This window comes from Calliphora vicina, chromosome 1 (genome assembly GCF_958450345.1).
Source record: "Calliphora vicina chromosome 1, idCalVici1.1, whole genome shotgun sequence".
Lineage (NCBI taxonomy): Eukaryota > Metazoa > Arthropoda > Insecta > Diptera > Calliphoridae > Calliphora > Calliphora vicina.
The window spans coordinates 7047588-7191766 of record NC_088780.1 but is presented as its reverse complement, the minus strand read 5'-3'; the positions used below and the strand labels follow the sequence as shown (position 1 = coordinate 7191766).

Sequence of the window (144179 nt, the reverse complement as noted above, 5' to 3'; positions counted from 1 at the left end):
GAAAACTCTGTGTTTATACCTCACCCCTCCCACCATTCCAGTAAGCACTACAGACCTATAAATTCAAGTACTTGAACATTTTCTTGGAATGCAAGTGAAAAATATTTGAAAAAAATTAAATATTTTCAAACAAAAATCATGTGGCTTGAATTTATGTTTCTGTTTTACTGAAAAATGCAATTGATATAAAGTGTAATAACACAATAATTCAATAAGTTGACACTGGACTCAAGGCTGGATTTACACTTGTTTTCAACTTTAATTCCAGCAAAAAATTTCTCATTTCATTTGTAACATCTACATTTTTCATAAAGTATATATAGCGTTATAGATAGCGGAGTCGATATAGCCATGTCCGTATGTACGTTGAAATCAACTTCCCGTATCAACTATTTAAAATCGAGAAAATCGGCACACAAATGGCTGAGATATAAGACACGACTAGCTCGATTTTTTTACCTATTTTTATATTGATCACGTTTACAACACATCAAAATATTTGTCGCAGTCCATATTAATACATATATTCTGGGTCCTAATAGATTCCAAGATGATCTACCTATGTCCATTCTTCTGTATATCTGTCGAAAATACGATAGGGCCCAAACGAAAGGAGCTATCTGGCTCAAATACTCTCTGTTGATAAAGTTTATTTAGTATTGAAATATCGATCCATGCCCCATACAAATGTTCCATCCGGAATACTGTGTGAGCAGTCATAATTATGTTGATTATGTGGTATTGGAACATGAGCCGAATATTGTCATGATGCAATATTACGGTTTCATGTCTGGGGGAATGTTCTGGGCGTTTTTCGGCCAATAAGCGCTTCAAATGAATCAGTTGCATTCGGCAGAGATTTTCTGTGATGGTCTAGTTATATTTCAGCAGCTCATAATAACCCTTTTGCTTCCACCAAATACAGAGCATTACCTTAGCGCCATTGATATTTGGCTTTGTTATCTTTTCGGCTGGTTGGCCGGGCTTCACATGCGATCTCCTAAGCTTCGGGTTATCGTAAGAGATTCATTTTCATCACAAGTAATGATTCAGTGAAAAATTATTTACTTTTACATTGTTCATCATCATTTCGGACATGCAAAATGGGTTTTCAAGAACTCTAGGCTTAAATTCGTATGTTATCCAATTTCCTTTGCTTTTGAATGAATCCTGATGATCGAAAACATTTTGAAATTGCTGATTGAGTAGCTCCCAGTGATTTTGCAAGCTCTTGTTTTCCTACAGTTTTTTTATTTCAGCTTCTTTTCGTTGTTCACTTTGTCTTTTACAACAATCTTCATGGAGTAATTCCTCCAATTCTTGGTCATCAAACTTTTTAGCTGGCCTGGGCAATCTTTGTCTTCCGTGTCAAAGTCACCACTTCTGAACCGCACAAACCGATGAGACACATTCACCCTTTAGTGAGTAATCGGTGTACTTCACCGGCATTTTTTTAAACATTAAAGAAGTAAAGTTAAACTTTCCGCATGTAACGCTTTGTTGATACAAAATTCCATATTTTCGAAGTAAAAAAAAACTTTGTTGTTTACACTATAATGTTCAATCAATCACTAAGTGAGAATAAATAACAGATATGTAACCTTCAAAATTACATACAAGTTATTAAAAATAAAAACTGCGTTCAAAAAATACGCCATCTAATGTAAATCCCGAATTTTTAAGTCATACATCCAATAATTTTAGCTGTTAGAGGTGTATTATATTCGACATGTACAGCATTTTAATTTCACTGTTTTATCTTCTTTTGTTTTTCTATAGTTTTTTTTATTTCAGCTTTTTTTCGTTGTTCAACTTTGTCTTTTAGGACACAGATATCAACCAAGCAACTAACCAGCCAAATACTTACTACCACTGTTTATCGACAAAACCATTGTATGTGAGTGTTTTTCTAAGTATCCGGGGGTTCACCCAACAAATATAAAGTAAGAGATTTAAAATATTAAATTAAATTTAATCTCCATATTACAAACACTTCACATTATAACGACCTACTACTTTAATATAGCATTGCCGTAGAAGAGGGACTGATGACCTTTGAGATACTCCGAGAAAGGTTATGGCACAAATCAAAACGAACTTGTTTTGTTTTGCATATTATAATAAAGGTCATAAAATTTAACCAATATTAATTGACACTATTTTTATTGGCAAATTTAATAGTTAATATTCAAATTTTTCCAGATTTTAGACAAATTAAGCATTAAGTCCATTTTTCACAACTCTGGCTCTAGTACTTTTAACACAGTGGTATAGCAAAGGCCGAATGCTATCGTTCTGTTAGTACCATCCACCGTATTAAAAAAGTTTATACAAAATTCTGGCAGTTGTCGTCAAATCTTGTTTAAAATAAATTTGAGAAATAACTCTGGTCTTTTTCTCTTAACAGATTTATGAATCTAAACTTAGAAATTTTAATTTAAATTTGTTATCAATACTTGCTTGCTTGCTGGGATTATACAAAGCAGGAGTATCTATGCGTGTACGAGTTCTTACAACATTATTGTAGAGGTCACAAAAGTTTTTCTTTTCACTACTTTTGTTTTTCTCTACTTATCTTTTGTTCCTGATATTTTATTTATTTTTATTTTATTTTCTGGTTTGTTTACTTTTACTTATCGAAAGTGAAGAGAATATAGACGAAAATGAAGCAAACGAAATTCTATTATTAGCAAACAAACACACTAGGGGGGTCCCAAAAAAATCCAAAATTCTTCTTTTAAGTAGAATTTCTGCAATCTCAGCGATATAAAAGAACAAAGTACTCTTTTAATAAAATGTTTCAAATTTCGAACCTGAATACGATTTAAAAAATTAAAAAAATCATTACGGTAGAAACATCTCACCCTTGTGTGGGAAACCACACAACAGAATTCTTTATTGTACATTTTTAAAAATGTTAATTTAGCACAAAAACGTATTAATTTATTAAAAATTGTTTGATGACGAGGTATTTAAAAAGTGACGTTACCTAACCTTTTGTGTAGTTTTCCACTCATTTCTATGTATTTTGCACTAAACCAACCTTTTTGCAGCCAAATGTGTAGTTTCTACCAAGAATTTGTAATATGTTGAAGATGTTATTGATGATAAATCATTATTTTGATATGCTGCTAGTGTAAAGTACGTACAAAGACCGTATGTGTGAAAAACAACACACGAGAATAAACAACGTAAGTTTCTTTGATGATGAAATGAAGGTATACACTTTAGCTTAGAACTCTAACCACCATTTTCTCAATCTCTGGTTATTTTTATCATGACGATTAATTGGAAGTATATCGTTGCGAAAAATGACAACCAGAGATTGAGAAAATGAAGGTAAATAATACGAATTTAATGTAACAGATAATAAATTATAAAAACAAACAGGTTATTAATGATAAAACATGATTTTGACAAAAAATATTATGTTGCTATTGCAAAATACAAACTCTTACCCTATGTGTGGAAAACAACACACAAGGGTAAACACCATGTTATTACAGGTTTATCAAGATTTTGACGACAAATTAATATGTAAGAGCAAAATACGTAGACATATCGTATGTGTGGAAAACAACACACTAGGCTAAATAGCTTATGTTTAATGTTTTGTGTCGAATTTAGCTATTAAATCCTTATAAGTTCAGTGAAAAATAACTTCTAGTGAAAAATTATCAAAATGTTGGTATGTTTGAAATTTTTAGGAATAAGACTTTTAAAATGGTATTTAAATATTGTGTAATTTATTTGAAACAAAATGAAATTTATCCCTTTTTCAATATATAATGCTAGCACAACTATTTTGAGAAATTTATCTTTAATTTTAGTTTAGATTTCCTACAATTAGGAACCCTCCTTGTACACTAAGGTGGGACCTATTTTGCGCTTCTGCGATGCTGTCTAGGTCTAAAATTGTTCTCCGTCATCTAAAATTTAAATGCATCTAAATTAAAATTTTAGTAAAATTGGATAACATTTAGCGGCTGTACATTATATTTGAAGTTTCGAGTTTTCAATATTTTAAAAAAAATCAATAAAAATGGTAATTTAGATTTTAGATTCTTAAATATAACATTTTTTATTATTTCATATCAAAAAAAAATCACACAGAAAAAACTATTTCTTAAACCGTTTCAATTCAAATATTTGTCACATATTGAACTGGTTTCAATTATTTCATAATTAAATCAAGTATTCATTTGCTCAAAAACAAAATTTCTTGATATTTTCTATTGAATTTTGAGTTTTGAATTTGATAATTTTGACAATTAAATATACGATTTTCGTTATTGGTTGAATTTCAAATACAAAAATTATTGAATAGATAATTTTCGTAATTGAAAACACATTTTTTTTTTTGTGTTTCAATTACTAAAATTATCTATTCAATAATTTTTGTATTAGAAATTCAATAACGAAAATCGTATATTCAATTGTCAAAATAATCAAATTCAAAACTCAAAATTCAATAGAAAATATCAAGAAATTTTGTTTTTGAGCAAATGAATACTTGATTTAATTATGAAATAATTGAAACCAGTTCAATATGGGATAAATGTTTGAATTGAAATATAATTTTTTCTGTGCTTAAAATTTCATGCATATTTCAAATCCCAAATTTTAAATTTTCAAAAAAATATTTTTTTTTGATTCTAATAACGATAATTGATAAGGAAAAATGTAGTTTTTGACCACAAATTTGCTTAAATTATTTCTTAAATGAATATTTCATAACATATTTTCTAATATTAAGTTTGAGATTGTTGCTTTTCTTTGGTAATTTAACATTTTGTAATTTTAAATTTCTAGTTATTATATTAGTGAATTATTCAGGCTTTAATTCATTAAATTGTTTTTCTTGGACAAGACAATTGTATTTATTAAATTTTCATAATTTTAAGGAATACAGAAAATTATGAAAACAGGCGGCATAATGGGTCGGTGTCAATGTAAGTGTCACTTGCAAACATCATGTATTTAACTCATCAATTTCCAGAACTATAATAAAGGACTTTTATTAACAAAGATTTCTTTTATTTTATTTCTGTGAAGTCTACGAGCTTTTGCAAAGTATTACCGGTTTTGTTTTTGCTTTAGTCAGCTGTCAGCTAACAATGAAGCAATTGTTGGTTGTTGTATGTTTTGTTTTCTTTTATGCAGATTCTGTCATTAGGTCACAAATCGACAGAAGAGCATGAAGCATTTCTAGGATATTCTAGGATATCATTAACCCTTTTATAACTAGGGTCATAATTGAGTAAGAAATTAAAATTAGATTTGAGTACTAAAAAATATTAAAAGTATCAAATAGATGAAATTAATTTGTCAAGATCAATTTTTGCGCTCTACTATCTATATTAATTTTATTTGATCTTCATTAACCCATTTTAACACGAGGTCAAAAATATTGATTTTTAATTTTATAAATTATATGAAATACTGTGCGATCATGACAAAATTAAAATCCAAAACTATTTTTTAGTATTTTTATTTATATTGACATTTGCAAAAATTCACCCTAATGTATGAAAAATTATTATTTTTTTCTCGAGCATCGAAAATCGTAGAAGAAAGATTAGAAAATAAGAATAATGTTAGTTTGTTCATCATAAATACTGATGATATTATGCTTACATATACGAAATATCTTTGTATTAAAATATATAAATTTTATTTATAAACACTCACAAATCTATGTATTTATATATGGGCAATTCCACGAGACTGACAACCACGAATGAAAAAACAAAAATCCATGAAACGTTTTTTCAACATAATTTGAATAGGAGAAAACACTAAAATGTTACTAAAGGGCAAAAGTTATAGTTTAAACTGACTATATTTATTTTTCTAATTTAATTGTTATGTTTTAGGCTAAGATTGCGGCAAAAACTAAGCTCCCAATTAGCATGTAGTATGAAATGAATTTGATACTGATCGTTTTTTTGCTATTATCAAATTGTTTATTGAAACCAAATATATATTTTCTATTTATTTTTTTAGTTTTGTATACATATATTTACAGAATATATATTGTTTTACTATAAGAGAAAAATCTGACACATACGATATTAAATTTTATTTATTATAAAATCACGCAAATATTGTTTTTATTTAAATATGACGCATTGTAAAGGAAAACTATTTGGTTTAGTGTAAGACACTAAATTTTTAAAAAATTTTCTCATATTTACATTTTATGTCACGTACGACATACCCTTATTTCGCTCTATATTTTGGACAACAATGTTTTGAATGTTCGTATTATTTTTATAAAATAATGTACCTTCTGAATGGAACTTAAATACAAAATTATTTTTCAGATACTCTTATTTTTGCATAATCTATTCCAATCTATAGACGTACAAATGTGACGTATGATGATATGGAATTGCCCATATAGTATGTTAGTATGTGTTTGTTTGAAATTATGTGCCTGTGTATGAGAGTTTGTTTGAGTGTTATGACATACAGACAGTTAAAACCATTCATATAATATAGATTTTCCTAAAATATTTCCTAAATCACCAGCACTAAAACAAAAAAAAAAAAATGTCGAAAAACAAAAGCTCAGCAAGACTTTGTTGTCTGTTTTTAAGTATGTGTGTGTGCATGTGTGTAAAAGTAATTGTGTGTGTGTGTTTAATTTTACATTGTATTTATTGCTTAAAACCAACATATGAATAAAAATAAATTTACACTCGAAAAATTTATTCTATGGATTTGCTGTTCCAAAATTTCACAATTTAAATTTCACTCAAGTCTTCATAAAAAACATAATTTTGGTTATTTCATTTTCAGCTCACTATCAGCCAACTATCAACTCAATTTTATGTACATATGTATATCAAACAAAAAACTAAAATTTTGTGAAAATGAACGAATTCACTTAATTGTGAATAAATTCGAAAATAATCCATGAATATTTATGATCAATATCTCATTTTGTTCCTATTATATATGGCTTTAAGATAAAGTAATAAACCTGAACAATTTCTGTCGCTATCGGTTTTTCCTCATTTTTTAAAACAAAAAAATTAGCTATTTTCATGTAAAAAATTAATTTTTTGCTTCAATTTGTTGTTATAAATCCGAAACTCATGAACCGATTGACAAGCAATATATATGGGCAAATTTTTACAAAGCATGAGGAATTTTTTTTTAAATTCAATCAATCGAAAGAACAATATTGACTACTCAATTTTAAGTATAACAAACAAAAACCTAAAATTTTGAGAAAATGAGCGAATTCACTTAATTGTGAATAAATTCAAAAAGAATCAATTGATTTTCATGGTCGATATCTCATTTTGTTCCTCTTACATGTGGCTTTGCGGTAAAGTAATAAATCAGAACAATTTCTGCCCTTTACGATTTTTCATGATTTTTTTTAAACAAAAAAATTTTCTATTTTCACATAAAAAATATATTTTTTGCTTCAATTTGTTATTATAACTCCGAATATACTGAGTCGATTGAAACGCAATATGTATGGAAAAATTTGTACAATACACGGGAAAAATGTTTTTTAAAATTCAATCATTCAAAAGAAGAACACTAACTACTCAATTTTATGTATAACAAACAAAAACTTAAAATTTTGTGAAAATAAGGAAATTCACTTAATTGTAAATAAATTCAAAAATAAGCAATCGATTTTTATGACCAATATCTCATTTTGTTCCTATTACATGTGGCATTGCGATAAATCAATAAATTTATACAATCACTGCAGTTTTAAATTTTTCATGATTTTTTAAAACAAAAAAATTTTCTATTTTCACATAAAAAATATTTTTTTTGCTTCAATTTGTTATTATAACTTCGAAACCATTGAGCTGATTGAAACGCAATATATAAAGGTTATGTAAATCTCAACTTTTCTAAGTTTATTTTTAAGTTGTCATTAATTATGTGGAGAAACGTCTAAAAAAATTTATAACTTTACTTAAAAATTTAAAAAAACCTCTCCATAGAATTTAAAAGTTGGAACATATTTGTACTACTGGAACCTCAATATTTCAAAATTGTGTAGTGGTTTAAAAATCCTATAAAATTTTTTTAGATTTTGTTGCCTTGTTTATAGATGTTCATGTTTTAAAATTTCCCTATCACCCAAAACTATGCTATACTTTCCATATCTTTAGGTTTAGTGACTAAATGATCACTACTAAGAGATGTGAACAAAATTCGTCTACTTTCATTGAACAACATTTTTGCATTGAGTGTATTCAGTTGGAGTAGTTGTTGTGCTTTCAATTGTATGATTGTGTGTTAGTTAGATTTTATTTAGCTTGAGTTGAGTACTGATTGCTCTTATGACTACATTTCTTTGTATTTTTATATTTTGTTATTTTTATTTTATTCCATTTTTGTTGTTGTTGTTTTTGCCTACCAATAAATCTTCAACATTCATAGCACAATGTGCCACCACGAAAAGCTGTCTTTTTCACAAACACACAAATTCAAACACATCTGTATGAATATGCTTGAATTTGAGTGTATGTGTACGGAAGACATACTGGCAACAGCACCAGAATTTTCATTTACGTTTGACTTTTTTGTTGTTGTTAAAGCGTTGTATTGTTTTGCGTTTTCTTTTTTTTAAAAAATGTTTGTTTTATTTTTCTTGATTCTTTTTTTGTTACTTTTATTTATTTCTAGTTAAATCAGCAGTTCGTTGAGATCTTTTATAGACAGATAGATACATATGAATGTATGTTTGGCTAAATATGATTGTGTATCTTTCTTTTAGATGCATAAGGACTGAGATCAGTTAAAACACTTGCGACTTTTCTTTACATTCTCAAATTTTCTCATCACTTTAGCAATTTTTCAAAGGATTAAATAGACAGTTATTATCTGAATCACAATTTTCGTTAATAAAATGTATTAACAATATAATTTTACATTAATACAAGATTTTGTAAATTAATCCAAACTTGTTCCTAAACACTTCTTCTTTTTGATGAACTATGTAGTTTCATATAGAAATTACTCAATATTGTTTTAATTATTTCACAAACAATATTAGGCTGATTTTGTGCCAATCTTCATGTATATAGAAAAGTAAAATTACTGAATGACTGACGGAGTGATTCATTAAAGCACAATTCAAAAAGCCTGAAACTATATAGATCCACTAAGAATGGATTTTTGGAAATCAGTATGTTTTGGTGGACAAAACCGGGTAAAATTGCTAATCTCATATCTTCTAAACTAATACGGATACAAAATCATTTAAAATTCATCTTCATCAATTTAGTAACTTTTTATACCCTTCACCATGAGTGGCAACGGTATATACATATAAGTTTATTCTGGATCGTTATAGATAGCGAAGTCGATATAGCCATGTCCGTCTGTATGTTGAAATCAGCTTTACGTAGTCCGCAAATAACTTACAAACATGATTGATACATCAATATATCGGGAATTCTCCTGGCTATTTAAAATCGAGAAATTCGGCCCACAAATGGCTGATATAAGAAAAAAACCGAAAAGACCTAAATTTTTTATCCTTTTTTATAACCTTCACCTTCGTGAGAAGGGTATATACATTTTTCTACATTCTACATTTTTCATTTCCGACCCTATTAACTATATATATGTATATTCTGGATCCTTATAGATAGCGGAGTCGATTAAGCCATGTCCGTCTGTCTGTTGAAATCAATTTTCTGAAAACCCCAGATATCTTCGGGATCCAAATCTTCAACAATTCTGTCAGACATGCTTTCGAGAAGTTTGCTATTTAAAATCAGCAAAATCGGTTCACAAATGGCTGAGATATGAGAAAGAAACCAGGACAATCTCGATTTTTGACATATATCTGGATTACTAAGTCATTAATATACACAATATGCATATCTAATGATAGATATTTCAAAGACCTTTGCAATGACGTATATAAAACCATAGTAAGTTGTACCTATAATGGGTCAAAATTGGAAAAATATTTTTTAACCCGATTTTTTTTTTCACCAAAAGTTTTATTTCGCTAAATATTAAAAAAAAAAATTTTAATTTTAAAAAATAATTCGAAAATTTTTTTTTCCAAAAAATTAAAAAACTGCAAAAAAATAAATTTTGTTTACCTAAAAATATTTTAATATAATAATTATTTATGCTTAAGGTCTTTTTTATAAAAATATTTAATTTTTATTTCAATATTTCGCTACATCAATGTGTAGCATCTTCAGGAAAAAATGTTGTTTTTGTTATTTCAAAAGTGGGATAGGTCAAATATAGTATACAAAATACCTTGTAACGGAAATGATACAGAAAATTGTAATAAAGTTTATGTAGGTACAACGAAAAATAAACTAAAAACAAGAATAGCTGGACATAAATCTGACCAAAAATACAGAGACAATAATTCACAAAAAACTGCTTTATCTTCTCATTGTGCAAAATTTAATCACTATCCAAACTTTGAAAATGTATCAGTATTAAATACAGAAAATAACTATAAACGTCGTTATATGTTAGAAATGTTACAAATAATTAATATACCAACAACACAAAGAATTAACTTTAAAGCAGATACCGAGAATGTAGCTCAAATTTACAGACATCTAATACATAAGAAATAACACAACTAATTATAAATACAATATTTTTGTTTGTTATGTTATATTCATTTAAAAAACTAACTTTAATATTTTTTGTTTGTATGTTTAAAATTTTCATATACTTTTTTAAATGACAAATATTTTGAAATAACAAAAACAACATTTTTTCCTGAAGATGCTACACATTGATGTAGCGAAATATTGAAATAAAAATTAAATATTTTTATAAAAAAGACCTTAAGCATAAATAATTATTATATTAAAATAAATTTAAAAGGTCAAATAAAATTAAATAACTATTACCTAAAAATATTTAAAATTTTTATTTTGTAGTATAATTTGGTGTAGGATATATAAGATTCGGCACAGCCGAATATAGCTCTCTTACTTGTTTATCTATATATGGATTACTAAGTCAATTAATATATCTAATGATATTTATTTCAAAGTCCATTGCAATGATGTATATAAGGCTATAGTTAGTTGGACCTACAATCAAAATCGGGAAAAATATTTTATAATCCGAATTTTTTTTCAGGAAAATTTTTTTTTTGGGAAATTTTTTGTTCACTAATAAAATTAAAAACAATTCGAAAAAAAATAAAATTTTCTATTTTAAAGTATAATTTGGTGAAGGGTATATATGATTCGGCACAGCTGAATATAGCTCTTTTACATATTTTTAATTCAAAATGTTTAGGTGAGAAAACGGGTAAAAACTGAATTTTGATACTTGTTTGGTACCTTATGTATATTTTAAACAAATAAACATGAAAATAAATAAATTAAAATTTTTGAAAAATCGATTTTTGGTTGAATATAATTTTTATTTTTATTTTGACTATTATTCATTGACATATAGCCTCTTTTATAGTTTACTTAAAGTTCGTATCAGCGTTGGACCAAAATTGGTAGTTTTTTTTTCTAATAATATTTTTGTCTGCTGCTTCAAGATTTCAGTATCATCTGAAACTTTTAATGTATTTTCAGAAGTTTTCCTTATATGGTAGCTATGACCAATTATGGACCGACTGCCATGAAATTAGGCTGCGTAATTTATTTCTAAATGAAGCTTTTTGGCGTGGAATTTTTTCAGAGTTTTAAGCTTATTAAATATATTTTCGGAAGTGGGCCATTATGAATCGATGGCCCGTACTCAATTTTTAAGTGTGACATATTTATGATTGTTTTGTTATTAAAAACATTCTTCCTCTGTGTAATTTATATATATAATAATTTATATAAAGTATATCAGTCGTATGCAAAAAAAAACCTTATTGTAGATTTAAAACACAATTTTGTTAACGAACACTTTAGCTTTAAATCCCATTTATAAAAGTATTGTATGCAAAAACGTTTGTTAAAGGCATAATAACTAATGCACTGATTTTTGTCTAAGCTCGTTGTTAGTGTTGCTTTCATTTAGGATAAACTATTCGTTAATTTTCTTTTTTTCATTGATTGTTTTTAGTAATAATACATTTTTGAAGATAACAAATAATTTTTAGAGAAAAAAATTTATATCTGATTCTACTAAATTTATATTAAGCTAAAATGTATTAATTAATGTACAAACTTTTTTATATAGTTTATTTCAATTATTATTAAAAGTATTCGAATGACGAATATTCTGTGATAAAATAAACATCACTGTTTTATAATTTATTTTATTAATTTATTTTTATTGACATTTTGTTAAATTTTAACAAAATTTAATGAATTTCTATGTGGAAACACACAGTTTTAATTCCAGAGTGGGTATATTAGATTGTGTGGACCTTCTTCTACAATGTTTACACATTTTATTACTATATAGCGTTGCAGGTTAAAAGTAAATGACAAAAATGCCAATCAAACTCACTTGTGAACCTCATGTAGTTCACTGCCGGAGGAACATCAAACAAAATCATATACTATTAAAATGGAACTTATTCGCCAGCAGAGAGGAAATTGTGTTTAGCAATTGCAATAGTATCGTCTGTTATTCCAAATTTATCTTTAAAATCCTCTTTTTTAAGATAAAAAGTAAAAAGAATTCCTTAAAGTAGGGTTTATTAAATTTCATATATTTAACAATGGTTTACTACAGGTATTTAAGCAAATTTTCGTTTTTGGATATACTTTTATCGAATTTAGCTTAACAACGGTTAGTAAGCCTGTTGTAAGTTTTTTTGCATAAGACTGTTAATATTTTGTAGGTTTAATCAGAAATTTGGTAGCAAAATTATTTTATGAGTGGTTGGTATGACTCTTTTTTACTTACTTTTGATCTATATCTGGATTATTAAGTCATTAATATAGACATTATATGAATACCTGATAATAGATATTTTAAAGACTTTATAACCAAAGACGTATATAACTACTTCGGTCCTACAATTGATTTTGAAACACCCTCAAAATTTTTAGTTATTTTGAAAAAACTCTAACTCACACATTTCTAGACCGATTTCAAAATTTTAAACAATTATAGTTAGGTAAAGACTTAAGCTTTCATAAAATGTATGTATAAGATCTATATTCCTAGAAATTGTTTAAGTTTTTATAAATAGTTTGGCTTTCTTTTTTTTTGTTTCATAATTTTTCAAATTCACCAATAGTGATTTTAATTTTTGTCTATGAAACCCCACATTTTTTGCACAGTAAATTATAGACAATTTTATGTAGACGAAAACGAGATATTAGTTGTTAAAATCGGTTTATACTTGCATATGCTATTAAACTTTTTCAAAAAAGTTCCACAAAATTTACCTTGTAAATTAAAAATTGTAGAAAAATTTTTTTTTTATAGTTTTTTGTTTTTTTTATTCATATGGGCTGGTGTTAATGAAAAGTTGAATAACTTTTACAATTTTCATCCGATTTGAATTATTAAAACGATGGTTTGTTAAGAACTAAATTTCCTTAAAACATTGGTATAAATTTGTATAAGCTTCCGTATCAAAATAAGCAATGAAAAGCGATTAAAATTAAAACAGTTGATAAATTTTGTTTTTCTTTTAGATATTCTTAACAAAAACAATACTTATAACTAACAAATGTATCAAAACATGCACGTCATTTTAAAGCGTAATCAGTTTTCTTTTTAACCCCGTTAAAAAATTTAAAGTCGGACAGAGACTGACTGAATTATAAATCGATAAGTTCACGGACATAACTGAAAACGGTTTTTTCAGAATAACTTCTGAATTTGAGGGTGTTTTGGAAATTTTTTGACACAATTTCTAATGTACTCAACAAGCCCTATAACCTACGCTACGTCGTTTTCGAAGTTTTTTTCCATCGTAGCACCGTGTTATCGTTCTTTTTCGATTTGGATCACTATTTACTGAATTATTGGCATTTTTAGACTTCACTTCATTTTCATATGAAAAATCGATTTTTGTTTGAAAATATAAGTAATGACTTGGGGCGGTTTCATATGGAAATTCAAATACCATTTAGACTTATTATCATTTATTTATTTTGCTTTAAACTGCCATCAATTTGTTAGGGTATATTTTTGCATTATTTTTTATATTTTAGTTTAAAATGCATATTTACATGCATATTATCAGAGTTTTTAATAAAACTATAATTTTGTTGTAGTCATTGTCGAAATTGTTATAGAAATAGCATCAATAGTTTTCTTATTTCTCTATCTCAAATTGAATATTACCCCCTACTTATGACACTTGGACCATTATTTACAATATTATCTGTTTCAGTTTATCATAAATAAACGCTACATGTTGAACTGGGAACATTAGTTTTGTGAATTTCATTCCTTACTGCGATAGTGCGTGCATGAGTACGAGTGAATATTTTGGCGCCTTGAGGTAAATTCAAGTGAGGTAGGTTATCCCTTACACAAAGGAAAATATTCATACATATATGTATGTATATACAACAATTGCACTCGTATTGTTAAATTTTTATATCATTCTACACTAAATTCTAAAACAGGGCTCTTATATACTACATATACATACATCTATCGTTCGTATATATGTGATATATTTGATACTGTAGCATACTTTTTGGGGCAGTAGGGGGAGAACATTTGTCATATTTATGTTTATACTCTTCACGTTTTACTTTCCGTTTCGCTTTCTTTTATTGTTGTTGCTGTATTATGATTGTGGCTTGTTTGTATGGCTGTATGTAAAGGTATAAATAAATTTGCATGTCAAATGAATTTTTTTTTCTTCATTTCAAAAAAAAAATTATTCTTTATTTTTTACTTACACTTTCACTATGAAATTACGTTAAAGCAGGTTAAAATTTTGCTGTTGTTTTTGTTGTTCTTTGTATGTTTAGGTATTTGAACATGTCTAAATTGTTTTTATTGTCGTTGTTGTTGTTTCTTGTTGTTCTTGTCATGATTATGATATTTGTTGTCAATGTTTAGAGGTTGTAGCATTTCATTTCATTTAATTTTCTTTAAGCATTTGCCTTTTGTCTGTTTAGTGTTTATACCAAGTACGAGAATGTAGAAAGCTTAACAAAAACAAAGAGAAAAATATAAAAATTATAATACTTAAATATAAAACAAATATATATTATCACTGCTTTAATAGCAACAGAAAAACAAAACAATCATAACAACCAACATTGATATAAAATTATCATGTTTTTTTCATTTATTTCATGTTTTGCTTTGTTTCATTTCGTTATTGTTTGAGTTGTTCTTATACATATGAAGAAAGAAACATGTTTCACACAATGAAATTAGAGATGATGATATTGCTGATGAGTTCTATATGTTAATGATTGTGTGCTGGTATGTTAGATTAACCCACTAATAGGGGTGTAGCAAAAATTAGCTATGTGTTCATATTAAACAAACTATTAACCAGAATTTATTGAAAACTTTAGTGTTGAATAAACTCAATATATTTGTTTATTGTACAACCTTAATTTAAATTAAAATCAAAACTCTAATTTAATATTAATCATACGCCCACATGTCCATAATTAAATCATCTAAACTAATATTAATCATACGCCTTAGTGTGTGATATTTAAAAAAACCTCTTAAATTTTGAATTTTTTTACCATTCAATTCAAATCAATTTCCCTTTTTAAATGGTTAAGACATTGAAAATTCTAATAAGAACAAAAACACAAGTAATTCTTAAACCAGAAATGAAAACATAACACAGTACAACATTTTTCAGTTCATTGCTTTGGGACTCAATTCTGACAATTGCACGTGAAAGTAGCCCCAAGAATAAGAACTTCTGCGTCATTAGTTTTGTCAAGTTGGCTGCCATAATAATTTAATGACCATACGAATTTTTTTTCCTCAAGGTGGATTTTTATCACTTTTTCTATATTTTAGCACGGTTATATCTCGTATACCGTACGGAATATCACTTTTGTGGCTGAAGCAAAGTTGTAGATATTGAATAGTAGAAAAAAAGTACGGAACATACCGACCCAAAAAAGGTGCACCCAGTGCCTTAAAAATCGCAAAAATGCCCATTTTTTAACCAATTTTTCACCTTTTTTGCTCAATAACTGGATTACAAATCCAATTATGAACCGATCACCATGAAATTAGGTCGTGTGATTTGTGTCTATATGAAAGTTATTTATCATGACTTTTGTATGTATACCATCATTTTTAACAGATTTATTCACTTTAAAGTGATTTTCGGAAGCGGGTCTTATATGGGAGCTATGACAAATTATGGACCGATCATAAAAGAATTTGGTACATATAATTTGTTCGGCACAAGGATGAAGCCTGTTGAAATTGGCTGAAATCGGTTCATTATTTCACTTAGCCCCCATACAAATGCCCTCCCGAAATTGGACTTTATCGGTCATAAATGTTTAATTTATATTTGTATCTACACAAATTTCGCTCAAAATAAGTTTTATATATATAAAATTCATGTCAAAAAATTTTATTATGATCGGTCAATAATTATTCATAGCTCCCATATAAGACCCGCTTCCGAAAATCACTTTAAAGTGAATAAATCTGTTAAAAATGATGGTATACATACAAAATTCATGATTAATAACTTTCATATAGTTACAAATCACATGACCTAATTTCATGGTGATCGGTCCATAATTGGATTTGTAATCCAGTTATTGAGCAAAAAAGGTGAAAAATTGGTTAAAAAATGGGTATTTTTGCGATTTTTAAGGCACTGGGTGCACCTTTTTCGGGTAGGTATGTTCCGTACTTTTTTCCTACTACTCAATATCTACAACTTTGCTTCAGCCACAAAAGAGATATTCCGTACGGTATACGAGATATAACCGTGCTAAAATATAGAAAAAGTGATAAAAATCCACCTTGAGGAAAAAAAATTCGTATGGTCATTAAATTATTACGGCAGCCAACTTGACAAAACTAATGATGCAGAAGTTCTTATTTTTGGGGCTACTTTCACGTGCAATTGTCAGAATTGAGTCCCAAAATCATGTGTTGTACTGTGTAATTGAACTTTTTTCTCTACATTGTTTTACAACCTCCAGCCTCTATATCATGTTTTATTCAAAAGTTTTTTTGTTTCTTTTCAGTTTTTTTTATGGTTAAATTGAAATTTTCTTTTGTATTTTATGTTTTCTGTTTTATTTTCTCTAACATGACCATGAATTCGATATAATGTTTGTCAAACATTAATGTCATATTAAATTTAGTACATAAATTTCACAAATAATTTTAAATTAAAACATTGAATGGAAGAAAAAATAACAATGAAATTCTACGAAACTCAACACAAAATCAATAATGTGGAAGTCAAGGAAAATAATAGCAGACCTTTCTAGGAAAAATAAGGAAAATTTACATGACAAAATTAGATTTATTTTGTTTTAAAACTGGGAAAGAGTTTGTTTGGCATCTACTTTAATTTCATAAGTGGAAGATTCCTAGAAATTATTTGTTGTTTGTATGATAAAGGCTGTAAAGGTTATTTTAATAAGCTTTATATAATAAAAGGACTAGAGGTATTATAATTTCAAGGGTTTAGTATTTGTTTTTTCTTTTAAATATCTTATTGCTTTTAACTATTTGTTGTTTCTCCTCAATGAACAACCTTAATATATATTTTATAGTCATATTTTCTGTTCATTTCTAATCCTTGATAATTGTGGTAAAATGACAAAAAAACTAAATTGTTGTAGACACAATGTGTAGGCCAAAAGGACGCCTTCTGTACTTGGACACCCTTCACCATGATGTTAAAAGTTTCAAGCTTGTCCTAACGCTGGTAAATTCTACCATACTGTTGTAAAATTTACTTATTTTTTATTCTTTATTTAATGCCTACTAAACTGTAGGGCTCGCAAAATTCGCCACAACTGATTACTAACACTTTCACTTATTTTTTTGTTTTGCTCTACAATAGAAATCAAAATGTTCAATTTTTGGTTTTTTGTAATGCGTGAAAACCACAAAACAAAATTTTCAAAATTAAGTGGACAAAATCGTAATGGTTTTTGAAGACACAATACAAAAATGCCCAGCAAAAGGTCAAACAGACAACAAATCCTTTTTGTCTCCTCGCTGCCACACAGAACACTCCATTAACAAATGAAACCGTAATGAAAAGTATGACATACGAGCAGGACATTAATGGCAGTGTTTTTAATAGATTAAAAACGATTTTATGGTGTATTTTTAGTTGTTTTTGAGGTTAATAACAGTTTATAGTGCTTTTGGAATTTAGGCTGTAAATATATGTTGAAAGAAAGCCACAAATCCTTAAAGTAAATAGAATTTAAGACGATTACTAAAAAATTTGTACATATTAATAATTAAAGTAGTCATAAATACAAGCACAAATAAATACTTTAACAATGTTTTAAAGCTAAATTTCCATAAAACGTTGTTTGAATTTAAAAATTGTTTACGAATAAGGCTTTTTAAATACAAATTTTAACAATCTAACTAATATTAATTTATTTGTTAATTTCATTGCAGGCAACTTAAATTTCTTCAAAGCTTGAATTAGACTTGACAACAAATAGATCTCGGAAAAACTACGCTGACAAAAATATGCTCACTAAAGTTATCACTTCAATAATTTCTCATAATTATATCATAATACATGTATTTAAAAAATAAATAAAAACATATTAAACAAAAACTGTGTGGTTTCCTTTAGCTGCAGAAAATAATCTAAGTGTCCCTTTATACGACTGAAAATTTAAAAATGAATAGAGATATTAAACAAAATATTTTGGTATTAGCTGTCAGAGACTGAATTTGACCAACTAGCAATAACTCCGCAAATAGCTGATGTAGCACCTAATTATACCCTACACCACCATACTGGGGAGGGTATAATGCGTTTGTGCAGATGTTTGTAACGCCCAAAAATATTAGTCTAACACCCACCTTAAAGTATACCGATCGACTAAGAGCCAGTTTTTGACTTCGTATTTAAATATGAATTATATTTAAGTTCTATTTAAATACAAAAATGAGTTTCTCAGTGCTTTTTAAAATGATACTTAAATAGTCAACGTTGGCCATTTAAATTCTATTTATGTTTCATAAACTATCATATGTTTTTGACAGCTGACTTTTGTTGTTTGGTTTTTTTTCACTTTATTGTAATGAAAAAAAATCGAACAAAAACTACAATTCCGATGCGGGGCAATTGGAGCTTCTTTTGTGCATTTTCCTACCAATCATTTTACTGTTTAATAAACTTTTCATTCTTATTGGGCAAAATGTATCAATTTTTGTTTTGGTTGAACAGCTGTTTTAAGCAAAACTATCGATAAATTTTTGATATTTAGTAGTGCTACCATACTTTTATCTTATTTAAATAAGATAAATTATGTAGCACTGAAAAACTCAAACTGTATTTAAATACAACTCAATTATAAGTAGAAATTAACTAAATACGTATTTAAATAACAAGTCAAAAACTGGGCATAAGAATCACTATCTGAGTACATTAAACGATGTCCGTCTGGCTGGCTGTCGATGTAAACCTTGTGCGCAGAGCACAGGTCGTAATTTTGAAGATATTTCGATCAAATTTCGTACATATTATTTTTTCGACCCAAGGCTGAAATCGGTCAATTATTACACCTAGCCCCCATACAAATGTCCTTCCGAAATTGGACTTTATCGGTCATAAGTGTTTAATTTATATATTTTAGTTTAGTTTTATATATAGAAAATTCATGTCACCAAATTTTGTTACGATCGGTCCATAATTAGTCATAGCTCCCATATAGACCCGCTTCCGAAATTCACTTTAACGTGCATAAATCTCTTAAAAATTTTGGTATACACACAAAATTCAACACAGTTAACTTTCATATAGACATAAGACAACCTAGTTTCATGGTGATCGGTCCATAATTGGTCATAGCTCCCATATAAGGCCTACTTCCGAAAATCACACAAAAATATAAATTATTGAAATTTTAAAAGAAAAATATTTTTGCTCTTTTACTTAGTGTAGGGTATTATATGGTCGGGCTTGACCGACCATTCTTTCTTACTTGTTTTTAAATAAATTAAACAAAATTCCAATCTCTGTCGGTGTTAAATTTGAAGTTGCCAACCCGAAAACTACAAGATATTATTATGTATATGACTTAAAATTTTAAGCTTTTATTTTGAAGCATTTGTACTTTTTTTTGAAGCATTTTGGACGGTTAACTGTTCGAATAATTTGAAATTGCCGATTTTCAAATAACAAATAAACCGATTAATTTGTGTCGATTAACCGATTAACCGAAATTCCTTTTTTTGCACTTTAAAAAATTTGTTTGTATTCATTTTTCCGTTTCAATTCAAATACAGATTTCAAATTAAAATTAGATATTTTTTTAACATCCAATAAACATGATTAGTGAGTATGTATAACAACTCACATATTTAATTTACATGCATTTGAAACTTTGTCTTTTATCATAACTAAACGAAACTATTAAATTAATCAAAATCTAAAACAATCCAAAAAGGAATATTCTTTATCGTGTTTTTGATTTCTCAAACATATACAATCAGCGAGAGAGTTTTTTTCCAAGAAAGTTTTACTAAATCTAAAGAAAAAAATCGTTGAAATTATATTCTTTTTATAAAAGATTATTTCAGAACCCTAAAAAACTCACATATCGCTCATTTGCCGCAACAACGTCATAATTCAAAAAAAGTCCTTTCGACATTTTATTATTTCTTAAATAAATTTTTAACAAATTAGGCGATTTCAGAAATATAAATAGTAGATGTTAATATCTTTCTAATCTGTATTTAACCCAAATTGTTACTTATCAAATATACGAAAAAACATGAATTTAAATTTTGATGTTTACAACAAAAAAACACTCACACACAAAAAATAATTGACTTTTTGAAAACTGATGAAACTATATGAAAAATTATAGAACAACGCATTTTGTATTACTCAGTTCATAAAACACGGATTTTGAGTTATGACGTTGTTGCAAGAAATACCAAAATTATATCAAATACCTTATTTGCTCTTTTGTATGTGTTGTTGTTTTTATGTTCGTTGTTGTATTTTCAATTTAAAATGAAAATAGAAATTATTCGGTTAATCGAATAATTTAAAATTAACCGATTATTAACCGAATAAATCTAAACCTCGATTAATTATTTGCTCGATTAACCGATTAAATCAGAAACCCGATTAATTGAATACCCTAATTTGTACAATATAAATTTGTGACCATTTCCCATCTTTTAGGCAACATATGGATTCCGAACCAAAAGAACTGCTGATCTTTTGAAGCCAATAACTTTTTAACAGGTATTGCAACTTGGCCGAGTGTTATCATGATGTAATATTGCAGTTTCATGCTCGCTTCAAACGAATCAGTTGTGTTCGGTACAGGTTCCCGTCCCATGATGGTTTGCCTAGATTTCAGCAGCGCATAATTGATAGGACCCTTTTTGTCCCACCAAATACAGAGAATTACCTTAGCGCCATGAATATACGGCTTTAGTGTCTATTATATTATTATTCTATTTATTTTTCATGCTTTTGTTGTGTCTTATTTCTGACTTTCTGGTTGAAATTTCCGTTTTGGTGTATTCAGGGACTTATAGCAAAATATCACATTAAATCCCAATTTTAATTGTGGTTTTTGCTCTTTTTTAAAAGACGGACAAAAAAGACCCATACCTTGAGGATTTAGAGGGTTAACATATTCTACAAAAATGTTTTCCTTAACATTTTACATAAATTTGCTGAACACATTTTATACCTAAAATGTAAGGATCACATGGTTTCTTATGCCGGTTAACAATAAGAATGTGCCATAGTTGGGAAACTTATCAAATCAGATGGGGAGTTATCAAATGAAATCCAGATGTAAACATTCGAAACGCCGATACGCGTGTCATTCTTTTTTGTGTCCTCTATCAAAATTAATTGGTCGGACCTTGTAATTTGTAAATTTTAAAATTCTTATAACTTTTAAACTAATAAAGATAATTTAATGGTATTTATTTTCATTAAAGTATAAAGTGTGAGTAGTGAAAATGATATGCTATTTATTAATTTAATTGCAATGTGATGAATGTTGTTGTTTATCGCCACAGATAATTCTATGTAAATTTCAAAATAAATTGCCATTAATAAAATCTTGTCATTAGCAAATTAATACAAAATGTTTGTTTTTTTATTTTTAATTTATATAACTGTATGTTTATTATTATTATTGTAAGTTAATTTATTTTATTATATAATCAATTAATTAATTAATTTATATTAAATAATTAAAACGATTATAATAGTTTCATAAATAACTGTTGCATTTAATAACAGAATACAATGGCCGGTTAATTATATTTAAAATTAGTTTCATATTTATTAGTCATGTTATAAGGTAAAGTTTTAGAAAGTAAGATATACTATCTCCAGAATTGAAGTTGTTTTGTTTTAGCCTTGCTGGGATTTGGAATTGTAACCTGTAAAGAAAGATGAGAAATATTAAAATAATTTGAATTTTTTATTATAAGAATTATTTATAAATAAAATAGAAATTTTTGTATTTGTTCAAGATTAATAATATTGCAAACATAAATCTAACTAAGGAACTAAGCTTTCAGATAACCATAACCATACCCATATACAGGCAGATCTTCAAAACGCCAAAATTGACTTCAAAGATAGTGAAGAAATGGTAACAATTAATTTGTCTGTTACAGATTAACAGATTAACCTATTTGTAAAGACAAAAGATATCTTTTGACATGAGGAAAAAAATTCCGCTACAACATATCAAAAAATTCATTTTCGAGGCCCCCAAATTTAATTTTTTTTTTTGTCAACTTTCATTTTTAACATTTTTTAGTGAGTAATAAAAAAATCGGATGATTTGTTTTTAAACTCTTATATGTGAGAATAAATGACATATCTGTCATTTATTCTCTCTTAGCTGTTGAACATTATAATGCAAACAACAGTTTTTTTGCTTCAAAAATATCGAATTTTGTACCAATACAGCGTCATATGCGGGAAGTTTAGCTTTACTACTTTCCCAATAAGCATTTTTACTGGAATTCAAGTTGAATGCAAGTGTAAATCAAGCCTTTAATTATAATCTAGCAATTGAATTACACTTTATTTTAATAGCATTCTCCAGTAAAAAGGAAACATAAATTCAAGCCATACATTTTTTATTTGAAAAATATTTAATTTTTCAAGTTTAAAACATAATTACATTTGCATTCAAGTCAAATTCCAACAAAATGTTCAAATGCTTGAATTTTTGGGGCTGTGGTGCTTACTGGGTTTAATTTGAAAAATAGTACCGCTAAAGCTTACCGATTGCTCACCCAAGCTTATAGAGAAATGGTTTGTTCGGTTCAAAAGTAATGATTTTGACACGAAAGACAAAGATCGTCAAGGCCAGTCAAAAAAGTTTGCAGACCATGAATTGGAGACAAAACTTCATGAAGATTATTGTAAAACTCAACAAGATCATTTAGCAGCAATTTCAAAACATTTACAAGCACCAGGATTTATCCAAAAGCAGGGAAATTGGGAACCATACGAATTGAAGCCGATAGACCTTGAAATACATTGCATTTCCGAAATGATATTTGAACGCTATAAAATAAGATCGTTTTTGCACCGAATCATTACATGTGATAAAAAGTGTACGTAAAGCCCGGACAACCAGCTGAATCATCGCCAAATCCACATGTCCATGGTGCTAAGGTAATTCTATGTATTTGGTGGGAGTGTCCCTTAGAATAAAATTTTTTAAAATGTTGAAACGGTACCCGCTGAAAACTTTAGTAATGACCCATAATATAATAATAAAAGGTTATTATATTGTCAGACTAATATAAAATAAAAAATAAAAGTACAATTGAAAAAAACATCAAAAATTAACTAAATTGAAAAATATTTTAAATTCAATTTACATTGAATAAAATGTCGTAAGATTTATAAAATGTCCTGAAAATAAAATTAAAGAATGGAGTGCAGTTTGCGGCGTTGAGCTGAAGAAACGCTCACGGATTTGCATGAATCATTTCAATGACTCCGATTATATTGAACTGTATTTCAAATATAAACAAAATATTTCTCAATTTTCATTTGTTATTATTCGTATTTTTTGATTTCTGTTTTTTATTTTTCTATTATTTAACGTAACAAGGCATATCATTTTAAACTCTCTCCCTAGTGATTCTACCTTCTGGTTGTATCATGGTAATGACCTAAAATACCACCTAAAATACCACCTACCTGAGGTGCATTTACAAGGCGGAAAAAGTGTATTTTTCAGTTTTTTTAAATAATTACTTTTGCAGTTTAATTTAAAAGAATACAATACGTACGAAATTGTCGTTCTAATAAGATATAAAAGACAATAATTGGTTAAAAAATCTTAAAGTTATTAAAAAATCGCCAGACCATTAACGTGTCTCGGGCCACTAGAACAAGAAATGTAGGAACAAAATTAACATATTTTGGAAAATATTAAAACAAAAGTTTATTCTAACTTAAAATATATCCATATTTACTTGTATATGAGTTTTTATCTTCATAGGATACATTTAACTTATTCGCAGGTATAACCAAAAAAAATATTTTTTTTAACGGCAATTTCAAAACTCCAATTTAAAATTTTTAAAAATTTTGTTAAACAAATTTCAGAATTTTTTGATCATTGCATGGGGATTTATTGACAACATAATAGGGAATAAAAGTGTGAAGTATGTCAATACCTCCTATAGTTTTTCCGTACCTGCGATATAAATTTTGCGAAATGCACCTCAAAACTAAATCGAAAGTCGGCACGGGTTGCCCTTCTTAGAACAAGCTAAACAAATTTTTGGTGGTATTTTAGGTCATTACGAACGTTTTCAGCGGGTACCGTTTCAACATTTCAAACAATTCTAAGGGACTAATTCTAAGGGACACTCTAATGCACGTGTAAAAATATCTAGTCAAATAGCTAGTTATGTAGCTAATTGTCACTCTAAATGATTTCTAAAAGCAGTAGTTTGGGACAGTCTCCTAAAACTGCGATGTTATGTGTGAATGGCATCAATGTTGATACAATGTGTTGATTATGTTCCAGTTTATACAGTTTATATGGAGAGTACTTAAAATTTAGGAATAAATTGATGCTCCCATTATTTCTATCAGTGTTAAAATTGTTATAAAAACGCAGCTTGACAGTTTGTTGCCTATTATAAACTACATAAATATTTCATAGTTTTATACTAATAGCTAGCAAACAAAAAAAAGAACCATTTGAAGTATGCTTTTTTTAGTTTACAAGTTTCAAATGCCTGCAAATAAGTTGTTAATGAGTGTTTGTGAAATAGGTTGTTTTATGCCACCAACCACTTAAATTGGTAATTTCCGCCCATCCTTCCGTCAATCTTTCGTAATTATAATTTTTAATTTGTTGTCGTTACAACAGCAAAAAATTGTTTTCCATTTCATTTTATTTTTTGTGATTTCAATTAATTTTTATTACACAACAAACAGGGAAAATGTTTATTGTCTATATTCATATTTATAATAATATGTATTCATACAAACACGTACTTTATTATGTAAGTGTTTCTCTCTTTTTTTTTTTTTGTCGTAATACATATTAAATATAGGTGTATGTAAGTATGTAAATATTTAAAAAAAAATTTAATTTAATTTAGCATAATTTGCCAATAGCAAAATATATACTACATACATAAATGTTTAAATATCAAACAACAACAGCAAAAAATAAAAAAACACTGATAAAAAAATATAATGTGATGTGTATACTGATGATGATGTAGCAGAAAAAGGAAAAAAATGCAATTTATATAATAAAAAATAAATTAAATAAAAATAATTATGAAAAATAAAAGAGAAAATTTCAACAACGAAATAATCAAAACCATACAACTAGCAACAATTGCAAAAAAAAATATAAAAGAAAGAAATTAGAGTGGTATAGTCGGCTAAAAGAAAATGTTAATACCCTACAACTAAAACTACTTAATAGCCATTCACACAGTGTAACTGAAACAATAACAATCATCATTACAATAACAATGTTACTTATATATGCATATGTCCCCTAATATGGTAAAGTTAATATTCACATGACTGCCTCAATCACATATATGAGTGTAGTAAATTATTATGTGTTTATGACAATCATGTTCATTATATAATATGACAATTACTTCATCATAAAAATTTTTGTCACAAACATAAGTTTAATTACTGCATATATAATTGCTATAATTGTTATAATTGCTACAATTATGTGAATCGTAACATTACCATATTATGGGTACCGCAATCATACATATAATTACAATGACCATAATATTCTTCAAAACCTTGGTTACAGTAACTATGTACAAATACAATTTTTCTCTGTGTGCAAATATTGACGGTATGACAAAATTTTTGAGAATCGGGAATGTACAGTGGGGCAGAATCAAAATTTTTGGGAAATATATCTGACATTTCTAAACGGGATAATGCGGGATTCCTTTGACCTTTTTACAGGTTTTTTTTACACCTTGTTATTTAGAATCACAAATTTTATTGAGTTTTGTAAATAAATAAAGATTTTATTACATATTTATTGAGTTTCTAAATCTAAAATTTGTATCAAAATTTTAATAGAATTGTAAATATTAATATGATCCACATTTATTTCGAACTAATTTTTGGTCTTACAAAAAAATTTCTAGTTCTATATTTTTGAATCTAATTGAGATATTAATTAGATTCAAAAATATGCTACTTTAAAAGTCGGTCCTTCAAAAATATTTCTTGGTTGTTGAATTTATTGTAAGCAACAAAGTTTTTTTTGATTCGAAAATGTCGAATTCTATGCCAACAAAGCTTCATATGCGGGAAGTTTTGCTTTACTTCTTTAATTTGAAAATGCTAATGAAGCCACCGTCTTCTCACCAAAGCTTATGGTAAATGTGTTTCATCGGTTTCAACGTGCCAGAGATGATTTGTGCGGTTCAGAAGTGACCAGCCAAAAAAGGTATAAGGACCAGGTATTGGAGACATTAATTACTCCATGAAAAAAGAGCTATCAAAATCATTGGGAGGTATTTCAGCAGGCAAATTGGGTACCATACGAATTGAAGCTGATGAAAGACGATTTTGTGTGTATGAAAGGCTCCTGGAACTCTATAAAATAAATAATTTTTTCACAGAATCATTACTTGCGATGAAGAATGGATCCATTACGATAATCCGAAGCATAAGATATTGGTTATGAAACCCGGCCAACCAGCCGAATCGATACCAAAACCAAATATATGTGGTGGGAGCAAAATCCTATCTATTATGAGCTGATTAAACCTGACCAAACCATCACAGAGAACTTGTTGATTCATTAGCCGAAAAATGTCCAGAATATGCGGTCAGACATGAAGCCATAATATTCCATCATCACAACACTTGGCTACATGTTGCAATACAGTATTTAAAATGAAGTAGTTTGTTTCGATCGATGAAGCAAGCTCTGACTGGGACACGCTTCACTTTGGAACAGAATATCCGATATTGGCTTGATTCGTTCTTGGCCGCATAATATGATCGGAATCCATATGTTGCTAGAAAGATGGGAAAAGGTCATAGCTAACAACGGCCAATACAAATATTTCCAAATAAAAACTAAAACTTTTAGAAAATCTCGCATTTTTAAGTCATACACCCAATTTTATTTTAGTGGAGAACAAAAAACTAAGCAAACTGTTACAACTAAGCAAGCAGTAGTTACAATGTTGAAAATAGATTTCATTAAAAAAAAGTAGACAAATTTTGAGTTTGTCTTTCATATTCGCTTATAATCTCTTTTGTATTTAACCTATTTTGATAATATTTAATACCAAATTGCCAAGAACAATAACAAACATTCTAGATGAATCTCATTAATTATGGTTTTGTATTTTGTACATGAGAGTGATTTATACACACATGTATTACGTAATAAACTTAGGTTAATATTTCCAAGTGTAACACTTGAAACGACAAACTTATATATACCCTTATTTAGCTTGTGTAAAAGTGTAGGGCTTTACAACTAATTGAATGAATGTTTTGGATATTTTGTACGTTACATTTCGTTACCAATGACCAAAAAATGCCAGAGGCAATCATTGTTTCTTTTTTATTTTATTTTTTTTTTGTTAAATCTGTGTAACCAAAGAGAATTGGTATTTTTTGCAGTAAATACTAAAAAATTAATATTAATATTATTATTTAGCTGAAGCGTGTGTTTAAACGCATGTATTTATATTTATTCAGTTGGTTGATATGGTTTTTTAAATGTGCTATAGTGAAGTTTTAAGAGATTAAGTTTAAAAAAGTACGAAAAAAAATAAAACAATATATATATTTAAACTTTAGAAGCAAACTAAATTCATTCGTATTCTTGGCTGCCTTTGCTTATTTTATGAGATTTTTTATTTATTATAAGTAAAATTAAGAGCATTAGAAGAGATAATCAAGTTAAGGTCTGTGAGTTATTTCGTGGGGAATATATTTTAATGGGCTGGGATAATGTGAGATTATAACTACACAAACTTGAAGGAAAATATGTAATTTCAAAAACTTTTTCAAAGTTGGTTTTCTGCTTAAGACATATGATTTAAGTAACGCAACGAACAGTGGAGTAGGCCAATGATAAAATCTTTAATTAATTTGTAACTTTTAAACAATAGTTTCTAAGTAACAAAGAAAAACTTGAAAAATAGATAGGTTGAATCATAACTAAACAAATTCAGTCATATTTTCACAAATATCCAGAATAATCATGCTGGCGGTACAAAGTTTATTAGTTTTACGACCTATTACTCTAGAGTGAATGGAACTGATACAAAACTGGTTCCAATTTTAACACATTATATGAAACAGACCTGTATCTTTGGTGTAGGAAGTAGTAAATTGACACTTTAAAGACACTCTAAAAAAATTTATGGGTGATCTATAAATGCGGGATTTACAATAGATGGCGTATCTTGTGATCGCGGTTTTTTAAAATAATTATATGTCATTTTGAAGGGTATATATCTGTCATTGAACATTACAGTGTAAACAACAAAGTTTTTTATTGCTTTAAAAAATTCGAGTTTTGTACCAACCATATTGGCCATATGCGGGAAGTTTTTCTTCACTTCTTTAGTTTGAAAAAAAGTGCCGCTGAATTATACCGAAGTATACATTTTTAAATGTTTGCAAGCAGCAATATTCATCAAAAAAGCAGGGAACTTGTGTAAAATACGAATTGAAGCCGAGAGACCTTGAAAGACAATTTTGCATGTCCGAATTGATGTTTAAAAGCACTGAGTCATTACTTGCTATGAAAAATTTATCCACTAATAGAATCCGAAGCGTAAGAGATCATATGTGAAGCCCGGCCAACCTGTACAGAACTCAACTGATTCATTTGAAGCGAGCATTGGCCGAAAAACGACCAGAATATGCGGCCAGACATGAAACCGTAATACTCCATCTGGACAACGCTCGGCCTCATGTTGCAATACCTATTAAAAATAATTTAGAATGATTAATTTTGCCTCACCCGCTTTATGGACCTGACCGTGGCACGTCCAACTGTCTCTCTGAGATACGCTTCACTTTTTAACAGAGTATCCGATATTGACTGGATTCGTTATTGGCCTCAAAAGATGAGCAGTTCTTTTTTCTTGGATTCCATATATTGCCATAAAGATGGGAAAAGGCCACAGCTAACAATGGACAATTATTTGAATACATTTATATTGTACAAATGTTTCAAAATAAAAGCTAAAAATTTTAAAAATTTTCGCATTTTTAACTCATAGACCCAATAGTAAAACATTTTTTTCTCTGAAACACTGGATGTGCCCAGTGTTCAGTCAGATTTTGTTAAAAATTTTTGTTGTTGCACAGTGGGGGAAATAAGAGAAAGAGGAAATAAATCTTTAACTTCTAAACCGATAGTCCGATTGTAATAAAATTTCCCAAGAATGCAGAGGAGATATAGCTGTAGCTACTACTGTAGATTCTACACATATAGAGATTGTTGAAATCGGATGGAAAACAAAAATTTTGTATCATTTTTAATTTTTCATATACCCGAGATACCCCACTTTGAGGCCTGAGACTCCGCCCTATCTTAGTGTTTAAAGCCCAAATTAAAAACTTAAACTCAACTCAGGACCATCGGTTTAGAAGTTACAGATCTGTTTCCACATTTCTTTTTATATCCCCTACTGTGATGTTGTTTTGATTGATTTTGCAGATACCCCTTATTTTAGCGTATACTTATTTCTAATTTTGAAATATTAATCATACGTTACCAATCAAAATTTAAAATATGAGGGATTTCACGTCAAGCGAACCAACTTTTAAAATCGATGTCTTCCGATCGGGATGAAATTTACACCAAGGTTAGATCTATTGGATAGTAATTCAGACACAATTTTTCAACAAGATCGGTCCAGAACTCTCTTTCGAAAAAAATATTAAAAAAAAAAAAAAAAAAATTTTATTTTTTTTTTTAAAGGAGTAGACCTATGCTTTCTTTTGAGCAAAAAAAATTTAAAAAAGGGCCCTTTTTGGAAAAAAAGTTCGATATAGAAAAGAGTGAAAAATTTCATGTTTTGAGTTACAAAACATTTATTTTGAAAGATATCCCACGCGCATCCCACTAAGCCACTAAATAGGTCTGAAAGGAAAATACCCAAGCTTTTGAAATATTTCAAGGAAATTTCTAAGCTTTATTTTAAGAAAAAAAGGCCCATTTTGAAAAAAAAGTTAAAAAGATTTTTGATTTCGGAATAAAAATATTAAAAATTGATTTAAATATTTTTTTTTCGAAAGATTGAAGAAATGGCTATCTAAACTATTTGGAACACATTTTGCTAAGAACAATAGGTATTAAGTTACATGGATGAGAAAAATCACATGTTTGGCCAAAATGTAAAATTTTGACCCCTCTAACTCAGAGAGTTCTGGACCGATCATGTTGAAAAATTGTGTCCAAGGGTAACCTTGGTGTAAATTTCATCCCGATCGGAAGACATCGATTTTAAAAGTTGGATCACTTGACGTGAAATCCCCCATATGTATAATTTTCAGGGAAAACAATTGGAAATTTTTGATATATAAATGGAAAATTCTGAAATATTATTGTAATATTCTGAAATTCAATTAAAAAATTCTGAAATAGTAATAGTGAGCAACCAATTTTATGATGTAATACTTCACATGGATTATGGTTATCATATTCTGAGAACAACATATTATGATATAATGATTCATCATGGAAATGATTGCCATAAATATATTTTTATTTACTATAATCCTACATATAATTGCTACAATCATGTTAATGGTAACTTAAACATATTATAGTGTAATCATGTAAATAATTACAGTGACCATAATATTGTTAAAAACATTGTAAAAAATTTAAATTGGAAATGTACAACTATATTTTTTTCTGCACAGAAAAAACTATATTTCAATTCAAACATTTATTACATATTGAACTGGTTTCAATTATTTCATAATTGAATCAAGTATCTTGTGCTCAAAAACTAAATTTTCTAATATTTTCTATTGAGTTTTAAATTTGAAAATTTTGATAATTGAATATACAATTTTCCATGGTAGAACCAACCAGGTACAATTATTAGGGAGAGTTTTCAATATTTACCCCTACAACGTCAAATAACGCATTTACTCTCATCACTTTTTATTTTGTTTTCGCAATGTTTTGCACGTTATATTAAAACTAACACATATTTTTTTGGAAAAAATTTAATTTGAATTCAATATTTCTCGAAAAAAATAAATACACAAAAATTTGTTTAATTAATTTATTTTTGTCTTCGACATTTCGTTTTGTTTTTTTCTAATTTTCTTTTGTTTGACGTTATAGGGAATGTATAATTGAGAACGTACTTTCTAATAATTGTACCTTGCTTGTTCTGCCATGCAATTTTCGTTATTTGTTGAACTTTAAATACAAAAATTATTGAATAGATAATTTTCGTTTCAATAATTTTTGTATTTCAAAACTCAAAATTCAATAGAAAATATTAGAAAATTTTGTTTTTGAGCACATGAATACTTGATTCAATTATGAAATAATTGAAACCAGTTCAACATGTAATAAATGTTTGAATTGAAATATAATTTTCTCTGTGTGGGTGCAGTACATTTTCAACTAGGAAAGCATATATTTCCGAAAGGCAAACATGCTAAGTCAATTTTTTTGGGATTTTCAGATTTAAATACCAAACGCTAGAATAACTGCAAAAATTATAAGTCCATTTTGTTTTGTCAAAAACAGCAAAAAAAAATAGTATTAGTTTATTAATTTAATTTTAACTATTTGTTCATATTTAGTGCTGAGTTGAAAATTATCAGCCTCACTAAACATTAGTGATAGTGAGTTAAAAATGTTTGCACTCAAAATTAAATTAGTTGATCTAAAAAAAATTAGTTGATCTAAAAATCATCACTTTATTGCACCTTTTTTTGGCACTAATTTGAGTGCAACTTCAAATTGTGCACTAAATTTTTAATTTCTAAATGGTTTAAGTTTATTTCTGTGTACCAATTTAAAACTTATGACTAATATTTCATTAAAACTAACAAAAAATATTTAAAATTTTTATTTTTCGAATTTGGATTAAACAATTTCATGACCACTCATTTTTGAAAATTTAGTGATAATACGTTTAATGCAGCTTTTTTTTTGCACTAACTAATTGTAGTGCAAAAAAAGCTGCATTAAACGTATTATCACTAAATTTTCAAATGAAGTTAAAAAATTGTCACTATCACTATTTTTTTTAGTGCTAGTTAAGAAATAAGCATTATCACTAAAGCTGATAAAAAATAGTGCAAACTAAATTTTTTGCAATTTTAGTGAGTGATAGTGCAATGCTGATTTCAATCAAAATTTAGTGCACTACCCCCAACTATGATAAAAACTCACATTTTCTTCAATTTTAGTGAAAACTCTTTTTTTTGACCACAAAAAAAATGTAAATAAATAAACAATAACACAAAACATATGAAAAACAGAAAAATGTGCTAAGTTTAACAATGTTTATAATAATTGTTTCATACAATTAAATATAACACTTGCTTTAAAAAATAACATAATTTTCTTTCTTTAGATATAATACTGACTGTATTTTTTCACATGTCAAACAAATAAACGGAAATCTTAACTTCACTCAGCAAAAGTGCATTTTCTTGTAGATGTTTGCCATGTTGTTTGAATTCAAAAGAAATTTAAGATTTTCTATGTAATGTTAAGATTTCCATTCATTTATTTGACATGTTAAAAGGAAAATGTAGACATATTTAATGCCAGGAGAAGGGAAATTGTGTCTACTTTTAAAAAAATTTCAAAAATAACTGTTGCATAAAATATTACTAAAGGATTTCTTAAACAAAATACAAAAAAGTTAAAAAAAACGTTTGTCGCATATTTTAAACGAACACTGCACACATTTTCTTATTGATTCTAGATATTAAAATAATTTTTAAATATTTTCTAAATCAGTTGTTATAGTGTTACTTAGTATTCATGACATTTCATGCTTACAATAATTTTCACAATTCATTTACATAATTTAGCCTTTGTTAATAATTAGGTATTATAACAAATAATTTATTAACCAACCATCAATTACAGCTTTAATAAAGACCTAGAAATATTATTTGGCCAACTGACCAAAACCACTTGCCAAAATAAAAAAAAAAAAACTCCATTAAAAATAGAAAATATATTGCGTTTTGCATTAATGACAAATTATGAACTTCAAGACAACAAAAGACAAACAAAACCTTTATATTTTTTCCAGCATAAAACTGTTTATACAAAGAAGTGAAAAGCAACACCCTACAATCTATTATTCTTTTCAAATCTATACAATACAACTTAACTCCAGTATCTGTGTATGTGTATGTAAGGGTTTGTGCACTTCATTTATTGTTTTCAAAAAGGACACATTCTTCAACGGTACATTCGTCTTCTTTTTAAATATGTGAGTACGTACAAGTTTGAGCAAGTACACCTAGAGAAAAATATATGTTGTTACGTTTTTACCCTTTAAAAACGGTGGTTTATATATAGTAGTTCAATATTGTAATAGCTCTTTATTTATTAAAATTTACACAACAATTTAAATAATTAGTTTCTTTTAATTTACACACTTATATTACACATACTTTTTAATATACAAGTATACACTTGTAATACAGTTGATGTTACTTCTAACAGCGTCTATCATAAACGAAACAAGAAAGAGAGCCAAATTATACTTCAAAATAAAAATTCTAAATATTTTTAGGTAAAAAAAATATATTTTTCGTTTCGTCTCGATATGCATAATTAGTTAGTAAAGCATTTTCTCTGTGCAAAATATGGGCTGTGGGATTAGCCTACACTACTACAGAACATTTCACCCTATTTTAGTAATATCTGAAAATATTCTTTATTGTATGCCCACGGTATTGAGCACAGATGGGGGTAGTGCATTAATTTTGCAGTTTGCACTAATACTTAGTGATAGTGCAAAATTAGTGCAATCATTTTAGTGATGAGTTGAAAATTAGCAGCCTCACTAAACATTAGTGATAATGAGCTAAAAAATTTTGCACTCAAAATTAAATTAGTTGATTTAAAAAAATACAATCATCAGTTTATTGCAACTTTTTTGTATGCACTAATTTGAGTGCAACTTCAAATTGTGCACTAAATTTTTAAGTTCAAAATGGTTTAAGTTTATTTCTGTATACTAATTTAAAACTTAAGACTAATATTTCATTAAAAATAACAAAAAATATTTAAAATTTTTATTTTTCGAATTTGGATTCAACAAGAAATAAGCATTATTACTAAAGCTGATAAAAAATAGTGCAAACTAAAGTTTTTGCAATTATAGTGAGTGATAGTACTGATTTCAATCAACATTTAGTGCACTACCCTCAACTATGGCATCGAGCGTATACTTGTTATTAGTATTGAAATATTAATCATACGTCACCAATTTAGATTTAAGGTAAATGTAGTAAACATTTCCAGATCAAGGATGTAGGAGTCTTAGTTTACATGAATAATTATGGTTAAATTTAGGCCTATTTACTTCGAAGATTTCTGACAAAGAGTTTTCGTAAGAAAAAACATATGGGCAATTCCATATCATCGTACGTCACATTTGTACGCCTATAGAGTGGAATAGATTTTGCAAAAAAAATAGTATCTGAAAAATAATTTGTTCTTTATGTTCCATTCAGAGGGTACTATATTTTAAAATAATAAAAAGTTCTTTCGAAATATTGATGTCCAAAATATTGAGCGAAATAAGGGTATATCGTACATAAAACGGAACTCATTTTGAGGTACATGTAGAAATATGCGAAAATATTCGAATCGTGTTTTCTTTTAATTTCTTACACTAAACGAAATATTTTTCCTTTACAAACCGTTATATTTAAATAAAAACAATCTTTGGATGATTTTATAATAAATAAAATTTAATATCGTACGTGACAGATTTTTCTTTTATAATAAAACAATATATATTCTGTAAATATATGTATACAAAAACTAAAAAAGTGAATAGAAAATATACATTCGGTTTCAATAAACAATATGACAATAGCAAAAAAACAATCAGAGTCAAATTCATTTCATACTACAAGCTAATTGGGAGCCTAGTTTTCGCCGCAATTTTAGCCTAAAACATTAGAAAAATAAATATAATCAATTTAAACCATTATTTTTGTCTTTAAAATATTGTAATAAGATCTAAATACTTTCACATAGTAACATTTTATTATTTACTTCTATTCAAATTATCCTGAAAAAAAGTTTCAAGGGTTTTTGTGTTTTCAGTCGTGGTAGCGATTCTCGTGGAGTTGCCCATATGTGACCCTACCTTAAGTAATTCAGATGTAGGTCACAAAATCAAGGTTGTCCTGTTTATTATATCTCAGCCCTTTGTGAAGCGATTTTCTCGATTTTAAATAGCGACTGAACCGGAAGAATTCCGCAGATATTGATGTATGAATCGTGTATGTAAGTTATTTGGGGGCTTCGGAAAGTTGATTTCAACAGACGGACATGGCTTAATCGAACCCGCTATCTATAAGGATCGAGAATATATATACTTTAAAGGGTCGGAAAATTATATTGTGGAAATTACAAACAGAATGACAAACGTATAGATACCCTTCTCACGAAGGTGAAGGAAATAAAAACCTACTGCAACCGCAGCCACTATTTATAAACAGCGCCAACTTTCTTCTAGTAGCATCATGAAAGTTCTACTTCTATAGTGATCAACTCCAAGCTTTCGTTCAATGTTGTATGTTCCACATCTATGTAAATAATATCCACAGCTGTGTTAACTGCTGTTAATCGTCCGGTAAACAACATTGTCCACAATTAGAATCGTCCAGAAATAGAAAGATTGAGATACAAAATGGAACTTTAAGCGATTTAGTAACAATATGATTGCTATAATCATATTAATGGTAACGCTAACATAATTACAGTTACCATATTATTGTTACAAAATGTTGAAATAGACACAGTAAACATCTCCATATTTTTTCTCTACGTGTATTATTGGTATGTGTAGTTTTCATACAAATACTTGGTAATTGTTTACAAGTGATTAATGCATTTTTAGTTAAGCTAGTTTTGGACAAAACCACATACACGTAAACTCATCAAAATAGCAAGAAAACAAAACACAAGAGATGTATTACAAAGGACACCACATACAATAAATACCCATTAAGTACAACCGTAAAACATACTGTTTAGACCACAGACTGACATACCTTGTTTTCTATTTTGTGTTTTTCATTTTGAAAATTAACTTAATTTTGTGCTGTAATGTTTTTAAGTATTTGATTTATGATCATTTCTGTCTCATATTCACCCTGACCTGTATGATTTGGGATTAAACATTTCCAACATATTTACTTGAATACAGAAATTATTTTAGTTTTTATAATTTAAAGGATTAAATATTTCTGTTGTTGTTTTTTTTTGTTGTTGCTTTCAAATTAAACATTTTAACTAAATAAGTATTTTTACTGACATCATTATCGTTATCAGAAAGTTGTAGTATGTTGTTCATATGTTTTAGGGGAAGTGGAAGTGTTTGTGTCAAGAAGTAAAAACAAAGTTTTATGACAATTTTCTACCAAACATTTATGATCATAGTTGTATTTATGACAATTCTTAATATTTTATTAAATGCCATTTAAGCAACAACAACAGCAACGAAAACAACTACACAAATATGTATAAACAACAAAAAAAACCCTAAAATAAACCGAACTAAACTAAACTACTTATCAAACCCGACAAGAAATTGTTTTCTTTGGTGTCTTTTTTATAACAACGTGGGCTAATTTTAAAGGCTTAAAACTAAAAAAAATTTCGCAAATATTAAAATAAGATTTCTAAAACTTAACTTATATCAAGCAAGAAATAATATTTTAAGATTATAATGTGATTTCTTGCAAAAATTGAGAATTGCATGGGCACTATAATCTCAATCGTTTACATTGGTTCAAAATTCACTACAGCCAGATTTATGATTCTATACTTATATCGCACTGGTTCCACTAGAGAGAATCTACTCAAAATTTAAAAATTTTCTCTTCTACCCACTGTAAAAATCTTACATCATTTTCTATAGTCTTTCGCCAAAAAATACAGTTGTATCCCTTTTCAACTTTCATTGTAACGTATTTAAAAATAAACAGTTTTTTTCCTGTACTGAAAATTTTTAAATTTTGAGTAGACTCTTTTCAGGAAACTGTCTAGGTCTTTTTGGAATAATCGATTACCATACAATATCAAATCACATGAAATAGACATATGGGCAATTCCACGAGAATCGCTACCACGACTGAAAACACAAAAACCCTTGAAACTTTTTTTCAAGATGATTTGAATTTGACTCTGACTGTTTTTTTGCTATTGTCAAATTGTTTAATGAAACCGAATGCATATTTTCTATTCACTTTTTTAGTTTTTGTATACATATATTTACAGAATATATATTGTTTTATTATAAGAGAAAAATCCGTCACGTAGGGTATGTCACATACGATATTAAATTTTATTTATTATAAAATCATCCAAAGATTGTTAATATTTAAATATGATGGATTGTAAAGGAAAAATATTTTGTTTAGTATAAGAAATTAAACGAAAACATAACGCTTCTCACGATTCGAATATTTTCGCATATTTCTACATGTACCTCAAAATGAGTTCCGTTTTATGTCACGTACGATATACGCTCAATATTTTGGACAACAATATTTCGAAAGAACCTTATATTATTTTAAAATATAGTACCCTCTGAATGGAACATAAAGACCAAATTATTTTTCAGATACTCTTATTTTTGCAAAATCTATTCAACTCTATAGGCGTACAAATGTCACGTACGATGATATGGAATTGCCCATATGTTTTTTCTTACGAAAACTCTTTGTCAGAAATCTTCGAAATAAATACGCCAAAATTTAACCATAATTATTCATGTAAACTAAGACTCCTACATCCTTGATTTGGAAATGTTTACTACATTTACCTTAAATCTAAATTGGTGACGTATGATTAATATTTCAATATTAATAACAAGTATACGATCGATATCGTGGGCTTACAATAAAGGATATTTCCAGAGAAAAATCTTGTAGTATTTTAGGATAATCCCACAGCCCATATTTTGCGCAGACAAAATGTTTTACTAATTAATTATGTATATCGGGACGAAACGAAAAATTCTGTTTATACTTCTGAATAGATATCGGAGTCGATATAGCCATGTCCGTCTGTATGTTGAAATCAACTTTTTGTAGCCTTCAACCAACTTAAATACGTGATATATCCGCTACAGACCCGGTTCGGTTGCTATTTAATGGCTGAGATATAAGGAAAAACACTAGGACAACCACGATTTTTGACCTATTTTTATTTATATCTGGATTATAAAGTTATTAGTATAGACAATATGGATATCTAATGATAGATATTTCAAATACCTTTGCAACCGTGAATATAAGTCAGTCGGACCTACCATGGGTCAAAATCTGGAAAAATATTTTATCATAAATTTTTTTTACTAAAAAATTTTAAAAAATTAAAAAAGAAATTAATTAAAAAAATGTTTTTTTTTAAATTTTTTTAAAAAAAATTTTGTTTACAAATGGCTGAGGTATAAGGAAAAAACCAGGGCAACCTCGATTGTTTACCTATTATTGATCTACATATGTATATCTGGATAACTAAGCCATTAGTACAGACAATATAGATATCTAATGATAGATATTCGCAAAGGCGAATATAAGTAAATCGGACCTACCATGGGTCAAAATCTAGAAAAATATTTATTAACCCAATTTTTTTTTTTAATTTTTTCTCTAATAAATTTAAAAAATTGGTTTTTGATATAAAATGTTATTTTTGTTTACTTAAAAATATTTAAAATTTTGTATTTTAAAGAAGAATTTGGTGCAGGGCATATAAGATTCGGCACAGCCGAATACAGCTCTCTTATTTGTTTTGGTTGGAAGAATTTAATTGGGTACCATAAAGAGTTGCTAATCAACCAAAAATTTTAATCACTGTTGGAAAAGCAATAACACTGCGGAACAGAGATTTTGGTGACCGAGATTTGAATTACGATTTGTACAAGTTGATAAACCCTCATTACTATGTTATACTTGGTTTTTTCCAGTCAGCTCGCGTTTTCGAAATATCGCGGTTTTTATATTTTCATTGAATACCCTATTTTTTGTCTTTTCTTCAAAATTTTAGGTAATGCAAACATATGCTTCTTTTGAGTATAATGATTCTAATGGATGTTTTTGGCATATTTGTCTGATCTTTCAGGAAAGTTGAAATTTGACTCTTTTAGCTTTATCCTTAATAAAATTGTTCATTATGAAAATTTTAAATAAAAATTTATCACTGCACATTCAAGGCATTATAGCGAACATAGCTTTTAATTAATATGAGAAATTAGTTAAAAATTTAAAGAAATATTTAGATAATATCCCCAAATTTTACATCCTAAAAAACAATTTTTTTATAAATAAATGTTTAGGTAGTCATTAGTCTTATTTCTTAATACACATTTAAATCTAACTACAGCAATATTAATACATCATTTGACGTTTTTAAAATATTGCGAATTTTATGTGATTTAGCGTTTTTGGGAGAATATTTTAACATTTGTATTAAAAACACTAGAATTTTATAGAAAAAAATTAATTTTTACAAACATATAGATTTATTTCTACATTATATATATATGAATTGTCTAAGTTGCGAATTTGAATACCAAAGTAAGCAAAATGCAATTGGAGAACAGTGATTTTCGCTGATCTTTTAACATGTATTCGCCACAAATGTAACAAAACATATTAGGATTTTTAACACAGCATCTCATCTTACTAGCCATAATGAAATAATATAACAAGAGAAATTATATTTATCAAAAAAAAACAGGAGTAAAACATTCAAGTTACTAACATTTGTATAATTTTTTTAATACGAAACATATATGAAAAATATTGTAAAACTTTGAGTTATTTGCCAAATAGTTTAGTATATTTTTTAGCGAATTTTCAACATTTTTATATAAATTAGTTTATTGATATGTTTTTATTGTATATAGTGAAAAAATGTTGAACCCTTTTACCATAGGTCAAAGTTATAACGATAAAACTGAAAAAACTTAATTTTCAGCATCCTTGTGACTCAAAAAAAACTAAATATAGTTTTGACTATCAAATGTCCCATACATATTTTATCAAAAACATTTTCAGCGGCACGAAACCAAAATGTCAATTTTGTTCCACTGTGTAATTATAGTAGCTGATGTAAAATAAGCTCGGGTATCAACGTCCATTCCTACTGTAAATATATGGTGAGCTCATACAATAAATCCTAATAAACCAATAGCTAATATAGCATAAATTATACCTAATGAACTTCGTGCGAACAATCAAGTAGAGTCGAAGGGACCCCATTTTGATAACTTCTTTTGGTTAATTTTAATAAATTTTTATACAAATATAGATCCTACTAACAAAAAAATTCCATTAGACATATGACTTGAATGTTTCCCTTTTACTGGAGAATGCTATTGAAATAAAGTGTAATACAACTGTAACTCAATTGCTTGACTATGATTCAAAGCTTGCATTACACTTGATTTGAACTTGAATTCCAGTAAAAATGCTTATTGGGTATATTTGAAATTATTTTGGTCTCTCTGAGAATCTAAGAAATGCAAAAACTCTTAATGAAATACAAAATTTTTTACAAAAATCTCAAAAAACTGGCTTGTATTGGGACAAAGTTAACATTTTGATAATTCCTTTCCTAAATTTACCGATGAACACGTACTGTTGTCGCTTATGCAATAAATTTGCAAGTGTTGGTAACAATGACAGGGCTTTACAGTAAGGTTAGGAAATTAAAAACCACAAAGGTCTACTTTTTAGTTTTTTCAAGAAACTCTATACAAAAGGAGTATCAAATGAAAGATATTCTCATCTATCTAAAAACACATAAATCATATATAAACTTGACGCATGAAATAATACATCTTTTTGAAAATGAAATATTTTCAGAATCCTCATTTTTATTTTTACCGAAAAGATGTTGTGTTTCCTCTGTGATGAGAAAAACAGAGAAATATTTTTTTTTATTTTTTAAAGTTGAGATTGTATGGCTAGAGCCACTTAACTATTACAATTTAAATCAAACTAAGTACTTTATTAAGCCGTATTGATCTGTGCTTTAGATACTTTTTAAAATACATTCTCAATTGAGCCCCCAAATCATCATGCTCATATCGTTTTCCTGCATTTAACTTTTGCCATTAACGCACACATCACAAACAAAAACGACAACGACAACAACAATGACATTCATAAACCCCAAAAACCGGCAATCAAATTGTTGTAGTTGTCGTAGCTTTTCCTTTCCTTTTCGTTTAATTTTTATTTTGTTTTCATTTCTCTACTTTTAGTCATCATCTCCTCAACATTGATATTTAGCAGCTCAACTTTCAGTCAAGAAGAAAAAACACCAAAAACAAAAAGACTGTAGAACTAGTGTATGTATTTGTAGTAGAAATTAACGAGAGAAAGACAGCAGTAGCTAGAGAGGGAGAGAGAGAGTAAAAAGTAAATAAAGAAACAGATATTGTCCGTATTTCCGTTAGAAAACTAAATGACTTTTTTTCGAAAAAGGAATAGAAGATACAAAATACTTGAATACTCGTAAGTAAGTACACAAACTTTGTTGCCAATTTCATGACTCATTTAACTGATTACAGATGTGTAGATATTGATATACCCAAAAAAAAAAGATGCAAAAAACATATGTACTGAGTATAAATAAACAAATACACGTATGTTTCTTTTACTCTTCCTAACATCGTAGAATTAGTTTAGCAAACTGTTTTATATAGAAAATTATTTTCCTTTTTCTTTTATATTTTGTGTACATTGTTGACAGCACACTCTACATAGACAATTACACATTTACTGTACAATGTAGAATGTAAAATGTACATACAGACATGCGAAAAAACATTGTTATAATTTAATACCACATGAATGAGAGGACACCGGCGTTTACATATATGTGTATGTGTGTGTCTGCATTTCTGTATATGTAATTGATATTTATATTTTTTTTTTTATTTATTTGTTACCGACTAGAAAGAAGTTTTTAAATGCTGTCATAAAAACAAAACAGGAAACGGAAAGGCATTTCGTTTGTTTTGCTACAGCCACTCTATATGGTTGTTAGTGTGTGTTTTTGCTTTTGTTGTTTGCTAAACCAGTTATTATTGTTAAATTGTGTATGTATGCGTTTGGGTATAAGTGTGTGTGTGTTCCATACATACACCATTTACACACAGGATGATTATAACAAGCAAATACTCATACAAATAGATAAATTGTTAATCTGACAAAACTCCCAAATGGAAATTGACATGATAAGGTTAGTTTTTATAGTAAATGTTTCATATGGTATTAAATTCTTACTCTGTGATCTTACCCCGCGGGAAAAATATGCAGTAAAGAGGCCTTCCGAAATGCCTCATTTTTCAGACACAAGGACTTCTAGCCGCATGGCAAAATCTTTTCAATTTTACACGGTGCACAGTGGGTTGAATCGCATCCAAAGTGACGCTTAACTCAGGCAATAATGTTAGATTTGTCTATATATTTTAAAGATTATGGGCCGTTTTCTCATTAGGTGATTATCTTTTTTCCCAACGAAAAACTGCAGATTAAAGAAATTTGGTTTTCTCAATGTCTCATTTGCTTCTATTCTGTCGCAAAGCTAACCCGACCTCATCTGCCAATTATTTATTTATCGTACAGATAAATTCAATCAGCTGACTGCTGTTCATAGTTGGTATGTGTTTGTGTTCTTGTAAACGAAATTAAATAGATTTTATAAAAAAAAAGTTTAATAGAGGAATTAACATTAATTTGATGGACGATGAACACGAAGAACATGAGTTCCAAGTGAATGCTGAAAAATTTTATCATGCCAGGCCAACTACCTGGCATACATGGAGGGTAATGAATATTTCAAAAGATTCCGGCTGTTGATGGCCACGTTATACAGCTGATTTATGTAAACATGTTGTCAATTGAAGGCAGGGTTCCCAACTTTCACATATATTTTGAGAGGTATTGCCAACTGAAAATAATCTTTTTTGTCGGTATATTGAGAAAAACAAAATTGATAACGGACAGTTTATCGGCCTAATAAATTTATGTCGACATTTAGTAACAGGCAGTTTGCGATACATTGAGAAAACGGGCCTATGCCTTATTAAATAAAAAATAGAAAAAAATTTTATAAAAAAAATGTTCACAAAAAATATTTTTCAAGTCCATTGAAAAACTTTTTAAAACTGATGTCTTCCGATCAGGACGAAATTTGCATCAAAGATGGATAGTAATTTAGACACAATTTTCCAACAAGCTCGGTCAGGAACGTTCTAATTTAGAGTGATTCTAAATTTGTTTTTCACATCACGAGTTACCTCACTTTGAGGCCTTGAGGCTCCGTATTAGTGATTTAACTCCAAATTCAAAACTTAAACTCACCTACACCTCATCTATAGCCATGGGTAATTTTATTAAAATCGGACAATACGTTTAGAATTTAGAGAATTATTTCCAGTTTTAATTTCCGCCACAGTGAAGCTCGAGTCTTTTAATAAAATCTTAATTTAAAGAAAAATACTCTAAATTTGGAACATTTAGAAAAAAAGATAAAAATATTTTTCCAAAAAACACCTAAATAAAAGATTCTTCTTATTCATATACCCAAATATCTGAAGTTTATGGTTCCTTCATAAAAAGTTAGTTTTTAAATGTTTCAAACAAAAAAAAATATTTTATTTGTGTTTAATTTAAATTTTTATTACTTTAGATTTACTTTACTTTCTAAGAGGATTAATCAAAGAGATGCAGAGTATTTTATTTTTTGATGTAGACTATTCAGACTATTCATAGCGCTTCTTGAACACCTTCTAAGAGCAGGCAGTGTGGAATGAGTATCGGATCATTTAGAATGAGTAAGTATGCCTTTTAGAAGGCCTAAAAACTGAAGTCCTATCATTTTTTCCCGCTGGGTAAGGTTACTTGAATTTTTGTATTTGTATTGAAAATATTGCGTTATGCATTTAAAAGGTTAAGTTTAATTGCATAATTTTTCCTTATAAGTTCATTTTAAATTTAAATATAAGTTGAAATTTCAAAAATACCACGATTTCAGTAAACGATAGTTGATTTTAATTAGTATAAAACAAAATTATAGAATATTGTTGTTGTAAAATAAATTTAATACTAAAATTCATTTTCAAAAATTAAATAAAATCAATGATTAATCAATCAATTTATTATGAAAATTCTGTGAATCACTGAATGAATTAGTAACAATAATAAAGAATATTATTAATTCTGTAAAACGTGCAAAGAACTTTTAAGGGCAATGAAATATTGGTAAACGAATAAAGGCCTAAGGTGAAATAATTGCATTCTCCCCAAAAGAACAATGAATATTTTTGTTCACGCCACACAGTGTGGTAGATCGCAAATCTAACTGGACAAAATTAATAAATCACATTGGGTTCACTTCTCACTTATGAATTAGAGTAACTTCGGGTAATGTGGACAACCGTTTTGTTTTTTTCTAAATTTTGGCCACAATATATATGGATATTAAAAAAGTTGTGAAGCAATAAATTAGCTAATATATAAGCGATTATATATTTTGGGAGTTATTACCCATTCTTCAAAAATTTTCTTTCGTGAAAGAGTGGAGGACATACTGTAAAAGTGAAAAAAGTGTATGGCGGTCACAAAAATGCGCATGATGTTTTTGATTTACATTAAAGTGAACACTTGAAAGATTAACTCAAATATAGTTTTACACCTGAACTATCCGGAATAAATGGCTTAGACTCTACTTGAAATAAAGAAATATTTTATTTTTTGTACTTTCTTTATTTGTGGAGGTCATACTGGAAAAGTGAAAAAAAATGTATCGCGGTCGCAAAAATGCTCAAGATGTTTTTGATTTACCTTAAAGTGAACACTTGAAGATTAACCCAAATATAGTTTTACACCGGAACTATCCGGTATAAACAGCTTTAACTCTACTTGAAAAAAAGAAATATTTTATTTTTTTCCAATTTCTGATCTTTTTTTAATAGTTACAAAGAAAATAATTAAATGAAAATTATTATAAATTTCCTTGAAATAGTGCTTAATAATAATTTAAAAAAAAATTATGACAATAAAATCACCGTAGCCTTTTGAATCATAAACCAAAGTCACACAAAAATTACACTTCTCTTTGAAATCGAATGTACCTGTTGACAACAACTGACTTTAAAGGTTAGTTTTTCCTAATCGGAGCTAAAAACTAAAAAAACAGAACATGAATTACAGTTACCTATTTTATTGAGACGCTCATTAAATGATCAGAAGGAATTTTGCCAGATATTTTGTTTTTTATTTTGTCCAGCTAGAATTGTGATTTACCACAGTGTGCGCCACTTAGAAATAAATTTTAAGGCCAAAAAATTAATGGTATTATATTTATTTGAAATTTGAATTGGTAACGTATGATTGATATGCCTATGTTAATAATAACCCAGTAAGCACCAAACCCTCAAAATTTCAAGCACTTGAACATTTTGTTGGAATTTGACTTGAATGCAAATGTAATTATACTTTAAACATGAAAAATATTTGAAAATTTATTTATTTTTCAAACAAAAAACATATGGTTTGAATTTATGTTTCCTTTTTACTGGATAATGCTATTGAAATAAAGTGCAATACAACTGTAATTCAATTGCTTGACTATAATTCAAGCCTTGAATTACACTTGCTTTCAACTTGAATTCCAGTAAAAATGCTTATTGGGAAGTATAAGCTTGATTTAATGAATTATTAACTCTTTGCGGTTAACCACCTTTTCTATAGTCTTTAAAACATAGTTTTTTGGCATCTATTGCCATTTTGTTAAACAATTATATTTTTTGAAGTCATAGTTTATGATTTTTTGCAAAACTTTGCCGTCCAAGCACTTGAACATTTTGTTGGAATTTGACTTGAATGCAAATGTAATTATACTTTAAACATGAAAAATATTTGAAAATTTATTTTGGTTAGATAAATATATTAATTTTAAAATATTGTAAAAATCAGTTTTTTTCAAAGACTTTCAAGCACAGGGTGTTTTTGTTATTCATCGAATTCAGTGCAACTTTGCTATTTCGGTTATTTGGTCAGAAAATTTTGTCAAAAATATTCGATTTCAAAAAAAATTATACGAAACAAAAATGTGTATCATAGTTTTTTTAATGCGGTGATTAGTAAACTAACCACTCCATTCCACAAAAAACCTTGGAATGAGGTGGTTTTTTTATGTTTTGATTTATTTTTTCTTACTTTTTATAATACACTGACCTCGATTAAAGTAAAAATACAATTGTTTTGATTTTAAACTTAAAATCACAAAAAAGCGTGGCTGAAAGAGTTAAATAAATAGAAATTATATTATTTCAGATATTTTCCGCAATCAAATTGGAAGTAAACAGTTCAAAATGAATGTCTTTTTCAAGACTTCATAAGAAATTGAGCTTTACAATTTATTATAAATGACTTCATAAGTATTATCCGATACTATTTTTAAATGTGATCTGGTTATAGAACTTCTAAATCCTTAATCCGCTTTGAATGAAATTTGACATGCGCAAAGAAGAAGTGTTGCTGAGTTTAAGTTTTGAATTTGGACTGCAAGGATCCACCAAGGCTGCGGCTAGAGGTATGATCAATTTCTTCGTCTGTGTTCTGATTTCAAAAAAAATACATATATAGAATCTCCTTGTCGAGCATTTTAATTTAAAACAAAATTATAAAGGCGATTTTTCGCAAGTTTTTTGAGAAAAAAAGTACTTTTTCTCTTTTTAATTCATCTAAAAAATGTGTAAGAAGAGGTATTAGGAATTTATACTTTACATTAAATATTTAAAATGAAAACAAATTTAAAAATTTTTTATACCGGTTCATCCAAAAAACTCATATTTTGTATGTAAAATTCAATTTTAGGGCAAAAATTCTTAAATCGCATTGTCGATATAAAAATATGGTAACCCATTTTACATGGCTCAATATGTTTTTTATTATTTTGCAAAGGTTTCCAATAACCCCGACCATAGTATGGATATTATAGCCAAATAAACCATATTGCCCATTTTCAATGCCAAATACCATTTTCAAGACCAAACAAAATTTAAGCCATCGAGCTCTTTTCATTTGGACCCTATCATGTTTTCAACAGACAGATCGATGGACAAGCTAGATCGTCTTAGAACCTTATGAGGACCCAGAATATATATATCGCACTGGTTCTTCTAGAGAGAGTCAACTCAAAATTTAAAAATTTTCAGTAGAGGCAAAAAACTGTTTTTTTTTAATTTAAAAGAATCGAATTGTGTACGTAATTGTCGTTCTAATAAGATATAAAAGTTAGAAATTGGTTTAAAAATGTTAAACTTATTAAAAAATCGCCAGGCCATTAACGTGTCTCAGGCCACTAGAACAAGAAATGTTGGAATAAAATTAACATATTTTGAAAAATACTAAAATAAAAGCTCATTTTTACTTAAAATATGTTCATATTTACTTTACCTATTCGCAGGTATAACCAAAAAAAATTAAAAAATTTTGTTTAACAAATTTCAGAATGTTTTTTATCATCACATGGGGATTTATTTATAACGTAATAGGAAATAAAAATGTGAAAAAAGTATGTCAATACCTCCTATAGTTTTTCCGTACCTGCGATTTTCGAGAAAAACTATTTTTTTGGCGAATGAGCAAAATTTACTTACTGTTATTAATTTTAAGTAAAATCTGTTGAGAATATTATAGTCCAGGTAATTCTAAATATCTTTTTTTTTCTTTATTGAATCTTTCTTATTAGAAATTTACAAATAAGTATTCAAATCTTAACCTAAACTAAAACTAAAGTTGTTATTGCCGCTGCAATATCCAACATGAGCGTTCGTTAAATGATTATCTGGCCAGATCCAGTGTTTCCAATCGCCTCAGTCGTCTATGACCCTCAAATGACATCAACTCCCTGGCGAGGGGGTTTGGATGATCCATTAGTTTTGAAATGTATTTTAGACTGGAGAGTTTGATCTCCTCGCGTATTATGGGGACATTGAGATCCCTATGGATATTACTATTGCGAATGTACCATGGGGCACCTGTTATTGTCCTTAACAGTGCTGACTGCTTTCTTTGCAATTTTTCAACGTTAGATGAGGAGGCTGTTCCCCATAGCTGAATGCCGTATAGCCATATCGGTTTTATAATTGTTTTGTACAAAAGCACTTTGTATTCCAAGTCTAGAGCAGACCGTGGGCCAATTAACCAGTACAGTTGGACTGACTTTAATTTTATTTGCGTAACCTTGGCTTCAATATGGTGGGACCATGTCAAACGGCGATCAAGATGGATACCGAGATATCGCACATGGCTCTGTTCTGGGATTTTGATATTATTTATCTGTATGGAAGGGCAACATTCTCGTTTTAAAGTAAATGTAACGTGAATACATTTTGTTGCATTGACCTTAATTTTCCATTTGTCCAGCCATTTTTCCAAATCGCCGATGTGAGACTGGAGTTGTTCAGAAGCTATTACGGGGTTTTCATGTGTACTTAAAAAAGCGGTATCATCCGCAAATGTAGATGTGTGAGTCAGTGCGCTCGTGGGCATATCTGCAGTATATAAAATATATAGGAACGGCCCTAGAATACTTCCCTGTGGTACACCAGCGGATATTTTTCGACGTGTTGAGATCACATCCTTTGATCTGATTTGGAAAGATCTTTCTTGTATGTAATTTTTAAGCAGTTTATGTACGTTCGCAGGTAGTAATCTAGTAATTTTGTGTATTAGTCCATCGTGCCAGACTTTATCGAAGGCTTGAGATATGTCAATAAATAATGCGGAACAATACTGCTTGCTCTCGAAGGTTTTCCGAATAAGTGTAGTTATCCGATGTACCTGTTCGATAGTACTATGTTTCCTTCTGAAACCAAATTGATGGTCAGGAATAATGCAATTTTCGTCAAGGTGCACTATAAGTCTCTCAAGTAATATCTTTTCAAAAAGTTTTGAGAATATTGACAATAGGCTAATGGGACGGTATGATGTCACTTGAGTGACATCTTTTCCCGGTTTCGGTATCATAACTATATCAGATATTTTCCATGAGGATGGGAAATATCCAATACGTAGTATTGAGTTAAATATGAACAAAATAATTCTCAGTGCTGAGTTGGGCAGATTACTTATCATCGTGGTAGTAATTTTATCTATACCAGGAGATTTTCCAGCCTTAAGACCTTTGACCGTCGTCCTCACGGCAGAGAACCGGATTTTTAGTGGGTCTGGCACCACATTATTTATGACATTATCTCTAATATATGAATTTGTATCATTTGGGGTAAATACATTCTCCAAGTGATTGGCAAATGCTTCGATTTTTTCTGAAGTATTGTTTGCCCATTCTCCGTTCTGAAGGCGTATGGGCGACTCATATACAATAGAGCATTGCATATTTTTCACAGCTTTCCAGAGACTATATTCTGTGTTCTTAGTAGGGTCTAAGTTTCTAAGATAATTTCTCAGGTTAGATTCTTTATTAATCTTTAAGGCGACGTGAAGTCTTCTTTGGCACTGATTAAGTTTAGCCTTTACGTTCGGAGATCGCGATTGTTGCCATTGACGTCTGAGTGTTCTCTTTTCTTTGATAAGAGACTCAATGTTTTTAGGACATTTTGAATGTCTGTAATTCCCCAGGGTGACTGGGGGCGTGGACACTTTAACGGCGTTTGTTAAAATGTCTGTAAATATATCGACAGCGGTTTGTATCTCATACTCATTTTTCAATGAGATGTTTTGTGGCAAGTGTGAGCTAACATACATTTTATACTTTAACCAGTTCGTTTTCTTGTTAGGGAAACAAGAGTAAGAGTTTTCCAATTTACTTGGAACTGCTAATAACGTTAAAACTGTAGGCGAGTGGTCTGACGAGAGGTCCAGCGAAGGGATCACTGAAATAAATTCTCGTTTTATATTCTTGATTACAGCGAAGTCAATTAGATCGGGAATCTTATTGAGGTCTGTAGGCCAATAAGTAGGTTGGCCACTAGATATGGCATCTAGTCTGTTAGACGATATTGCTTCTAATAGTTGCCTCCCTCTAGGAGTAATAAGGCGAGAGCCCCAAAATTTATGTTTTGCGTTGTAATCACCAGCTGCTATAAATCTTGGACCTAGAGTCCTAAAATATTCGAGAAACTGCTCTCGATTAATATTATACCTAGGAGGACAATATATTGAAGATATTGTAACTCTACCATCAGGTATATTTATAGATGTGGCCTGGATGTGATCCGTTTTATATTCTGGCATTGGGAAATGCTTAATATCCTTTCTCACTAATATAGCTGTTCCACCACAAGCTCTACCACTTGGATGTTTTGTATCATAAGTATAGTATCCGTTAATTCTGAAACAGTTCTTTATGGTAAAGTGTGTTTCAGAAACGAGTAGTACATCAATTTCCTGAAGGTGGAGAAATTGTTGTACTTCATTCTTATGTTGGCTAAGGCCGTTAGCATTCCAAAAACAATTCTAAATATAGTCTAAAAGTTTTCCTAAAATCGGAAAACGTAAACGTGAAGGTCAAAAGTCAAATTTTTCAATATTTGGAATTTCTATTGGAAAGATAGCGAAATGTTATATATTTTTTGGCCAATTTTGATGAAACTTAAGAAAAATATAACATGAAGTCTAGTGTTTACAATAACAGCACAAAAATGGAAATTAACCCTTAATAGCACTTGGGGTCAAAATGACTGTGTTTTTCGTGATTTTAAAAGTTCAGGGTCATTTGGACCCCAAGTGCTATTAAGGGTTAATTTTCATTTTTGTACTGTTATTGTAAATACTAGACTTCATATTATATCTTATTAGAACGACTATTTCGGTTCTTTTAAATTAAATTACAAAAGTAAAAAATTTAAAAAAAACTGTAAAAAATGCATTTTTTTCCCCTTGTAAATGCACCTCAAAGCTAAATTCTTAGAACAAGTTAACATTTTTTTGGTGTTATTTTAGGTCATTACGTAAGTTTTCAGCGGGTATCGTTTCAACATTTCAAAAAATTTAATTCTAAGGGATTTAATTGCAAAAAGTGAAAAAGTGAAAATTTAAAAATTTTGAGTTGACTTTCTTTAGAGGAACCAGTGCGATATACTAATATGTGTATGCGACAAATATTTTGATTTGATACAAACGGAATGACAAAATGAATATAACCCCCATTCATGAGAATGCATTGACATGTACTTTTTTATTGTATCTCCCGTATGTGTTAAAACTAAGTAAATTTGATTAATTTTTTCATTGACATTTCTCTCTTCTTCTTTTCTATGTTTCTATATTGCTACTGAAGAATTCCATTAAAAAAAATTAAAAATTTATTTATTGAGCTCTATAATTGGCAACAATGATAAAAATGATTAACGAACACATAAATATAAAAAAAAGTTCAAAAATATTTTTATTCAAATTCTTCAACTTTTTTGATTTTACTCATATATCGTCATATTCCCCTTTAATTCTTAACATATTTATGGTAATTTTATATTAAAATTATTAATACACAAGGATACAAAAAAATAAAAATTTTAATTATAATTATTTCAATTTATTTTATATTATTCCGCCCTGTAATTGATAAAAAAATAATGTGCAGCAGTATTTAATCAAAATGTCAATATTTGGTTATGACTGCCTTTGACAGCTAATTAAAGTATGAAGGTATGCAAGTAAACCATCTCGGCTGTTGTGGTAAAGGGACTATACCAGGAATTGAACATAAAAAATAGGTCAACAGACAAACTGCCTGACATACATATTTTAAAAATTATTTCATGAATTTAATGTTCAACAGTATATTTTTAAGGATTTAAAATATGCAAAGAAATAATATATATTTTCGCTTCTACATTATCATTACAATTTAAATCTAAATTTCCAACTGGGTTGTTTAACAAGAAGCAGGCTAAAGATAATGATGATAAAATGTGGTCGCCAGAGCGGAAATTAAAACATGTGTAGTACTTATGTTTAATATTTAGGAAATGCTTACACATGTATGTATGACTGTGCAATTGTATGTATACATTCCATCCATAGAAACATTAACATTCATATTCAAATGAATAAAATAACATAAGTACATCCGTACATACCACGAGTACATTACTGATGATGATCATCATCATCATCATAAAGTACATTAGTCAATTTAATCTAAATCTAAGGAAATATTTTGCATTTAATCTAATGAAAAATACAAAAAGTAACAGCACACAACAAAAATATTTGCTTTTTATTACAGCTACAATTTGTTGTTTTCTTTTTATTAAGGGATCTTAATTTAACAGTTACCCCAAAAAGAAAGAACTTAAAAGCAGTTAAATTTAATTAAATTTGTAATAGAAATGAACTTTTCTTTTTGTGCAAATAAAATTAAATTGCATAAATTTTCTAGATATGGCAATAAATGTTCAAAATTAAATTCTATTTCACATGTTTACTACTACACTTTTCTTTATAAACATCTTGGATTTGAAAGGTTTTTTTTTTGAACACAGAGAAGCTCATAGACAAATGGCAAAGAAGATAAATAGACAAATATAGTTGTAAAACAAAATTTGTAAATGAACACAATTTGACAGACAGCTGGACAAAGCGTAAGACAGATGAATTGACAGACAGGAGACTTAATAAATGTTTTTGTTTGTGCTAGGACCCCAGTAAGGATATAAATTGATTTCTTTTTTTTTCTTTTTGTTATTTAACAGATTAAAGAAGTTTGTTATTACCGTCTGCTGTCTTTCACTAGGTTTTTGGATTAATACACTATCGTCGATTAAAAAGTTGTATTATTCAAATAAAGAGAAGGACAACACTAAATCTACAAATTATAACGTCGACCCCCCAAAAAACTAGTGATAAATATTAAATCTTTAAAGTTATATTCATAAACTCTATTCTCTGTTCTATAGAATAGTGACAAGAAAGGACACTGCTATATAAAAGAATAGAAAAGATACAGCTCTATAGAAATGTGTACAGAAAACCCACTGTTCTAGAGAAAGGTGTCCAGAAAAGACACAGTTCTATAGAAAAGTTTCCATAAAAGGCTTTGTTCTAGAGAAAAGCGTCCAGAAATGACACTCTTCCAGAAAAGAGTTCCAGAAGAGACACTTTGTATAGAAAAGAGTTCAGAAAAGACACTTTATATAGAAAAGTGTCCAGAAAAGACACCTTTCTATAGAAAAGAGTCCAGAAAAAACACTTTTATATAGAAAAGAGTCCAGAAAAGACACTTTTCTATAGAAAAGAGTCCAGAAAAGACACTTTTTCTAAAGAAAAGAGTCCAGAAAAGACACTTTTCTATAGAAAAGAGTCCAGAAAAGACACTTTTCTATAGAAAAGAGTCCAGAAAAGACACTTTTCTATAGAAAAGAGTCCAGAAAAGACACTTTTCTATAGAAAAGAGTCCAGAAAAGACACTTTTCTATAGAAAAGAGTCCAGAAAAGACACTTTTCTATAGAAAAGAGTCCAGAAAAGACACTTTTCTATAGAAAAGAGTCCAGAAAAGACACTTTTCTATAGAAAAGAGTCCAGAAAAGACACTTTTCTATAGAAAAGAGTCCAGAAAAGACACTTTTCTATAGAAAAGAGTCCAGAAAAGACACTTTTCTATAGAAAAGAGTCCAGAAGAGACACTTTGTATAGAAAAGAGTCCAGAAAAGACACTTTCTATAGAAAAGAGTCCAGAAAAGACACTTTTCTAGAGAAAAGAGTCCAGAAATGACACTCTTCCAGAAAACAGTTCCAGAAGAGACACTTTGTATAGAAAAGAGTCCAGAAAAGACACTTTCTATAGAAAAGAGTCCAGAAAAGACACTTTTCTATAGAAAAGAGTCCAGAAAAGACACTTTTCTATAGAAAAGAGTCCAGAAAAGACACTTTTCTATAGAAAAGAGTTCTATAGAAAAGTGTCAAGAAAAGTGTCAAGAAAAGACATTTTTCTATAGAAAAGTGTCACTCTTCTGTGTCTTTGACACTTTTGTATAGAAAAGACACTTTTCTATACAAAAGTGTCAAGAAAAATGTCAAGAAAAGACAATTTTCTATAGAAAAGAGTCCAGAAAGGAGACTGTTCTATAGAAATGTGTCCAGAAAAGACACTTCTATAGAAAAGAGCCCAGAAAAGACACTGTTCTGTAGAAAAGAGTCCAGAAAAGAGTCTAGAAAAGATATTTTTCTAGAGAAAAGTCTCCAGAAAAGACACTGCTCTAGAGAAAAGAGTTCATAAAAGAGACTGATCTAGAGAAAAGAGTCCAGAAAAGAGACTGTTCTAGAGAGTCCAGAAAATAGTCTGTTATATAGAAATGTGTCCAAAAAAGACACTGCTCTAGAGAAAAGTGTCCAGAAAAGACACTGTTCTAGATAAAAGTAGCCAGAAAAGACAATTTTTTATAGAAAAGTGTCCAGAAAAGACACTTTTTTAGAAAAAAGTCCAGAAAAGACACTTTTCTATAGTAAAGTGTCTAGAAAAACTGTTTTCTACAATATCTAGAAAATACATGGTTCTCTATAAAAGATACTGTTCTATAGAATATTGTCTTGAAAAGATACAGTTCTTTAGAATAATATCTAGAAAAGGCACTGTTCTGTCAAATAACGCCAAGAATAGTATCTTGAAAAGACGCTGTTCTATAGAATAATGTCTAGACAAACCACTGTTCAATGGAATAGTGTCTAGAAAATACACTGTTCTACAGAATAGTGCCTAGAAAAGACACAGTTCTATAGACTATTGTCTAGCAAAGACACTATTATTTGTATTAACAAATTAGCACATTTAAAGAAATCCTTAACTATTATTTTTCTAAACACCAACATAATTTGAGAGCTGTTCTATTACTATAAATATAACGCCATAATATCAAATGAAAACACATTACACATTAATTCTACTGCTCTAGAGTATTTTCTATTTCGGCCGCATTGTTTATTTATATATTTTTTCCATTATTTCCACCATATTTATGTTATTTTCAAAGGCTAATTCTCTGGACAACTATTAGAGAGATTACATGTTGGTCTATTCTTAGCAAGAAGTGAATATTAAATTGTCTTTGATACACTCTTAAGAGTAAACAATTTATTTATTGTGGATATAAAGTTTTCTACTAATACGTGAAACCAACAACACACGTATCTCAGCTTTTTATATTAAGAAAGTAAACCAGAGTATATTTAACACACTGCTTTATAGATTGCTCAAAGACCTTGGAACAACTTTAACTTTGTTTAATGACTTTTTGATAATGTTACGTTATGCTTCCTTTCAACTTTAGTTTAAAACTTAAAGTGCTTAAGGGGGTTTTTGCTAAAAAACATTTTCAGAGAATCATAAAATGTCAATCACATGGTGCGTTTGATTAATTTCTTTTTAATTAGTTTAACAAACAAACAAACATACGTTCGCTAATCACAGCAGCATTATTTGTTGAGCTCATATTTTCTGGCGTTCAAAGGAACGTTATTTTCAATTCAATTCATACGTTTTTCCACACACTTTGACGTTTAAACAATTTGTTGGCTGATTGGCTAAATTTTTGTTGGCTGGTTGGTTGACTGTGCTTGAATTGGTTATTGAACACAAAGTTTTGTATTTTTTAGTTTTTGCTTACATCATTGTCGGTAGCTATAGTAGGCACTTGAACACACGCATATATTTTTATATATATTGTGTGCTATTGGATTAGTTAAAGATAAGAGTAGTTTTGTAGCAACAATGTTTATTCATAACTGGACCAAGTTGAATGAACACAAATAAATGTTTTCGTTTTCATCCATGTAACAACACTCAGGGGTTTGTTAATAGAATTTAACTTAAGTGATGAAATTTAATAAGCAAATTGCTAAAAGTATTAAAACATGTTGCACTGTGGGTTAGTTTGTTAAGTGAAAATTATAGTTTTTGTTAAAAGAGCTTTTGATTAATAGATTTTTAAATTTTATATTTATTAAAACGGAACAAAAAACTCATTTAGTTATTACATTTATGACCACAAATCTCTATGAAATATTTTATGAAATTAGCAAATTTCTCTGTGATCTGCAATATTTGTCAAAAACCTAACTCTTACAACAACATAATAAATATTAGTCAATGTATTTTTATGTTGTATCAGACATATGTTTTCTTGTATTTTTGTTTCAAAAAACGAAGTGTCTGGTCTCTACCAAATTCGATTCAACTTAGGTTTGACAAACCTTTGAGTATTAAGTTTGTCCCTCTTGTCCAATATGTCCCAAACATTTCGGGTATAAAAATCAGTAAAATCTCTTCAATCGAAAAAATTAATGTTTCGAAATTTGTTATTTCCTTTTAAATGTTCTTGTGCTTAAAATACAATTTTCAAAATATTTACTTACTGTTCCTTAGCTTTATTGGCTTTTATACCCTCTACCTGGTGAGCTACGATGTCTAAGTTTGTCATTCCATGTGTAATACTGAGAAAAATACACCAACAATCCACAGTATCTTTGGAGGGTTTTTATGAAGCGCTTCGAATCTTTAAATTTAAATAAAACAAAGTGTGTGCGAGATATCATCAAAATTTTTTATTCGTTTAAGAGGCCTATCGATGAATTAACCTTTAACGTGGGTTATGTTGGCTTTGAGGGCCGCTGTGGTTTATTCTTCTTCGCATAGTAAACCCTACACGAACAAGTCTAACGGGGTCAAATCGGACAATCTCATTGACCAGTTAACATCACCTCCATGTGAGATGACCATGCCCTCAAATCGATCGTGTAGAATGTCCAATGTGGCAAGAGCTTTGATGCACGTAGCACAGTCTACATTCCGTTGGTATCCATATCATCCAATTCAGGCCAAAATAAGGTTGTAATCAGCAACCTATAGCGATAGCCGTTGACAATGACGTTCTCAAAGAAATATGGAACGATAACGCCATAATAGCCCAAAATCCACACTACATGGTGACTTTTTCGTTATGCATTGGAAGCTCTAGGATCTCATGTGGATTGATATCGTCACAAATTCGACAATTCTGTTTGTTGACCTACTCATTTCCAGAATAGAACAACGATTTTGATAAAACAATTTTATCATTTGCACGCGTTATAGCCATCCAAGGATGATTTGACAAAACAAACTGAATAAATAACAGACAATTCGACAGATGTAGCTTCATTAAGAGAACCGCTATCGACTATCAAAGTTCGTAATACCCTTTATTACAGATTCTTATGAAATTTTAAGTCGGTTTAACTATTTTCGTCAGTATGTCTGTGTAAAACAAGCTCACGTCTAAAGTATCCAACCAAAATTAATAATATTCACCCAAAATGTTTACAATTGTCCTAAGTAGTTCGGTATCAAAAAATTAAAGAACTAAAAATTTCCAACATTAAAAAAAACATTGCTTATTGTTGTTGTATTTTTTAAACTGTTTAGGAAAAAGATACAATTTATCAAATGTAATTTATTCAATTCTAATTTTTAGGTGGAATTTGTGAATTTTATATATAGCATTCAAACTGGTTTATTTTTGCGAGCTAAAAACCACATATGTTCACTTTTATTCGAGACATAAAACTATCAAAAGTATTCGATAACTACTTGTTAAATTAAATTGAAATTTATTAACTTTCATTAATTCAAAACTAAATGTGGAGTGAAGCATAATTTCCCTTTCAACATTGTTCTATGTACCATTTGTAATAATTTGCTTTGAATATTCAAGATGGAAAGTATATTTTACTACCTTGTGTGACCCACAGTACCCTAAAGTTCACTTAAGCAAACATAATCTCAAGTAAATCTAACGAAAATTATTAGTTATAAATAAGAAATTCGAAATTTTTTTTTTGTTGCTTTCTTTATTTTTCTTGTGCTAAAACAAAAAACCTAGAAAAACAATTTAATATGTTACAATAAATAAAGATTTGTTGTTTACTACTCTACTTGAGCCATAAAATATTACAGATTCATAAACATATGAACGAACATATATAATGAAATAAAATAACGGCAATAGACGTAAACATGTATTGTTATACGCACCATCAAAAAAGATAGGGGGAATATTGATTTTGTCATTCCGTTTGTAATACAGCGATAAATATTCATTGCAGACCCACAAATATATATATATATATTCTGGGTTTTTATGACATTCTTAGACGATCTGTTTGTGAAAACTCAATAGGCCTCAAGCGAAAGAAGCTGGCTGAAATTTTCCACAAATACATTCAATATCGTTTTCACCTAGCCCCCATACAAATGTCCCCCCGGAATACAGTAATTATAAATATGTTGATTATGCGACAACAATGATAACATTTTGCAAAAATTGCAAAATTGGACATAAACAAGATTTTTATTGTGTGTATGACTTAAGATGCGGGGATTATTTTTCAAATTTTTAGCATTTATTTTGATAAGTTTGTACAATATAAATTTGTGACCTTTTGCCATCTGTCTGGTTTTCCTCTCTCGATCCTGAGGCAAAGAAACTGCAAATCTTTTGAGGCCAAGAACGAATCAAGCCAATATCGCTCCCAAGTGAAGCGTATCCCACAGAGAGTGTTCCACATCGATCGAAGCAAATAGTAGTGGGAAGGGCAAGGTCTGGACTATAGAGCGGGTGAGTCGAAACTTATCACCCACTTCATTCTTCATAGTTTTTAACATGTATTGCATAATGTGGCCGAGTGTTTTTCTTATGGAATATTACAGTTTCATGTCTGGCAGCATATTCTGGTCGTCTTTTGCTCAATTATCGCTTCAAACGAATCATTTGCATCCGGTCCAGGTTCCATGTGATGGTCTGGCCAGATTTCAGCAGCTCATAATAGATAGCATCCTTTTGGTCCCATCAAATAAGGTACATTACATTAGTGCCATGGTTATTTGGCTTTGGTGTCGATTCGGCTGGTTGGCCGGGATTCAGGTACGATACCTAACGGGTAGGGTTATCTCAATGGATCCATTTTTAATTGCAAGTAACGATTCGCTTCAAAAATGCTTTTCTTTTACAGCATTCAAACATCATTTCGGACATGCAAAATCGTCTTTCAAGGTATCTCGTCTTCAATTCGTATGGTTCCCAATTTCCCTGCTTTTCGATGAATCCTGCTGCTTGCAAACATTTCGAAATTGCTTATTGCATAGTTCCTAGTGATTTTACAAGCTCTTGTTGAGTTTTAAAACAATCTTCATGGAGTAATGCCTCATATTCAGGGTCTTCAAACTTTTGGATGGCTTGGGCTCTTTCTCTTCCTTTTCAAAGTCATCACCTGGAACACATTCGTCATAAGCCTTGGTGATCAATCGTGACCTTCAGCGGCACTTTTTATACACTACACCACCATAGTGGCTCTGACGCATTATACGTCTAAAAATATTAGTCTAACACCTTGAAGTATACCGATCGATACGATCACGTTCTGAATCGATTAAATGATTGAAATTTTAAAATAATACTGATTCTGCTTATTTACTTAGTGTACGGTATTACACTTCATACTTATTATACCCTACACCACCATAGTGGGGAGGGTATTATGCGTAAACCTTGTAAACCTTGTGCGCAGAGTACAGGTCGCAATTTTGAAGATATTTCGATTAAATTTGGTAAATATTATTTTTTCGGCCCAGGGACCAAGTCTATTGAAACTGACTGAAACCGGTCCATTATTTCACCTAGCCCCCATACAAATGTCCTCCCGAAATTGGACTTTATCGGTCATAAATGTTTTATTTATATATGTATCTCCACAAATTCCGATCCAAATAAGTTTTATATACACAAAATTCATGTCACCAAATTTTGTTACGATCGGTCCATAATTAGTCATAGCTCCCATACAGACCCGCTTCCGAAAACCACTTTAACGTGCATAAATCGCTTAAAAATGTTGGTATACACACAAAATTCAACATAGTAAACTTTCATGTAGACATAAATCACACGACCTATTTTCATGGTGATCGGTCCATAATTGACCCTATCCCCCATATAGCCCCTACATCATAAAAATATTTTACTGTAACATATTGAATTCAAATATAACGGTTTTAACTGCTGGTATAAAGTTGCATCATGTTTCTCAACCTTTCTATTTCTGGAGGCTTCTAATTGTGGACAATGTTGTTTACCGACTGATTAACAGCAGTTAACATAACTGTGGACATTATTAACATAGATGTGGAATATACAACATTAAGTAAAAACTTTGAGTTGATAATTCTAGAAGTAGAACTTTCATTGTGCTACTAGAAGAAATATGGCGCTATGTATAAATAGTGGCTGCGGTTGCAGTCGTCGTTTTATTTTATCATAGATATAGATGCTGTTAGAAGTAACATTAACTGCATTACCATTATATATTATTGTGAATTATAAACGAGTATTTATATAAAAACGCATAGTGACTATTTAAGCAGTTGTTGTATAAATAAAGATTTGTTACAATTTCAAACTACCAACCTGCTTTTAATTACAATCAAAAGAATTAGCTTTATTTAAAGGAAACAAACCACCATTTTTAAAAGGTAAAAACTTAAAAATATTGATGGTGGGTATACAAGATTCGGCACAGCCGCATATAACACTCTTACTTGTTTTTAAATACAATCGATTTTAAGATTCCTAGAGTAAAGAAAACAAATCAATCATTGTTGGAATATAAACACATAAATAAATTTGAAATAAAACACTGTGAGTAGTAACATTTCTTTATATTATTTTTTTTATTAGATTTTCTTTTTCTTCATCATTTTTTCATTCTTTCTTGATTTTTATTGTTTTTAATAAATTTAACATATTTTTCTTATTTTTTTTTTATTTTACTCTCTGTTGAATTTTTTATTTATTTAAATTTACTTGCTTTCAGTTTTTTATGTTGGGTTTTTTTAAATATTTTTCAATATTTTGTGTATGTGTGTTTGTGTGTAGATGAGTGTGTTTTGTTATGGAAACTTATTTAAATTACAATAATTGAAACATACTCGTTATTTGGTTTTTTATAGTTTTTTTTAACTTATTTAGCATTTTTTTATTTATTATTATTAATTATTTTTAGTTTAATCAAACATTTGTTTTTTTTTTTTCTTTTTTAAGGGATTTCTTTTTATATGAAGTTGTAGGTGAATTCGAAATTGTTTTTTATTTTTATTTTATGTTTTTAAACTGATTAGATCTTTATCATTTTGCTGAAACATCCATTGATTTGTTGGTTTTTTTTTAATTTTTTATTGTTTGTTTTCTGGTTTTTTGTGTGAAATTTATTTGTGGAGTATATTTATTTTATTTTAGTTTTTTTGTTTTGTTTTGTTTTTTTGTTTAATTATTTCTTTCATTTAATTAAGCCATTAATAACATTTCGGAATAATTTTATTTATTTAGGTTTTTTATTTAAATTTTGTGTTTTTTTGTCTGTCTTTTTATTTAAACTTTGTTTTATTTAATTTTAAATGCATAGTTTTTTTTTGGTTTTTCTTTTTTTATAGTTTAGTTAATTGTAATCAGTATAATTGTACAATAATATAATAATTATAATATATATTTGTTTGTTTATTTATATGCTTTTTAATTGTTTTCTTTTTTTTGTGTCTATTTCTTTCACTTTTAATAATAATATTGTATAATAATTTACAAGGGTTTTGTTTAATGTTTCAATATGTGTTGTGAGTTTGTGTTTTTTTTTTCAATATAGAGTATATTAAATATTATTTTTGTTTATTTTAAAATATGTTGTTTTTTCTTTAATAGCTTATTTATTTTATAAATATTTAACTAGAGCTATACATACAATTTAATTTACAATTTGTCATTAATTTTTAATTTTATTTTCCTTTCCGTTAATTTTTTTTTGCCAAACTGATTGATAAATAATTAAAATGGATCACAATAAAAACAGCAGAAAGAGAGAGAGCTCAAAATAGAATACCATAATTTGTTTTCATTAATTTATTTATACAATACATTATTAATAAACTCATTAAACTCAAAACTGAAAGTGCGAAAAAACTGAAACATTTGAGCAAACTTTTCGTATTTGGCTGACCTTTTTGCAAAATTTTGTTGTTTTTGCAAAAAAGTTCCCTTTAAATTTATTGTAATTTTAATTGCATTAAAATATTATTTATTTAATTCATATACACATTTTATATTTATTGGAAATTTTTATTTTATTTAAATTTAAATTCGTTTATTTTATTTTGTTTTTTTATTTCTCTGTGTTTTCATCCAGAAAGTATTAAATTGTTTATAAATTTTTATGGAAATTTAATAGAATTTGAAAATAATTTAGCAGAAAATTACATAAATATAACAATAATTTTAAAAATTTACATATTACATTGAATTTTATGCCATATTAAGGGGTATTCCATATTTAAAGGCAACTTGAAATTTAAAATTTTAATAATTTGTTTTAAAATTTAATAAATAAAAAAAAAATTATAAATTATTCATAGTCATGACTTGATGACTTGAAATTATTATAAAACATACAAAATCATACAATATATGGGACAATCCATACAAAAAACTATATGAAAATTAAGAATTTAGCAAATTTGTAATTTTAAGTTTTAATATTTTGTTTTAATTTTAATTAATAAGAGAATTTATAAAATATTTCAAAGAAATTTACCATGAAATAAGACCTTTAAAATAATATAATTCTGCCATAGCTCACACAAAGTTTGAATAGTACTCCAGATATGCAATAATAAATTTTTACTTTGTATGAGAGGTGCCGTGCCCATTGTTCATATATATTTCAATTGTGAATCTAAACCATCAAGGGACCCACTCAAACACACACCACAAATTTCATTGAAATCGACCCAGCCGTTAAGGAGGAGTTCAGTTACTAATACACATACAGAAGAATTATATATATAAAGATGGGCAATCCTTACACAATTAAGCAATTTTAAGATTTAATATTTTGTTTTAATTTTAAAATTCAGATTATTTTGACGATGCTCCCACATGATCGGTTATATACAAAATTTCTTTATTGTTTTAGAAGTTATCAAAAGTAGCTACATATGTGCAAAAATTATCTAAACCGTTTTTTACATCATTTAAATTTTAACAAGTATTCCATTTATTTTATGTCAAAAAACTGTCCATGGTTTTAAAAATTTTTATTTTGAAAACTATTAGATTCGCAGTCGTACTATGACCTAAGTACACAGAAAGAATTATTGCTAAAATATTTTCAAACAATCGCCTGTCTGAAAATAATTTTATTTTCTATAAACATTTTTATAGATTCTATTAATGTTTTTGTTTGATTTTTATTTTAATACAACACTTGGGATAAAACAACAAAACAAGTATTTAAATAAAGGTGTTTGTTGTTTCTTTTGCACGTGTGTTTTTTTTATATGTTGATATAATTCTCATTTGGTCAAAACTAATTTTTAAATAAATAGTTTTCTTTTGGTCAAAAACTTTGAAAATTATGTGAATATGATAAACAGCTAAAAACATTGTTTATGTTCAATATTATTAATTTTTCTTCTTTACTTTCCTATTTTCTTTCATTATTTTCTCATTTGTAGTCTTTTTGATCTTTATTTACCTATTTTTGTTTTCTCATATTTTTATTTTCTGAAATTTTTATTTTTACCAAAATTTTTTAATTGGTTCAATACCAATTTGTATAAAAACATTTTTTTGGATCAGACAAAAATGTGACTGTTTTAAACAATTATTTATTTAATATCATATGTTTTTAATTGAAAAAATATTGTTTTTTTTCAATTAAATTTTTGCAAAATTTCTTGTTTGAATTTACAAATTTTGTGATAGGTCCTAATTCAAACAAAATTTTGTCTGATTCAGAAATTTAATTCTTTCTGTGTATATCCCGTAATTTCCTTAAACTGTGTTTGATTTGATTAATCTGAGTTTGATTTAAAGAAGTAGTTAGTAATAACAAACTAACTACTTCTAAATATTTTTAAACTTTATTTCTGCCGATATTACTGTAAAATGCCAAAACAAAGCAACTGCGTAAAGCATTTAACAAGGTTGTCAAGATGAGCACCTGAATTTAAAAATGTAATAAGTAGAAAAGAGTTTAAATATAATAATAAAATTCCATGGAAGATGGAAATGGAAGATTTAAATTTTTAAACCACGAAAGGATCAGTGCGATGTCTGTTACCATGGCCATGCAAAGTGTTTTTCTACGCCCAAAGTTGCAAGTGTCCGAACAGTATTATAATTCGAAAGCGGCGGTACATAATTTCACGTTTTACATCCAAGTATGGTACGAAGGCGAAGGTACGGTTACGAATGAATGCTGTTTAACATAGAAAAAAGTGATTTTGATATCTGTTTTTTTTTAAGTTTTAAAACAAACACAAACTGCTAAGAGCTTTGCCTGTCTGCAGATACACCCAGAGTCTCAGACGGGTATCGAACCCGTAACCCACACACTATCGAATGGTATATCGGGACACCCGATCAAAATAGGAATAATATTTTATCTAACCCATTACCAAATCTAAATTCAAGTAAGGACACACAATGATGGAGGTTGATATTATTCATTCAACATTGCATAAGCCGCATGCGTTTTTGGAATTTTAATTTTTTAAAGACTTTGAAAATATTTCCAGAAATTTTAACTTAATAAGGTCAGGGAAAAGTTCTGGGAAAAAAGTGTTAATAGTATTAATTTTAATATTGTAATTAGAGATGAGCGATATTTCCATACCTGTGATTTAATCACTGTGATTGAAAAATCACTGGTAACAACAGTTACTAAATATTGCAAGTAACAGGTACAATTGAGTCGTTCTTTTATATTTTTCAACATACTTTTAAATGTTGTTCTTTTATTTTCTTCAACATTCGCAGGCAACGTTTTAGAAAAATCACTGGAACAACTGTAGTAACAGGTACTTTTAATATCGTTCTTTCACATTTTTCAACATACTGTTAAATGTCGTTCTTTTGTATCTTTCAACATTCATTAGTAACGTTTTTAAAAAATCACTGGTAACAAAACAAGAAAGTAACAGGTACCTCCAACACAGTGTATATAATAAAATGTTAAGTACCATATCAGTTAATTCTCTTAAAATTTTGTTACATTTGCTTAATTTTGTTATTTTCCTATTTAAAAAAAAAACGTTTTTAAATCAGCAAATATTAGTTTTTGGTTAACATACGAGCAGATTTAAGAATGCAAATAATACATAATATATTCTTCTTAACATAATCGTTATTTTGTTCACTGAGAACGACGTTCTTCAAAAATCACGGGATCGCTCATCTCTAATTGTAATTAACAAAATTTGCAAATTATTACAGAAAATTTCCCTTGAAATGTCTATAAAATCCCAAAAATTATATAATATGGGGTGTTCCATATTAAACATTTATAAGGGCAGATTACTATTAGGGACGTGCAATTAATTGAATAACCAAACATTCTGATTAAACAATTAACAATTGTTAAACAATTAACAATTGTTAAAAAAATACATCCCATAATTATTATAGATTTTGACTTAGTTTACGGTATTGTTTTAATAGACAACTACAACTTAATTCTAAAATAACTATTATCAGAATTAATAATCAAATCTTCATTTGCTTATGGGTTAGTTTAAGCAACCAATATGGCGGTATTTCGTTATGAAGATACTTTAAGATCAATTAACAACTATTTCTGAACCACCAGTAATAGAGCTATATTCGGCTGTTCCGAATCTTATATATCCTTTACCAAATTATACTTTAAAATACAAATTTATAATTTTTTTAGGAAAATAAAATTTAAATTTTTTAAAAAAAAATTTTTTTTTCCAAATTGTTTTTTTATTTTTTTTTTTTAATTTATTAGTAAAAAAAAATTTATGACAAAAAAATTTTGGTTAAAAAATATTTTTTACGATTTTGTAGATCCAACTTACTATAGCATTATATACTTCGTTTGAAATATCTATCATTAGATATCCACATTTTCTATATTAACCTTCGCTTTACCAAAGGTTTTTTATGTGCGTGGTACTGTTCTTTTATACATTTATGCAACGAACAAAATTTAAAAAAATCAAAAAAACCTCATAAAAAGTTTAAAATGATTTTAATAAATTCTACAGAAGTATAAAATTTGTTCAGTTAGTCTTAATTTCATTAAAATCGAAACAAAATTAAAAAAAAATATTAAACTACTAAATCAGTAATGGTCACCCGGGTGGGTATTGGTAAAGCGAAGATTAATGACTTAGTAATTCAGATATATGTAGATACAAAATATGCCAAAAATCGAGATTGTCCCGGTATATCAGCCATTTGTGGGCCGATTTTCTCGTTTTAAACAGCAACGGAGTCGGGAGAATTCCCGATATATTGATCAATCAATCATGTTTGTAAGTTAGTTGGGGGCTACGGAAAGTTGATTTCAACATACAGATGAACAGACGTACAGACGTTTATTTATTATTTAACAAATTGAAGTTTTTTTTTTAATTTATCCTCTTGTTCTAAGAGTAGCAGATGTTATTCCTTTTTTGATAAAAACAAATAATTACCTGAACTTTAAAACATAACAAAAAAACCCCAAAAAAAAACTAAAATTTATCTAAAGGTTTCTTTTTTTTATTGACATTAACAATAATTGTACAACGAACCGTATGATTGATATTTAATTGAATGTTTTACATTGAAAACACTCATACGCCTTGAGGGGAACAATGATCAATGTTGCGTCACCTAAACACACACATTTTAATTAATAATTATGCATAAATTAATACAATTAAATAGAACTCAATGAACGCCATCTTTTCAATTATTTCCATGAATAATTAAAATCTTAAGCAATTGAGCGCCTAAGATGAATATTTTAGCTACAATGTAGCTGTACATATGTATAAGGAAATGTTGTAATTATGTGTGGGAGCATTAAGTTAAGCATGTAAATTTAATATTCATGTTTATAATTTATGCATTATTAATTTCTTCTTTTTTTTTGAAATGCCAGCTTAAATATTGTGGCAAAATTAAAAGGGTTTTTTTTTGTGAAAATCAATCAAAGGCAAAGCGGGTTTTTGTATTTTGTTACAAAAAAAATTAATATTTAGTTCTAAGGGGAATTCAAAGTACTTGTAATTTAGTTCATGTGAAACTAAACTATCACTTTAACTAATGACAGTTTATATCACTGAAAATATATTGACACACTTTACATTAATCAAATTAATGTCAAGGGATTTTTTTATTAAATTTTGTTATGTATTTAGCTATTGCAATATGGTGTAGAATGTCAAAAAAAAAAAAAAATGTGGAGAGAAAAGTGTTAGCAAAAACGTTTTAAATAAGGTGGAGAGATAAAAAGCAAATGTAGCTTATGAAGAGAACCCAAAGGTAAATTACAACTCGAAGGAATTTATTATATGAAATTCATATAAAAAAGGCTGTCAAAAACACGCAAAAAAAATTTTAAAATTTATAGAACATTATGGTCACTGTAAATATTTATATGATTCCGGCAAATAAAGTGTGGTAAATCCTTGATCATATCCATAAAGTTTGATATGGAAAATCCTAAAAAGGAATTCATTAGAAAACATGTTATGAACCAAAATATTAGACAACCTCAGTCTTCTAATATCAAGGAGTATGTGTAAAACACGATAACTTCCAAAATACAAAACCGATATAAATGATTTTTATACCAAATCTTAATCATTGTCCTATGAAGTTTGTCATGGAAATTCAGAGAAATTAATTTATTAGAAAAGAATTTGGGAGTCAAAATGTCAAACAATCTTAGGATAGGATAATGTATGTATTGTTATACATAATTTGGTAAGGAAAATTAGAAAATAGTTTTAAAACAACATTTAAATCCAGTAATATCTACCGGCACGTATAAAATACGCTAACTTTTATAATACGAAAGCAAAATTAAAACCTTTTACATCAAATTTTTGCCATTTTCCAAAACATTTTGCTACTGAAAATCAGTATTATGGGTTTATTACAATAAAAGTTATAAAACAACATTTTAAGCGACTTTGGAATATACAGTGGGACCTCGATTAACCGACAACATCAATTATCCGGGAAAGAAAAAGAAAATATTTTTGGATCGATTTAAATTGTTTGCATCGATTAACCGTAATTACCTCTATTATCCGGATTATAAGCATAATTTTTGAACAATCAAACACAATGTGAATAAAACGAAAAAAGGGAATTCCCTCTATTGCATATGATGAGTCGGAAGAAAATACATAATTTAATTTAGAAATTTGAGAAGTGCGGATTGTTAGTGTTAGACATTATAAAAACAATGTGATTCTGGTATTGGCTTTCGAAACCGAAATTAACAGATGAAAAACCAAACGTAGATTTTGCAGGTTATAAATGGTTCCGGAAGGAATGATTAAAAGGAACTCAAATTTCTGGAGCAACAGTGAAGGAAAAAGCTAAAATATTCCCCTTAAAATTAAATAAAAAAGCGACATGGTATTCACAAACTTAATGCTGCAGGGGAAAAATGTTCAGCTGATTAATTAAATGAATTCATATTAATGGAAAAACTCACCAATGAGATAATGGAGATGAAACAGGAATTTTTTGGAAGTGTTTACCTGAGAGCAGTTTGGCTTGCCATAATGAAAATTTCATAGAATAACCAAGGTCTCAAAGGAGAGACTAACCACATGCTGCTGGTATACACAAGTGCAAAGCATTAGTTATAGGAAAAAGTGCTTTCAAAAATGCTCATGATATTTCCGTAAGGCCAATACAAAAGTTTGGATAACACTGCAAATATTTTTAGAATGGTTTAACAATAATTTTGTACCAGAAGTGAGAGAGCATTTTAAGAAAATCGGTCTAAAAGATGATAGTCAAATCATTCACATGCAGACATGCAGGATTTCAATGCTGAAAACGTTATTGTGGAATTTTTTCCAAATTGGACGTCTTTGATCCAACCGATGGATCAGGGTGAAATATGGAGGTTTAAATGTCATTATCAAAAAACTATTAAAAAAACTACTCAAAATTGGTACTCAATTAACCGGGAAAATTGATTATCCAGAACTCTCCCGGTCCCCACCATTACGGATAATCGAGGTCTCGTTGTATCAATCATTTCAAGGCCTAATCGCTGGAAAATCTTAAGTGCATAACAATACTATGTTGGTTAAAATATTTGCGCGGTTATGTCACGGTTTGTCTGTCTAAAATATAAAACTAAACAGAATAATTTTCCCTCCAAATTTAGTTTTATCAACTTCCAAAATATCGAATTTTGTACAAACAGTGCGTCATAAGCGGGAAGTTTTGCTTTAAGTACCGCTGAAGTACACCCATTGCTCTCCAAAGCTTATGGTGAATGTGATCCATCGGTTTCAACGTGCAAGAGATGGGTCGTGTGATATTTTGGACACGGAAGATAAAAATATTCCAGGCTGGCCAAAAAAGTTTGAAGACCAAGAAAATTGTTGTAAAACTCAACATCTTGCCAAATCATTGGGAGCTACGTTTGCGAGCAGCAGTATTCATCCAGGGAAATTGGGTACCATACCAATTTAAGAGACCTTGAAAGACGATTTTGTGTGTCTGAAATGATGCTTGAACGCTACAAAAGAACATAATTTTTGCACCGAATCGACACCAAAGCCAAATATCCATAGCGCTAAAGTAATTCTCTGTATTTACCAAAAGGCTGCTATCACAGACAACCTGCACTGAATGTAACTGATTCGTTTGAAGCATTGACCGAAAAAGCCCGGAATATGCTGCCATACACGAAACCGTAATATTCCACCATAAATTTATCTTATTTGGAAAGTGAGATTTTTAAAATTATAAAAAACGGTCATTTATGAAGAACCTCTCTATAACAAAGAAAAATATATCAAAATACATCATGAATATTTATTATTACCATTTATTTATATAAGAATTAAAAATGTTCATCAAAGTCGCGGATTTACCTCGGTACCATTGTGAATTGCTTGCCTCAAAATGGGCGGGATTATGTAAATGGGCATGGCACCACCCATATAAATTAAATAGTTATTTTCGAATATCAGCATCTATAATTGTGACAATATTACAACTTTATAGGAATCGATTTCTTTTCACTGCATGAAGTTTAAACGAAAATGGGACGAATCGGAACGAATCGGCTAATTTTAAATAGAAGTTTGCTTTTTAAAATCAGCAAAATCGGACCACAAATGGCTGAGATATGAGGAAAAAACAGGACAACCTCGATTTTTGACCTATATTTGGATTATTAAATCATTAATATAGACAATATGGATATTTAATGATAGATATTTCAAAGACATTTGCAACGACGTATATAAGACCATAGTAAGTTGGACCTACAATGGGTCAAAATCGGAAAAATTATTTTTTATTCCGATTTTTTTTTTCACCAAAAAAAATTTAAAAAAAAAAATTTTTAAATTTTAAAATAACAATTCGATAATTTTTTTTTCCAAAAAATAAAAAAAAACTGAAAAAAAAAATGTTGTTCCCTAAAAATATTTAAATTTTTTATTTTGAATTATAATTTGGTAAAGTTTATATAAGATTCGGCACAGCGGAATATAGTTCACTTACTTGTTTTTTTATAAAATCATATTTTTGTTTATATCACTCCGATAGGGTTAGCGAAGCTCACCGGGTTAAGCTAGTATCTTATATTTTTCGAGAATATTCCAAGAATTTGTTAATTAAATGTAGTAATCGATTGCTTAAGCATGCCTCAAGGCACTCATCGCTCATTAAATACTTCAATATACCTGATTCAATCAAATTAATTTTTCATTAGTACCACAAAACATTCGTAAGAATTCCCATAAAATCATTTCAAATTGTAATTTGAATTCTGAGTTTGGAGAGTATTTCCGGTTCAATTTAATATTTTGAAAATCTCATTCTCACTATGGAATACCCCATATAATTAAACATACTTCAATTATATACTTATATATATATTTAAATAAATTAGATAGTACATATTTACCTATGTGTTTACATACATATGCAATATGTACTTACGAATACATACATTTATGTACAAAGTTATTTAGCCATAAAATAGCAACAAGAACAAAAATAGCGTTTTTTGTAAACTGTGTAGAATACAATAGAATTACGAGTGTATAATAATTGTTATAATCAATTTAGTACATTTAACTCATTAATTACAATACATTTGTGTCTATACATATGTAAGTATGTATTTATGTCATTTAGCAGAATTTGTATTCAAACTTGTGTTTGTGTTTGAGGTGTGTGTGTGTATATGTGAGTGAGTTGTATTCAAATGTGATTTACTTAACTACAATCAACAATAATCAACAAACATATACGAAGTAAAAAAAGAAACAATACACAGGTAATAATAATAAAATTACATACTTAACGATTAACGATAGATAATTTTTAGATTATATACTATGTTATTTATATAAACATATGTACAGATGTATGTGTGTGTGTATATAATATGAATAATTTATAGAGCAAAACTATAACAAGCAAACATATAGAGAGAAGCCTTAATTGGCAAATCGATTAACTGACTAAAACATTCCATAGTAATAAAGTGATTGAGAATAACTTGTCAATGAAAACATCGGTTTTTTTTTTGACTATCTCACAAATTTTGGATCAAAACCGTTTTCATATTGAACTGATTTTCAATAGCCATTTATAAACAGTTTTTTATGAATCTCATTAATTTCAGTTTTATAGTTTTTACCTCCAGAGTGTTTTAAACATACCAACAAACAAACGGACATAACTAAATCGTCTTTGAATTTCATTTCAAACAAGAATAAGTACATAACTTTGTGTGTGTTCAAACTAATTTATAAATTTTCATGTTCTTTTTTGACTTAAATTTCTTTTTTCAGCAAAAATTCCTGATAATAGGTAATGTCTCTAGAAACTAACTTATGAACAATTTCTGTCTAGCTGTGAAAAATTCTCCAAAAAAAATTCAATTCTACGAACAAAGAAGCAATTTAATAGAAAACTGTTTATGAAAATTGCTATATAATTTTTGAAATTTGCTGTTTTTGTTTCACTTCTGGCATCAACAATTTTCAAAATCAGGAAGTTTGTTCATCTACTATATATGTTTATTCTAGGTAAATTGAGGAATATATTTGAAAAGTACTTAAAAAAATATTAATATAAACATTTTGCATGAATAGTAGGGTATTCATTCGACTAATGATCGTTCGATTAATCGAATAATTTCTTTCGAATAATTATTCGAACAATTTAAAAATGGCCACTTTCGAATAACGAATAATTCGAACAATTTTATGTAGAATAATCGAATAAAACGAATAAATGTTCATATATATTTAAATTTATTAAATTCCTTAAAATTTTTCATAATTTCAAATTTAAATAAGTAATAATGACTCACAAAAATTGTATTGTTTCTGAAATTCGACAAATAACTTAAGACAAAGGGATTTTCGATCACTGTAGATGAGTGTTCCGATAGCTCCTTCTATAAATATATAAATATTACTGCTAGAAGTTACAATTCTAAAAACAAATCTTTCAAAATTTTTAACTTAGGACTTGAACCAATGGAAACAAAATGTACGGAATAAAATATTTGTTATTTAGCTGGCGAAATATTAGAAGAATCGCAATTAATAATCAAAATTTTAAGTTAGATTAAAGTGGAGTTGAATGTGAGGAGAATGTGATTTTGAAACGGTCGTCGAAAGTGATATTGAGGATGACATTTATAATGATTACATTTAAATAGATGAAGGCCGTGATCTTAAAATATATGCGTATAAGTGATGTTATTAACCGCGTACGTAAGTGTTGCAAAATATTTAATAAATCGAATGATAAACACAAATATTGCAAACTAACGTTTTGTTGCAAGAAAAGCATGGAGTTCGTCTTATACATGATTTTGAATATCGTTGAACATCTTTGTCTAACATGGTAATAAACTTTGTGAGTATTTGTAAATGCGTCAATCATGCAAAGATTCGGCAACGTTGATAGAGCTTGATGTATAATACAATTTGTTATAAATAATTTAGAAATAGTGAATAATTAATTTACTAAAGAATTAGATACTCAATTTAAAACCCGAATTAATGAACGACATAAAAAAGTTCTTAATACGTTTATATTGTGTTTGAATTCAGGATCATGCTGAATTTTTAAAGCATAGCTCAAAAACGGAAACTAAAGGGTTAGCTAGTCAATTGTTTTGTAGATTGTTCGGGAGTTAATCTCATCAGAATATTTCTGTTGAAAATTTAATAATGGACTTTGTTTTCGAATGTTTTTTAACATTATCAGTGCTTGAATTGTTAACATAACGTTATTTTTGTTTTTCTTTAACAATAAAATATTAAAAAACCTACATAAAAATTCATTCTTTACTTTTTTTAAAAAATTTTAATTATTCGAATAATTCGATTAATTTTAAACGTGTGATCGAATTATTCGAACAAGTTAAAATCTCTTATTCGAATTATTCGTTTTATTCGAACAAGAGAAAAGTCGAATAATTCGAATACCCTAATGAATAGACATCAGAAAATACCAACGTAATTTGCCAATGTTTAAACATTTTATTATATTCAAACCTAGAAATTTTTGCCATTTAATTATTTCCAGTATCTTACAAAAAAAAAGGAACTTATGAATAGATTTTGTAAAGATAGCGTTTAAACCAATGATATTCTTTTTAAATTATCCCTTTTAGAACTAGTTCCTTATAACCTTTGCTGAGCTGTTACACGTTATTGGGAACGGTTCTAGAACCAGTTCTTCAATCAATGATTTTTGATAGAAATTATCACCCTCAGAAGTATTTCTAGAGAAGCTTTACAGAGCTAACACAACTTCTTAGAAACCATTCATGAACTAGTTCCTTCATGAAATCCTGCACGCTTCGGACTAGATACGAGAAGTAGTTGAGATTTTTACCGATAATTTCCTTGATAAACGATTTTTGTTCTCAACTTTTTGACATCGATATTTTTTAATTTTATGAAGAATAAATGTTTTCAAATCAGTTCCTAGAAATCAGAACTAGTCTAGAACCAAAGAACTTTATAGAAAAACTTAAGAATTACATCAGAGTCCTTCTAAATGAGTAATTTTAACGCCACTAGAATCCGAAATTATTTGGATTACAGTATATTTAAGTGATAGTTAAATATTTAAAATTAAATGAAGTTTAAGTGGAAACAAAAAAAACCCCTGAAGAAGTTTGAAACAAACAAACGAAACGTTGGGTAAATAATAATAAAAATGAAAATACTTTGATTTTTATTTACACATTTGGTAACAAATGATTGACCATAAATAGCCCGTAAGATTGGAATCTTAAAAACTAAAATTGTCAACATCATTGGTCATAAATAGAAAACTAGAAAATTAACTATCGGAGGGCCCGCCGAAGAGAGGAGGTGAAACGAAAAATAACATCATGACGACAAAAATAAGTATGGAAAGTTTCTTCGAGAAAATTAGGAACAAATACAACATTCATACTAGCAGCTTACTGAAGAAATATAGCAGAGAGATGGAGAGATTGGCTAAATTGATGGAGAGAACAACATTTTTACAAGAATGCAGACACATGGGAATCATACCAACACATGTAAGAAACAGTACAAGAACATTAAAACAATTAGTTACAACAAAAACATCACGGATAGACATAGAGAAAATAGAGACAAACTTACATGCAAAGTTATTGAACATAGAGATAAAAGATACACATACAAACACAACATATACAAGATCAGAGATCAGAAAGATTGAAAAGGAGATGAAAAATACACTTGACAAAATGGAACTTACGAAATTCAAGAACCAACAGTGGGATAAATTTTACAATATCAGATCGAGGATAAAACTTACACATTCAATGAAGATGACGAAATTGAAACACGAGAAGTTTGAGAAACTGAACCTCGTATACAATGACGACTGGTTTATTAACCACACGAGTATAGAGTTTGAAATGGAACATAAATGGTTATTATCACTGGGGAACAAGTTTGCAATACCAGTAGATAGAAAGAATTTCACACCTATACCGCTTATAGCTGACATGGAACAATGGGTTCAGGGTATAAAAGATGATACAGAAAAGGACATAACGCGATCGAAAATAGCGAACAGAATTGCATACTTCAAAAGGAATCTTAGGAATACGGGGAAAGATAAATTTATACTGAGTATATACGAGGTCACCAGGAACTTCATTAAGAAACACGAGAAGGACATAATTATAACTACGGCAGACAAGGGGAATAAAACTGTGATATTATATAGGAGAGATTATATGGGGAAAATGTACCAATTATTAGATGACAAGAGCACATACAGGAAAATTGAAATTGACCCAACAACTAGTCTTCAGAAAAGGAACAATAACTTAATTACACAATTGGGAAAAGATGGGTACATTACCAGATACGAGAAATGCAACATGACGACACAAGCGGCAGCAGCACCTGAGTTATATGGACTGCCAAAGATACACAAAGACGGAATACCACTTCGACCGATATCTGCATCCATGAAGGTACCGTGTTACAGTCTTTCGAAGTATATTGGAACAATTTTGAGGAATATTGTGTCGCCCAAATACAATATACAAAATTCAGTAGAATTAAAACGAAAACTGGAAAGCGTCTCATTGGAAAATGACGATATTATGGTCTCTTTCGACGTGGTATCATTATTCACTAATATACCGATTCACTTGGCTATAAGGAATATACTTGACAAATGGAAAACACTTAAGGAACACACGGCAATACCAAGGCAAACATTTTTGAAAATTCTTCAGTTTTGTTTAACTGATAATAACTATCTCACTTTTGACAATAAATTTTACCATCAAACATATGGTATGCCAATGGGAAACCCCCTATCGCCAACAATTGCAAATATTGTACTTGACACACTACTGGACGATGTAATTGACGAATTAAGGGCTAATAATATAGAGATTAAGTTTATCACTAAGTATGTGGATGACTTGTTTGCGATTATAAGGAAATCGGACGAAGAGAAGATATTAAAAACAATGAACGTTTATCACAATAAGATACAATTTACAATAGAACGCGAGAAGAATATGTCAATACCGTATCTGGACATCAATATCATCAAGGATAATGGAAGAATAAGGACAAATTGGTACACGAAACCCACATCTTCAGGTAGAATGGTTAACTTCAACTCTACACAACCATTGAAAATGAAGATAAGTACAGCGACGAATTTAATAAGGAAAGTATTACAGATAAGTGATGTTGAATACAGAAAAACCAATATTAATAGAATAAGAAAAATACTTACAAAGAATAGTTACCCAACATATATGACGAACAATTTAATCAACAAAGTACTAAAATATGAAAAACAGCAGAAAAATCCAAACACTGAGGAGGAAAAAGTTTTTTACAGTGTACCATTTATTCCCAAACTAACGGAGACAAAAACAATGAAGAGAATGATCACAGAGAAAACAACAACAATAGCTTACAAATCAAATATGACACTGAGGCATCTATTTACAAACAACAAAACAAAAATTGACAAACTTAAGAGTGATAATGTGGTCTATGAGATAAAATGTGACGGTAATGAAAGGGAGAGATGTAACTTGGTTTACATTGGTACGACAAAGAGAATGTTGGGGACGAGAGTTAATGAACACAAAACAGATATTGAAAAAGGAAAAATAACGACGGCATTATCTCTGCACGTAAAGGAGTGCAATCATAGGATGGATTTTGACAATATTAAGATATTGGACAGAGAACAAAAAGAGAACAAACGATACACTCTTGAAAGCTTAAGAATACAACAAAAAATACACAATACAATGAACACGAAAGAGGACAAGGATAACACAAAACTGCAATATTCCGCTGCAATATTTAATTATTAAATCAGTTGAAGTTCTGTGATATTAGTATTAAGTTTGACTTATAGTATATGTTTGTGTTGTAATGATTATTTATTTATTTATTTATTAATTCTGTGTCGTGAAGTCCAGTTTTTTAAATAATAAGTTAATTGACAATGTAAACAATAGAATTTCGTAAGTTGAACTGTGATATCTTAAGTTTTTCAATGATTTATAATAAAATATTTATATGTTTTTGTCGCTAGAATTCAACAATAAAAGAAAACCCCTGAAGAAGTTTGAAACAAACAAACGAAACGTTGGGTAAATAATAATAAAAATGAAAATACTTTGATTTTTATTTACACATTTGGTAACAAATGATTGACCATAAATAGCCCGTAAGATTGGAATCTTAAAAACTAAAAACAAAATATTTAAAATTTTTCAAGCTGATGAATTTTTTGAAAAATATTCAAAGTTTTTCAGTCTTTAGAACCGTAGTTGTTTCGGAACAAAGAAGTGATTTATAGTGGAACTGGTTGTTGTTTAGAATCCCTACAGTATATGTTCTGATTTTACTAAAAACGGGTTCCAGATTACTTCTGAAACTGTTGAAATTTTTTTATCGAAATTTTAAGTTTTTGAATCAGAAAAAATTTTATTTAAATTTAAAAAACTGGTTGCTGTTCGCCCAAAAAGAATGGCAGCAGAGAATCTATTATTACAAAATTTTAAATTTTGGCCTTTAACGTACATTTTCCAAAATACATCCCACAGATTTTCTTTCAATAGTTTATACCGTCAGCATTATTCAGAAGTAGCTTAATAATGACTGATTTATAATCTGACGATAAACAAAAGTAGTTTATTATTAGACTTCTACATAAGTATAACTGTGTTGAAATACTTCACGATATCTGAGAAGAATCATAATTTCTCTATAGGTATTATGTCGTAGTGACATATTTAAGACTCTTCTTGTAAGCTGATATGGTAATTAGTGGCCTCCAATGACATCATCATCGATTTTACCAATGGCTAATGCTATTTACAAGAGGAAAGAGGTTGCTCAAAACAAATAAAACTTTAATTTTATCAAAAACTTTTTTTGATACCGTCCTGTCTGTACATTTGTAGGAATAGGTATAATATGTTTTACTTAAATATGTTTGCTTGTTTTTATTTCGCTTTTTTTTCTTAAAATATTTTGTTCATATACATACATACACAACATATTAAATATGAATTCTATCTATGCTTTTAGATCTCTTATAATTAATTAAATTACTGTCATCTCTTATTATAATAAATAATCTTAAATTATCATCTTGTTATGTCTTCATTTTACTATTTAATTTTATGTTTTTATTTATTTATTTTCTTTTTTTTTGCTTTATTTTTTGTTCATAAATTTTCCATTCATATTTGATCATTTTTATCTGTTAAAGGAAATCTTTTTATTTCATTTAATATATTGTATATGTTGCTGGTTTTTTTATACATAAATCATTCTTGAAAATAGTTTCACTTAAACAATACTCCCCAGTGCATTTGCTGGCACTAAAAATATACATAAATACTCTCTCACTCTCTTACCTACCTCTAGGTATTATTTATGAAATCCTTTAAAGACACATCCATTAACCAAAAGCATTTATATTTATGACCTTTTTAGCTATAATAAGCTAAATTTATACTTGTTATTTATAAATGTGTATGTTTATTTGGTAATGAGAAAAAAACTAAATATACATAATTACTTTTAGTTACATCTAAAACAAAAATATTAATAAAATCCCAACATTTATTTATATATCTCTTAATATGTACACTGTCCTCCTTAATCCACACTACACTCTTAATAATAATGTTGTTTGAGTAATTGAAAAAAAGTGTAGCCTATTTTTAGGTGCTAACAAATGCAGGAGAGAGTTTTTATTAAATTCAACTTAACTGACCTTTCAAGCGATGTTTGCTATTTGTGGCTGTTGTATGTAAGTTTTTTTTATTAATTTAAGTTTTTGGGATTTTATTTAACAAACATTAATGTAGCAGAGATTTTATGAGTCCATGTGTGAATTTGTTTTTTGGGTTTTTATTTGCGTGTCTGTTTGTTTGTCTATTAAGTTGTAACGTTTTATATATTTAGGTTTGTTTGTTGTTGATTTTTTTTTTGGTTTCTTTATTTAGCAGTAGTTTTAGTTAATAGAGATTTTTTTATTTTCATTTTATTTGATTTTTAGTAAAAAAAGGTTTGTTTCTATTCTAGAAATTAAAGGAGACCGGCTCTTTTTTACAATTATTACTACAGTTTTAGCTTAAGGAATGATTTAAAGGGGGTTATACTGATTCAATATTTGTTGTAGACAAAATCAAGACTTGCTAATAGAAAAAAAAATAAAATTAAACGTTTTATCGTTGAAAATCTCATAAACACATGATTAATATAAAATATAAAATAAAGAATTTTTAATAAAAAAAAATGGATATGCCTAGATCAACTTAGAATTTCATAAGAAATATTAATATAACCTATAAAGTTTATAAGGTAATTTAAACCAATATGAAGAAAATCAAAAATCCTTGAAATTGAATTCAGATGAAAGAAAAGAAAATATTGACACATATCGATCGATAGATGACTAACTATGAGTGCAAAAAGGTTACTAATCTTGCACCTCCTCAAATTATGTATAAATTTTCTAAGCCACCTGACCAACAGTGTGCTTGTATATGACAAATATTATTAGAGCTCATAATAAAAGATGGCAGAATAACATTTAACATATTTTTAATATTCTTGTTTCCAATAAATTTCTATCATTATCAGCTGCTTTATCTGTTATACAATATATTATTAAATAAGAATTCTAGGAATATATTTTATATTAAAGCTGTCACGGCGAATGATTAATATTTATTTGTTTTCATACAAATAAAAAATAATCATACGCCTACGTATGATTTAACGAAATTGTCCAGATAAAATAAATCTCTGTTTAAGCAGAAATAAAAGATTTGAAATCAAGCATGAAACATGAATTAATGAAAAATGTGAAAATTTTTTATAAATATAAACTGACCAATTTAATTGCTAACGTTTGAAAGAAATTAACAAAAACAAAACATGATTGAAAGACAAAACTTATTCATTTGTTAATAATTTATTTCTTTATTACTATAAATCAAAAAAAAAAAAAAAAAAAAACATTTATTTAATTTCAACAAATTAAATATATAATTACTAACATTTGAATATGCAGCCAGACGTTTAGAAATTTCTGATATCTTCAAAAAATTGTTTTACTTTCTGTAAAACTATTTCATATGGCCAAATATTAGAAATTCCTAGCAATAAATTCCTATTGCCACATGCCATAAACATGTGAAAATTCTAAAACAAACTATAAAAATATGTGAACCTTTCTTAAACAAAAATTGCCTTTTTTGTATTATTTAGGTATTTTGTTAACACATCTTATATATTTGTAACATAAAATAAGTAATAATAAAGTAAAATTAATTTAACAAATAAATAGAAAATGTTTGTAATTTTAATAAACTTGTAAGCAAAACTAAATATGTATGTACTTCATTGTCAGCACTTTAAATGTAAAGCTGAAGAATTGTTTATCAACTAACAAACAATATGCAAATTAATAATTTATATACGAATATGTTTGTTATACATTAAAAGTGCAAACAGTATATACAAAAATATGGATTTTTGTTCAATGAATAAACTGCAGCAACTTTTCTTTCAAACCAATAGCCAAAATGGCAGTTTGCATCACTGCTGCAGTTGAAGCTAGCCAGAGAAAAAAAATATAGTTGTATACATATAAGCATTTCCATGTCATTGAACGCGACATTTGTACGCCTATAGAGTGGAATAGATTTTGCAAAAATAAGAGTATCAGAAAAAAATAAAAAAAATAAAAAGTTTTTCGAAACATTTTTGTCCAAAATATAGATCGAAATAAGGGTATGAGGTACATGTAAAAATATACGAAAAATTTCGAATCGTGAGAGGTGTTATTTGTTTTTTTTTTAATTTCTTACAATAAACCAAATATTTTTCCTCTTCAATCCGTCATATTTAAATGAAAACAGTCTTTGGATGATTTTATAATAAATAAAATTGTATATCGTACGTGACATAACGTACGCTACAGATTTTTTTCTTATAGTAACACAATATATATTCTGTAAATATATGTATTTAGAAACTAAAAAATAAATAAAATATATTTTCGGTTTCAAAAACCAAAAAAATCAGAGTCAAATTCATTTCAGTTTTCGCCACCATTTTAGGCTAAAACATATTAATTAAATTAGAAATTTAAAAATAGTCAGTTTAAACTATTATTCTTGCCCTTAAAATGTTGTAATAAGCTCTAAATACTTTCACGTAGTACAATTTTAGTGTTTTCTCCTATTCACATAATCTTGAAAAAAAGTTTCAAGGTTTTTTAGTTGTGGTTGTCATTCTCGTGGAATAGCCCATTTGTTAAACATAACCATTTCAACATGTTTACAAGTTTTTGAAGAATATTATGATCACTGTAATTATTTATATGATTACTGCAACCATTTGTTTAGGTTACCATTCACATGATTGTAGCAATCATATATATGATTGTAAATAAATATTTCTTCAACCTAAACATATTATGATTACCTGACAATTTTTAATTTTTTTTTTAAAAAAAAATTTCTTTTTAATTTCCATTTCAAAAATTTGGTTTCAATTAAAAAATTTTTATGAAAATTTTTTTTCAAACATTTTTAAATTTAAAAAAAAAATTAAATTTTCTGTATTAAAATTTTTTAAATTTTCAAAAATTTAAAACAAATTTTATATGATTGCTGCAACTATAATATGTTTATTTTACCATTCACATGATTGTAGCAATCATATATATGATTGTAAATAAATATTTTTTCAGAGTACCCACAAAGTTCATGGAAACCTAAACATTAAGATGACCTGAAAAATTTAAATTTTTTAATTTTCATTTCAAAACTTTGGTTTCAGTTAAAATTTTTTTTTATGAAAATTTCTTTTTAAATTTTTTTTTTCAAACATTTTTAAATTTAGAAAAATAAATTAAATTTTTTGTATTAAAATTTTTTAAATTTTTTTAAATTTTCAAAAATTTAAAAAATTTTTTTATGAAAATTTTTAATTTCTTTTCAATTAGAAAAAATTTTAATAAAAAAAAATGTTTAAATTTTTAGTGAAAAAAATTGTATTTCAAACAAATTTTTTTTGTTGAAATAAAATTCGGATTAAAAATTATTTTTCCCGATTTTGACCCATTGTAGTTCCGACTATGGCGTTATATACATCGTTGCAAAGGTCTTTGAAATATCTGTCATTAGATATCCACATTGTATATATTAATGACTTAGTTATCCAGATATAGATAAAAAATAGTTCCAAATTTGAGGTTGTCCTGGGTTGTTCTTATATCTCAGCCATTTGTGGACCGATTTTAAATAGCAACCGAACCGGGTCTATTACGGATATATTGATGTATGTAAGTTATTTGCGGGCTACGGAAAGCTGATCTCACCATGTGGAGTTGCAAATGAAAACTGTTGAAATTACAAACGGAAACTTATATCGATGCCTTAATATAAAAAGTTTTTCGTTTATTTCGATAAATGGTCCGAGCATATGTCATAATTAGGCTTAAAAAATCACGAGTTAGGGCCTTTTTATATTAAGGCATCGATATACGCATGCCACTCATGGTGAAGGCTATAAAAACTTGGAAGAATGTTGAACTGGTTATGGTAAACATTTACAACCATATTTTTTCTCTGCCTGTATCTTTTTAGTAAGTCTGCAGAGGAAAGACTTGACATTTATAGCTCTCAAATCACTTTATAGTATATTTTTTTGGAGAAAATTTGAATTTAGTTTTTTCTCAAATTGTAAACAAAAGATATTTGACCTTTCTTTACTACCTTCATGCACAAGTAGATATTTACACTTATGATGCTTATGATGCTTTCAAACTCTCACATACATACGCAGATAAGTTATAACGAAAATTAGTTTCTAAAGGTCATAGTTCAAGTGAAATGTAATGTCAGGCATTATAAAACAAAATATTTAATATTTTATTATGCACATAATTATGTAAAACATTTGTATGTATGTATACTAAAAACCATTTATTACCTTTACTTAGTATATGCATTTTGTAAAGGTTAACTAACAAACAAATTTCCCATAATATTGAAAACACATTACCAATAGATCTCTTATACTTACACAAAATAACCCTCAACTCTTAAATGTCATTTTCAATTGAACATATGAACTTTATTTGATTATAAAGTTCAAAGTATTTTAAATTAAATTAAAATCCCGAGAAAATAAAATTTTTCCAACGATTTGCATCATCACTTTTTGATAGATTTAAACATTGTTTTTTCTCCTTTTTTTTGCAGAAAACTTTTTTAAATGTTTGTATGCAAAAAAAAAAAAAAAAGAACGAAGAACAACAAAATATTTTACGACGCATTTGTTGGCTTGTAAAGAAAGACCTTGCTGAGAGCCATTATTATTTTAAGGGAAAAAATTTTAAATGAATGTAGGAAATTTTTTTGAAGGTAAAATGTTTTTGTCAGTTCGAACATGCTGTTTGCAATAGTGTGATAAATAATAATGGTTGCTTTAAAAAAAAAAAGTTTGAAATTCAATTTTTTAAATCTGTTCTTTGCAAACAATTAACTTGGGCAAACTTTTTTATGTCATTAATCCAAGTGATATAGGCATTTATACAAAAGCAAGTTTTTCATTTGCTTTGTAATTTATATAAAATTCAATTTGAATACCTAAAGACAGAAAATAGAATTTAACAACATCCGTATCCACACCGATCTGTATAAACATATATTGGAAATTAGCAAATTTCACTCACACATATAAACAGGAACCCAATAGAAATTGAATACATTTTTTTAAACATGACTATATGATAATAATTACTGAAAATCAGCTAAATGCCTTTAAAAATGTCAGAAGTATAAAGTTATTTAAAAAAGCTTTTACCCAAAAATCTCTAAAATTAAAAATAAAAAGCTTAGTATAACAACTTTTTGATAAAAAGCTTTTTACTTTAAACTTAAATTGCTTCAAAAATTAGTTCGTTTTCTTACAAAAAACTATATTATTTTCTTTAAAAAGACTTTTTAACACAAAAAAAGTTTTTTAAAAAATTAAAGTTTTTCTCAAAAAGAGCTTTTTCACAATAAATAAAGAAAAAGATGATTAAAGTTTTTCACAAAAAGAGCTTTTTAACAATAAGTAAAGTCAAAGCTATTTCTCAAAATTAAATTAGATAAAGAGACTCTCTTTTTTACAATTAACAAAAAAAATATTTTTTTACCAAAAATTAATATTTAACAATTTATTTCACAAAAAAATCCAAAAGAGCTTTTTCAAGAAAAACATTTTCCAGCAAAAAAAAAATATTTTCACAAAAACAACTTAAAAATAATTTTTTTTAAAGAAATAAAATTTATCCACAAACAAATTTTTTTACAAAAAATATAATTATTTGCAAAAAAAAACTAAATTTTTAAAAATTTATTTCACAAAAAAATTTCAAAATAGCTTTTCAAAAAATACTTTTTTTCAGCCAAAAAAAAAGGATTTTTACACAAAATATATTGTTTTCATCAAAAAGAGCTTTTTTCATAAAGTAAAATTTCTCCCCAAAAAAGACTTTTCCACAAAAATTAAATTTTTAACAATTTATTTCTAAAAAAATACATTTTTCCGGCAAAAATAAAGGATTTTCACAAAAACAAAAAGCCAAATTTTATAACAAAAATTTAATTTTTAAAAATTTCTTTCTCAAAAAAAGTATTTTCCAAAAGAGCTTTTTCAAAAAATAATTTTTTTTAGCAAAAGAATGGGTTTTTACAAAAAACAAACTGTTTCCATATAAAAGTCTTTTTTTCAAAAAGTAAAATTTCTCCCCCAAAAAGCTTTTCAACAAAAAAACTTATTTTTTCACAATTTATTTGCCAAAAAATAAATTTTTCCAGCAAAAAAAAAAGGTAAAATTTATCCGCCAAAAAAAGGTTTTTCAACAAAAAAAAAACATATTTTTTTCATAAAAAAGGTACTTTTACCTCAAACCAATTTCCACAAAAGGAACTTTTAACAAAAAAAGTATATTGTTCTCAAAAAATAGCGTTCTTTTCTGCTCATCTTGCATCCAAGATTTTTAAAACTTCATTGAATGTATGAAACCGTTGTCTTACATTGAAAGTCCAATTTGTGTCTTATTTGGAATATTTTTCCAAAAAAATATTTCCCAAACAAAGAGCTTTTAAGTTTTTTTTACAAAAAAAATACATTTTACACAAAAACTTAATTTTTTCATTTCAAAAAACTTTTTTTTTCGACAAAAAAGCTTTCTCTTTACTACAGAGCTTTTGCACTTTTCCTTTCTTTACCGAAAAGAGCTTTTTGTGTAATTTTAGATTAATTGTTAAAAACTATCTTTGACAAAAAAAATAAGAAAAGCTTTTATCAAAAAAGTTTTTAAAAAAGCTTTTTCAAAAAAGTGGTTTATTTTTCTAAAAATGGAGTTTTCATTACAAAAAGTATTTTTGTAATACAAACATACGATTATTTAAAAAAAATATATGCTTTTTTCATTTCTTGAAAAAAAACTGGTTTTAACGAAAAAAGAAATTGTTTAAGAAAAGAAATCAGCTTTTTAGAATTCGATATTTTACTTCTTAAATGTATGTATGTATTTGTTTTGTTATTAAACAAAATAATTAACTAACAACAAAAGACAACATAACATGATAATAAATAGAAGTTTGCATTAAATTATCGGTCTACAAACTACACAAACTGTGAATTAGTTTTTACCATTAAGAACACTATCACCTTTGGTTAATTTCAAACATACATAAATAGCTACAAGGCAAACTTATCAATAACAAATAAATATGTACATATAATCTTTAAACCAAATACATTCCCCAACTTAAACTCTCAACTAATGGCCTATATTTCTGTTTACCATTTATTTTAATATTGACTATTAAAAAATGTCCACAAATTTCGAAAGCATTAGAGTTGACATGACGTATGATTAATATTTAATTCCATATTAAATAGATAAAACTCATACGCCTACTTTTGATTTTTATAAACGAAAAACTGCCAGCAAGTAAAACAATTCATATGAATGAATAAAACGCGGAAATTAAAATCAAATAATATAACAACCAAATCAGATACAATATTTGTATATAACAAATAAATCACAGCGTATGAAATGGAAGTGAATGGCCGCATTAAAAGAATTCAAATCACACAATAAACGACCTCTAGTCAGTCAATGAGTGAGTGAGTGATTGAGTGAGAGTATTAATTATTCAATTATAATTTATCAAAATAATCTTCATTTGCCACAACTAAGTCAACCAATTATTTATAATGAATGGCCAATTGAAATCATGCACAATATTTAACTTGCCTGGCATGAACGTTTTATAGATAGAAAAATAAATAAATAGATAAACTGTTTTCATACATTCATTCATTGACCAACAATAATTATTGTTAAGAGCAACATATTCAAATTCAAATTTTATTTTATTTGATTACAATGACATTTAATCCTGTTCGAGTTACGTGTTTTTTTCTAAATGTTTAATTAACAGATAGAGATAAAAAAAATATGTATATAGAATTTGTAGTTAGTTAATTAAAATCCATAGATGTTTACTGAAATCCATCTATACTTGTTATTAATTTGCTCTAATGATTGCGTTTGTTTAACATTTTGCTACATTTAATTATTATTGGTTGCACATATTCTATCGCATGTACAACTAACTGCAACGTTAGAGATAACAAACATTTGTGGTTGAAATAAATGTTATTTATATTGTTAATATTTGTGTTAGAGGATGTGTGTGTAAATTTGTTATAATGTTAGGCATTTAGTTTTGTTAATGATTTTCTAAGATTAAGCAATAGGCAACATATTTAAATGATCATTTATATTATAAACATACATTTATTTAAAGTATCTTTATAGAGTTTGAAAACATTTTCAATTATTTACAACAATACAAAATATGCCACAATTGAAAAAGAAAATTTATTCAAAAATTAAAACTTTTAAACATAAAACGACATATGTGCAAAATCATTAACACATACTTATCACATATGCTCTCTCCCCCTCTCTCTCACATACCCTCACATACACTCCCATCCCTTCATGTTAATATTGTTTTTCACTCTTTCTTTTTATTACACAACACTTCGGCCCTACTCTGTTTAATTCATTTCACTCACACCATTCAAATTCACTCATTCGTATCTAATGAATTTAATGTATGTAAATAGTTTGTTTAAATCATAGAGAAACATAGAGCAGAAACTAGAAAAAACTCCAAAAAAAAATACTCAAAATCATCACTAATTTGTTGAGTTTTATTTGTTTTCACATAGTTTTTTTTAGTAATACATTCTCACCACTTAGGTTTCTGACAATTGAGTTAGGTCTTTGACAGGAGAGTTTCCACTCTATTCTCTAATGGTTTAAATATAATTTATAAGACTTTTTTTATAGTAGCTTTTTATGTAAATTGTTGCAACTTATGTAAAAAAAAATTAAATATAAAACAAAAAATTAAATCAATACTTAGAGAAGACAGATTCATGATCACAACCTAATTTGCCGCCAATCGAATTTATGAGGATCTGCGTAATATAGCAGAATTCAAAAACTAAAAGACTTCAATAACATAGTAAAACTGAACATCAACAATTTTAAGACTGAACACATCTGCAGATAGATTTCGTCTGTGGTATGTCGGGTCTATTTCCAGATATTAGAATAAATCGTATGAATAGATAATTAATGAAAGTCATACGAAAACTGTAGACTTTACTGAGTATTACAGGGATTTATGTTAGTTTTTTTAAGGCGTATTGGATGAAATCGTAGAGTCATTACAATTTCTAATTTTTGAAATTTGAAATTTTTTGCTTTATTATTTAAAAACATCAACCATTTCGTTAGTCGCAATTATTTTCAATCGAGACTAGTCGCAATGTATCAAATTGATATCAATAAAACAAGGTACGTTTCAAAATAATCTCTTCACTTTTTATTTCGAAAACATAAAAACAATATTAAATTCAAAGTATTTAAAAGAGTAATAAAAGTAAAATTGCAGTAAAAATATATTTTTATCAAAAAATAGCTTCAAATTTAGGGTGTTTAAAAAATTTACAATAAAAATTTGTTTGCCTGTATCAACGAGATCAGTTGCGACTAACGTAGGGTTAAAAATGTGGGATTTATAATAGCTGGCGTATCTTTTGAACCTGGCGTATGTTTTTGATAACTTATATGTCATCACTTACATATCTATTGAACATTATAGTGTAAACACAAAGTTTTTTTTTGCTTCGAAAATGTCGAATTTTCTGCCAACAAAACGTCATATGCGGGAAGTTTTGCTTTACTTCTATAATTTGAAAAAAAGGATGCTGAAAGACACCTATTGCTCACCAAAACTTATGGTGAATGTTTTCCATAGGTTTCAACGTGCCAGAGATGGTTTTCGGAGTTCAGAAGTGGTGATTTGGACACGGAAGATAAACATCGCCCAATCCAGCTAAAAAAGTTTGAGGGCCAAGACTTGTAGGTAATACTCCATTAGGATTGTTGCAAAACTCAACAAGAGCTTGCAAAGTCATTGATAGCTACTCAAGCATCAATTTCTAAACGTTTGCGAGTAGCAGGTTTCACGATTTGAAGACAAGACACCTTAAAATACTATTTTGCATGTCCGACATGATGCTTGCACCGAATCATTACTTGCTAGGAAAAATGCATCTATTACGATAACTCGAACCATAAGAGATCGTATGTGAAGGCCAGCCAACCAGTCGAATCGACACCAAAGCCAAATATCCATGGCGCTAAGGTAATTCTCTGTATTTAGTGTAAACAAAAGGGTCCTATCTCAGACCATCTCAGGGAACCTGAATACAACGCTACTGATTCATTTTAAGCGAGCATTAGCGGAAAACTCCCAGAATATGCGGTCATACATGAAACCGTAGTATTCCATTATGACAACGTTAGGCCAAATCATTGTGGATCCAAATCAAAATCTAGGTGGACAAAATTATGAAAATCGATATCTTCAAAATTTGGAAAAACTAAGTTTTTTCGAAAGCTGGCAATCTGCTCTCCTCCAATACAAATGGGGTTTTCAATTGGACATTTCGTTTTCTCGGCAGAAGCGCCAGAAGTTCAACAAATTTTGAATCATATTTTCGTTAATTTTTTTTAATATTTTACTGCTTTACTAAATTAGATATATCTCAATTGTTTTACCATATAGAAATTCATACTTCAAAACATAGATAAAAATTGATATAGGCTTTTATTAAGTGTATATCTTATATTTATGGTCCTCTCCATTTTCCTGTTATAGTCCTTTAAACTTTGGACCAAATATACTGATATTTATGTTTCTAAGAATATTATATAGTTTGCCAAAAAAAAAGACCGTCGAAGCCCGTCCAATGACTATATACATCGTTTAACGAAACTTCTTGGGAATGTCTTTGTAAAAAAATTTTAGACACCAGCACCCGCCGAAATACTTTTTTTTAATTTTTATGGAATGGAATTTTTAGAAATATTTCTTTATTTATTATTGATTTTTATTTATCTAGACCCTACTGTAACTTGAAAAAAAGTTTATATTGATCTTTTAAAAATTTTTTTTGGAATCGGAGACACCAATTCTATATAACAAGAGCGCCAAATAATTTTGTCCACCTAGATTTTGATTTGGAACCGCAGTGCAAATGTTGCAATGATTGTTTAATAGTATTTGGAAAGAAGTGGTTGGGAAGTTTTGCCTCACCCGTTTTTTAGTCCAGACCGTGGCCGGCCGACTACTATTTGTGTTGATCGATGGAGATTGCTCTCTCTGGGATACGCTTCTCTTTGGAACAGAGTATCCGATATTGGCTTGATTCGTTCTTGGCCTCAAAAGATGAGCCGTTCTTTTGACTCGAAATCCGTATGTTGCCAGAAAGATGAGAAAATGTCATAGCTAACAATGACCAATACTTTGAATAAATTTATTGTGTAAAAATGTTTCAAAATAATGGCTGAAAATTGGAAAAAATGAATTTTCAGCCCTTTTTTTCTACATTTATCAACTTTTCGACTTTTTTCCGAACAAAAAGTCCGACAATCGACTAATAGAACCCTAGTACATATTACATCATTTCCAATTATATTTCAGAAATTTCTTATTGAGTTTCAGATTTTTCCAATTGTATTTCAAAAATTTCCATTTGTTTTACAGACTTTTAATTTATACTTAAAAAGTTTCTAATTGTATTTCAGAAATTTCCAATTGTTTTTCAGAAATTTCTATTTATATTGCTATTAGAAATTTCTGAAATATAATTGGAATAATCTGAAATTCGATAAAAAAAAATGGAATTTTTTGAAATGTAATTAGAAATTTCTGAAATACAATTGGAAATGGATTAGAAGTATACAGTTTTGTTGTGATGAAATAAATTAAGTTTTCATAAATGTGACGAGCTTCCGACTTACACATAATTTTGGGGCTGAATAAGAATGTGTTAAAAAATTGAAGGTATTCTTATTAAAACTCGGCCGGAAAATTATTTTAAAATATTTGTGAGAAAATCACTCAGCTTTTGGGTGTATAAATAAGGAATGAAGTTTGAAAATTGTTAAACAGTCTTGTTTCTAAATCAGCGCCTAAATCTTGTTTATCTCAATAAATACATAACAAACTTGATATTTAATTATAAGGAATTTAACATTTTACAGCCTAACTACAAAAGCCGAAAGGTCGATTTTAAATTTATAAAGTCGCCAACTATTTTAAATTTTGTACCATAAACAAATTTCAAACTGAATTTAAAATTATGTATTATTGCGTTAAAATAAGCTTTTTATTTTGGAACTTTTTGATTTCTTTATTTTTTTTTAAATATTTTTTTTATTTTTTTTTTTTGAAATATTTTTTTTTTTTTTTATTAACAGTCACTGAAAAATACTTTCAATTATATGAATGTATGCGTTAGAAATGTTTTGAAAGCAGTTTTAAGTATTTTTTTTTTTAAGTTTCAAAAATTTATTTAAAATTTCTTTTGTGGTTAGGCTGTTAGTATTTATTTCAAATTGAAAATATGCTGTTTTGAAAACCAAATTAAATGAAAAGAAATATATTAAAATAATAAACACAAACTTCAAGACTTATTGTAAAGTTCTTATCTCTTATCTTAATCATAATAAAATTTAAAAAAATTTATTTAAAAAAGATTTTCAACTCAAAAACTGTTTAAATTAAGAAAAATATACATAGAACTCTGTCCTTTAATTGTAAGAAAACAAAATTGCTAAGAACTCAAAACAAATCTGCTGCATATAAATATAACAAAATGAATTTAAAATTTAGAAAATCTATTACATAGTTTTTAGTTTAAATTATTATCAGTTGGTTGGTTTTTAAATATAAATTTCCTAGTTTTTTTTTAATTTTTTTTCAATTTCGATTCTTGAAATACACATTTACGAGTATGTTAGTATGAGCTAAGATTGAGTAGTTTCTTTTATTATTATTTTTTTAAATATTATTTTAATTTTTTAGTTTTTTTTTTTGTTTATTAGTTTATTAGTATTAGTCATAGTTGTTTTAGTTTTTGTGTTGCTGTTTTTTGTTTTATGTTAAATGTTTTGTTGGTAGTGTTAGTAGTTGTAGTATTTAGTTAGTAAGAATACTAGTATAAAAAGGAGCGCGAGGATATTATTTAATCATACGTCATTGTATTGTACAGCCATTAGAGTTTGGACTCACCTTATATCGGATTCACTGAAGTATTCAGCTGAAGTTGTTGTTGATTGGTGTGGGCAAAAACATTTAATAACAGCTAAACGACATGTTGAAGCACAAGAACAATGACAACTACAGCAACAGAATCTGAAGGAGGAAACAGAACAATTGTCCATCAAGCAGACAGTTGATGAAAATGGCGCTGTCGCTGTAGATGTTGCTGTAACTGTTGCTGATGATGCTTTTTTAAATAAATTATATTCTTTAGAATACAATAGGTGACACCAAAAAATATCCACAGCAAAAGAAAATGTGTATGCTGCAGATAATGCTGGTGATAATGATGATGGTGATGACGATGATGGAGCAGGAGATGATGATGGCGCTGACAATGATTGACGTTTACACGTAGATTTAACAATAGCTGTTGTTGCTGTTGCAGTGGTTGAAGTGTTTGTGGTAATGGTACTGCTGCTGCTACTGCTACTGGTAGAAGTAGAAGATTGTAATGCTGTACGTGTCATATGATAATTTTCGCGCAATTGCATATAGTAACAACATGTTGTATTCGTGTCGGTATTATTATTATTATTGTTGCCACTACTGCTGTTAATCGCTTTTGTTTTAGCTGCTACCACTGTCTCCGTTGTTGTTATTGTTATACATTTCTTATTGTTTTTGTTAATGTTCGTTTTTGCATGCTGCCGTAGCACTTTCACAAAGCCAGCCATCAGTGTCAGTAGCAGAAAACCTAACAGTTGTAGGCACGTTTCTATCACATGACCACAGATTTTAGACCATGCACTACAGCCGGTAGCCTTGTGTAGTGCCTGACATATGCTAAGGTAAACAAGTACATTAACAGGTACACTAAGATATAATGACTTTGAGACATTCGATGAAGTGCTAGTCCCGCGCGCTGCATTGCTGCTGGGAATTCCCCTGGAAACAGAATGAGAAACACCTGTTTAATTTACATCTTTTTTGCTGTTCTCCAACTCAAAGATAGTTTTTATTTTTGTTTTTAATATTGAAATATATTTAAAGTAAATTCATATTTGGGATAATATTTGTAGCGACTGTTCCGCATCCATTTCATTCAACATGATTACAAATTATTTATCAATATTATGGTCAATGAAATTATTTATATGGTTGCGACAATCATAATATGTTACACTTATGATTCACATGATTGCAGCAATCATATACATGATTGTACGTTTATAATCACATTTCATTCAATATGACTGCAAGTTATTTATCCATATTGTGGTTAATGTAATTATTTAAATGGTTGCGACAATCATAATATATTAAACTTACTATTCACATGATTACAGCAATCATATATACGAATATACGATTGCTTTAATTAAGTATATGTTTGTGGCAATAATTTTTTGTGAAAATCATGATCGGAGAGCAACATATTATGAAATGATTCATCATGAACATGATTGCCACAAACATATACATAATTACTACAATCATATATATGATTGCTGCAATCATGTGAATAGTACTATATAAAATTATGGTTGTCGCTGTCATAGACATAATCACAGGGTGTGCAAATTTAATTGGCTTTAAAAATATATATTTTTCTAAAAAATTAAGTTTTACTGATACTAATGCACAGTGGTGTAGAATCAAAATATTTTGGAAATAAATATGTCATGATTGGCATGAAATCTTCTAAAAATAAACTCGAGCACTCCTCTGCTTCACCTATATAAAGCCGTTTATTAGACCTATAAAGAACATACAATTTATCTCTTATAATTATTGAGTTATACGGATTTGAAAATTTACAATTTCACCACATCCTGGCATCGTTTTTCTATTAAACAATAAATAAGAAAATCACATGAAAAATATTTAAAAAAAATTTTTTTCGATTCCAAAAATAATCGATTTTAAATTTGAAAATTAAGAAAACTAATTTTAATGAAATTAGTCATACTTTGTTCCCGATAATAAGAAAAAATGGGGCCAGGCTGTGATAAAATTTTGAAATTTAAATTCTCAAATGCGTATAACTCAATAACTATAAGAAGTATATAGTATAAGCAACTTTTTTATAGGCTTTAAGAATATACATATTAAAATCTTTAATTTCAGATAAACCACAAATTCGCAAGCGTCTGAAAATGTTGCATGTTTGAGGTGCCCTTCTCTGAGACTCCACAGCGACGCTCCTGAGTCCGTCTTCTGAGAAACCAACTCTAGTACTCTTCTGCAATGCCTTTGTGAAATTATATGCCAAACGGATCAGCCAGATTTATTTCCAAACTATTTTGATTACTCCTATTAAATATTAATTCAAAATATTTCTGTAAAGTAGAAATATTGAAATTAATATGATGTTTGGTAAATGCCTAACCCTAGCTTGTCGCAGACGTTAGTTATTTTCACAAAATTTTGAACCAAATTTTGCAAAAACAATTCGACTATCTCAGAGGCATCCAATTCACATCTGCAAATCGAAAGCCAACGCGAAATTTCCCATGCAACAATTGAATTGTTTGGTTTGTTGTGTTCACAAATGCGTTGTTTACTTTTTGTTTTTCAAAAAGTTTATTCAAAACGTTCAAAGCTTAAAATTTTGCAAGTTTGTACATCAAAATGACAGGCCCATCCATGTGTCAAATTGGATCTAACTTTTACCATAATGAAAAAAACAAGAACAATTCGGACATCGTATAGATCAAGGCGAATTTATATAAGGTGGAGTCAGTCAAACAGCTGATAATTTTTTTTCGCTTTTTGGTTCTAACAACTGTCAAAGCTTGTTTTTATATTTAAAAATCTACATATTCTAAGCTTATTAACAAAATATTTATTGTTTACATAAATAAGTAAAGCCATCTCTATTCATTTATCTACACTATATTAAGTTTAAATACTTATTTGTTTAATTTTTCATTTTGATTTTTTGACATTTGTTGAGACCAATTGTTGTTTTGTAGAACTGACACCACCTTGTATGAATTCGCCTTGGTATAGATATTAATCATAAAACTGTACTATATACCAATGTTCGGCATAAAGAGCTCATGGATTATATTAACATGTTATTCACTTTCTCTGGCACTCTCTTTCTTAAATCTGACCAGCTAATTTTTATAAACTTCAATAACATTCGGGTTGTTTACTGGTATATAAACGATCCTGTTCGGTCCCTTGTGCCGACCACTGTTCTGTGCTTATATGTTTAAGTATTATGAAGCTTTAAATCTGTAACACTGGGACAGTATTAAATCAAGGGATATAGTACAATAAACCGAGGCTCAATTATGCAGCAATAATATTTTTTTATAAACTTCGTTAATATTCACATTGATTCTAGGTAAACAAATGATCCTGTTCGGCCCCTGGCGCTTATGAGAACCGACCACTGTTCTATACTTATATGTTTAAGTGTTATGAAGCTTTAAAGCTGTAATACTGGGAGAGTGTTAGATCTAGGGAGGTAATATAATAAACCCAAGCTCAATTATGCAGTAATAGTCAGTTTTTATAAACTTCATTGAAATTCACGTTGTTTATAGGTAAATACACGATCATGTTCGGTCCATATTCGCTACCAATGCCCACCACTGCAAAATGAGGCAGAATCGATATTTTTGGAAATAAATCTGGCATTTTAACATTGAGATTTTAAGATTTGGCCATACCTTGGCCCGCTATTTTAAAAATATAGGGCTTAATTTTGGACCGAATTTTTATTGTTAGTTATACAGCTAAATTAGCAATAATTATACAAAAGATTTGTGGTCAATATCTATTATGGATCCAAAAATAATTCAAAAATATGCCATTTTAAAACTCCGTCCTTCAAAAATATTGCACTTTTTCATACTAAAAAATTTATATAAATTTTCTTAATATTTTATTCAACACAAGTCATTGGTTCTGACTCAGACACATTAAGAAAATTTATAAAAATGTTTTAGTATGAAATAGTGCACTATTTTTGAAGGACGGAGTTTTAAAGTGGCATATTTTTGAATCTAATTGAGATATTGACTTGAAATTTTTTTTGTAAGACCAAAAATTAACGTATCTAAACAAAAAAATATAGTTCGGAATATATGTGGATCAAATTGTTCCTAATATTTGCAATCCTATTAAAATTTTGATATAAATTTTAGTTTTAGAAACTCAATGAATATGTAATAAAATCATTATTTATTAACGAAACTCAATGAAATTTTCAAGGTTTTTTAAATCCCAAAATGGTATTTTATACAATTTTACATATAGGGTCCACATTTCCTTCAGGGCTGGGAAAATACTTTGGCGATAAATAGGGAACACATCAGGGTTTCCAAAGCAGCTCTTTGTTTTTTGATTCCAGCTTTGGGATTTTAGAACATGTGGCACAAATTTGAATTTTTGATAAAATATATCTCACACTCCGAAAGGCGTAGGGGCGACATATTCGAAGAATAGGACATGTTTTTTATATTCAAAATGTTCTCCGTAAAGATATCCTTCAGATAAACATAAAATTGTTATATATTCTTAAAGAAAGTTTTTTTTTAATTAAAAAAGAGTTAAGTCACCTTTTCGCCCAAAAAACAGCAACAATCAACTATTTTTCGAATACTTAAATTGAAAATCGTTTATTTTTGAATCCATAATCGATATTGCTCTGAAATCTTTTGTATGGTATTTGTAATTTAGTTGTCTAACTAATAAAAAATTCGAGTCCATTTGGTCCAAAAGTACGACCCATATTTTTAAAAAAGAGGACCAAAATATGGCAAAATTTTAAAATTTCAATTTTGAAATGCCTATAGCTCGAAAATTATAAGAGATAAATAGCACACGCAAGCAAGACCTAGCCGAGGGCTTTCCAAAAATATAAAAATCTTTGAAATCGGATAGGAAACAAAAAAATTGCACGTGTTTAAAAATTGTATATGTCGAAGGTACCCTACGTTGATCCCACATAGCGCCGCCCCTTATTTGCATGGCCCATTTTAATAGCTTAAACTCGAATACTACTTGGCTACGCCCACTTCAAATTTTATCCCGATCGGACCAGCCGTTTAGAAATGCCAGATTTATTTCCAAAAAATGTTTATTCTGCCCCACTGTGCACTGCTCTATACTAATACATTTAAGGATTAACAATATTAAAGCTAAAATATTGGTAGAATAATAAATCTAGGGAAGAGATACAATATAATAAACCCAGGGTCAATAATAGAGCAATTACAATATTCCTTAGTAATAGTAATGGTTTCTGTATGTATAAAACTAATAAATAAAACTAAAATCCCCCCTATATTAGAAAAAACTAATCAAAATGTAATTTTTGTTTATTTGATTTCGTTCAATAAAGTTTGTTGGCTTCAATCGCCTTTGAGTGGTTAAGGGTGTGAAATAGTAAATGATAATCTTTTGATTTGTCATAATAATTCTCAATAATCACCAAGTAGTAATAGGATTAAAGGTGGTCGGTTACCAGCCACAAAGATATTCACATTCATTTGACTTCTATTCCATTAAGTAAAACCAAAAAAAAAAAGAGATAAATCAATACTGGCAAAAGAAACAAACAAATAATTCCCTTTATAATTGTGTACATTCAGCATTTAGGTCATCAGCAAATTTCATTAAGTGTTTTAACTAAATTGTTTCAAAAAAAAAAATACAGCCAACTTATAAAGCCTTAAAATCGTTTTTATGACACTAAATAATGTTGCTCATACAAAATGATGGCAGTCATCCTCATAACTATTACTCCAAAATCAGTTTTCTGTTTTGTATAGCTATTGTTGTTAAAATGTCATAAGTAGGAAGAATGAATGGTTGGTGGTAATGGCCTGTTCAATCATTTTTGAATACTTACCATTGAGCACATGAACTGTTACACTTTTGGGTTTAGCATTCGATGGATTGCATTGATAGTGGCCAGAATCTGATGGCCGTGCAGATTTGATCAATAGAAAGGAGGTCGTTGTATCGCCTTTATTTGTTATAACCGAAACACCGCCACGCGGTGAATCATAGTTGATAATCTGTAAATAATCCAAATAAAAAAAAACGAAACAAAAATGAAGAAAAGTGGAAAAAAGAGAAAAGATATTGGTTGTTAATATAAAACTACATTTACTTAAATTGTTGTAGTATATATTTTCAATGACTGGAGATGGGATGACGAAGCAGACTTAAGAGCTGATAATAAATGCAAACATAAAAAAAATTCAAAAAATGTACTAAATGGAAAATGCTTTTTACGTATGTATAAATGTTTAAATAAAAAGCAAGGAAAATATTTGACTTTACTTTGGGTCTTGTTTTTTAGTAAGTGTCAAAGAATAAGGGAGTTTTCATATAGAGTTTTATATAAAGGAAAGTTCTAAGAACTTTTCTATATCATATTTTAGCTCATAACTCCTTTATGGAATGAGTGATCACCTAGATTATCTGCACAAATACAGAGGACGGATCAGTCATTGTCACATATATTTTTTAAGATTTTTGGCTTTTATACCCTAATAATTAACCTTTAAGATATTGTAAGAAAATAATTGATTCAAAGTATTGGCAATTGTTAGCTATGACCCTCTCCCATATTTCTAGCAATATATGGATTCCGAGCCAAAAGTACTGCTCATCTTCTGAAGCCAAAGACGAATCAAGCCAACATCGGATACTCTGTTCCAAAGAGAAGCATACCCCAGAGCGTTCTGCATCGATTGAAACAAATAGTAGTCAGATGGAACACGGTCTGGACTAAAAAGAGGGTGAGGCAAAACTTCGCAATCACCTCAATTTTAACAGGTATTGCAAGATATGGTCTAGTGTTTTCATAAGGGAATATTACGGTTTTATGTCTGACCGCATGATCACTTAAAACAAATCAGTTGCATTCGATACAGGTCTGGTCTGATTTCAGTAGCTTAAAATAGACCCCCTTTGGTCCCACAAAATACAGAGCATTACCTTAGCGTCATGGATATTTGGCTTTGTTATCGATTCGGTTGGTTGGTAGGTCTTCAAATACGATATCTTTCGCTTCGTTTTATCGTAATGGATCCATTTTTATCTCAAGTAATGATTCGGTGCAAAAATATTTTCTTTTATAGCGTTCAAGCTTCATTTCGAACATCCAAAGTCGTCCTTCAAGGTCTCTGGGCTTCAATTCGTATGGTACCCAATATCCCGGCTTTTAAATGAATTCTACTGCTTACAATTGTTTTGCAAGCTCTTTTTGAGTTTGACATCAATGCCTCCAATTCTTGATCTTCAAGCTTTTTTGGCTGGCTTGGAACTGCAAAAAACATCTCTCGCACATTAAAACCGATGGAACACATTCACCATAAGCTTCGGTGAGCAATCAGTGTGCTTCAGCGGCACTTTTTTTGAAGAAGTAAATCAAAACTTCCCGCATATGACGCTTTGTTGGCACAAAATTCTACATTTTCGAAGCAAACAAACTTTGTTGTTTACACTATAATGTTCAATAACACTGTGTGTAATTTTTTAAGTCATGAATATATAACCATGCAAGGTGTCATTTTTGCAAAAAAAAGTGATCATTTTCTCAAGATCATATCTTGCAAACAGTTCGGAATTTTGATTTATCCTCTGAGGCAAAGTTGTAGCTATTGTCATAAAGAACAACAATTGTGAACATATAAAACACAAAAACCGTCATCTTCAAGATCAAAATCGCAAAAAACTTAAAAAAATTCGAAATAAATAAAAATTTTTTTTTTAAAGCTGCCTAAAAGTATGCTTTAGTTTATAATAATTTAATAGTTTATGGCCCAAAACTCTTAATTCCTTTAGTTTTTTCTTACTAACTTAATGGTGTTAAGAATCATTCCTATAAAGTTCATATGTTCTAGAAAGTTGTTTATTGAGGTCTTAGGTACATTTTTGTAATAGATTGTTTCCTTGAATTTTAAACGGTTTGGTAGCTATGGACCTGAACAGGGGAAAAAAGGTAAAAAAATCGAATTTTTGAAAGATTTTTGTGATTTTGATTTGTATCTATGAGTGCCGACAACTGTATTAGATTCTCTCATATTTTCATTCTGTCTTATATATTGAAAACCAAAATGTTTTTCCCTAAACATATATTTATATTCAGGCTCCACTCACTATGAAACCTCCCTGCAACACAAACTTTTAAAGGGTAATGTTTCGAAAATAAAAATATAAAAAAAATGGATGAAAACATACATTTTACAGAAAAAGGTATAAAAAGAAAAGGAAACCCATAAAATAAAATTAAATTGATGAAAAGAATGCCGGAACTATTAGAGTATCTACACGTCAATACCAACTAAAGTGGGCAAACTGAAAAAGCGGGTTTATCCACAATTTGTATTCTGTTTTTTTTTTGTTCATACCATTTTTAGCTAAAATGACAATAACACACCATCATCATTACATCACATTGAAAAATAAAACACATGCAGCAAAAAAATTATAAAAAAAAAATAAAAATAAAGAATCCCTTGGTTTAAAGAAGCCATTGAAATTCAAAAAGTAGAAACAGAAAAAAACCCAACAACACAGAAAGTAAAAAAGCATTTCAAGGATTTACAAGAAAAGATAAAAAAGGATTAGGTTGTATTTTAGACATGCATACAAAAACTAACTGGAGCGAGATAAAATGTAGACAAAAAAAAAGTAATAAACACATAAAAAAAAGAGAAAGCGCGGGGAAGAGCAAAAGAGAAATATATAGACATAAGAGTAACAGCAAACTTACCGCATTATTATGATTCCAGAATATGTAGGCAGGCGGTTCGGGTGAATTTAAAATAACGCAGGTTAGATTTATAGTGGAGCCACTTTCTATATAAAGATCGGGAGCACCTATAATTTCTGTAGAGGGTTCTGTAAAAATAATATGGAATAAAATAAATATTAAATAAGAAATATAAGATACAAATATGAAATTTAAAAAGTTGTATAAAACAAATTTTGATAATCACAATAATATTCATAATAATGAATATGGGGTAATTATTATGAATGTAATTTTGAATTTTCCTTGAACTTACCCACAACATTCAGATGAATATAATGACTCATATGTGGCGTAGTTGATACTTGACACTCATATATCCCCGAATCTCTATGCTGTGGATATTTTATCTGCAAGATCCAGTCCTCTGTCTGTGGCTGATGTATGGCACGAAATCTTTGATCTGATGTGTATGTATATCGGCCCACAGTTAGCAGATGTATATCACGATGTCGTACCCAGGAAACTTGCAATAACATCTGTTGGAAAATAGAAAGGAAAAAATAGATATGCATAATTTAGTGCCAAAAATTTAAAAATCAGTATGTAAATGCAGGAGTAGTATACGAATTTAAGCCTAAAAATATTCACAATATGAGCACAAAATGCTCGTCAAAATGATAAGGAAATATACTTTTGTTCATTAAAATGCTAATTTTTGATACGAGGATGAGTCAATAAGTCCGCGACTTTTTAAATTCCCGGCTCTTAACTGAAAGGGCAAAGCTGTTCCTGTCAACAGGCATCTGCCAGTTAACTCCTGTCAAAATTTGAACAATCTGCATCGTTTGGTTTGTGTTCCACAGTCATTGATATCAGATTACCTCATGGCTTGAGGAGAAATTGGGGAAAAAAAGTGAATTTCGTCTTAAACTTTATTTTATGCAGAAAAATACCATCATTCAAATAAAAGCTAAGCTTGATAAATACTATGGGACTCTGCACCATCAATTTTAATGGTAAAAAAGTGGTTTAAAGTACGTCCAGTTGAGGTCTCTACACCCGAAACAATTGGAAAAAATCAGTATAGGGTGTTGGCCGATCGGAGATTGAAAGTGCCAGAGATTTTGGAAGTCATATTGCTCAGTGGTATCAATTTTAAATGCTCACATGGGTATAAGAAAGCTTTCCGCAAGATTGCTGCCGTGTTTCGTCAAAATCGGATACACAAAAGGCTACACACATGTTCAGTTTCCATGGCAAAAAATCTTTAAATTAGGCAACGAAACGCTCCCTCTTTCACCCTATTCTCAGGATTTAGCCCCAAGTGACTATTTCTTGTTTCCAAACCTCAAGAAATGTCTCTGCGGAAAGAGATTTGACTCCAACGATGAAATCATCTCACAAACAAATATATACCTATTTTGATGAACTCGACGAAGCTTATGGTTAATGTGTTCCATCGGTTTCATCATGAGGAAGGTGGTTTCTTCGGTTCAGAAGTGGTGATTTCGATACGGAAGACAAAGATCGCCCAGGCCAGTCAAAAAAAAGGTTGAAGACCAAGAATTGGAGGGATTTCTACATGATGTTTATAGTCAATCCCATTAACAGCTTTTAAAATCATTGGGAGCTACTTAAGCAGCAATTTCAAAATGTTTTCGAGCAGCAGGAAAATTTTATACCACACGAATTGCACCTAATCATTGTGATGAAAACTTGATCCATTACAATAACCCGAAACGCAAAAGATCATATAAGAAGCCCAGCCAACCAGCCGAATCGACAACAAAGCCAAATATCCAGGTAATTCTCTGCATTTGGTGGGAGCAAAAACTGCTAAAATTTGGCCAGACCATCATGACTATGCTCGACAACATTTTGCAATTCTTGTTAAAAAGAATTTATAATGAAGAGGTTGGGAAGTTTTGTCTCACCCTCCTTATAGTCCAGACCATTCTCCGTCCGAAAACTATTTGTTTTCATCGATGCAAAACGCTCTCTCTGGTATATGCTTCAATTTGGAACAGAGTATCCGATATTGGCTTGATTCGTTCTTGGCTTCAAAAGATGAGCAGTTCTTTTATTGCCAGAAAGATGGGAAAAGGAAAGGGCTAACAATGTCCAATACTTTGAATAATTTTATATTGTACATCCCAGGTTTGTAAGGGAGAGAAGCTATAGTACCCCTTACAAACCTGCTTACAGAAGGCATGATTTTTATATGACGATTTACCATTACTCTGCAATACAACCTGCTTTCTTGTATGCAACAGGAAGGAGTAAGTTCATTAATTATTTAAATATTTCACTTACAACCTGCTTGTCTATAAGGGATAACAGTAAGCTTTTTACTTGTTTTAGCGATAGTATTGGCTTATTTGTTGCTTTCTTGGTAAGGCTTCTTAGTAAGCGTATCAACAGCGCTTACGACCTGTTTTAACTTCCAAAAATACAAAAAAATTTTACTAGGATGTGTTTCAAAATAAAAGTTAATTTTAAGAAATCACGCATCTTTAAGTCCTAACAAAAGTATAAAATTAGCTATAAATCGACAAATAATGGCCCAAATGGAAACAGGGCGATAATATGTGATATTTTGAACCCAAAAACTATTTTGCATATAAAAATAAAGTAAACTATAAAAGGTGGCTATAAATCGTTAACTCATGGTCAAAATGGAAAAAAGACAATAATCTGTGATCTCTTATAACTTCAATTTAAAACCGATAATCTGTAATTATTTATATTTTGAACCAAATGAAAAAAGAAAGATAATCTGCGATCATTTTAATTTTCATCCAAAAATTTATTTTTCAATTTTATTTACTGAAAACGATAAACAGTGGTCCTAATGGAAAAAGGGCGATAATCTATGATCACTTATGTTTTCAGCCCAAAATAGATTTTTCATATGGGCGCTAAGTTGAATTGTAAACCTATTTTCACCCAATTTTTCAGTAAAATCGTTCACTAATTAAAATTGACTTATGGTGTTTTCTTTTCTAACACAAAATGTTGCCAACATATAAACTATAGAGGTGTAGGGTATGAAATGCTATTAAAAAAGTGGGGCCTTTCTAACCCTTTGATAAAATTGAGGGTGAAATATATAGCATAATTTCGTTTTGGGGCAGCATTATTTGAAAAGAACATGTTATACGCTTACCAAACTACATTTAAAAGGCAGAATTAAGGTATCATATATGCCTGAAAGGAAAAAATCTTATAAAATTTCCATTTTGTCTAACCTATTGACCTCAATTTAGTTAAATTTTTATTTACACTTCTTTACAAACAATTTCCTTTAACATCACCCAAATAAACAAAACTTTGAATATACAGTCCTTAAATACATATGGTAAAGTGTACGAACACTTTCAATTTCCTTAAAAAAATCAAATAAATATTAGGAGTAATAAAGAAGCCTCTAAAGATTTCAGTGACTAAAGTGTTTGCAAATGTACCATACCAGATTGAGTTTCTAATGTGTCTGCCACATTCTGACAATGTGTTTGATTGACTTTTCCTTTTGAAGTTGGTGTAAATTTGTTGTTTTCTTAGAAAAAAAAGAAGGCTTATCACAAAGAAAATGAAGCAGAAAAGTAGGTATGTATCTATCTAGCCTTAGGCAAAATTAAGGTTTTGTTTGTAGGGGATGGTAAACAAAATATTGGGAAAACAGAAAACTGTAAGTAGCATGAAATTAAATTTTGAGCACTTTTGCATATAAACAAACAAGCAACGTTCCACATACTACCACTACTACTTATAGCAAACATTAACTATTATCTTATAACCCTTGTCTGGTGAACGGGTACACTTTGTATTTTGTGTATGTAGATTGTTTAACAAATCAAAATGTTTTACCTAGGGAATCAAATATGTTTTTCTTCTCCCTTTTTTTAGTATTTTGGGGAAGAAATAACATAAAAATATACTTATATGTATCTAAGTATATCTCTAGTATATAAGTATATATTTATGTTAATGCTTAAATATATAAAATACTATAACAACAAATAAACGAAACAACCAAAGAAACAGAAACAAAAACTACGCCAATTTTAGATTTATGTATTCACGTGTGGCATAGTTAATGTGATCTAATAACATACATATAACACTGACACAAACACAGATACTCGCTCTCTAGCACAAATGCAAACGCAAAAATAACAAGACACACAATCATGTTTACAAAATAAACATTCCACCAATATACAAACAAGTTCTCTCTATATGTAAGTATATAATAGGCTGGTCCTTATATTGAATGTTTAAGATTTTCGGTGCTTCCAAGGTCTAACAAATTTCATATATTTCATATTTTTAATAATTTTGCTGATTTCGACAAAATTTGCAACCAAAAACTATATTTTCCCGCCATCAACCAATTTTAAATCGTTCTCCACGATAACCCATTATAGGTATAACAGTTAGAAATTGCAGTTTCAATCATCATTTAAATTTTATTACAATTGAAAACAATCATTTAGATTGTATGAAATTTTATTTAAAAAAAAAATTATATAATTTATTTGGTATAGAGTTATCGATATTAAAAATGTCTATATTTTTGTACATAGATAAATACACATAGATCGGAAACTCTCCTGTAAAAGACCTAACTCAGTTGTCAAAACCCTAAGTGGGTATATGACTTGAAACATATTTTTAGCTTTTATTTTGAAACAAATTCGACGATTTATTTAGTAAACAATTTGAATGTAACTTTAATTTTTGTATTAAACTTAAATTTTAGTTGCCAACATCAATAACATTCTTTTAGGACCATCCTATTATATATGCAGGTGTTTATTAGTATTAATGTTTAGAGAAGGTAGTTAAGAGTAACATAAACAAATTTGTCATGTTCTACAAGTCGCCGGTGTATTACAGTACACTGAAATAAATGTTACTCCATTATGGATGAAACACATTTGTATAAAACATACATATTTTACATGATTTTAATAAAAATTTTAAAAAGTAGTAGAACCATAGCTTTTCAAAAAGTACAACAAATTAAAAAGTACATACTTTAAATAAAAATTATTTAATAGAACTTAACATGGATTATCAATATTGTATTTATTTTAAAGAAATATGAAAATGTAGTAGAAAATTAATTTTTTTTAAAAGTAGAAAAAACAATAAAAAAAAAAGCTTTAGAAAAATACTTTTTCAAAAAGTATTAAAAACTGAAAATTTCAAAAGTACTATATTTACAATATGAATAAATATGCAAACATATTTACATTTAGTAAGTAATATTAAAATTTTATTAATTTTAATAAAATTAGAAAAAAGTAGCTGAAAAGTACTTTTGCAAAAATTAGTAAAAATTCTATATATTTGAATTTAAGAAAAAAATAATTTTCACGAAATTCTTTAGTATGTACTTTAAAAAAGTAGTAAAAAAGTACTTTTTCTATAAGTATTAAAAACTTAAAATTTCAAAAGTACTTAATTATACACTTAGTAAGTATAATTTATATTTTATTAATTTTAATAAAATTAGAAAAAAGTAGCAGAAAAAGTACTTTTGGAAAAAGTAGAAAAATTTCTTAATATTTAAATTATGGAAGAAAAAAATACTTTTCACGAAATTCTTTAGTACTTTAAAAAAGTAGCAAAAAAGTACTTTTTCACAAAGTATTAAAAACTCAAAATTTTTAAAGTACCTACTAAAAATACTCAACATTTTCAATACTTAGTAGGAATTATCAATTTTATTTTAAAATTTAATAAATTTAGAAAATAGTAGCAGAAAAGTAGTAAAAATTATAAATATTTAAAATATAGAAGAAAAAATTACTTTTCACGAAATTCTTTGGTACTTTAAAAACGTAATATAAAGTACTTTTTCTAAAGGTATTAAGAACTAAACATTTTTAAAGTACTTAACATTTTTAACACCCATTAACACGAATCCTGGTTATGAGTTAACTAATAGTTATACTCTTGGGTAAAATTATTTTTGTATGAAAACTGTCAGTTTAACTATTAGTTAACTCGTAACCAGACTTCATGTTAATGGGGTTTAATAGAAATTATCAATATTTTATTAATTTTAATAAAATTAAAAAAAAAGTTATAGAAAAGTACTTTTAAAAAAGGGAGACAAATTTCAAAAAAAATTTGTAGAAAAGTACTTTTTCAAAAGGGAGCACAATTTTAGTGGGAATTACCAATATTTTATTCAGTTTAATAAAATTAAAAAAAAAGTAGTAGAAAAGTACTTTTTTAAATATCTCAATTTGTCTAGTAGTCAAATATTTTCAAGGTTTTGGTATAGGTAAGTATTAAAAATTGGAAAATGTATTTTTTACAAAAGAATTAAAGAACTGTTTGCCGTTTCCATTTAGTGTAATTTCTCGACAAAAAAATTCTTTCAGTGTTAAATAAACCTTCAATACGAGTTCATGTGAATGTAACCATAGGTGAGTGAGAGAATGAATGTGTGTGTTTATGTGTAAAAAGCGTGTTGGAGCGATGAAATTGTTTTCATTTTGTAATTTCAGAACATTTGTCGTCTGTCACCTGTGACCCGTGTTAATGTAACAAGAACAGCAAAAGCAAAAAAACAATAACAACAACAGCAGCTGCTACTACAACAAACACTTTTATTTTATACACATGAAACGAAAAAATTTATTCATTCTTCATAAAAGAAAAATTATACGTGAAAATTAAAAAAAAAAAACAAAAACACACTCACTCATATTCACACTTACATAGATAGACACACACACGTTTGCACTCATATAAATACTTGTATACAAACATCATAGACATCGTTTGTTGTTATTTTTTCTATTTTTCGTTTTGTTTTAATACATATTGGCAAATTTCTTTTCTATATTATAAAAATTTTGTGTGTTACAGAAATTCGTTTGTACCTGTGCATTTCACTAAACGTGTAAGTATCTGTGTGATTGCTCTAAAGAGAGAGAGAAAGTGTTTTTTTTTTTACTTTGTGCAGGTGTATTTATTTGTGAAACCATAGAAACAGTTGAAAAGTTTTGTGTTTTTTTTCTACACAAAAGAATAATTATCACCTGTCAAGCTAATACGAGTTAAACGTATGTACGTGTGGAGGTGAATGTGAGTGTATGTTTCAAAGTTGTTTATGTGTGAATATTTTGTTCACCACCAACTAACACTTCCCTTCCATCAGTGCCAACAACCACTGATACCAACAGCATTGCTACAATAAACAAATAACATAAGTACCAAAACAATATGATGGATGGCTGAATGAACTTGCGAAACATTTGTTTAGAAATCACTTAACAACATACTACTTGAAATGTATATATAGAGACATACAAATCGCACACCCAGTTCAAAAGTTACACAACTCAAAATTTAATTTTCGGGTTTATATGCTTAAACTATGGACAATGAACTTGTTTATCTATAAAAAAAAAATATCAATGTATTTTGTTGTTGCTAAAACAACAGTTATGTCTTTCATTATGTTTCAATTTGTATATAATTTTTTGCGATTTCTGAAAAATTTAAATTTTGAGTTGTGTCACTTTTGAACTGAATGTGCGATATGTATGTATGTATGTAAAAAGTAATTCGAAAATAAAGAAAAATTGAAAACAACAACAGAAAAAGAAAAATATAACCACAAACGAATAACATGTTGCATTCGATTTCTTTGTCAATCTGTGGAATATGAATTATATCAGTTTTGTTATTGAAATGCAATGACAATTTTTAAAGGACTTTTAGTTGTAAATAGACTCTCATGAAATCAATTATAGAATCTGTTTTTCCTCTAATATTGCAATTGAAAAACAATTGTTTGCTAAACTTATAGAAGAAGACCCAAGCTTCAAGACTACATTTTCCAAAAGGCAAAGCCTACACCTAGATCGGAAACTAGAAAAAAAACTCAAACAAATGAATTAATCAAAATTATCTCACATACAAGCGTTGCTTTTGTCTTCACATAGTTTTTTTTTCCCTAATACCTTCTCGCCACTTAGGCTTTTGACAACTGAGTTAGGTCTTTGACAGGAGAGTTTCTAATCTATATCTATTTATAATTGGCAAGGCAACACCTAAAAATACTGGCATTTTAAGCCCTAGATTTTAGGCTAAAAAGAACTTCATTTGAAAAATTAATTGTTCAAGCAAAATTTAACAAATGTGTCAGTTTCTTATTATTTTAATTATTTGAAATTTTTTTTTTTGAAATTTAGATACAAAATAGGTCTACTTCGGAAGGCTCTGGACCAAGCAGTAAAACGAATTTTGATATTTCCCGAAATGTTGTCTTTCAGAAAAATTAAAATATTAAATTAATACTTTTCTTATTTTCTGTTTAATTTAAAATTAATGTAAGTACTTTTTTGGAAAAAAAAAATAGTGAAAATACGATTTTTTATTTTTATTTTTATTTAATTCGAATGCACATAACTTTTGACTCTGTACATGTTTTAAACAATTTTTTTTACAGAATATTAATAAATTTGTTTTTAAAAAAAGATATTTCAAGAAAATTGGAGAAGATTTGGAACCGTTATTAGCAAACTAAGGTAGGTAAAAAAAACAAAAAAAAAATATTTTTAAATGCGAATAACTCGTAAACTTTAAGTGATAATATATAGCTATAGCAATGATTTTTATAGATCTCTTTTAGTAGATTCTATATACTATATATAAAAATCTTTCAAATCGAGAGCAATAACTTGGCATTATTTTTAAGTTTTGAGATACCCTTGGTGTCCCACTTTGGCGCATTGTGGCTCGGCACCTCCTTTGTGTTTTAATTTCTATTTCAAAACTTATACTTAGCAACACCTCCTCTATAGGCACGGGAAATTTTATTCAAATCGAAGTTACAGATTTATTTCCACCTTTTCAAAACGTTGGTTTATTTCCTTTAAATAAACCGGATACTTTTGATTGCAAATAAAAGCTGTTTAGTAGTTTAAAAATTGTAACAACTCTTTATTTATTTAAAACTAATTGATCGCCCCGGCTTCGCCAGGTAGCATTTACTAATGTTAGTTCTTCAAGTTTCTCCAAGCCACGCACACGAGCCTGTTCTTATTTATTTGCAAATAAAATATCTAAATTTGTACTGCATACTTTAGGGAGCTCTTTTATTACAGTTGACTGGACTCACAAAAAAAGAATTTCCGAGTTTTACCCGGAATTTTTGAATTTTTTTTCTTTAACTGTCAAAGCTCGTATATTCTAGAGCTTTCGAACACACACGCCATCTCTGCTAAACTTTCTACAATGTTATTTAACTGTCAAAGCTCGTATATTCGAATTCGCGTTGCTATACCTACGATCAATGGTCAATTGAAAGCATTTATTCAATGTTAATAATGCCCACAGATATGTTACAGTTTGAGAGGCACTGCTGTTTGAAAGCATTATGCAACTTTAAATTAGCCGTTAAAATCGCGTTATTTGAATTCAAGTACAATTTCGTAACAATATATTAAGCTTATGGTGAAAGTTTTAAAGGTTTTTGCGATTTTTATCTTGAAGATGAAGCTTTTTGTGATTTTATATATTCAAAATTTTTGTTCTTTATGGCAAGGGCTACAACTTTGCCTCAGATATTTGCAAGATATGAGCCTGAGAAAATTATCACTTTTTTGCAAAAATGACACCGATGATCCAAATCTTTGGGGGCCCTTAAAAAAGTGCATGACTTTGGGCAAAACTGGTCTTTTATCACGTAGTGGTGTCCGTATATGGTTATATTTCCATGACTCAAAAAATTACACACAGTGTTATTTAACATAGTCATAATATAAACTGACCAAATATAAGTACTTCCATTAGCATATGAAAAATACTGGTTTCAAAAAGTACCAAATTCGATTTAATCGATTTTGCCATTTTCTTCCCTCTCCCTTTTTTCTCTCATTTATTTAAATAAAAATATAAATTTCCTTATGGGTAATTGTTTCATACAATAATTTGTTCAGGAGGTACAGTGGGCGCCAAAGGGTGCAAAACCTACAATTTTTCCCTTTATCACCTTCTAAAAAGTACTAAATACCTTTCCTAACCAATATATGAAGTCAAAGGTACTATATTTCCCTGGTTTTAGTTTAAATGACAATCGAAGAAAATGGACCAAGTTTTTTTCCGTTTTACCCCCAAACATTTAGTATTACAAATAAAATTTTAGATCACAACCAAACTAGAAATCAATGCCTGAAATAAAAATTACAAACATGTTGTTTAAAATTCTTTTTTCATTAAATGCCCTGCCCTCAATTATTTCCATTAGTTTCAAAACGTTTTCTTAAATTATTAATTCAAACTTTCATTATGACATATTTAAGCAAAACAAAAAAAATAAAAGAACCTCACCCTTTTCAAAACAACTGGTCATTATATTTAGATTTTACTGTTTCCTTAACACATTTCCACAGCCAACCTACTCGTACTTAAATAATTCTCTTAGATATTCGTTCATTAACATTTTGTAAATGATTGTCATTTGGTCGGCATGTAACTAACTAACTACACTGCTGAAACATACAAGTGTTTCTATATTTGTCCAACTAATTAATCAAATAGGCGGACACTTTCTACTATTCTATTGTAGAAGGTGAATATTAGATTGTGGATGTTTTCCCTTTTCGAATTAATTACAGCAATCAAGAACTGATTTAAACCAATGACTCCTAACAAATGTGTAGGAAATCATGTGTGTATGTTTGATAGAGAAAATTAAGGAGTGAGATCGAAAAATTCTTAACACACGTTTTTCATTACATTTTTTAACCCAAGTATTATTTGAATTTTTTTTTGATCAAGTTACCTTTGAAAAACATGTCAGTTATTATGTGTAATGTCAATTATATTAATTTTTTTGTTAATCTGATTAAAATGAGTGACCAGAAAAAAGTGCGTACTGAAATTATTAAATATTTTCAACAAAACCCAACTTGGTCTTACAAAAAGTTGGCCAAGCATACAAAGGTCTGCCGTCAAACTGTTTCCAATGTTATTAAACAGTACCGGGAGAACTTGTCAGTTGATAGAAAACCTGGTTCAGGTAGAAGGAATGGTCCACATGATGTTTCTAAAGCCAAAAAAATAGAACGCATTTTCAAAAGAGCTCCCAACACATCCGGTAGGAAAGCAGCCCGGTTAGCTCAGTGCTCGGACTATTTGGTACGAAAAGTTAAAGCTAATGCAGGTTTAAAAACATACAAGGCTCAAAAAGTTCCTGACAGGAACGCTACTAAAAATTTAGAGGCCAAAAACAGAGCACGGAAATTGAAGTCAAGTTTTATAAAAAAATATTCTTGCTGCATAATGGATGACGAAACGTATGTTCTGGCAGATTTTTCGCAACTTCCAGGTCAAAAATTTTATGTTGCTGATGCTCGAGGGAATGTTGAAGAAAAGTTTAGGACCCAAAAGCAGACAAAATTTCCCAGAAAGTTCTTGGTATGGCAAGCAATATGCAGTTGCGGCAAAAGAAGCCACTCATTTGTTACAACGGGCTCTATAAATACCGAAATTTACATCAAGGAATGTTTACAAAAAAGGCTGCTTCCATTCATAAGACTTCATAATGTGTCCACTTATTTTTGGCCTGACTTGGCATCCTGTCACTATGGCAAACAAGCCCTTGAGTGGTACAAGAACAATAATGTGGTATTTGTACCAAGAGAGGCAAATCCTCCAAACTGCCCGGAGCTAAGGCCAGTGGAGAGATATTGGGCTCTTGTTAAAAGAGAATTGAAGAGTACAAAAAAGGTGTCCAAAAGTGTGGTAGATTTTAAACGGAGATGGACTACATGTTCGAGCAAAGTGACAGAAAGCACTATAAAAACGTTAATGGAAGGGTTTCCGAAAAAGGTTCAAAATTTCATCACTAGTGATTAAAACTATAAAAATAATTTTTTTTGTAAATTGTAATAATAATTTCAATCAAATAAAAAAAAAATTAAAGCTGTAAGTTTAGTGGTTTCTTTTTTATAAACATATATGTATGTTAAGAATTTTTCGATCTCACTCCTTAATAGTTCTCAGAGGAATTTAAAACATATTTAGATTATTACAATGTGGGTATTTATTTATTAATTTATTTATTTAGGTGAGAAAAGATACTTACAGTTTTATTGCCCAGATTTTTAACACGACAATTTAAATACGCTGTCTTGCCCAACAGAGCGGTGACATTCTTTGAAGCAGCCTTATCGAAATAGGGACCATTCTGTTGGGTCTCCTGCAGTTCTATGGAATTGCGTTGTGAGCTGGATGTTTTGTGTGAGCTACTACTGCCACCACTGCTAGAGCTGGAACTGGAACTGTAGCTGGTGGAGTGTGTTGAGGTGGTGGTGGCATAACCGCCACTGCCAGCTGAACTGCTAGTGCTGGTTGATGTGCTGGTGGACAAACTCGTTGTGGTTTTTTGGGTATTTAAAGTGGCTGAGCCAATATTTTTGTTATTATTGTTGACATTGGAATTTCCGTTGCTTATATTATTGGCATTACTATGGCTGATAGCATTTCCGTTTCCGTTGCTGCTACTTAAACTACCACCACCATCATTATTCACATTTAACGCACTACTGCTGCCTATCTCATTGAATATGGCATTTGCATTATTGTTGTTGCTGTTAATACTATTTGTATCTTTGGGTTTGAATGATTCCCTTTGAGCGGCTAAAGCTAAACGAAACGAAATGAAAAAAAGAGAAAAATAAACATTTGTTTTTTTTAATACAAGATTGATTTGAATTTCAGATTAACAAATTTATTAAAACTAATGTCAAAGGACGTCCTTTTTTTCATTGTCTGCCTTAAAAACATAAAAATGCTAAAGCCTGCTTACTCCACGTGTTTGGAATTGTTACATTATCTCTGCTGCCAACATGTTAGACTCAGCCGTCAGATTATCCCCTGATTGGTAGGCCTTAGATAATGCTGTGTGTCGAACAGCCTGGGGGTCATACTAAGAAGCATAGACAACAAGCAATCATTTGTTATTTTTACACCCAATCCCTATTTTATTTCAGCTCTACTTCTAACATGCACTCTTACTCTCAGGCAGAATTTTCGTTACAGACAAAAATTGTTTTTTGGACAATTTAATACACTTGCCAAAATATACGAATAATAAGATTAATTTTTTACCATAAAAATAGAAAAAAAATATTAGAAATGTTTATTTGCTACAGCTGGCTGGCTTTAATTTCACTCGTTAAAAGTTCGAAGAAAGTTGTTAAGTTTTGGCAAAACAACAATTAGGTATTTTAAGGCAATATGTACAAGTAAATGCTGCTCAATTTCTTTTTAGCCAATAAAGCAAAAAGTTAGTTAAGGTACGGAAAAATGTGTATGTTTTTTTTAAGAAATATTTAGGTTCAAAACAATCCTAATCCTAATTTAGCCTTAAAATCAATGTCACAAAACTTTTCTGTTTTTGGCAATTAAGTAGCTTGCACACTTACATACATACATCCAGCTATACATTTTAAACAATGAAAATAATTTGCATACTTTTGGGATTTTTATTTCCTACATTTAAAGGGTTTATTTCAGAATTAAACCCTTTAAAGTGCGCAATTAATTTTTAATTATTTCTACTTTATTTCATTTGTTAATACTTAAGATTATTAAAGTTTTTTTGTATATAAAACAAAAAATATTTTAAAAGTACTTTATTTATGTAAGAGCTTTATTTTTTAAAAGCATAATAATAATGGATTCCACAGCAAAATATAATAATAAATTTAAATATCAAGGAAAAATCTACAGAATTTTAAATGTATTATAATACGACATATCGTTACCTTAATATAGAGAGCCTCCTGTTTTTTTTTAAAGGCCTTATTTTCGTTTATTTCATATTTAGCCAAAAAATCATGAATTAAAAAAAGATTTAGAGCCTTTAAATATTAAGGTAACGATATGCCCCCTTATTTTTCATTTTTTTAAACTTTATTAATCATTTAACTTGGAGTTCTCATTTAAATACTCGTACCGTTACACCCTATTCATATGGAAAATTTTCTTCTCCTTAACCCGACCTTACCTTTGACATCTACAAACCCAAGTGACTTGCACAACTCAACTGGCTAATGTGAAAGAGGTCTTAACGATATAACAGCAACAACTGTTACCGCTAAAATACAGTTACTGAAATAATCCAAAATCTTTTGACCGTTTCGCATCCGTAGCCAAACTTGAAAAATACATTTTAGCGTGAAATTCGTAGATTAATAAAAATAATTCGTAAATTTAGTGAATAATTCGGATATCAGTGAAAAATTCCAATAGAATGAGTTTTATTGAAAATTCAGATTTCAGTGATTTTAATGAAATCTAATCTAATTTGAATGAAAAAAAAAAATTTAATGAAAAATTAGGATTTTTATTGAAAATTTCGAATTTTTAGTCAAAAATCCGATTTATGAAAATTCAGAATTTTTTGAAAAATTCGACTTTTAATGAAACAAATAAGAGAGCTATATTCGGATGTGCCGAATCTTATATACATACATACACTTCACCAAATTATACTTTAAAATACAAATTTTAAATATTTTTAGTCAATTTTTTTAAATTTTGTTTTCTAAAAAAAATTTTTACAAATAGTTTTTTAATTATATTTTTCCCAAAATTTTTTTTTAATTTATTAGTGAAAAAAAATTATGCCAAAAAAATTTTTTTGGTGAAAAAAAATTCAGGTTAAAAAATATTTTTCCCGATTTTGACACATTGTAGGTCCAACTTACTATAGCCTCATATACATCGTTGCAATGGACTTCGAAATATCTATCATTAGATATCCATATTGTCTATATTAATGACTTAGTAATCCTTAGTAAAATCGAGATTGTCCCGTTTTCTTCCGGGATAATCGAGCCATTATTTATTTATTACTAGTTGATCGACCCGGCTTCGCCCGGTAGCATTTACTAATGTTAGTTCTTCAGGTTTCTCCAACCCACGCACACCAGCCTGTTCTTATATAGTTGCAAATAAAATATCTAAATTTGTACTGCATACTTTAGGGATCTTTTTTATTACAGTTGACTGGACTCACAAAAAAATAATTTCCGAGTTTTACCCGGAATTTTTGAATTTTTTTTTCTTTACAAACCATCTCCTGAAAATTTCGAATCGAATAAAAAAAAATCAGCCAAATCGCTCCAGCCGTTCTCACGTGATGACATTATAGAAAAGTTTACCACTCATGGCAAAGGGTATAAAAATCTGAATTTTATTGAAAAATTTAAAATTTATTGAAAAAATCTAATTTTTAGTGAAAAATCAGATTTTTGGTGAAAATTCAGATTCTAGTGAAAAATTAAAATTTTTGTGAAAAAATCTAGTTTTTAGTGATAAATTCGGATTTTAGTGAAAAATCTGAATGTTTGTGAATAATCTGAATTTTAGTGAAAATTCAGTTTTTAATCCAAAACTTCGAATTTTAGTGAAAATTCTATTTGTGCTTGATTGAAAAATCGGCTTTCAAATGAATAATCTACTTTTACATGAATAATCGTGGCCTTATATTTATACCAATTCATTCACCATTTGTAATTTCTACATTTTTTCATTTGCGAACCCACAAGTATATTGTTACGAAATTGTACTTGAATTCAAATATAACGATTTTAACGGCTGATTTAAAAGTAGCCTAATGCTTTCAAATAACAGTGCTGTAATAGCAAACTGTAACATATCTGTGGGCATTATTAACATTGAATAAAAGCTTTCAGTTGACCATTGATCGTAAGTTGGCAACGCTTTTTGCTGCGACCGTATATTCGAATTCGAATATTCAGTTAAAGAACATTGTAGAAAATACACCACAGATGGCGTATGTATTAGAAACCTCTAGACAGTTAAAGAGAAATCTAAAGTGCAGATGGCAGTGTTATAAATAGTGGCAGAGGTTGCAGTCGTTAGACAATTTATCAGAGACGCTTTTCGAACAAACATCAACTGAGTGCCTTAAAGTGTGCTGTGTTTTTCAAGTGAATTCGTGTACATTATAAAGTGTGTCTGTATTTCTGCGAATTTATAAACGTGTATAAAAAAAACATTGAGTGACTATTTAATTCTGTTGTTGTACATCTATATATATAAAAATGAAATGGTCCATGTATGTAATGTCATCACGTGAGAACGGCTGGAGCGATTTGGCTGATTTTTTTTTGAGATGGTTTGTAAAGAAAAAAAATTAAAAAACTACGGCTTAAACCTGCTTTTTTGAGTCCAGTCAACTGTAATAAAAAAGCCCCTAAAGTATGCAGTACAAATTTAGATATTTTATTTGCAAATAAATAAGAACAGGCAGGGTTGGAGAAAATTGACGAACTATCATTAGTAAATGCTACCGGGCGAAGCCGGGTCGGTCAACTAGTTTTAAATAAAAAAAGAGTTGTTACAATTTTTAAACTACTAAACGGCTTTTATTTTATATCCGGTTTATTTAAAGAAAATAAACCAACGTTTTGAAAAGGTTAAAACGTAACAATATATTCTAGATCGTTATTGATAGCGGAGTCGATATAGCCATATCCGTATTTATGTCTGTCCATTTGTATGTTAAAATTAACGTTGCGTAGCCCCCAAATAACTTACATACATATTTCATGTATCCTGAACCTGGTCTATGTTCAGGACAACCTCGATTTTTTTACCAATGTTTGGTCTTTATCTGGATTATTAAGTTATTAGTATAGATATCTAATGACAGATATTTCAAAACCATTGCAACTGCGTATAAAAGGCCATAGTAAGTCGGTCCTACATTGGGTCAAAATCGGGAAAAATATCTCTTAACCTGCATTTTTTTCTCATAAAATTTCTAAATTTAAAAAAATAAAAAGAATTTTTTTTTTATTTTTAAATTTTACCTATTTTGGCACAGCCTCTGACTTGTTTAATTTAAATCTTATTTGATTATTGTAAATGATTGATTCATATTTGATGTTTAATTCAACATGAATTAAAAAAATTTAAAAAAAATTTTTTTTCCCAAAATTGAATCGAATATTTCGAAAAATAATCAAAAAGCTTCAATTATATTTTTTGCATATCTTTGTAATTGTCACCAAAAACCCTTTTCCGAAGGAAAAAAGTATAATAAATTTAAAAAAAAAATATTCTTATTTTAATAGTAGACCATAATGTAAAGATAAATATTGCAAACATATAAGTTGACACAATGCAATGTTCCATAAAAATATCGTATTATTTTGAATGTTATATAGGTTTTTACTTATCCTTTCTATCATTTCATATTAAAGCTAATGTCTTACAATTCATCAGCTTTAATATGAGTTAAAAAGATATGACCTTTGAACCTTATAAAAACTAAACATAAACGAATTTAAAAATTTTAAAAAACTTTAAATTTTCTATAGCCATGGAAAACATGTATAACAAATATTAACGAATTCAGAAAATCTAAATTTTTAGTTTCGTCCCCATATATATATATACTCTTGTTTTATTATGTTTTATTTCAATTTTGGTGAACTTTTTGTTCAATTTCAACCTATATGGGAGGTTTTTAAATATTTATCTACGAGTCATCAATTTTGTATCACGATATTGTATTTGGAGTTAATCACTTTGGCAAATGAACTAAGTCAACCAATATTCCAAACACACCAGAGTTATTAAACAAATCAAAAGCTTTGACTTTTTAACTACTATTACAGCTATTCAGTGTGGCTTATTTTGTTTATAACTATTAATCCAAATGAATCCATAAAGCTACAATTACCTATATAAGTACCTACATAGATATATACAATATAAAATTTACACAGATAACAAACTTTAAAAGCTTTTACATTTATGATATTTACAAAGGGCCCATAAAAAAAGCTTTATTTATATTTTATATTCCTAATTTAAACATCATAAAATAACAACATGCACCGAAAGAAGAATACTTTACTTTTTAAACAAACAATTAAACAGAAAGCTTATTTTTTCACTCCCCAACTAAAAAAAACAAAGAATATAAATGAATAAATTGTTTATATTTCAAATGAATTGTTTATATTACTATTGCACAGTGGGGCAGAATCGAAATTTTTTTGGAAATATATCTGGCATTTCTAAACGGCTGGTCCGATCAGGATAAAATTTAACATGGGCGTAGCCAAGGATCATTCGAGTTTAAGTTATTAAAATGGGCCATCAAATATTCCAGGGTCGTCGATATGGGGGCTCAAAGTAGGGTAAAATTTTTAAACACGTGCCATTTTTTTGTTTCCCATCCGATTTCAAAAGTTTTAACATTTGTCAAAAGCGCTCGGCTAGGTCTCTTCTAATTTTCGAGTTATAGGCATTTAAAAATTTAAATTTTAAAATTTGGCCATACCTTGGCCTGCTATTTTAAAAATATAGGGCGTAATTTATAAAAAAAAATTTAGTATGAAAAAGTGCAATATTTTTGAAGGACGGAGTTTTAAAGTGGCATATTTTTGAATCTAATTAAGATATTGACTTGAAATTTTTTTGTAAGACCAAAAATTAACTTAACTAAACAAAAAAAATATAACTCAGAATAAATGTGTATCAAATTGTTGCTAATATTTGCAATCCTATTAAAATTTTGATATAAATTTTAGTTTTAGAAACTCAATGAATATGTAATAAAATCTTTATTTATTAACGAAACTCAATGAAATTTTCAATGTTTTTTTATGTTTGTCATTATAAATAACAAGGTGTAAAAAAACTTGTCAAAAGGTCAAAAAGAATCCCGCAATTCCTAAAAATTTGAGCGAAAATCCCAAAAATGTTATTTTTTACAATTTTGCCTATAGGGTCCACATTTCCTTCGGGGCTGAGAAAATACTTTGGCGATAAAAAGGGAACACATCAAGGTTTCCAAAGCTGCTTTTTGTTTTTTTTATCCCAGCTTTGGAATTTTAAAACATGTGGCACAAATTTGATTTTTTTATAAAATATAGGTCAAATTCCGAAAGGCATAGGGGCGACATATTCCAAGAATAGGACATGGTTTTTATATCAAAATTTTCTCCATAAAGATATCCTTCAGATAAACATAAAATTGTTATATCGCACTTGATCAACAAGAGGGTATTAACTCAAAATTTTAAAATTTTCAGTAGAGGTTAAAAACTGTTTGTTGTTACATTTTAAGAGAATTTGAAAATCTGAATACATAATAGTATATAAATTCCATTTAAAAATATAATTACATTGTTTTTCTTTTAAATTTTTCCAATTATTGCAAAAAAAATCTGTTTTTTGAGTTAATACCTTTTTTCTGAAAAAATGTGAACAATTTTATTATAAAAAGAGTCACATTTCGAATTAAAATCATAAAGTAAAACAAATTTTATCAACAAAACAGTATCAACTCAAAATACAACCAAATATAAATAAAACAATTTGATTATTTTTAACTGGAATAAAGGCTCAACTCAAAATAATACCTTTTTTATGAAAATATACGATGCATTTCTATTTCAACTTTTGTATTAACTCAAAATAATACCTTTTTGTTGTATAAAAGTAGTCACTACATTATCACGAAAATGGTCTCAAATGTTGTTTTCGAGATGAAAGAGTAATCGGAATACGTTGAAATGTTTACAGTAGATAGATATTGATGTTGTTAGTTGATTTCTTGAAAAAAGTGAAATTTTCAAAATTTTGAGTTAATACCCTCTTGTTGATCAAGTGCGATATGTTCTTAAAGAAAGTTTTTATTTAATTAAAAAAGAGTTAAGTCACCTTTTCGCCCAAAAATCAGCAAAAATCAACTATTTTTTGAATACTTAAATTGAAAATCGTTTATTTTTGGATCCATAACTGATATTGCTCTGAAATCTTTTGTATGTTATTCGTAATTTAGTTGTCTAACTAATAAAGAAAATTCGAGCCCCTTCGGTCCAAAAGTACGATCCATATTTTTAAAAAAGCGGACCAAGGTATGGCAAAATTTTAAAATTTCAATTTTGAAATGCCTATAACTCGGAAATTATAAGAGATAAATAGCACATGCAAGCATGTTTTTTCCAAAAATATTAAAATCTTTGAAATCGGATGGGAAACAAAAAAATTGCAAGTGTTTAAAAATTTAATTTTTATATGTCGAAGGTACCCTAATTTGAGCCCCCATAGCGCCGCCCCTGGCTTATTTGCATGACCCATTTTAATATCTTAAACTCGAATACTACTTGGCTACGCCCACTTCAAATTTTATCCCGATCGGACCAGCCGTTTAGTAATGCCAGATATATTTCCAAAAAATTTTGATTCTGCCCCACTGTGTATTGGTTGTTTAAAAAAAAATAACGAAAACATACTTTGTTTATTTTGTTGTGTACATAATATATATATTTCGTTCAGTGTACAGTTTTGTATACAGACATTAATAATTTTTCCGGGTTTTTGTTTGAGTTCTGTTTCTGTATTGTTGTTGTGTGTGAAGGATGAAGAGAGCAGAGAGTAGTGTAGCAAGCAGGCTTTACACTAAACCAATTCCCTGCTCTATTTGCTGATGTGTCCTTCCTTCTCTACTTGACTATGAGCAGACCGAGTGGCGGTAGCTTTATGTCCATTTGTTTTATAATGTTCGTCCTTTAATTTGTTTTGTGTGGAAAATTTATTATCTTGTCATCTTTCTAGCACCAAAATATATTTATTTTGTTGTCAGTTTTTGTTTATGAGTGAGAGAGTGAGTAAGTGGATGGTTGGTTGGTTATATAAATAAAGGTAAATAAATGTAAAGAAATGAGTTGGTGTCTTTTTTTATACTTATTTTTTATAGCGTAACCTAACGTGTAAAACAACGTTAACGTATCCTAGCATTTTCGAATTTGTTTATTTGTTACCTCTCCAAACAATAAATGTTTGAATTATTTATGTTTTACGTAGGTGCAATGAAAATTCAAAAAGAGTTGTTCAATGCTATTACAAAACTCATTTATTCGCTTATTTTCTTATTTTGCCAGCATTTCTTTTTACCAATTTTTCCTTTTATTTTATTTTTCCATAATTAAATTTTCAAGGTTTGGGGCTATAACAAAAAAAAATAATAAAAAAATAGTATTTTTACTAAAACATACACAAAGTCAGTTTTATTTTAATATTTTTTTTGTTCGTTTTTGCAAACATATTTTACGCATCCTTTGTTAACGGTAACGGTTGGTGACTACACTGGGGAATTGTTCCATTTTTTCATGCCATTTGACTTTGTTTCATTATGAATATATTTTTTTTGTTCATTTTTCTTCTGTTGATGAAAAATGCTTGGAGTATTTTTCTGTCCGTTTTTTTCGTTTATTTTTTGCAATTTTGCGTATGTTCGTTTTGATATTGGAATACAGAAATATTGGACAGAAGAGAATATAAACGAACAAGACAGTTGACAGATAAGATTACCAGTTTGGCTTTGATGTTAATTTAAATTGACAATAACCTGGGAATACAAACGAATAGCAATAACCAGAACATGAGCAGAAAATTATACATAGTAGTCGAATAAACAATATTTCCACTCTCACCTACCAGCCACGAACGCTTTTTTCTAGATGGCTGTTTATTAAAATTTTATTTTGTCATATTATTGTCAATGATTTTTTTGAAATGTTAATTATAATTATAAGTATCCAATCGGTGCAATTTTTAAAATTTAATTACTTAATAATTGTTAATTTATAAGCTTTTAAGCAGCATAATGATTTTTTAAAGAGCTGTTTAATATTTAAGTGCTTTAATAACATCATATGAATAATTTCTAAAATAACATTATTTGAGGTCATTGTAGAATTATTTTTTTTTCTCTTAAATTTAGCAAAAAAAAAAAATCAGTTACAAAGAATTCAAATTATTACAAATTCTAATAAGTGCATTACATCATTTAAATATTTCAATAAGTCCGTGACTTTTTAACTAAAAGTGCAACACTGCTACTGTCAACAAGAATATGTCAGTTGACTCCTGTCAAAATTTGAAAAAGCTGCATCATTTAGTTAGTGTTTGACAGCCACTGACAGCAGACTAACTCATGACTTGACGAAAAAATCGAAAAAAGTGAATTTCTTGTGATTATGAAGCATTATTTTTCTCGGAAATAAAACATCACTCAAACTAAAGCTAAGCTTGATAAAAACAAATGGAAACTCTGCACCATCAATATCAATGGTAAAGCAGTGAATTTCATTGTGATCGTACAAGCCCAGTTGAAGTCTCTAAACCCGAAACAATTGAAAAAAATCACGATATGATGTTAGCCGATTTTTAAAGTGTAAGCGATTGTGGAAGCCATAGGCATCTCACGTGGCTCAGTGGTTTCAATTTTGAATAATCACGTGTGTATGAGAAAGCTTTCCACAAGATCGGTTTTGTGCAATTGTGTGACTACTTCACAGACTTAATAGTACTATATCTTTCTTCCAATTGGGATGGCGAAGCTCACCGAGTCAGCTAGTACTTCATACTTTTATTTGATATTTGAAAACAACTAATAAAGTCTTTTTTACAATTTTTTTTTTTAAATTCAATAAATAAACAGAAATTTGGTTTAATTATCAGGAAATACTTGTAGATCAATATTTTTAAATGAGTTTGTGTCATTCTTTTTTAACAGGTGTTCTTGCAATTATAGTAATACAATTTAAAAAATTTAAAGGAATCTTAAGATATTTTTACCGATCTGTTTTTATGGATTTTGGATGAAAAACTTTTTAAATTTAGAATTTTTCTACTGAAAATAGATAGATAGACCGAAGAATAATTGTCGGTTTCGAAATGGAAAGTCTACTTCATCATGAGTGGCAAGGGTATATATTCCATTTGTAATTTCTACATTTTTCATTTGCGACCCCACAAAGTATATATATTCTGGATCGTTATAGATGGCGAAGTTGCCATCTACGTCTGTCAGTCTTTATGTTGAAATCAACTTTCCATACATCAATATATCGGAAATTCTCCCGGATGTGTTGCTGTTTAAAATGGAGATAATGGCTGAGATATAAGGAAAAAACCAAAACAACCACGATTTGTGACCTATTTTTGATCCATATCTGGATTACTAAGTCATTAATATAGACAATATGGATATCTAATAATAGATATTTCAAAGACTTTTGCAACGGCGTATAGAAGGCCAAAGTAAATCGGACTCTCAAAGGGCCAAAATCGGGAAAAATAGTTTTTACCCCAAATTTTTTTGAAAAAAAAAATTTAGTTTTTAAAAAAAATTTAAAAAAAAAAATTTTACATAAATTTTTTTCGCTAATAAATTGAAAAAAAAAATAATACTTAAAAAAAAAAAAAAAATTTCTAAAGTTTTGTTTACCTAAAAATATTTAAAATTTTTATTTTAAAGTATAATTTGGTGAAGGAAATATAATATAGTTCTATTACTTGTTCTTTATATAAAATATTTTTTTTTTTTAATTTTGACTTGCAAATAAATTTTTTCGTCTATTCGATTAATCGACAATTACACTGTGTGTAATTTTGTAAGTCATGGAAATATAACCAGGTCACCAGTGCGTGATAAAAGACCCGTGTCTCCCAGTTTTGCCCAAAGTCATGCACTTGTTTATGGGCCCCCAAAGATTTGAGGCATCGGTGTCTTTTTTCAGGCACATATCTTGCAAACAGTTTAGTTTCTAAGGCAAAGTTGTAGCCCTTGTCATAAAGAACAAAACTTTAAAAAAATCGTTTTTTTACCTTTTTTCCCTGTTCAGGTCTATAGGTAGCAAACCCTTCAAAATTCAAGGAGACAATTAACTACAAAAATGTACCTAAGATCTCAATAAACAACTTTCTAGAACATATTAACTTTCTATGAAGTTAGTAAGAAAAAAACTATAGGAATTAAGTGTTTTGAGCCATATACAATTGAATTATTATAAACTAAAGCATACTTTTAGGCAGCTTAAAAAAAATATTTCTAAATTTATTTCGATTTTTTAATAGTTTTTTGCGATTTTGATCCTGAAGATGAAGTTTTTTGATTTTATATGTTCACAATTTTTGTTCCTTATGACAAGTGCTGCAATATTTCCTCAGAGAGTAAATCAATATTCCGAACTGTTTTCAAGATATGAGCCTGAGAAAATGATCACTTTTTTGCAAAAATTACACCAAGGACCCAAATCTTTGGGGGCCCATAAAAAAGAGCATGACTTTTGGCAAAACTGAGAGACACGGGTCTTTTTTTCGTCTTTTATCACATAGTGGTGTCCGTATATGGCTATATGTATTTTGTCGTGTTGCATGGTGTTATTGATCGAATAATTTTATAGTCTAAATCGAAAAATGTTATTAATTTTTCTTCGATTATTTGAATAATATTTATTCGAATGACAAGTCTGGTACAGCTGTTAAAAACAATCAAATCGGTTAGTAATGAACAAAAAAAATCTCTAGAATATGTCTCAAAAACCGATCCATAAATGACATATCCTTAACAACTGGTTTTCAAAAAAAAATGTTAATGTTTGTAGGATGATACGAGTATTGCACTCAAACTTGTTGGTTCTTCTAGTGATTAATACTCATCTTATTGTTATGTTTATGCCTTTAACTACAAATTAATGAGACACATTTTTAGTTACAACATTAATCTACAATTAAAACTGAAGACTGAAAAGAGCTGTATGCTGCTGTATTATCTTAAGTACAACCACATGTGAGAATTGTTTTATAATAAGCAATAAAAAGGAAAATTTAATTATAATTTTTATGAGCACACTTCAAATTGCTTCCTTAACAATGATGTTGTTTTCTGCGCTTACACGTGTAGCATACTTTTGTGCGCCTAATAAATTATTTAACAAACACCAGGAAGAACATTGTGTAAACAACATAAACAAACAACTACAACAACAAAAACAAATCCCTTAAGATGCTAACACACGCTTAAAAAGTCCTTTCTTTATGTTTTTTTAATTTAAATTTTAGAAAAAATCATAAAAACTCACCTGAATTGCCCGATAATACAATTGATATTACAAACAACATTGTCATCATAATACAGGTTAAATCATGTCTTAAATAAAAACAACTCCATAGATTTCTACGTATGTGGTGTTGCAATGATGTGGTAGGGGCTGCTGCTGGTAATGAGGGCTTTAGTGAAGATGGTGTTCGGGGTAGAGATAGTAGCAAATGTGGTATGTGTGAGCTACTACTACTCCCTGACGCTGTTGATTTTATACTGTGTATTGATGTGGTTGTCGTTTCCGTCGTCGTTGTTGCTGTTGATGATGTTAAAATTTTATTGCATCCCAGTGATGCCGCTCTAATTTCACTGCCACTTCCACACCCTCGTGGTATATCCGTTCTTCTGCTTCTTCTGCTGGCGAGCGACTCTACGGGAGTTGGACGCTTTAAATGAAATGCTTCCATAATATTTGCAAAAAATATTAAAAGCCGCCAAGTTTCTTTTATTTCGACACCTGGCTAAAGTTTGTTCGTTTACACTACAAACCAAACAATTTTCTATTGTTTATTCTCACTCTCTCCCTATATATCCTGCTGTTACTCTCTTTCTGTATATGTGTGTATGTTTTTTTTTGTTTTGGTAGGATCTGGGCAATTTACAAATGAGTCCTTGTTTATTTATTTATTTATACAGGAGGCTACTAATGGCGATTGTGCTGTTTGTTGTTGCTGTGGCATGACTTGTGCTACATCTCATTAGGTGGACTGTTTGTAAAATATGATGAGGCCAATGTAAAAGCTGGCGACAATCGTTATACAACATGATGCTGGTGGCTTTTGCTTTGTCGATGATGAATGTCCTGGTGTCGTGTTGTGTCGCTTTTTTGTTTTTTCTCGTATTTGTTGTTTATTTTATTTGCGGTTGAAATGGTTTTCTTTTTATTCGTTTTGCTGTTTGTTTTTTGTTGGCTTTGTGGTCTTGGTATTGTGTTTTTTTGCTGTTGTTTTTATAACTTAATCACAAAAATATTTATTCATTCATTCGCTTTTTCGTCCATTTTTATTTATTTTTGTTGCTCTGTGCTTTTTTGTAGATGTTTTTTTTATTATTTTTCAGCTGTGTAGCCTTTGTCCATTGTGTGATTATTGATTGTCCTTGTAATCTGCAAATAAAAGAAAAACAAACCCAAAAAGGTTTTAATTATAAGCTCAAGGTTATCAAAGGATCAAAAGTCTAAGGATTTCATTACAGAGTAGAGTTGTTTTTCCTAATGTTTGTCAAGCAAAACATATGTCCAGTTTGGATTTTAAAACAACAAACCAAAGCAATTAAAATACATATAAATTTCAAACAGAAATGTTATAAATTGAAAACTATAATGTCTAAATTTCAAAACCCTTTTTAAACATCCTACAACATGTTGTACATATTTAATTTTATTTAATTATTTCATTGGCATAGTTTTTTTATGAGGACGTGTTTCTAAAAAAATCTACATATTTTAGCCATATTGTTTAAAATGGAATAATTTAGCCTAACAATTTGAATTATGGCATATGAACAATTTGAATTTAGCCTAACGAAATGAAAGTCAGCAATATTTCTATTTAATTAAAACAATTTTTAAACTTTTATTAAAGTTTTACTTTTTGCTAAATTCAAATGTAAAAGTGTGTACAATATTTTATATTCTTAGCTTAGGGAGCAAATGTGCCAACTCCAATTTTTATGAAAATTGAGATGTGTATACAAAACGCTAGAATAAATTAAAATAAAGTGGATATACATTTACAATTATTTATTTTTTCTTAATGTAATATGCCAAAAGTGCTAAGTCAGTTCACCGCTTTCTCCCCAAAGCTTATGATGAATGTATTCCATCGGTTTCAACGAATGGACACCAAACCCAAATATCCATGGCGCTAAAGTAATTCTCTGTATTTGTTGGGACCAAAAGAGTTTTATCTATTATGAGCTGCTGAAATCGGACCAAACCATCGCAGTTAACCTGTACTGAATGCAATTGATTCGTTCATGGGGCCAGATTTAAAACCGTAATATTCAATCATGACAACGCAATTTTGAATGAAGTGGTTGAAAAGTTTTACCGCACCCGCTTTATAGTCCACAAGTAGTACTCGGACGGGACAAGGCCGTCCGAGTACTACTTGTTTCAATCGATGCCGAACGCTCTCTCTGGGATATGCTTTATTTTAGAACAGAGTATCCGATATTGGCTTTATTCGTTGTTGGCCTCAAAAAACGAGCAGTTATTTTGGCTCGGAATTCAAATGTTTCCAGAAAAATGGGAAAAGGTCATAGCTATCAATGGCCAATACTTTGAATAAATTTATATTGTGCAAATGTTTCAAAATAAAAATTTGAAAAATTCATAATTTTTAAGTTTAAAAATTCTACTATATCGTTATAACTCAAAATCAGGGTGTTTTGAACTGAGTAATACAAAATATGCACCGTTATTTAGTCTTTCATATAGTTTTATCAGTTTTAAAAAAAAGTCAATAATTTTTTGTATGTTTTTTTCATGTTTTCTCGTATATTTAACAAGTAAAAATTAGTCTTAAATACAGCTTAGAAAGATATTAATATCCACTAATTAAATCAGGTTTTATTTCTGAAATCGCATGATTTGTTGAAAATTTATTTAAGAAATAGTAAAATGTCATAAAACATTCAAAGCCGTTTTTCTCGAAACGACTTTTTTTGAATTATGACGTTGTTGCAGCAAATGAGTGATATATTTAACCTGGAAAGATTTTTCAATAGGTTTTTCTGCTTTCTGCTAAAATTAAATTTATTTTAATTTTTTATTAATTTTCAAACCAAATTTTCAACCCATAGATTAATACACATATATCGCAAAATTCTTCTGTCAAAGACCTAACTCAGTTGTTAAAACCTAAGTGGTGAGATTGGTATTAATAAAAAAAACTATATGAATACAAAAACCACACTTTTGAATTCACATACTACTTTTATGTGAAAAGAGATAGAAGTAGTTGTCGTAGAAAAAACAACAGTCTTCCCTTCTTGTTATTCTTCGGAAATAAACTTAAAATATTTATTGAAAAACATAAAAACTTAAAGCTCAAAATCATAGATAAATAACCATAGATCGGAAACTCTCTTTTCAAAAACCTAACTCAGTTGTCAAAAACGTAAGTGGTGAGAATATATTAGTAAACAAGTAAGAAAGTATGGTCGGTCAAGCCCGACCATATAATACCCTACACCAAGTAAAAGAGCAAAAACATTTTTCTTTTAAAATTTCAATAATTTATATTTTTGAGTGATTTTTGGAAGTGGGCCTTATATGGGACCAATTTTGGACCGATCACCATGAAATTAGGTCGTGTGATTTATGTCTATATTAAAGGTAACTATGTTGAATTTTGTGAGTATACCAACATTTTTAATCGATTTATGCACGTTAAAGTGATTTTCGGAAGCGGGTCTATATGGGAGCTATGACTAATTATGAACTTATCTAACAAAATTTGGTGACATGAATTTTGAATATATAAAACTTATTTGGAGCGCAATTTATGACCGATAAAGTCCAATTTGCAAGGATCGATTTCAGCCAGTTTCAAAAACAACACTCATATGGGCAATTCCATATCATCGTACGTGACATTTGTACGCCTAAAGAGTGGAATAGATTTTGCAAAAATAAGAGTATCTGAAAAATAATTTGTTCTTTATGTTCCATTCAGAGGGTACTATTATTTAAAATAATAAAAAGTTCTTTCGAATCATTGTTGTCCAAAATATCGAGCGAAATAAGGTCACGTACGATAGTGACATAAAACGGAAGTCATTTTGAGGTACATGTTGACATATGCGAAAATTTTCGAATCGTGAGAGGCGTTTTCTTTTAATTTCTTATACTAAACGAAATATTTTTCCTTTACAATCCGTCATGTTTTAATAAAAACAATCTTTGGATGATTTTATAATAAATAAAATTTAATATCGTAAGTGACATACCGTACGTGACAGATTTTTCAATTATAATAAAACAATATCTATTCTATATATGTATATGTGTATACAAAAACTAAAAAAGCGAATAGAAAATATGCATTCGGTTTCAATAAACAATTTGACAATAGCTAAAAAACAATCAGAGTCAAATTCATTTCATACTAGAAGCTAACTGGGAGCCTAGTTTTCGAGCAAATTTTAGCCTAAAACATTAAAAAATTAATTATAATCAGTTTAAACTATTATTTTTGTCTTTAAAATGTTGTAATATGACCTAAATACTTTCACATATTATTTTCTTCTATTCAAATCATCTTGAGAAAAAGTTTCAAGGGTTTTTGAGTTTTCAGTCGTGGTAGCGATTCTCATGGAATTGCCCATATGTGTAATTTTTTGAGTTTTTTTCTAGTTTCTGCTCAATGTATATTTCTCTATGCTCAAAATTCAAAGCTATATTAATTAAAAAATTTTTAATTAAAATTAAAAGTTTAAAAATGTAGCTTTTAGATATTAAACATGTGTCCCACAATTTTATAGGATCACACATGAAATTGTATAAATTGCAAAATATGATACTTTTAAACCAAACATTGTCAAGTCATGCCGTGTCATGACTTGCTCTTCAAACATGATCGACTTGACATGCGAATGCTAGGTGTAACTTTTGATAATTGCATGAACGAAGAAACAATAAATGTTCTTTATATTTAATCATTGTCTAACTAAATGACAATTATGTCATTTGTTGAATTTATTAAATACATATGTATAATAAGAACAGTTAGATCATGCATGCAACTGAACATTCATTACTTTGAAATATATTTAATAAAATAAAGGGTGCCGCGATAGATAGTGTGCTGGACTATTAATCTGAGGGTTGCCGGTTCGATTCCCTTCAGAGACTCTGGGTGTATCTGCAGACAAGCAAAACGCTTCGCAGTTTGTGTTTGTTTAAAAAAAATCATTAAAGGCAATCATTTTCGAATAATTTAAAAAAAAAAAATTATTTAATTCTTAAATAAAAACTGGTTATATAAAAACATAGATATTATAAAACCTTAGACTAGATCATCAGCTATTTATACCTCAAATTTGTTATTATGTTTGATACATTGAAAAATTTTACGAAATAGAAATTTTATCTATAAATACTCGAGTATTTATTATTTTTGAATTCGCCTTACATTATTTTATGATAGTTGGGGTTAATCCAAATACCTGTTGATATTTTTGTATAGTTGTAGGGACGAGTACTCCTGAATGAATACTTAATAGTTTAATTTGCAGTGACATAATATTGCAATTTGTTTGAGTTGACATAACAATGCCCGGCAGCTCAATATAAACATATCTTGACATATTTTAAGTATGTATAGCACTTTTGTACAGCATCTTGCCGTGGGAAAGCTTTTAATATTAAACATTTCATTTAAAATTAATAAAAAAAAAACATATTTATCCCAATTTTTGTACATATGTACATAAAAATTCTTTGAACTCAATTCTTTGTTATTAAATATTGCCTTTTCTTTTTGCCATGATTACAATTTATAAATTTCTTTTAAATCCTTAAGTAATTTTGGATTGTCACAAAAGGCTGTTTGTTATATTCTCTTCGGATTTTAATAATATGCACATTTGTTCATAATGCCAATGTCAATTTAATGTGAAATAAAAGAAACTCTTGACGTTATAATAATTCTTATTCCTCTTTTTAATCTTTATTTTACTAGCTGTAAAAGAAAAAAAAAATGTTTTTCTCTTACAGTGTGGGGCAATAATTTTAAGGGTTTCTTCATCTTGTGCAGCCTCAATGATTCCAATTCGCAATGATAGAAGACTAGTATACAAACAAACAAACAAACCCCTGAATAGTTTTTTCAGAAATACGAACGGAAAAGAATTTAAAATTGTTTGTATGAAAAATACTCAAAAATTATTCGAAAACTGAGTGATTTTTATAAAAAAAATTGAAAAAAAAATTTATCGTAATACAATTACGTCTATTTGTTGTTTTATAAGACCCAATTTTTAAAAAAAATATATCGTGATTGTTGCACAAATTAAGCTACAGTAACAATGTTGTGAATTGTTTTCAATAATAATTTAAATATTTTCCAAGTCGTATCACATTTTGGTTAATAACTTTTTTTCTGCTTAAACAAACTGCTTAGTACAGTGGTAAATATACTACCTAAATCTCATTAATTTCATATTTATATTTTGATATTGAACCTGATTTACACAAATAATTTGACGTAAATAGCTAAATCGACTTAGAATTTCATACCCAATTTTGTTGGAATTTGACTTGAATGCAAATGTAATTATGTTTTAAACTTGAAAAATATTTGAAAAAATTAAATATTTTCAAACAAAAAATATATGGCTTGAATTTAGGTTTCCTTTTTACTGGAAAATGCTATTGAAATAAAGTTTAATACAACTGTAATTCAATTACTTGACTATAATTCAAGGCTTGAATTACACTTGCTTTCAACTTGAATTCCAGTAATAATGCTTATTGGGTAAGAATCAAAAATATAAACCCAGTAAGCACTTTTACTGGAATTCAACTTGAAAGCAAGTGTGATTCGTTCAAGCCATATGTTCAAATATTTTTCAAGTTTAAAACGTAATTACATTTGCATTCAAGTCAAATTCCAACCAAATGTTCAAGTGCTTGAATTTTTTGGGCTTTGGTGCTTATTCGGAATAATTCCTGGAGTAATAAATTAATATTTCTAACTGCTACACAGAAAATTACAAACATTTATATGTTGACGGAGGTTATGCAAAGAAAGATATTGATTTTCTTATTATAAAAATATAATAAATGAATAATAAAAATTTTAAGGTATTTATGTGTGTCATGTTTTTATTTTGTCAGCAATTTAAACATTTAGTAGCTACTTTCTAAAATAATTGAGCAATTATTCAACTTTATTAAGATCCCTATACATTTTTTTTCGGACAAATTATATTAAATTGAAAATAATAATAATTAATAAACAAAAGGTTTATTAGCCAACATTTCCCTCAAAATTCGTTTAGCCAACCTTTGTTAGCTTTAATAACTTATGACCACAAGCCGCCCACTAGAACAAAATTTGAATGCAATACAAATAAATGAAAGCAATCCCAGCAAAACTTGTTAACGATTTGCCATTTTTGATAAACTTACTTTGTAATGACTACTACTTACTGGCTACATTACTTAAAAGTGATCTAGTAATTTTTCGCCAATTACTCAGTAAACTTTGGCCAAAAATAGACAGTTGATATCAAACTGCTTAATATTTGTAATAATGGAATATTATAGATAGCGAAGTTGATATAGCCATGTCCGTCTGTATGTTGAAATCAATTTTCCTAGCCCCCAAATAACTTACATACATGATTTAAAATCCAAAAAATTGGCCCACAAATGGCTGAGATATAAGGAAAAAACCCGGGACAACCTCGATTTGTGGCCTACTTTTTATCTATATCTGGATTACTAAGACATTAATATAGACAATATGGATATCTAATGATAAATATTTCAAAGTCCATTGCAACGATTTATATAAGGCTATAATAATTTGGACCTACAAAATCGGGAAAAATATTTTTTAACCAACATTTTTTTTTTTAGAAAAAAAAATTGTTCATACATTTTTTTATTAAAATTGTTAAAAAATTAATTTTTTTTTTTTTTTTGAGGTCAAGAACGTATTAAGCCAATTTAGGATACTCTGTTCTAAGGTGCAGCATATCCCAGGAATATAAGGCGGATAAGGAAAAACTTCCCAACCACTTAATTTGAAATAGTTTCCAACCGTAATATTCCATCATAAAAAAGCGTTTTCATGATGGAATATTACGGTTTCATGTCTGGCCGTATATTCTAGGCGTTTTTTGGCCAATGCTTGCTTCAAACGAGTCAGATACGTTCGCTACAGGTTCGCTGTGATGGTCTGGTAAAATTTCAGCAGCTCATAATAGATATTACTCTTTTGCTCCCACCAAAAACAGAGCATTACCTTCGCGCCATGGATATTTGGCTTTGGCATATATTCGGCTGGTTGGCCGGGCTTCACATACGATCTCTTATGCTTCGAATTATCGCAATGGATCCATTTTTCATCGCAAGTAATGATTCGGTGCAAAAGTGAGTTTCTTTTATAGCGTTTAAGCAGCATGAAAAATCGCCTTTCAAGGTCTATCTCTCTTGGCTTCAATTCGTATGGTACCCAATTACCCTTTTGGCTGAATCCTGCTGCTCGCAAACGTTTTCAAATTGCTGCTTGAGTAACTCCCAACCTCTTGTTGAGGTTGACAACAATCTTCATGCAGTATTGTCTCTCTTGGTCTAAAACTTTTTTTGGCTGGCTTGGGCGATCTTTTTGGTCCCTGTCAAAATCAGCACTTCTGAACCGTACAAAACATCCCTCGCACGTTGAAACTGATGGAACACATTCACCATAAGCATTGGTGGGCTTCGACATTTTGGAATAAAAAAAAAACACTTTGTTGCTTACACTATAATGTTCAAAAACCCTTAAAAGTGACATGTACATTATTAACGACAAAAACCGCGTTCAAAAGATACGTCATCCCGCATTGTAAATCCCGCATTTTCAAGTCATGTGTGATTATTTTGAGTAATTTTTTTGTTTGAGTTGTTTTCTAGATACCGCTCTATGTACACATATTTCTTTAAGGATCATAATTGGATAGCTAAATGACTAAATAATAGTTTGATGGACCATCAGTAAGGCTGAGGGTTCAATTCCCGTCAAAGTTGTGGGTGTTTCTGTAGACAAGCCAAAAGAATTATATTTGTACAAATAATTACAGAAATTCAATTAAATATATCTTACTGATCAATCTTGCAACATCTAAATTAAAAGAGAACAAATCTCTACATAAATATTGAAGTTAAATATAGAAACCACAGAAAATAATTTCTAGATCTTGCACTGTAATTCAGTTGGGAGTCATTGCATCATTCAATTAAGCATTTCCTACTTATTTTGAAAACAGAAACATCTGCTTTACAGACAGTCATAATCCAATCATTATTTCATTGTGATTGTCAATTTATTTTAAAAATCAGTTAAGCAACAAAATAACCAAATCCATGTTTAGTACAGAAAGAAGACAAGTGACAGCGCCTAATATGTAATACTAGACCGTAATCTATTTTTTTCATAAATTTTGTTTGTAAGTTTCAATAAATTTGAAAAAAAAAAAGATTTACAAGCTCTAAAACCCAACTTAGTTGCATATGAAGAGTTTTATTTTTCAATGGCCTACAACGGTAGCACAGTGCACTGTAGAACGAGTGTATGATGACGAATAGTTATTTCAGTTATTCATGAATATGACGTTAAACTCTTTAAAGAGTTCATTTGTCATTTTACTTTTGAAGTTTCTAATAAAATTAGAATATTTCGTATGAAATTCAGAAACAAGCCAAGTGCAAACTTTATATTATATTTTAAATATATGTTAATATATATAAAAAAAGTTTTATGTTTATAAAATAGTTACACAAAAGGATAACTTTCATGGGAAAAAATATCAAATTTGTAAAAGTAATTTTTAGGTTGCTAGGAAATTATCTTTAATTTACTCAAAATCAATAATTTGTTGCTTGAATGGTTTTTGAAATAAACGATTAAAAACAATTTGCTTACGTTGCAATGACATAACATGACAATGTGTTTGAGCTGGCATAGCAACGCATTCGATTCAGGCATCACAACTTAGCAGTGCATGAAATATTATTGATTGCTGCTTGTAGAACATGTGGACTTGTTACTTGACTTTAGTTTCTAAACAACTTGTTAAGCAAATGCTCCAAATTCATGCAGAAGTATTACTTAAATTATTTATATTACGGCCTATGAAGCCTTATTATTTCGCTGGGTTTTTAAATTTGAATTACTATACAAAACATTTTTCAGCTAAATCCAGCCATTTTCTCCTTATTTAAACAAATTTTTCTTGGAATCTTTGTTTTGAAAAAAACTTGTTAAATAATATTTTAAAAGGAAATAAAAGCTATTTACAACAAAAGTAACTTAATGCTGGTATCTAAAGCCTTAAATACACAAACATTTGCATGAAACCCTAAACAAAAATAAATTTTAACATAAATTTTCATATTTTCTTTATTAACACAATTGTGTTTTCTTTTTTTTTATTGTTATTTTGTAAATACTTTCTACAAAATCTTTGTTAAAACCTAAAATTTCCTTTAAAAAAAAAGAACACAAAAAACTTTAAACCAGTATAAATTTCCTTTCCTTGCTAGCTAACTTTAAGAGGATTAACTTAAGCTCTAGTGGGCATTAGCACTCATACTCTGTTTCGTTTTTGACCTTTACTGTAACATTTCCATTTCAACTCTTTTTTTTATATTTTTATCTTACTTCCATTCTGTGTCTATCTTTGTTTTTGTGAAATATTTTTACTTACGAACATAATATTTTTTATTTTTTATATTTTTCTGTTTTGTTTAAACGCGTTCATACAATACATAATTATTCGTATTATGATCATAATACTACAACGACGTCATGGCGTCAAGGTTGTGTGATTATTTTATTAAGATATGAGTAGATGAGATGGAAGAGCAGTCCAACCGTGCCATTTTTATTTTTTGCCTTGTAAAGCCAAACTAAGCCAACAGACAAACAAACAGACAGCAAGACCAAATCCAAGCCCAAAAGCAAAACCCTAAACACTCCATTGATATCTGGCTGCCATTCATTTACATTTCGCTATCCCTATGAAACGATGAAACGAGACTATTGTTGCTGCCAAAAGACAATGGGTAACAAGGGAAATATCTTCTTTCATTCATTTATTCTTTTTGTTTTTGTATACTCTTTTATTTGTTGTAACTGCTGTTATATAGTAGACCATGTCCTGTCATTATCTTAACATTTCATTGTAGTCACAACCATTTCATTATCATACGTACTATATAATGTGGCATATAATAGAAAATAACACCATTTCCAATTACTATTGGAAGACCGAACTGAACTGAATAGTTTTTAATGAAAGTCCTAAATTAAATAAATTCTTTATATTTGGTCAATTCACAAGGTCTCTTATCTTGTCATAATGTCCTAATAATGCTTATTGTTTTCAAGCAAAAAATGTCCTAAAATAATACTACTCTGTATGCTATATTTATTGTGTTATCGTAACCAACCAGCGGAGACCTGCGCCGAATGCCTAAGAGTGCTTAAGCCAAGCTGCCGAGTCGTGATATATTAGGACATTATGACAATATGACTGATAAGAGACCTTGTGAATTTACCAATTATAAAACTAAAGACAAATTTAATTTCCTGATATGAATTTATTATACAGACTTCAGTTTATTTTTGGGTTTTTTGTAATACTCTAAAGAACATATTGAAGAAGTTATTTAGACACTTAGTAGACTGAAATGCATTTTCTGCACCGCTACAGGCATCTTTAGCCATATTCAATTGTCTACACGCAGATAAAAAATATTTCCAAAGTGTTTCAATAATATTATGGTCACCGTAATTGTTTATATGACTGTGGTAACCATAATATGGTAATTTTACTATTTACATGATTATAGTAAAATAGGAAATATGTATGTGACAACCATTTTTATGATGAAGGATTTACCATATTATGTTGTTCTTGGCTTATCGTGAACATGATTGTCATAAACATATATTATATATGATTGCGTCAGTCATGTGTATCTTAAATTTACCATATAATATTTACCACAATCATATATATATATAATTACAGTGACTATAATATTGTTAAAAATCTATATTTTTTCTCTGGGTGTAAGATTTGTTGTAAAACATCATCTATTTAACGCACCAATCTCTCAAAATTAATTCCTAATATTCAAAACTAAAAATAAATGTCTTCAATAGCTTTTGGATTAATACCCCAAGATCTTAACTTTATGAAACTTGACTGAAACACTAACAAAACAAATAAAAATTCCAAGAAAACTTTGTTTAAATAAGGAGAAAATGACTGAATTTAGCAGAAAAATGTTTTGTATACTTATGTAAATTTAAAAAGCTAGCAAAATAATAAGGCATCCTAGGCTGTAATATAAATAATTTAAGTAACACTTATCAAGATTTTCAAAAATGAATGATTGACATATTGATGTGGGACGATCATTCGACTTACACAACTCCAAAATATGTGAATTAGTATTAAAAAGGAAAATCTTACTCGGATTTGAATATTCTCCATAATTAATTAAACCCCTAAAAAGTAATTGAGAGTCTATAAATACTTTGGAATCTAAATATCGATCTCGCTATGTCCGTCCATCTGTCTGTCTGTTGAAACCACGATAGGGCCCAAACGGAAGCAGCTAGCTGGCTGAAATTTTAAACAAAAACTCTCAAAAACTCAAACTGAAAATGGGCAATATCGGTCCATGATTTCATCTAACCCACATACAAGGTCCCCTCAGAAAATATGCAGGTTGCACATTCATAATTATCTTATAAGAATTAAGATCGTGATGAAATTGGACATAAACAAGTTTTATGTAAACTTAAATCTTTCTACCAACATTTGCGAGAATCGTTCCTTAATTTACCCTACCCCCAAAAATTAGTACTATTATTTGTAGCGTTCTTGATCGCATGTTTATTACTAATATAAACTAGGTAGGTTTCCAATATATTAGCAATACACAAGGAACGCCAGCAAAAATGGAATTTCATTGATGAATTTCGTCATCAACGTCATCAACACAAGACTTGTTGAAACCACATGCCGTCCACATCAAAATCGTCCAATTTAGGTAGAATGAACTCTGTTTTCATGTTGCGATATCAAGAACCAGTAACGCCAGTCACTGCTGATCCAATGATCGATATTTCCCAAATCTACACCAAACAATGACACCCTGTGGCTGCAAAAGTTTTTCGGCAATCACATGTGGGTTCGACAATTTTTATATTTAACACAGCCATCAATATGAAAATGTGCTTCATCGCTTAAGATGATTTTACTCCAAAAATCAGCATCAACTGGTTAATGTTCAATTATCCATTCAACGAACTCTCTTCGGAGTGTATGGTCAATTCGCTTCAGTTCCTGAATGATTGTAAGCTATAGAGAGCTTCTTGAAATTTTCAATTCCGGCAGAATGATATTCCGGAACTTTCAACAACATTCTCACGCACTGCTTCGATATTGACATTGAAAATGCTTGTTTTCGACGAACTGTTTAGCATCATTAATTGATCTAATCTTCCTCAATTTCTTTACTTATTCTCTTCACAATTGATGAAGTTAAATCAATATTCCTACCCTATTTTGTATGAAATTTTTAAACTTTCAATATTTTTAAATATTTTTATATTTTTTAACAAATAAAACACGATGTCTTCTTCGATACTCTCATTTGAGTGCCTTGTTTTTGGACGATCAGTATGTTTAACATCACCAATTGATCTAATCTCCCTAAATTTTTTAAATAATATTCCCCACTCACTCAGAAATAAACGATATTTCCCAAATCCAAACCAGACAGTGAAGAGTTTTGATTCTTTCAAGCCTATATGTGACAATTTTGACATTTAACACAGCCAACAAGGTGAAAATATGCTTCATCGCTTAGGATGATTTTCCTCCAAAAATCAGAATCATCATATTGATGCATAATCAATCATCCATTCAATGAATTCTCTTTGCAGTACATGATCAGTATGCATGAAGATGCAGATCTTCAGTGATTATACGCTGTAGAGATCTTCTTGAAATTGGCAATTCTTGCCCATGACGCTGAATTGATATTCCGGAACATTCAAGGAACTTCTCAATTTTCGAACTAAGGATGCCAAACTTTCATAATTATACCCTACCACCATAGTGGGGAGGGCAATATGCGTTTGTGCAGATGTGTGTAACGCCCAAAAATATTGGTCTAACACCCACTTTAAAGTATACCGATCGACTTAGAATCACTTTCTGAGTCGATTAAACGATGTCCGTCCGTCTGGCTGGTTGGCTGTCCATGTAAACCTTGTGCGCAGAGTACAGGTCGCAATTTTGAAGATATTTCGATAAATTTTTTCGGCCCAAGGACGAAGCCTATTGAAACTGGCTGAAATCGGTCCATTATTTCACCTAGCCCCCATACAAATGTCCTCTCGAAATTGGACTTTATCGGTCATAAATGTTTAATTTATATATGTATATACACAAATTTCGCTCCAAATAAGTTTTATATATACAAAATTCATGTCACCAAATTTTGTTACGATCGGTCCATAATTCGTCATAGCTCCCATATAGACCCGCTTCCGAAAATCACTTTAACGTGCTTAAATCACTTAAAAATGTTGGTATATACACAAGATTCAACATAAATAACTTTCATATAGACATAAATCACACGACCTAATTTTATGGTGATCGGTCCATAATTGATCATAGCTCCCATATAAGGCCCATTTCCGAAAATCACTCTCGAATATAAATTATTGAAATTTTAAAAGAAAAATGTTTTTGCACTTTTACTTAGTGTAGGGTATTATATGGTCGGGCTTGACCGACCATACTTTCTTACTTGTTTTTTAGATATTATTGAACAATGAAAACACTATGACTGTTTTGATATTGTCATTTGAGTATCTTGTTTTTGGATGATAAGTGTGTTTAACATCACCAATTGATACAATCTCTCTAAATTTTTCAATTACTCAATATTCATTCTGACCATATTTAGTACGAAATTTCCAAACTTTCGTTATTTTTGAAGTACTGTAACACTTTATTACATAAATTGCGGTATATTCAAATATTGCTTGAATTATGAAACAGCCTTTATAAAATTTACTTTGGTATCAATAACTGCTACAAAGATGCGTTTTGAGCGTTTTTTAAAAAAGTCTTCTATGAATTTTCATGTACTAAATTGTGTCTAAGTCATCTTTAACACATGACAAATCGTCAGAAGGAAAAAAATTCTTAAAAAAATTATTTTGTTACGTTTTTACCAGTTTAAAAAAAACGGTGGTTTATTTCCTTTAAATAAACCGGATTCTTTTGCTAATAAAAGCGACCAGAATTTTAAACATTTGTAACAACTCTTTATTTATTTCAATTGAACACAAATGTTTAAATAGTCACACTCTTTTAATACACATACTTTAAAAATACACAGTACCATCTTCTAGTAGTTTCATGAATTATCTAACCGTCAAAACTAGAATGTTCTATTTCTACACTGATCACCTAGAGCTTTTAGCAGCTTTAATGTTAATGTTAGCTGCTTTAAAAGTTAATATTGTCATACTTATAAACAATGTTAATAACAGCGTGTTATCAACATTGTTGATAAGTAGATGTTTCTATTGATGTGAATATTTATAAACATTGATAATGCAACTTCGTAACAGTATTTTCTAATATTTTAAAATATAAATATTTTTTATAAGAATTTCATCCAAATTCAGGAAATGGTGTATTTCAAATTCTACACTTTGTCTCTTTTACATTATTTTTAAGTTCAACAGCCATTATAAAATTATTTTTTTGCTGTGTCTTTATTCATGGAATTTTTATTTAATTTTTCTCTTTATTTATTTCTTTATTGTGTGAACTACTAGCAAATGAGGAAGAATAAAGAAAAAGGATTTTCTTGTAATGTTTCACAATCTCTATGTAGAATTTCGTTATCTCCAAGTAATAAACATGACTAAATAACAGGGCTAAAAGACTCGCAAGAAAAGATATAAAATGTTGGCAAAAAAATAAAAAATAGAAAAGGAAACACACACAAACAAACAAAGTGAAAAGAATATTTTAGCATAAAGAATTATGTAACAATTAATGTACATAAAAAATGGCTAAAGCTCCATTAAAAATGGCCTAAATTATTGTGTCGTTAAAAGCCAAGTACTCCAACTGGCAAAGAAACTCATACTTAGTTAAAGGACAAAAGGCTGGGAGACAGTGTCTCTGTCACTGGCTCGAGCGTTATACATTTAATTTACTTTATAGTGCCGCATTGTCGTTAATTTTGCTGAAGCAAAAAAAAAAAGTTAAGAAACATCTTTGATTGCTGCAAACGACTTTTGCAAACTGTGTGTTTCTATATGTTTGGGTATGAGCGGTAATTATTGAATTGTCTGTCGACTTCAAAGGGACGAGTTTAACATTTTAATGTTTGCATTTAAATACTTTTCTGGTTGTTATTCATATTCTCCAACTTTTTTACTGCTTCTTTTGTTAGATGTTTAGAAGAAACGGAAATAAGTGTTTGAAGTTTTGGGAGATGGTGTTGGGCAGAGGGTCATTTCCTGTATAACTGTTTATTTTATAATTGATTAAATTTTTCCATTAATTTGGTAGCGTTTAACAGTTACCTTTTTTTATTTAAATTTGGCTTAAAATCCTAAATAAATTAAGGATAAGTTAAAGTTCAGTTTGGAACTTTTTTAAATTTTAATAAGTGTGTTTTTTAATTGCTGCTAAATTTAAGAAATTATAAAAGAGATTTTTTTACTTTAACCAACAATTTTATAAAATTATTGGATGAATGAGTTAAAAATTAGGGATTTACAATAGATGGCGTATCTTTTGAACGCGGGGTTTGTTTTTAATAACTTATATGTCTTTTTAAAAGAACATATCTGTTATTTATTCTCACTTATTTATTGAACATTATAGTGTAAACAATCAGGATTTTTTTTGCTTCGAAAATGTCGAATTTTTTACCAACGAATCGTCATATGCCGGAAGTTTTGCTTTACTTCTTTAAAAAGAGCCGCTGAACCAAACCAATTGCTCACCAAAGCTTATGGTGAATGTGTTTCCTCAGTTTCAACAATGCGAGAGACGGTTTGTGCTATTCAGAAGTGGTGATTTTGACCTGGAAGATAAAAAAGTTTGAAGACAAAGAATAGGAGGCATTACTCCATGAAGATTGTTGTCAAACTCAACAAGAACTTGCAAAATAATTGGGAGCTACTCAAGCAGCAATTTCAAAATGTTTGCGAGCAGCCGGATTCATCCAAAAGCAAAGAAATTGAGTACCATACGAATTCAAGCCGAGAGACCTTGAAAGACGATTTTGCCTATCCGAAAGAAAATCATTTTTGCACCGATTCATTATTTGCGATGACAATAACCCGAAGCGTAACAGATCGTATTTGAAACCCGGCCAATCAGCCGAATCGGCACCAAAGCCAAATACCCATGGCGCTAAGGTAATGCTGTGTATTTGATGGGACCAAATTCTGAAATCTTACCATACCATCACAGGCAATCTGGACCGCAAACAACTGATTCGTTCGAAGCAAACATTTGCCGAAAAATTACCAAAATATGCGGCCAGACATGCAGCCATGACAACTCTCGGTCTCATTATTCAATAGCTCCCAATAAGCACCAAAGCCTAAAAAATACTTGAACATTTCGTTTGAATTTGATTTGAATGCGAATGTAATTACGTTTTAAACTTGAAAAATATATGAAAAATTAAATATTTTTCAAACAAAAAACATATGGCTTGAATTTATGTTTCCTTTTTACTGGCGAATGCTATTGAAATAAAGTTCAATTGCTTCACTATAATTCAAGACTTGAGTTACACTTGCTTTTAACTTGAATTCCAGTAAAAATGCTTATTGGGCTGTTAAAAACTATTTAGAATAGCTGAACCCGATCCGCGTTGCTGGCCCTTAGAAAACATCTGTTTTATATTGCATTTCGATCTTGATTTCAATACACAGTGTCGGACAAAGTCGGTGATCCAACCTTCAATGTTAATACATGTGGTGGTTAATACAGGCTGGTTCCAATGAATTCAAAAATTCAGTAGGAT

General features: G+C 28.8%; 3 protein-coding genes across 3 annotated transcripts; 1 reads left to right on the top strand and 2 right to left on the bottom strand.

The window, feature by feature from the left end:
- The first annotated feature begins 76322 nt into the window (after positions 1–76322).
- Positions 76323–77795, top strand: LOC135949105 (uncharacterized). Its single transcript, XM_065498564.1, has one exon. It carries the CDS (start codon positions 76323–76325, stop codon positions 77793–77795), a length of 1473 nt encoding a protein of 490 aa, XP_065354636.1.
- A 14799-nt stretch (positions 77796–92594) lies between these two features.
- Positions 92595–93394, bottom strand: LOC135949101 (uncharacterized). The gene is made up of 2 exons (XM_065498561.1): positions 92688–93394; positions 92595–92610 (listed from the first exon to the last, which is right to left on the bottom strand). The coding sequence occupies exons 1-2, from the start codon at positions 93392–93394 to the stop codon at positions 92595–92597; spliced, it is 723 nt and encodes a 240-aa protein (XP_065354633.1).
- Positions 93315–126867, bottom strand: dpr9 (defective proboscis extension response 9). The gene is made up of 6 exons (XM_065515693.1): positions 126345–126867; positions 113507–114066; positions 101702–101924; positions 101407–101534; positions 98530–98698; positions 93315–93605 (listed from the first exon to the last, which is right to left on the bottom strand). Exons 1-6 carry the CDS (start codon positions 126769–126771, stop codon positions 93439–93441), a joined length of 1674 nt encoding a protein of 557 aa, XP_065371765.1. The 5' UTR covers positions 126772–126867; the 3' UTR covers positions 93315–93438.
- Between the last annotated feature and the right edge of the window lie 17312 nt (positions 126868–144179).

Bases quoted from the DNA above. Each gene is read 5' to 3' on its own strand.
- LOC135949105 (XM_065498564.1), top strand. From the start codon at position 76,323: ATGACGACACAAGCGGCAGCAGCACCTGAGTTATATGGACTGCCAAAG.
- LOC135949101 (XM_065498561.1), bottom strand. From the start codon at position 93,394: ATGGCTGGCTTTGTGAAAGTGCTACGGCAGCATGCAAAAACGAACATT.
- dpr9 (XM_065515693.1), bottom strand. From the start codon at position 126,771: ATGGAAGCATTTCATTTAAAGCGTCCAACTCCCGTAGAGTCGCTCGCC. The intron at 101,925-113,506 runs GTAAGTATCTTT...ATTTTCCAACAG, and splicing joins AAAATCTGGGCAATAAAACT to ATGTTATTGCAAGTTTCCTG. The intron at 93,606-98,529 runs GTAAGTATTCAA...TTCTGTTTCCAG, and splicing joins AACAGTTCATGTGCTCAATG to GGGAATTCCCAGCAGCAATG.